The sequence below is a fragment of the Thalassophryne amazonica genome, chromosome 4 (genome assembly GCF_902500255.1).
Source record: "Thalassophryne amazonica chromosome 4, fThaAma1.1, whole genome shotgun sequence".
NCBI classification, from domain to species: Eukaryota; Metazoa; Chordata; class Actinopteri; order Batrachoidiformes; family Batrachoididae; genus Thalassophryne; species Thalassophryne amazonica.
In genome coordinates this window covers 100,024,998-100,169,176 of record NC_047106.1, presented here as the reverse complement: position 1 = coordinate 100,169,176, position 144,179 = coordinate 100,024,998, and the positions used below count along the sequence as shown (strand labels likewise).

At 43.1% G+C, this 144,179-nt stretch overlaps 3 protein-coding genes across 3 annotated transcripts; all 3 read left to right on the top strand.

Moving 5' to 3' along the window:
• Nucleotides 1–6,823: 6,823 nt before the first annotated feature.
• LOC117508992 (odorant receptor 131-2-like) lies at nucleotides 6,824–7,783 on the top strand. The gene has a single exon (XM_034168817.1). The coding sequence runs from the start codon at nucleotides 6,824–6,826 to the stop codon at nucleotides 7,781–7,783; it is 960 nt and encodes a 319-aa protein (XP_034024708.1).
• An 11,456-nt stretch (nucleotides 7,784–19,239) lies between these two features.
• On the top strand, nucleotides 19,240–20,208 carry LOC117508991 (odorant receptor 131-2-like). Its single transcript, XM_034168816.1, has one exon. It carries the CDS (start codon nucleotides 19,240–19,242, stop codon nucleotides 20,206–20,208), a length of 969 nt encoding a protein of 322 aa, XP_034024707.1.
• Nucleotides 20,209–49,175: 28,967 nt separating this feature from the next.
• p4ha3 (prolyl 4-hydroxylase, alpha polypeptide III) lies at nucleotides 49,176–131,729 on the top strand. The gene is made up of 12 exons (XM_034168351.1): nucleotides 49,176–49,309; nucleotides 49,435–49,658; nucleotides 62,827–62,976; nucleotides 63,057–63,108; nucleotides 63,223–63,386; nucleotides 64,408–64,584; nucleotides 105,886–105,950; nucleotides 116,396–116,555; nucleotides 116,674–116,736; nucleotides 116,995–117,063; nucleotides 120,087–120,183; nucleotides 131,590–131,729. Exons 2-12 carry the CDS (start codon nucleotides 49,512–49,514, stop codon nucleotides 131,658–131,660), a joined length of 1,215 nt encoding a protein of 404 aa, XP_034024242.1. The 5' UTR covers nucleotides 49,176–49,309; nucleotides 49,435–49,511; the 3' UTR covers nucleotides 131,661–131,729.
• Nucleotides 131,730–144,179: the final 12,450 nt, after the last annotated feature.

Sequence of the window (144,179 nt, the reverse complement as noted above, 5' to 3'; positions counted from 1 at the left end):
AGCTGTTTTACAACTACCCTCTCAAGAATCTTTGAGAGAAAAGGAAGGTTGGAGATTGGCCTATAATTAGCTAAGATAGCTGGGTCAAGTGATGGCTTTTTAAGTAATGGTTTAATTACTGCCACCTTAAAGGCCTGTGGTACATAACCAACTAACAAAGATAGATTGATCATATTTAAGATTGAAGCATTAAATAATGGTAGGACTTCCTTGAGCAGCCTGGCAGGAATGGGGTCTAATAAGCATGTTGATGGTTTGGATGAAGTAACTAATGAAAATAACTCAGACAGAACAATCGGAGAGAAAGAGTCTAACCAAATACCGGCATCACTGAAAGCAGCCAAAGATAACGATACATCTTTGGGATGGTTATGAGTAATTTTTTCTCTAATAGTCAAAATTTTGTTAGCAAAGAAAGTCATGAAGTCATCACTAGTTAAAGTTAATGGAATACTCAGCTCAATAGAGCTCTGACTCTTTGTCAGCCTGGCTACAGTGCTGAAAAGAAACCTGGGGTTGTTCTTATTTTCTTCAATAGTGATGAGTAGAAAGATGTCCTAGCTTCACGGAGGGCTTTCTTATAGAGCAACAAACTCTTTTTCCAGGCTAAGTGAAGATCTTCTAAATTAGTGAGACGCCATTTCCTCTCCAACTTACGGGTTATCTGCTTTAAGCTACGAGTTTGTGAGTTATACCACGGAGTCAGACACTTCTGATTTAAAGCTCTCTTTTTCAGAGGAGCTACAGCATCCAAAGTTGTCTTCAATGAGGATGTAAAACTATTGACGAGATACTCTAGCTCCCTTACAGAGTTTAGGTAGCTACTCTGCTCTGTGTTGGTATATGACATTAGAGAACATAAAGAAGGAATCATATCCTTAAACCTAGTTACAGCGCTTTCTGAAAGACTTCTAGTGTAATGAAACTTATTCCCCACTGCAGGGTAGTCCATCAGGGTAAATGTAAATGTTATTAAAAAATGATCAGACAGAAGGGAGTTTTCAGGGAATACTGTTAAGTCTTCTATTTCCATACCATAAGTCAGAACAAGATCTAAAATATGATTAAAGTGGTGGGTGGACTCATTTACTTTTTGAGCAAAGCCGATAGAGTCTAATAATAGATTAAATGCAGTGTTGAGGCTGTCATTCTCAGCATCTGTGTGGATGTTAAAATCGCCCACTATAATTATCTTATCTGAGCTAAGCACTAAGTCAGACAAAGGTCTGAAAATTCACAGAGAAACTCACAGTAACGACCAGGTGGACGATAGATAATAACAAATAAAACTGGTTTTTGGGACTTCCAATTTGGATGGACAAGACTAAGAGACAAGCTTTCAAATGAATTAAAGCTCTGTCTAGGTTTTTGATTAATTAATAAGCTGGAATGGAAGATTGCTGCTAATCCTCCGCCCCGGCCCGTGCTACGAGCATTCTGACAGTTAGTGTGACTCGGGGGTGTTGACTCATTTAAACTAACATATTCATCCTGCTGTAACCAAGTTTCTGTTAGGCAGAATAAATCAATACGTTGATCAATTATTATATCATTTACCAACAGGGACTTAGAAGAAAGAGACCTAATGTTTAATAGACCACATTTAACTGTTTTAGTCTGTGGTGCAATTGAAGGTGCTATATTATTTTTTCTTTTTGAATTTTTATGCTTAAATAGATTTTTGCTAGTTATTGGTGGTCTGGGAGCAGGCACCGTCTCTACGGGGATGGGGTAATAAGGGGATGGCAGGGGGAGAGAAGCTGCAGAGAGGTGTATAAGACCACAGCTCTGCCTCCTGGTCCCAACGCTAGACAGTCACAGTTTGGAGGATCCAAAAAATTGGCCAGATTTCTAGAAATGAGAGCTGCTCCCTCTAAAGTGGGATGGATGCCGTCTCTCCTAACAAGACCAGGTTTTCCCCAGAAGCTTTGCCAATTATCAATGAAGCCCACCTCATTTTTTGGACACCACTCAGACAGCCAGCAATTCAAGGATAACATGCGGCTAAACATGTCACTCCCGGTCTGATTGGGGAGGGGCCCAGAGAAAACTACAGAGTCCGACATTGTTTTTGCAAAGTTACACACCGATTTAATGTTAATTTTAGTGACCTCCGATTGGCGTAACCGAGTGTCATTACTGCCGACGTGAATTACAATCTTACCAAATTTACGCTTAGCCTTAGCCAGCAATTTCAAATGTCCTTCGATGTCGCCTGCTCTGGCCCCCGGAAGACAATTGACAATGGTTGCTGGTGTCGCTAACTTCACATTTCTCAAACAGAGTCGCCAATAACCAGAGTTTGATCCTCGGCGGGTGTGTCGTCGAGTGGGGAAAAACGGTTAGAGATGTGAACGGGTTGACGGTGTACACGGGGCTTCTGTTTAGGGCTACGCTTCCTCCTCACAGTCACCCAGTCAGCCTGCTTTCCCGACTGCACGGGATCTGCCAGAGGGAAACTAACGGCGGCTAAGCTACCTTGGTCCGCACCGACTACAGGGGCCTGGCTAGCTGTAGAATTTTCCACGGTGCGGAGCCGAGTCTCCAATTCGCCCAGCCTGGCCTCCAAAGCTACGAATAAGCTGCACTTATTACAAGTACCGTTACTGCTAAAGGAGGCCGAGGAATAACTAAACATTTCACACCCAGAGCAGAAAAGTGCGGGAGAGACAGGAGAAGCCGCCATGCTAATCGGCTAAGAGCTAGTAGCTACGCTAAGCTAGCGGATTCCCAAAAACACACAAAGTGAATAATGTGCAAATAATCCAGAGGTGATTCAGCAGAAGGAGTGCCCCAATCAAGGCACCAAACAGGCCATGAAGCAGCACAGGCAACGCACGACAACGGTGCTAAAATAAAATAAAAAAAATAAATAAATAAAAACGAAAGCGTTAGCAAGCTAGTTAGCCTGCCAACGCTAATGAAAGTTAGCTGATAAAAGTGCTCCGTCGCGATGTTTCGACCGTTAGAGGTCTTCCTTAGGCGTTGGAGCACAGTAAAAAGTTAAAAGAAAAATTAAAAAGTAAAAAAGTAAAAAAGTCTTGAAAAAGACTGTTAGTTCAAGTCCAAAGCAGCAGGTAGCAGTCTCTGTGTAAACAGTCCCAACACTGTCTAATGTTTCCTCTCCACCGTTTGGATTTCTGTTAAATTTGAGGAATTCTAAGATTTTTCTTAAAGCCCCTTTCAAACCAGGCCTACTGTTGGGGAAAGTGTAGTGACACGGACCCACAACAGGGGGCGCAAATGAACGGTCAATAGATGAGCCAAAAGGTAACAATTTAATGTTGTGAATGTGCACAACGACTATACAGACAATCTCAGAATATGATAGCAGTCAATACACAAAGGTGACGTGTGGGCAGACTCGAGGATAGAAGACGTCTGTCCTGAGAAGAGCCGGAACCACACGATTTCCGCCGCCACCGGACCTGGTGAATACTGGAGCCGCCAAGTCCCGAATTCCCAGGTGATCACCGTCCCCGACTGTCGGATCTGGTACTGCTGGCGAGGAGCACAAACAGTGAGATGTGGGTGTGTGCACACCCAGTAACAAAAACAGTCAGAAGGTGGAAAGTCACCTCCACCTCTAATCACACACACGTGCAGCTCCTGTTAAACCACTTATCTGGTTGGGGTGTGAAGCGAAGCCGTCGCTGATCACACCAAACGCCAATCCCACAGATAAGGAAACACTTACAGGAAAACGGCTGCAAAGAAGTTCAGACTGTTAGTGTTTTCAGTTTAGCAGAGAATTACCTTCACAGGTAGATGATATCTCGGCAATGAGGTGGAGATGACGTCCGGGTTTTATGGAGTAGTATGATGAAGTGTAGATGGGTGACAGCTGTCATGAGATGAGTGACAGCTGTCACCCCCAGCTGTGTCTGTGGCGGCAGCGCCCTCTCGTGCCTGAAGCCCGCACTTAAGGCAGGGCGCCCTCTGGTGGTGGGCCAGCAGTACCTCCTCTTCTGGCGGCCCACACAACACCTACGTGGAGTTGTGTAATGCAGCGTACCGACTACACTGAGTTTAAGCAGCGCTTCCCTGAGTTTATACAGCTATACTGAGGGAAGCAAAGGGTACACGAGACGGATGCAAAAAATTAAACGTTTAATTTTTTTGGCGTAGAGCAGGATGCAGAAAGTACGCAATTTTTAAACAAGTCTGCACAGCACTGCACTACAGTAGTTTTTTTTTTTTTACACATTTGTGGATCTGGTTACACACCCACGAATCAAAATACATACACAGATTTTTTTTTTTATACATTTGTGGATCTGGTTATATACACAGATATTTTTGCACATTTGTAGATGTGGTCACAAACACAGATCAAAATACACATTTGCAAATACTTTTGCTACAATAATGGCCCCATCGACGCAGCCACATATAATCTTTAGTGTACTTTCATGGCGCAATGTTTTAGGATCACACACACAACCTGGTCTCACAGCAAGTCGTGATTCAGCAGCATGAAATATACATTAATCTATTGGTTCGTGATATTGTACCGAAAAGCACCTCATTTTCGTCACGGCAGCACACATTCATTCTAATTCATTCCGTGATGGTTGCATGAAATTAAAAGTGAAGCGGGGGTCAGGGGTGGTTATGGTTAGGGTTGGGGGTAGGAGTAGGGTTAGGAATAGTGAGTTAAAAAAAAAACCTTGTCACAAAAATTTGACTCATTTCGTGACGGGAGGACGAAAATGAGGCGCTTTTCATCGCAATATCACAAATCAGTTGATTAATGTACATTTCGTGCTGCTGAATCACAACTTGCTGTGAGACCGGGTTGGTTTTAACATGTCAAGGAAGATTTTAACTAATAATATTATTTGTATTGTCTCATTGAGAAGAGTGAAATAAATAAAAATGAAAAAGTCGATTTAAATCAATAAAAGTTTATTTAAATTTAAAAAATAAAAATCATGACTTTTTATTTTTTTTTAAAAGTCCATTTCTTTACCAGCCCTGTGTGATTGTTTTCACAAATACTTTCTTGTGATGTGTAACTGCAGTTATCACCATGTTGCAGCACTAAGTACGACACAAGTAACTTTGTTTGGTTTCTTTTTTGCTTGAGTATTGCCACAGCACATCCAGAATTGATTTGCAAGTTAATTTGCAACAAGTTTCACATCAGATGACTTTCCACATTACATGGAGATTGGACTCAGGTGGTCTTGAAATTGGAAAGCCTCATGCTTTGAAAGCAAGTGCATTAGCCTGTTATGTTTCGGACGTAGTCGGAGCACCGATCCAGCGTTTGAAGGACCCAGCATAAAATAAGCAGAGCACGGTTCAAAGGATAACAGAATTTAATAAACATAACAGAGTGATGTGCTAAACAACTAAAAAATCCGCGGTCTGGTGAGGTGGAAACACGGCGTGCTCTCAACAGCGCAAACGGTCCGGAGCCACAGCAGTTCGGACCCAGGGACCCCGCCAACACCCCCCAGGTGGCCGCGACAAACCAAGTCTGTGAAGAAAGAAAACATGGAGGTGAGTCCAACTCCACACAGAGAGACACAACTCAAAGGTGCAATCAGCAAACACTTCCTGGCTTAAATCTATACATCAGCTTCTCACCCTGCAGGCACGGAACAACTCAGTTCAAATCTCCACTGCAGCAGAAGCTGATTAGACAATTAGCATAACGTGACAGCTCACTAACACAAGGTGTGAGGGACACCAAATCCACTGTCATTACTTCATAAAAGTCACCAAAACCAAATTACCTCAGGAAGTGTGCTGAAGAGCGTGAGACCTCACCCAATCCTCCTTCACAGACTGTGGCGTCAAACCTGGAGCGGTCTCTGGCGTCCGTGATGGTGAGATTGTTCTCCTGACGTCGATCTCACACGTCTGCTCACAAGGTCGAGTCTCTGGTAATCACACACTGTGCATTCAAGGTTTAAATGCAGCAATCTCTGATCAAGACAAAATACACCACAGCTGTGAGTCCTGATGACCTGCACGTGATAACAAGCCTCAGGTGTTCAGGGTGAGGTCCTGATGCTCAGCCACTCAGTCCTGAATGCATACCACCTGGTGGGAGAAACAGAAAACAAAAACCAAGCCAGCCAAACACCCCAGCCCACAACATAGCCAATTGCACCATCTGTGAAATTGTAGCCTAAAACATGCGTAATTAGTGTGTGCTTATCCAAAATTGATTTAAAAGTAAAGGTTTTGTCTGGTAACTTGGTTTGATGTTCTTGATTTTTACAAATGCTGAGATAGGACTCGGTGCAAAATCACTTTTGAGCTCTTCATTACAGCTGCTATGAAACACCCATGTTTCAAATGTTCCAAAGTCCACATGAAAAGGAACACATCACAGACTGTGCTGCACCTATGGGAAACAACAGAGCAGTGATTGCACACACAGCCCATCAAACCAGTGAAATCTGTCACTAATCTGTCACTAGTGCTTAATGATGACAGCATAAAATTAATCTGTCTCTGGAGGAATCATGCCTGTGTCACACAGAATAAGCCCAAATTAAAGGTCTGAATGTTATGGTGATGTTAGTTGTGGGGGTGTGTTTGGACTGTGTATATAGAACCCACATGCAGTCTTGACTCTCGTGGCACTCTGAGGTGAGCTCTCTGCCATTCTCATTTTTGAGTTAAAGACCAGAGTATGATGAGAAGACTGAATGAATGAAAGAGTGACACTGAATTTGTCCCTTAACTCGTGATACGTTTGTCTGAGTTTGCTTGTTTTCTGAGATTTTTGTTTTTTTCTCAGCAGGTATACGAGTGGTTAATTCAATTTCATTTTAAACAGGTTTTTTGCAGGCACAGCTAGAAAATGAATCTGACTGAACCTCCTGCCAATGCAACGCTGCACCAAGCTTTGTCTGTAATAATCAAAGTGTGTATGGTCATCCCGTTCTTCTTACTATTCCTTTGCTGCATTATTGTCATTCTGCACATTTTTGCCTCTTATAGACATTTACTGGACACCTCACGCTACATCCTGTTTGCCCACATGCTGGTCAATGACACCCTGCAGCTCCTGACCTCTGTGCTGCTCTTTCTCTTAGTCATGGGACAGGTGCATTTTAGTTTTGTCTACTGTGCTCCTCTGTTAGTCTTAGCTACTGTCACTTTTAGGAATACACCCTTAATCCTGGCTGCCATGTCAATAGAGCGGTATATTGCTATAATCTATCCCCTACAGCACCCAGCTGCATGGCGGTCAGACCGGACCTGGGTTATTATGTTGTCTGTTTGGATTACCAACAGCATAATTCTTGTTACTGACTTTTCCATCGGGGAAAAGAAACCTGCAGAGGATCTTTTTACTACACCTGTGCTCTGTAAATCTGCTGTCGTCAACTCATCTCTCATCCAGAGAGTGTTCTCAGCTGTCATAGATGTGCTCATCTTTGCACTTGTTGCTGTCGTCATCCTCTTCACCTACGTGAAAATTCTGCTGGAAACCAGAAAGCTCAAACAGAACAGAATATCTGTCAGCAAAGCCATGCACACTGTGCTGCTGCACGGCATCCAGCTGCTGCTGTGCATCCTGGCCTACACCCAACCCATCACTCAAAGATTAATACTGCTCCATGCCAACTGGTCGCCAGAGGATATTTCATTTTTCAACTTCTTCTGCTTTATCCTCATTCCGCGCTTTCTCAGCCCGCTTATCTATGGCTTTCGGGATCAGAGTCTCAGGAACTATGTGAGGAAATCAGTCAGCTGCTGTTCAAACAGTGTCACACCTCAAGTCAGAGGCACTCTGCAGATCAGTACAAGGCCATAGAAAATAACAGTGCAAAAATACTGAAAGAGGTTCATGTCATGTTGATCATCAATGTCAGCTTTCCAATCTCAAGATAGACCATCGTATTTTGCATTAATGGGGTCATATATTTTCAGCATGTTACTATAGATCACCAAGTGTATCAAAAAAAGAGGTCTCTGAGAAATGACTGTTTATCTTACTTTCAATGAAAAGCAGCCCATGTTCCCATCACTGGAATAACAAAGTAGACTGTCTAAGTGCGTGCATGCCACAGAATTCAGATTATCTGGAATGGAACATATCTCAGAGCAATCCACAGGTGTAGATATCAAATTCTATTGCATATGTCACTGAAGTAAAAAACAAACTGCTTTTGGCTTAAATTATGCTCCAAATGCAGAGAAATGTCTACATACACAGTCAGGAAATTATAGGACATTGAGGATGTTCAGCTGACACCTCACCCATATCTTCAGTGCAGAAATCAGTACAAACATGTTTTGCACAATATGACCCTTTTAAGACAAATCAAAATAAGTAAGTGCTAAACTGAACAATGAAATAAAACTAAATGCCTTTGAACCACTGCTGGTGTCTGACGGGAATCATACTACTGTTTTTATGGATATCCTGGTGGACATTTAAAATAAATTATTTTACCTGCACTGGTAACAGCATTGGGCTTTTACAGCAAAAATGTAGATGGCCGAAAGAGTGAATTAGTCCATCCCAGACAGCTTGTCGTGGCAATAATAAAATAAAATAATGAAATAAATGCACTAATTTTGCTAATTACCAAATTAAAAGAGCACCCAATGACAAGAAGACATTTCATGCTGAAGAGTGGCACCTGTTGGATTGTTTAGGAATTGCATTAACTTCATATTATGTCTTTTATATTTAAAGGTTGCAGTCAGCAGATGGTCTGTACGTGCACTAGTCCAGCATGTATGTTGCTTATTACAGATTGTCTGCTGTTAACCATAAACCAGACTTCAACCTGTGCCAGCTAAGTCAATACAGATGAGTACGAGTGAATGTGACATTCGTACAGCTGTAAAGGACTCTGTCTCTCCACAACTGTGCAGAGCTGTTTAGTCAGATTTTACCAGGGGCGTCGGACTGGGGGGGTAAAGGGTACTATGTACCCAGGACCCAGAGCATGGGGGGGGGGGGGGGGGGGGCACAAAAAACTGGCATTAAATATATTTTTGTGTTGCATGTTATTAATGTCCATACACTTCATGTTGTAAAAGAATATAATTTGAATGAATGTATAAATGTTGCAAAACATAATTCTGCTCTAACAATAATATTGAAAGATCTCTGAGGGCCCTTCCCACCCCTGCACAGTTGTACAATGGTTTAGTCCAGGCGCACAGGCGGCACACTGCTCCACACACAAACATCCCAAACGAGATCTGACCGAAATAGGAGGTGTTTAGTAGAGCTGAAACAACTAATCGATTTAATCGATTATTAAAATAATTGTCAACTAATTTAGTCATTGATTAGTTGTTAAATAACTTTGTTTTTGTTATGTGTCGACACGGGTTGAGGAGCGGACCTGCGTCAGACGGAACCCAGCGCTACAAATAACCAGAAAAGCGGTTCCAAAAACAATAAATTTATTTCACCCACTAGTGCATAAAACGTGTAAAAACAGAAATAGCGTCCTTCTGGTGGAGTGAAGGCTGGCACGCTCTCCAGCGCCCAAAAGGATCGAAGCCCGGCGCTCCTGGACCCACTACCACCGCCAAACACCCCCCAGGTGGACACGACAAACCCACTCTCTGCGAAGCATAGAAGAGGTGAGGTAAGTTAGCAGTTACAACTAATATCCTTCAAAAGACACACACTATCAGCAACACATACAGGTCTGTATTTTAAGCTTTATGCAAATAAGCAGCTTCTCACAACGGGTGGAGGACCACTTGTCCGCATGCCACAGCAGTGAGAAGCGAGCTGCACAATCCTCATCACAATTCAAGTATACTGCGTAACAAAATACCAAGTTACTATCAACAATTAGTCAAACACTTAATCACCTTTGATGTGTGCTGACAGCATGTGTCCCTCACCCTTCCTTGCTTCACGGGCTCGATGTGTCAAACCCAGGCGCGGTCCTCAGCGTCTCACAAACGAACATCACAAGGTCGGGTTCCCGGCAGTTCTGCTCGAATCACACATGACTTAAATGCAGAACGCCATCCAATTATCTGCTTCAGCTGAAAGTCTTTAAGGTTGCATGTGAGCACCATTCACAGGTGCACATGATTTTTCAGCCAGCACCTTCTCCACAGACAAATCAGTTCTCATGCCACCTGGAGAGCAAAGAAAAGAAAAGAACACCAAAATATCCAGCCACACCCCCCAACACACAACAGTTTACCGCAAATGTTTCGTTTCTTCCATATAAATCAACCGTTTCTGCAGTGCAGCTTTGCTTTGAACCTTGAACCAATCGAAGCAGTGATTCACAGATCGAAGCAGTGCTTTGTTGATTCATTGTTTTATTTCGCTTTATCTTAATTTTTCCCCACTAAAACCCCGAAAAGCATATGTCTGTGAGTAATATTTACCTTTTTATGTTAATCTGACCTGTTATAGTCCTCTGAAACAGTTGATAGATGTATTTTATAACTTAAAAACGGGTGACAGATGCTAATGCGTTAGCATGTCTATGGCGTTTTCAATGTTGAAGTTAGCATTAAGCTGTTGCAGCTGTCAGCACATTTGTTTTCTTTATAATAATTCATGGCTCAGCATTTGTTGTCATAAAAGAGTCAAATGTATTACAAATTGTAATATTTTTTAATTTATTTTTATTTATATATTAGTAATAATAGCAGCAACAATAATAGTAATAATAACCAGTAATGCTACAATTTTAGAGAAAGAAACAAAAGAACCTGATTAAGCACAACAGAAAAGATAAATCCAACTAACAATGAACATAAATAAATAAATATAGAAATAAATAACTGTTTCCTGTGAACACCTAGTGACTCTTAAACCTCCACTTCAACCCTGTTTTATTTAAGTTTAATGACTTTCGGTCAAACCACATCTAAGCTGTGTTTTTACACAAGACAAAATACAATGCAGTTAACTGCACATTTGTGTCTTTTTTCATGAAAATATGTTTTTAAAGATCACATATTCCACTTTAGTCAGGCCTTTAAAATAGTTTCGTAGACTCTTGCTGTAATATGTTGTCAGTGGTTGAGATAGTTGCTGTCGGCATCTAATAATGCTCATAATCGGGTGAAACCTGATGGAAATCTCTTTGTGGTGTGTCGGTGATGTATATGTGCAAAATAAAACAAAACACTACTCCAGGTATGTTTTTGATGAGAATATAACATAACTTTGTTACAAGCTGAAATGTTTATGTTGCGTGATAAAGGCCTTTTAATAATAACTCACTTAAAGAAATAATGGCAAAACTCACATGCAAGTAAAAAAAAAAACAAAAAAAACCCAAAAATGATTAATCGAAAAACTAATCGACCGATTAATTGATTACTAAAATAATCGTTAGTTGCAGCCCTAGTGTTTAGGCTGAAATAAAATATGTCTTTCCTAAAAAAAAAATCAAAATACGGATTTCAAAAAAGAAGAGAAAAAGAGGACAGGGAAAGAAAACTAAATGAGGGAAAGCAGCTGCTAACCAAATTCTTTGAAAAGAAAGGTGAGCTTGAAAGCTAGCTATATTGAGTTGGGGGTCTGGGGGACCAAATTGCACCATTTTCTAGAAAAATAGTACAAGTTGGTGCATTCCTGTGCATTTTAACAGACGGGAATACACCAAATTGCACCATTTTTCCAAAAATGGTGCAATTTGGTCCCATAGACCCCCCAACTCAATATTGGTCCCCAACTTTAAAAAGGGTTCTGACTCCCAGGTGTGATCTAAGGTATACATGATTTAGACCTGGTTTGACTACGCATTAGAAATTTGGTGTTTGCATTAATAAAAAAGAACATAACAGTGTGTTTGGGGGGGGGGGGGTCTTCAATATGGCTAGTACCTAGGGCCCAGAATTTGGTGCTACACCCCTGGATTTTACCATCACAGTGTGGCTGTGTTACTGGAAGAAGAATAAGCCATGTTTTATACAAATTATGCTCTTTGCATCCATAAATATTTGTTATCATGTTTGGTGTCTGTCAAAATGTTGAACAGTTCACTTGGATTTTTGTTGTGGACACATTTGATTTTGGGGAGAAAAGTAGTAACCTCTGCCACCTGGCACAAGCATACATTTTTTTTAAAATGTCTCCTATTTAATCATGATTGAAGTGTGCATTTGAAGAATACTATTAGTTTTGATCCATTTTAATATATGTATTTTTTACTAGTTGACCTTTCGTTGATTCCATAATTTTAAAATACATTAAATTTTTATTCATTGCTGATTTTTCTAAATTGCTCACTTTTTTCTATTTGATTATTTCTTTTCGGGGGGTGGGGTTTGAAAATAAAGTTGCTGCCTCTAAATACTTTATTTATTGTGCTTCCTTTGGACAAATCATTTTCTAATGGAATAATACATTTTTAAAAAAAATCAGTTTGACTTGAATGTGAAAAGGAATTTGACAACACCACAAAAAACTCTGATTCAAGTGCATGAATGAAATACATACTCCTGACATTTGAACACATCTAATTTAGCTTTTTAAAAGTCACTCCCAACAGGACTTTGACCTTGAAATTTTTTTCAAAGGTAAAAAGTTGTTGAATTGGAAACTAGTGTTGGTGGAGTGTTGTGCTCTACGAGGGCAGTGCTCTAGTTGATTATTTTGTTGTCTTGCTTTCACCTTAGTTACGATTTTTCTTTCTTGTTCTTTCTGTATTTATTTACTACATTTTGAATGAATGTTGATTTTAATTGTTGGAATAATTTATGTACATTCATGTTTTATTTTGACCATGACACAATTTTTGCAATGTTTTGTCCATATGTGACGAGGCAGCAGGAGTCACTGTGCATGTGGTAGTCAATAGGCCTCACTCCCCTGACAGCCAAAGGACTGGCCAGAACCTGGGTTTTAGCAGACGGGTCAAAGCGTCCACCTCCCATGCCGGAGATATTGAGTTTGCGTTCCAAGGGGAGCCAGTGGGTGGAGTCAATCATAATACAGAAGCAGAAAGAGCACAAGCCGCTACACATGCACCATGACAATACAGTTTTGAAATCAATATTTGTTTGATTTTTTTTTTTTTTTTTTTTTTTGGTCTAATTTTTTGTCACATTCGATAGGGCCTAAAGGGCCTGGATAAAATATCAGATAGCTCACCATTAGAAGAGCAGGAGGCGATGATGATAAAAGTCAATGATAAGTGTACAGGTGAAGCATAAATTTCAGCTGTCTGAAGCCTGCACTCTATTTCAGCTCTCAGCCGCGGCCATGTTGTTGCTACATCATCACGAGAACAGGACCTGCTGATTTAAGCCCAAATCAATTACAAACACGGTGGAGGTCGAGCTGTTTTCGGACGACTTTTTTTTTCTGGTGAGCTTTTTTAAGTTCAGTCTGAAGGTGATTCTGAAGAAACTGTGTGGACACAGCTTTATGGTTTTGAGCCTTATTTAGATGACAATGAGGGAGACTAAACCTTGGAGACCTTCAGCCTGACAACAGTGATATATTGGCAGAGTTCAGAACACAAAATGGCGATTATGAGGTCTATTAGAAAAGAAAACGACCTTTTTATTTTATCAAAAACTATATGGATTTGAATCACGTGTGATTGCATCAGACAAGCTTGAACCCTCGTGCACATGCGTGAGTTTTTCCACGCCTGTCGGTTGCGTCATTCGCCTGTGAGCAGGTGTTGAGTGAGGAGTGGTCCACCCCCTCGGCGGATTTTCATTGTCAGGAAATGGCGGAATGATTTGGGCTTTTTTTCCATCAGAATGTTTTCAGAAACTGTTAGAGACTGGCAGCTGGAAACCATTAGAAAAATTTATCTGGCTTTTGGTGAAAATTTTACGGGCTTCACAGAGAATAAGGACTGTTACTACAGCTTTAAGGACGGCCTTAAGGACGCTCGGCGCGCCGCGCTCCATGCCGCCATCGAGAGCCACAAACCACCGGATCATTTCTAAACGGATGTGTTATATGGCTGGGGGGGCCTGGCTGCCTTTTTGTTTCTGTCCTTTGTTTCTCCTTCCAGGTGGCTTGCATTTGGGACTGAGTGGCTGTGTTGCTGAGGTTATCAGGACCTCACCCTGATCACCTGCGGCTCGTCAGGACTCACAGCTGAGGTGCATCTATATGGATTGGAACATGGTGGCATTTAAGACTGGAGTATACAGTGTGTATTTGCCAGAGACTCGACCTTGTGACCAGACGGGTGAGATCGTCGTCTCGGGAGCCATCTCATCATCAGTGGATGCAGAGAACGTCCAGGGTTTGATGCACGGTCTGTGAAAGAGGAGGGAGTGAGGTCTCACGCTCGTCAGCACACTTCCTGAGGTACGTTAGATTTTGTGACTAACATTTATACAGTCAGTAAATGTGGTGTCCCTCACACCTTTATTATATTGAGCTGTATGTTAGTCATGTATCGGCTTCCACTGCAATGGAGTTTTGTGAACTGGATGTTCCATGCCTGCAGGTTGGGAAGCTGATTAGTAATCAAGCCAGGAAGTGTTTGCTGTTTGTACACCTTTAAGTGTTCTCTCTGTGTGTAGCGTGTGGACTCACATAATGGTTCCTTCTTTCACAGACTCGGTTTGTTGCGGCCACCTGGGGGGTGTCGGCGGGGTCCTTGGGTCCGAACAGCTTCTGGCTCCGGACCGTTAGCGCTGCTGGGAGCGCACCACGCCAGACCGCACTTTCTTTTGTTATTTTTTGTATCACTGTTATGTATTAAATTCAGTTAGCCTTTGTACCGTGCTCTGCTTATTTCATACTGGGTCCTTCAAACGCTGGTCGGTTCTCCGAGCTGCGTCCGACACATAACAGGATGGATCTGTGGATCCGAGACTGTCGTGTGCACTTTCTCTGGTTATCACAAGAGCTGGACATCAGCCATTTTCTGGCAGATTTCACTTTTAACAAGAGATTTTGTCATGGAAAGCCAATCGAAGGCTTCGCGCGTCACGACCGATTTGCTGATGGAGCGAGACAAAGGAACACCTCCGTTTTGGTCTCACAGGACGGCTTTGAGATGTCGTTCAGACAGCTGTCGGTGGTTTTTCCATTGAGTGATTACCGAGAAATTGTGGATGTGCCTGGACATGCCAGAACATGTCCCATGAGGCTTCATCACGGTGTTGCTGTGCGCCATGCGGCAGCGCCGCGACGCGCGAAGCCTCCGCTCCTCTTTCCATGACAAAAACTCCTGTAACAGTGGAATGTGCTGTTCATTTCCAAACTGGACGCTGTGTTTTATCCGGGACGTCGTCTGACTAGCACAGGAATCGTGAAAAGACGTGGACATCAGCATTTTTTTGGCACATTGAGACAGACGTGCGGAGGAATACCACGCATGGCGGCGGTGCCGCATGGCGCAAAGCAACGCCGTGATGAAGCCTCATGGGACATGTTCTGGCATGTCCAGGCTCATCCACAATTTCTCGGATAATCACTCGATAGAAAAACCGACAGCTGTCTGAATGCCATCTCAAAGCCGTCCTGTGAGACCAAAATGGAGGTGTTCCTTTGTCTCGCTCCATCAGCAAATCGGTCGTGACATGCGAAGCCTCCGCTCGGCTTTCCATGACAAAATCTCTTGTTAAAAGTGAAATCTGCCAGAAAATGGCTGATGTCCAGCTCTTGTGATAACCAGAGAAAGTGCACATGACGGTCTCAGATCCACAGAGCCATCCATTTAGAAATGATCCAGTGGTTTGTGGCTCTCGATGGCGGCACGGAGCGCGGCGTGCCGAGCATCCTTAAAGTCATCCTTAAAGCTGTAGTAACAGTCCTTAGTCTCTGTGAAGCCTGTAAAATTTTCACCGAAAGCCAGATAAATTTTTCTAATGGTTTCCAGCTGCCAGTCTCTAACAGTTTCTGAAAAAATTCTGATGGAAAAAAAGCCCAAATCATTCCGCCATTTCCTGAGAATGAAAATCTGCCAAGGGGGCGGGACCACTCCTCACTCAAAGCCTGCTCACAGGCGAATGACGCAACCGACAGGCGTGGAAAAACTCACGCATGTGCACGAGGGTTCAAGCTTGTCTGACGCAATCACACGTGATTCAAATCCATATGGTTTTTGAAAAAAATAATAAGGTCGGATACTTTTCTAATAGACCTTGTATATAATAAATAAATAAATAATGCAGACGATTTTGGCATGCGGGTGCAGATGATAAATTGTTGGGGTTTTTTGCCAGCTCTTTAGTCATAATCAAATGATTAAAAAAAAACTTTTTTCTGTGACATCAGAAAAAAGTGATGAGGAAGTGTGGATTTTTTATTTGTTTGTTTTTTTCTTAGAAACAGGTACATACATTTCACATCTGAAAATATGACATGAGGGACTGAAAATATCAGATATTTTTAAAATAAATCTTGTTTCCTTTGTGAATACAGTTAGTGTACTGTACAATAGTAGCATGATAAACATGCTATTATTAAATATTAAAACCATTCACACAAGGAGTAAATATATAGTTTTACCTGTCCGTTTCAGTGAGATCATCTTCAATCTGAGGAAAACATATCCACATTTGGAAAACGACATCTGAAAATAACTTAATTCCTTCTTCTGGCTGAAGAAAAGTCCCGTTGTCACACCGACAGTTTGGTGCCAGGTTACAGCACCGGCACAGGTGTAATACGTTGATTGTGCCTGCGGCTGCTGGTTTGGCTCTCTGCTGTACTGATCTGGGACCGGTATGGTCAGCTACAGGTGTAATCCGTTGACTGCGTCTGCGGCTGATAGATCGAATCTCTGCTGTGAACAGAGCCTCCTCTTCTTCCATTGTGGGCTGCTTTGCACCACAGGTTTAAAGATTCACAGCCACTCATCTACTCGTAACATTTCAGTCTCCATGCGATGAACTTATCCCATGATCCACAAAACAATAAAATAGAATAATGTCAAAATACTCAGTTTTGCCTCCGTACGGAATGGAGAAGTTGAAGACACCGTGCATGGGCGCTCTTCAATATAAGTGTTCCACTTGCCAATCAAAAGGGCTCTGCTGGCCAAAATTGACTGTTCTGACACATATAACACCATGCAGCACCGACCCAAACCACTAGGTGGAAACAGGGCTGCCTGTAAAAATCCATAAATTAATCCATAAATTAATGGGACTATTAAGATAATGGTTCTCGTGCTGATGCCACTTCCTCCTTCTTCTCCAATGTCAGGACTCGCCTGGACGTTCCTGGTTTTTAGTGGCGCCCAGTTCAAAATCTGAATATTTATCTCTTCAGTAACTGCGCACGAGAAAAGGATACATTTGAAACTGTTTACATTTAGTCTTAAATACTCAAAAAAAAAAAAAAAACATAAGTATCGTGTCACCTAAACTCTAAATACTGTTTGCCCAGCTTGTATTCCACAGGGAGTGTAACTGTGGAGGACAAAAGACCGGGCTGCACAAACACACATTTCCCACCTGCAGATGGATGTCTGCAATCAAAAACAAAGCAGACGAAATAAAAGCTTTGCATACAGTACATGAAAACACTTTTTTTTGTGGCGATCCACAGTGCCCTGTGATTTTGAGCACTGAGGTGTGAACAGATTTAATCATTCTGCAGTCATGAACATTCATGTGTAAACAGGTTTCATCAATCAGCAGCAGCGGACATTAGTGTGTGAACAGATTTGATCAACAGAGATGTGACACGTCCTTGTGTACGGCAGGAAATCCAGTGTTATCGTAAGTGGCTACATTTTCTTCTGAACGACGTCTGACTTGGTGAATTATGTCCGAAATAGTCCTTGTGTGCATGTGCACACACGCTACACGCCTTCCCAGAATTCACAGTAGGAAAGAACAAAAAATGGAGAAAGTTAAAAGAAAAGTCAACAGGGGGGCATATAATCCAGCCCACCGCAGCACGGTGTTGGAGGTGCTGCGTGTAGGAGAATTAGGCATGCGTGTTGGCTGGCTAGGCCAGTAGCACTGAGTGCAGATAAAATTCCTTATCGTGATGTGGACCACATATATCCCAGATTCATGCCAGATATTGGCTGTAAAAGGTTGGTCTTTTGCGGATCTGGTTCAGATCTGGTCCGGAACTGTTCCAGAACTGTAAAGTGGAGCCGTTCCGAATCTGGGCCAGGGTGCAAAAATTGTCTGGACCAGATCTGTTTTCAGGATTGGTACCAGATGTTGGACTACATCCAGCCCAGATCCATTTGCTGTCTGGGTTACTTTGATCAACAAAGTAATTCAGAAAAATTAATGAATATATTCCGTTCGCGTACTAATTAAAAGGCAGGAAATGCGTAGAAACGACATTAGCCGGTTCCCGCTTTTGTTGTCAATGCCACATAAGTCAGGAGAATAAATATATTTTGTTGTGTAAACATCACTTTTTTAATGAAATCATCAACCCCTGATGAAAATTATTAAAATAATATTGCCCAGTTGAATCAATCAGTTCAATTTTTACAGTATTTCAACAGTTTCAGTATTTTTCAATAGAGAAAAAACGCTGCTCGGTCAAAGGCTTTGCCTTCTTTATATTAATTTTTTATGATCCTTAAATGCATTATTTAATTTGCTGGCTAGTGCTTCCATCATCCTGTAAGTCCAGTCAACATTGGTGATGTCAAATTTTAAAAACTCTTGCAGGCAGCTGGTGTAGAATGTCATTATTGGACAGGAAACAACAGAGTAGTGATTGTGCACACAGCCATTCAAACCAGAGAAATCTGTCACTAGTGCTTAATAAAAAAGTCCCTTTGGGTGCTCCCCTGTTTGCACTCAGGGTCGCCACAGCAAATCCAAGGTGGAACTGCATGTTGAATTGGCACAGGTTTTACGCCAGATGCCCTTCCTGATGCAACACCACATTACATGGAGAAATGTGGCAGGGGTGGGATTCAAACCCGGAACCTTCTGCACTGAAACCAAGCGCATTAACCACTTGGCGAACCACCCCTGCCCTGATGACAGCATAAAATTAATCTGTCTCTGGAGGAATCATGCCTGTGTCACACAGAATAAGCCCAAATTAAAGGTCTGAATGTTATGGTGATGTTAGTTGTGGGGGTGTGTTTGGACTGTGTATATAGAACCCACATGCAGTCTTGACTCTCGTGGCACTCTGAGGTGAGCTCTCTGCCATTCTCATTTTTGAGTTAAAGACCAGAGTATGATGAGAAGACTGAATGAATGAAAGAGTGACACTGAATTTTTCCCTTAACTCGTGATACGTTTGTCTGAGTTTGCTTGTTTTCTGAGATTTTTTGTTTTTTCTCAGCAGGTATACGAGTGGTTAATTCAATTTTCATTTTAAACAGGTTTTTTTGCAGGCACAGCTAGAAAATGAATCTGACTGAACCTCCTGCCAATGCAACGCTGCACCAAGCTTTGTCTGTAATAATCAAAGTGTGTATGGTCATCCCGTTCTTCTTACTCTTCCTTTGCTGCATTATTGTCATTCTGCACATTTTTGCCTCTTATAGACATTTACTGGACACCTCACGCTACATCCTGTTTGCCCACATGCTGGTCAATGACACCCTGCAGCTCCTGACCTCTGTGCTGCTCTTTCTCTTAGTCATGGGACAGGTGCATTTTATTTTTGTCTACTGTGCTCCTCTGTTAGTCTTAGCTACTGTCACTTTTAGGAATACACCCTTAATCCTGGCTGCCATGTCAATAGAGCGGTATATTGCTATAATCTATCCCCTACAGCACCCAGCTGCATGGCGGTCAGACCGGACCTGGGTTATTATGTTGTCTGTTTGGATTACCAACAGCATAATTCTTGTTACCGACTTTTCCATCGGGGAAAAGAAACCTGCAGAGGATCTTTTTACTACACCTGTGCTCTGTAAACCTGCTGTCGTCAACTCATCTCTCATCCAGAGAGTGTTCTCAGCTGTCATAGATGTGCTCATCTTTGCACTTGTTGCTGTCGTCATCCTCTTCACCTACGTGAAAATTCTGCTGGAAACCAGAAAGCTCAAACAGAACAGAATATCTGTCAGCAAAGCCATGCACACTGTGCTGCTGCACGGCATCCAGCTGCTGCTGTGCATCCTGGCCTACACCCAACCCATCACTCAAAGATTAATACTGCTCCATGCCAACTGGTCGCCAGAGGATATTTCATTTTTCAACTTCTTCTGCTTTATCCTCATTCCGCGCTTTCTCAGCCCGCTTATCTATGGCTTTCGGGATCAGAGTCTCATGAGTTATGTGAGGAAATCAGTCAGCTGCTGTTCAAACAGTGTCACACCTCACATCAGAGGCACTCTGCAGATCAGTACGACAAGTTCCACTGGCTGATTTTGTTTGCACAAGGCCATAGAAAATAACAGTGCAAAAATACTGAAAGATGTTCATGTCATGTTGATCATCAATGTCAGCTTTCCAATCTCAAGATAGACCATTGTATTTTAGAATGCATTAATGGGGTCATATTATATTTTCAGCATGTTACTATAGATCACCAAGTGTATCAAAATCAGATATTAATCAGATATTTGTCTGTCAAATATACACCACACTGAGATGACACATGCAAACAAACAAAGAAATAAAAACGAGGTCTCTGAGAAATGACTGTTTGCATGCCACAGAATGTAGATTATCTGGAATGGAACATATCTCAGAGCAATCCACAGGTGTAGATATCAAATTCTATTGCATATGTCACTGAAGTCAAAAACAAACTGCCTTTGGTTGAAATTATGCTCCAAATGCAGAGAAATGTCTCCTTACACAGTCAGGAAATTATAGGACATTGAGGATGTTCAGCTGACACCTCACCCATATCTTCAGTGCAGAAATCAGTACAAACATGTTTTGCACAATATGACCCTTTTAAGACAAGTCAAAGTAAGTAAGTGCTAAATTGAACAATGAAATAAAACTGAATGCCTTCGACCCACTGCTGGTGTTTGAAGGGAATCATATTATTGTTTGGATGGATATCCTGGTGCACATTTAAAATAAATTCTTTTGCCTGCACTGGTAACAGCGTTGGGCTTTTACAGCAAAAATGTACATGGCCGAAAGAGTGAATTAGTCCATCCCAGACAGCTTGCTGTGGCAATAATAAAATAAAATAATTAAATAAATGCACTAATTTTGCTGATTACCAAATTAAAAGAGCACATAATGACAAAGAAGACATTTCATGCTGAAGAGTGGCACCTGTTGGATTGTTTAGGAATTGCATTAACTTCATATTATGTCTTTTATATTTAAAGGTTGCAGTCAGCAGATGGTCTGTACGTGCACTAGTCCAGCACATATGTTGCTTATTACAGACTGTCTGCTGTTAACCATAAACCAGACTTCAACCTGTGCCAGCTAAGTCAATACAGATGAGTACGAGTGAATGTGACATTCGTACAGCTGTAAAGGACTCTGTCTCTCCGCAACTGTGCAGAGCTGTTTAGTCAGATTTACCATCACAGTGTGGCTGTGTTACTGGAAGAAGAATAAGCCATGTTTTATATGAGTGAAGCATCGCGCAGCGGCACAAAGCTCACTCATGGTATAAGGCATCCTAAACAGGAAGTGACAATTTTCAAATCCACAGTAAAACAGGAAATGTTCAAATTTCAAACACTTCCTGGATTGACAGACGAGATCCATGGAATCTTGTGGGAATTCAGTGGCAAGCTCATACTCAAACAGTAAGTGCCAATTTATCAGTCACAGTGAAACAGGAAATGTTCAAATGTCAAAGACTTCCTGGCATGGGTGGAGCTAGAGCGGAGGCCGGGGTTTCACTGAACTCTCCAGAAATCTGATTAGACACAGATGAGTGACATGTCACAGCACCACACGTCTGGTTGAAAGACCTGCATTTTCAAATCAGTGAGTCACGACTGCTAGGTTCCTCCTGTCCAGTAGTTTGTGCTGTGTACCACAAAAACGTCTAATCCACCTTAGTAGAAGAAGAAAAACATTCGCTCCAGATTTTAACTGAACGCGTCGTTTGAACTATGGACTTCTAATCACACCAAATGTATATCGGTGAATAAACAACCATATTTTATGGCAGAAATGGGGTCCAGGTTGTTAAAAGCAGCATTTCTCCTTTAATTTGGGTTGTCTTATATACACATGTTTAAGCTAACAGACAGCAGCTGGTTCATGCTTTGTTGGCTTATTAGTGCAGCAGATAAATGAAACAATCCTTCAAATGGTGATACAAGCATCAAATTCAGCAGAAATACAGCTGGAGCTAAATTAAACTTTAACTTTTGACCCCTGTACAAACTGAAACTGACCTTTGTCAAAATTCCTGCTGCTTTTCCCTCATAACTCCATAACATTCAGTCACAGATTGTCCAAACTATACCTTTTTTTGGAATCTTTATGGTCAAGCAAATAATGTGGTGGAGTTTTCTATATGATTGGAGCATCTTTTAATTTAGACCAGGGGTGGGCAACTTGTTCCAGAAAGGGCAAAGAGGGTACAAGTTTTCTTTGCAGTCACTGACTCCACCAGGTGATTTCACTGATTAACTGATTCCATCTGCTTAAAGTGATATTAATCAGTGAAATCACCTGGTGGAGTCAGTGACTGCAAAGAAAACTTGCACCCTCTTGGCCCTTTCTGGAACAAGTTGCCCACCCCTGATTTAGACCCTTGTGTAATTCTTCAATTGACCCCTACCTGGCTGCCTCTTGAAAATTCAAGTGACCAATCAGTTTTTTTTGTTTTTTTTTAAAAAGAGTTAATGTCTATGGATTATTTGTGCCAAATTTGATGTTTGTATAACCATTTGCAGGATTCCACTCTAAATATTCACTAATCTGCTGCGCTATATATGAGATGTAAGATGCTGCTCCTCAGTGTTTCTCAATTGCCCTCAAAAGTATTGGAACACTTGGGCTGAGTCTCAATTCTACTCCTTGGCCCTTCCCCTTACCCCTTTACCCTCCGTTTTGCACGGGCACGAGAGAGAGAGGGGTGTCTCAATTCTCTTTTAGTAGCGAGGCGGAGGGGAAGACGGAGGGCTTCAAACCCCTCCGTTTGGAGTGAATCTGGATGCACACTCTGTTTGGAGGGGTATGAGGAACTTACCGCTGTCTCTGTAAAAAACAAACATGGCGCCGAAAGAGCCACACAAATGAAGCGGCTTTCATTACAAATTACGCTGTTTAGAAAGTTATAACTTGCCAAAAAACTTTACAGGCAGTTGTCTATGACAGCAACATGTATGCTGCAGGATGCATGTTGCATATATCGTTGTTCTGAAGAATATCGTAACTTCGCTCGTGTGCTGAGGCGTTATAATGCACATACACACGAACGCTACGATATGACACTTTTATATCTCACAATGGAGAAAATCATGATAAAGGATAAGCACGGTGTGCAGCCAGTACATTCTGAGTGCCGGTCCCAAGCCCGGATAAATGAGGAGGGTTGCGTCAGGAAGGGCATCCGGCATAAAACAAGCCGACCCAACTATGCAGACTCAGAATAGAATTCCCATACCGGATCGGTCATGGCCCGGGTTAACAACGTCCACCACCGGTGCTATTGCCCAACAGGGTGCCGGTGGAAATTGGGCTACTGCTGGGCAAAGACGACGAAGAAGAGGAGGAAAACGTTGCCACGAACAGCGGGAGAAGAAGAAAACTAGAAAAATGGAAATGAGAGTGGGGACTTTGAATGTTGGTAGTATGACTGGTAAAGGGAGAGAGTTGGCTGACATGATGGAGAGGAGAAAGGTAGACATATTGTGTGTGCAAGAGACCAAGTGGAAGAGAAGTAAGAGCAGGAGCATCGGCGGTGGGTACAAGTTGTTGTACCATGGTGAGGACAGGAAGAGAAATGGTGTTGGGGTCATTTTAAAGGAAGAGTATGTTAAAAGTGTGTTGGAGGTTAAGCGAGTGTCTGACAGGGTGATGAGTGTGAAGTTGGAAATTGAAGGGGTGATGATGAATATCATCAGTGCATATGCCCCACAGGTAGGTTATGAGATGAAGGAGAAAGAAGATTTCTGGAGTGTGTTAGATGAGGTGGTGGAGAGTGTGCCCAAGCATGAAAGAGTGGTGATAGGAGCAGACTTCAATGGGCATGTTGGTGAAGGGAACAGAGGTGATGAGGAAGTAATGGGTAGATATGGTATCAAGGATAGGAATGGGGAAGGACAGATGGTAGTTGATTTTGCAAAAAGGATGGAAATGGCTGTGGTGAATACCTACTTTAAGAAAAGGGAGGAGCACAGGGTAACATATAAGAGTGGAGGAAGGTGCACACAGGTGGACTACATTCTTTATAGGAGATGCAAGCTAAAAGAAATCACAGACTGTAAGGTGGTAGCAGGAGAGAGTGTCACTAGACAGCATAGGATGGTTGTTTGTAGGATGACTTTAGAGGTAAAGAAGAAGAAGAAGAGAGTGAGAGCTCAACAAAGGATCAGATGGTGGAAGCTGAAGGAAGAAGACTGTTGTGTGAAATTTAGTGATCAGGTGAGAGAAGCACTGGTTGGAGGGGAAGCAATTTTGGACAACTGGAAAATTACTGCAGATGTGGTGAGCGAGACAGCTAGGGCAGTACTGGGTATGACATCTGGACAGTGGAAGGAAGACAAGGAGACTTGGTGGTGGAATGAAGAGGTCCAGGAAAGCATAAGGAGAAAGAGGTTGGCAAAAAAGTTTTGGGATAGTCGGAGAGATGAAGAAAGTAGACAGGAGTACAAGGAGATGTGGCGTAAGGCGAAAAGAGAAGTTGCAAAAGCAAAGGAAAAGGCATATTGTGAGCTGTACAAGAAGTTGAATAGTAAGGAAGGAGAAAAGGACTTGTACCGATTGGCCAGACAAAGGGACAGAGGTGGAAAGGATATGCAGCACGTTAGGGTGGTAAAAGATGCACATGGTAATGTGCTGACAAGTGAGGAGTGTGTGCTGAGAAGGTGGAGGGAATATTTTGAAGAGCTGATGAATAAAGAAAATGAGCAAGAGAAAAGGCTGGATGATGTGGTGAGAGTAAATCAGGAAGTAAAAGAGATTAGCAAGGAAGAAGTGAGGGCTGCTATGAAGAGGATGAAGAGTGGAAAGGCAGTTGGTCCAGATGACATTCCAGTGGAGGCATGGAAATGTCTAGGAGAGATGGCAGTAGAGTTTCTAACCAGACTGTTTAATAAAATCTTGGAAAGTGAGAGGATGCAAAATGTCAGAATCCTGACTGAAAGTCACGTGATCAGTAACCCAATACAGACTCCTTTGCATTGGCTTGAGGAGTGGAACCAACTTATAGCTGAAGTGACTTGAATCTGACCTTTTTTATGTGCCCGCAAGAGTGTGTATTATCCAATTTTAAAAATAATTATCCAGAAACTCACTTTTTATTGTCATTTACATTGACAAAATAAAATATAATAATAATAATAATAATAATAATAATAATAATAATAATAATAATAATAATAATAATAATAATAATAAACATTTAAAACAAGGCATATCTTCAAAATTAACTGGTTTATTTAATGGAAAAAAGAATCACATTTGATTTCATAGGCATGGGAATGCTTGTAACTTTTCAGTTTAGATTTTCTTTTGACCCACAGATTAAGATTTCTGTCAAACCTAAAACATTTGCAGATTAATTAATGCTAAATGATTACCCATTTAGCCTATGATTTACAAACATTAAGCTAAATGTTGAGACAAATATGCACCTTAATAAAACTGCTAATTGTTCCTCCCTGAAAGACAGATTAATAAAGTGTCTAATGACAGACAGACATTAGACACTATATATATATATATATATATATATATATATATATATATATATATATATATATATATATATATATATATATATATATATATATATATGACAGTAGAGTTTCTAACCAGATTGTTTAATAAAATCTTGGAAAGTGAGAGGATGCCTGAGGAGTGGAGACATGTGCTGGTTCCTATTTTCAAGAACAAGGGTGATGTGCAGAGCTGCAGTAACTATAGAGGCATAAAGCTGATCAGCCACGGCATGAAGTTATGGGAAAGAGTAGTAGAAGCTAGGCTTAGAAAACAGGTGAAGATCTGTGAGCAGCAATATGGTTTCATGCCGAGAAAGAGCACTACAGATGCAATGTTTGCTCTGAGAATACTGTTGGAAAAGTACAGAGAAGGACAGAAAGAGTTACATTGTGTGTTTGTGGACTTAGAAAAAGCTTATGATAGGGTGCCAAGAGAAGAGTTGTGGTATTGTATGAGGAAGTCTGGAGTGGCAGAGAAGTATGTTAGGGCAGTGCAGGACATGTACAAGAATAGTGTGACAGCGGTGAGATGCGCAGTCGGAATGACAGACTCATTCAAGGTGGAGGTGGGATTACACCAAGGATCAGCTCTGAGTCCTTTCTTGTTTGCAGTGGTGATGGACAGGTTGACGGATGAGATCAGACAGGAGTCCCTATGGACTATGATGTTTGCAGATGACATTGTGATCTGTAGTGAGAGTAGAAAGCAAGTTGAGTCTAGTCTGGAGAAGTGGAGATATGCTTTGGAGAGAAGGGGAATGAAAGTCAGTAGAAGCAAGACTGAGTACATGTGTGTGAATGGGAGGGAGCCCAGTGGAATAGTGCATTACAAGGAGTAGAAGTGGTGAAAGTAGATGAGTTTAAATATTTGGGGTCAACTGTTCAAAGTAATGGAGAATGTGGTAGAGAGGTGAAGAAGAGAGTGCAGGCAGGGTGGAGTGGGTGGAGAAAGGTGACAGGAGTGATTTGTGACCGAAGAATATCATCAAGAGTGAAGGGGAAAGTTTACAAAACAGTAGTGAGACCAGCTATGTTGTACAGCTTAGAGACGGTGGCACTAACAAAAAGACCGGAGGCAGAGCTGGAGGTAGTAGAGCTGAAGATGTTGAGATTCTCTTTGGGAGTGACAAGAATGGACAAGATTAGGAATGAACATATCAGAGAGACAGCTCAGGTGGGACGGTTTGGAGACAAAGTCAGAGAGGCGAGATTGAGATGGTTTGGACATGTGCAGAGGACGGACCCAGGGTATATAGGGAAAAGGATGCTGAGGATGGATCCACCAGGCAGGAGGAGAAGAGGGAGACCAAAGAAGAGGTTCATGGATGTGCTGAGAGAGGACATGCAGGTGGTTGGTGTGACAGAGGAAGATACAGAGGACAGGGTGAGATGGAAACGATTGATCTGCTGTGGCGACCCCTAACGGGAACAGCCGAAGGACAAAGAAGATGATAAATCTTTGGATAATATCAATCCCTGCTGTTGAATTTCAAGGTCTGTAACGTGTGTGTGTTTTGTAAACAAACAGGGAGCCCTGAGAAACACTCGTCTCCTAATAAACTTTCAGGCACAAAATGAGAAGTTTCACCATTGTTGGAAAATATATACACACATGTATATGTGTAACACATAACCTGACGTCCTAATAGACTGTTATTATTTGTCAAGGAAATTTCCAAAGGAAATAGGGCTGGATGCAAAAAAATGGGAGAATTTGAAAAAGAAATATAAGGTTAACAGAACAAGATGCAGCCCAAAACATACATGCAGGTGCTGGTCATATAATTAGAATATCATGAAAAAGTCGATTTTTTTCAGTAATTCCATTCAAAAAGCGAAACTTGTATACATTCATTACACACAGACTGATATATTTCAAGTGTTTATTTTAATTACCAATTAATTAATTAATTACTAATCAATAAATTAATGATTAATCAAAACAATATTCATTATTTATATTATTGATTAATTATTATTAGTATTAACCTTAATTAGTTACTAATTCATTAATTATTAATACTATTTATTATTATAAATTACAAATTAATTACATTAATTAACATGACATGATTGCGATGCATCGAAGAAATCTGTGACTTCTATTTCTTTGCATTTACACAGAAAGGTGAGAAAATAAAAAGAGCAAACAGGCTACTGCAACAAGTTGCATTTCGGTTGCCATGTTAACAAATAGTGAAGACGGCAGTTTGACACGGGCAGTTTTTTTTTCTCTCCTAAGCGGAGGGGTGTCTCAATTCATAGGGCTAGAGGCATACCCCTTCACCTTACCCCTTGTTTTAAAGGAGTAGGCATAGGGGTAGGGGTAGGGCCAAGGGGAAGGGGAAGGGGTACAAAAGAGAATTGAGATTGGGGGTTGGTATTTCACATATTTTAATTTGTTTATTCCATTTCAAATACATTTTTTTTCTAAAATTATCTTCCTTAATTCAAACTGAAAGCAAATCTCTACAACTTGATATATATTAATTAAAAATATAAAATCCATCTTCCTGATGAAGTGGTGTAGAGGAAGATTTTCCTCTTCAGGAACTTCAGCTACAATTGGACAGAAAGTACATTTGAGATGAAAGCCTAGATTTGATATTTTGGTGTAAAACTTTTGTATTTCTTCATAATTGTTGTAAATAAAGTCCAAGACATATTCAGTGACTTGGAAATGTTCATGTTTCCATCCCCTGAATTGTCTAAAGAAAACTGCCAATAAAGGTTTTATCAAGTTTTAGAGATTTGCTTTCAGTTTGAGTTTGAGGAAGATAATATTAGAATTTTTTATTCTTTATTTATTTATTTATTTTTGTATTTCTTGTATTTAAAATGGCATAAACAAATTAAAATGTGTGAAATTCCAAGTGTTCCAATACTTTTGGAGGGCACAGTATCCTATCCTTATGATGTGTTGAGAAAGTGTAGTGACACGGACCCACAACAGGGGGCGTAAATGAACGGAAAATGGATGAGTCAAAATTACAACACTTTACTGTTGTGAAACGTGCACAACGAAATACAGACAGATGCAGAATTTGGATTACAGTCAAATATACGAGGGTGACGTGTGGGCAGGCTCGAGGATAGGAGACAACCGTCCAGAGAAGAGCCAGGCCCCACACGATTTCCACTGCCACCGGATCTGGAACACACCGGAGTCGCCAAGTCCTGAATCCCCAGGTGGCCACCGTCTCCAGCTGTTGGATCTGGATGAGTGACAGCTGTCACTCCCAGATGCTCCGGTGCCCTCTCGTGCCTGAAGCCCGCACTTCAGGTAGGGCGCCCTCTGGTGGTGGGCCAGCAGTATCTCCTCTTCAGCGGCCCACACAACAGGCCCCCCCCTCAACGGGCGCCTCCTGGAGCCTGACCCGGCTTGTCGGGGTGACGTGTGTAGAAGTCGGCCAGGAGGGCTGGGTCCAGGATGAAGCTCCTCTTCACCCAGGAGCGTTCCTCAAGTCCATACCCCTCCCAGTCCACCAAGTACTGGAATCCCCGGCCCGTTCGACGGACGTCCAGAAGCCGGCGCACTGTCCAAGCCAGCTCCCCGTCAATGATCCGGGCAGGAGGCGGCGCCGGTCCAGGAACACAGAGGGGTGAGGAGTGGTATGGTTTGAGTCTGGAGACATGGAATACGGGGTGGATCCGGACTGAGGACTTTGAGGACTTTGAAAGGGCCGATGTATCTGTCCTTCAGTTTTGGGGAGTCCTGGAGAGGTATGTCCTTCGTGGATAACCACACCTCCTGCCTGGGCTGGTATGCAGGGGCCAGGGAACGCCGGCAGTCTGCATGGGCCTTAGCCCTCATCTGGGCCTTCAGTAAGGCAGAACGGGCAGTGCGCCACACCCGACAGCATCATCGCAGGTGGGCCTGGACCGAGGGCACACCGACCTCTCCCTCCACAATGGGAAACAATGGCGGCTGATACCCCAGACACACCTCAAATGGGGAGAGGCCGGTGGCGGATGACACTTGACTGTTATGCGCGTACTCGATCCAGGCCAGATGTTCACTCAAGGCCGTCGGGTGCGTGGATGTTACACAGAGTAGGGCCTGCTCCAGTTCCCTGCAGAAACTCCTCCACACTTGAAAGGAGAACTGGGGACCACGATCAGAGACGATGTCCGTTGGTATCCCATGCAGACATACGACGTGGTGGACCAGGAGGTCTGCTGTCTCCTGGGCTGTTGGGAGCTTTGGGAGGGCCACGAAGTGGGCCGCCTTGGAGAATCGGTCCACTATCGTGAGGATGGTCGTCATGCCCTTGGACGGCGGGAGGCCTGTGACAAAGTCCAGGCCGATGTGGGACCAGGGGCGATGAGGTACCGGAAGCGGCTGGAGAAGTCCTTGGGTCCTCTTGTGGTCTGCCTTGCCCCTGGCACAGATGGTACAGGTCTGGACGTATTCCCGGACGTCGACCTCCATGGACGCCCACCAGAAGCGCTGCCGGACCACTGCCACGGTTCTTCGCACCCCTGGGTGACAGGAGAGCTTGGAACCATGACAGAAGTCCAGGACTGCAGTCCTGGCTTCTGGTGGGACGTACAGACGGTTCTTCGGGCCGTTTCCCGGGTCCGGGTTCCATGCCAGGGCCTCCTGGATGGTCTTCTCCACGTCCCAGGTAAGGGTGGCCACGATAGTGGACTCGGGTAGGATGGGATCCGGTGGATCCGACAGCTCGGGCTTGACTTCCTCTTCATGAACCCGGGACAAAGCATCCGATCTTTGATTCTTGGTCCCGGGGCGGTAGGTGATCCGGAAGTCAAAACGCCCGAAGAACAGTGACCAGCGGGCTTGCCTGGGGTTCAGTCGCTTGGCGGTCCTGATATACTCCAGATTCCGATGGTCCGTGAAAACTGTAAATGGCACCGCAGCTCCCTCCAACAGATGTCTCCACTCCTCAAGAGCCTCTTTGACCGTGAGGAGTTCCCGATTGCCCACATCATAGTTCCGTTCAGCCGGGGTCAACCTGCATGAAAAATAGGCACATGGGTGGAGAACCTTGTCGGACTCTCCACTCTGGGACAACACGGCTCCTATCTGTTGTGTGGGCCGCTGAAGAGGAGGTACTGCTGGCCCACCATCACCAGAGGGCGCCCTGCCTGGAGTGCGGGCTCCAGGCACCAGAGGGCGCTGCCGCCTCACAGGAGTAGCCGGGGTGACAGCTGTCACTTATCACCGACGACAGCTGTCATCAATCATCTGATCTTCAGGGGTATATCAGCAAGACGGCATCTCCACCTCATTGCCGAGATATCGCTCTACGAAGAGGTAACGATCTCAGCTGACTGTGTTCTGACAGGAATATCTATTGCTTGTGTGTGTTGGATATTCTGTTTCTTTTTTCGACGAGAGGTGGAGGTGGATTTCCCACCATACGTGTTGCTGGGTGCACACGCACCCACTTCTAACTGTGTTTGCTCCTCGCCAGCAGTACCAGGTCCGACACGCGTAGGCAGTGGCCACCTGGGAGTTCGGGACTTGGCGGCTCCAGTATTCCCGGGGTTCGGTGGCGGTGGAAATCGTGTGGTTCCGGTTCGACTTGGACTGACGTCTCCTATCTTCGAGCCTGCCCACATAACACTGTGTATATTGGAGTTTATATTGTAATCTGTTGTTGTTGTTGTGCAATTTCACAACAGTAAAGTGTTGTATTTGGCTTTATCCATTGTCCGTTCATTTGCGCCCCCTGTTGTGGGTCCGTGCTCTTACACATTCACAACACTATCCCTGAGTCAGAGGCGTCCACTTCAACCACGAACTGGCGGCTAGGATCAGGCTGCACCAGAACTGGTGCAGTCGAGAACCGGCGTTTCAACTCCCTAAACACAGCCTCGCACCGATCCGACCAGGTGAAGGGGACTTTGGAGGAGGTCAGGGCTGTCAAGGGGCTAATCACCTGACTGTACCCCTTGATGAACCTCCTGTAGAAATTCGCAAAGCCGAGGAACTGTTGCAGCTTCCTACGGCTTGTTGGTTGGGGCCAATCTCTCACCGCTGCAACCTTGGCCGGATCAGGGGCGACGGAGTTGGAGGAGATGATAAACCCCAGGAAGGACAAAGAAGTGCGGTGGAACTCGCACTTCTCACCCTTCACAAACAGCCGGTTCTCCAACAACCGCTGCAGGACCTGACGTACATGCTGGACATGAGTCTCAGGATCCGGGGAAAAGATGAGTATATCGTCTAGATATACAAAGATGAATCGGTGCAGGAAGTCCCGCAAGACGTTGTTAACCAAAGCTTGGAACGTCACGGGGGCATTAGTGAGGCCAAATGGCATGACCAGGTACTCAAAGTGACCTAACGGGGTGTTAAATACCATCTTCCATTCGTCTACCTTCTGGATCCGAACCAGGTGGTACGCATTCCTAAGATCCAGCTTTGTGAAGATTTTGGCTCCATGCAGGGGAGTGAACACTGAGTCTAACAGGGGCAATGGGTATCGATTGCGAACCGTAATCTCGTTCAGCCCTCTGTAATCAATGCATGGACAGAGTCCGCCGTCTTTCTTGCCCACAAAAAAGAAACCAGCACCCATCGGGGAGGTGGAATTTCGGATCAGCCCGGCAGCTAATGAGTCCCGGATGTAGGTCTCCATTGATTCGCGCTCTGGGCGTGAGAGGTTGTACAGCCTGCTGGACGGGTACTCAACGCCCGGGATCAAATCAATGGCACAATCATACGGTCGGTGTGGGGGAAGAGTGAGTGCCAGATCTTTGCTGAAGATGTCAGCACGATCGTGGTACTCCTCTGGCACCGCCGTCAGATTGGGGGGAACATTAGCCTCCTCATTAGCCGTCAAACCGGGAGGAACCGAGGATCCTAAACACTCCCGGTGGCAGGATTCGCTCCACTGAGCTACAACCCCAGGCCAATCAATCCGGGGATTGTGTTTAATCATCCACGGGAAGCCCAAAATCACGCGGGAGGTAGAAGGAGTCACATAAAACTCAATCTCCTCCCGATGATTCCCAGACACTACCAGAGTTACTGGCAGTGTCTTGTGTGTGATTAAAGGGAGAAGGGTGCCATCTAGTGCCCGCACCTTCAATGGTGAAGGGAGCGCCACTAGAGGGAGCCCTACATCCCTTGCCCATCTGCTGTCCAGCAGATTCCCTTCTGACCCCGTGTCCACCAGTGCTGGGGCTTGAAGGGTTAAATCCCCACTCAGGATTGTAACTGGGAGACGTGCAGCAATGCGTGTGTGTGCCACGTGAATGTCTTGGCCCACCCTTAGCCCAGTCTCTAAGGGCGGGCGTTGGTGTTTAACCGCTTGGGGCAGTCTCTCTGCTGATGCTCACTCAAGCCGCAGACAAAGCACTCCCCGCGGGCCAGTCTCCTCTGTCTATTAGAAGTTCTAAATTTGGCCCTGCTCATGTCCATAGCATCATCAGCAGGGGGAGCTGTTACCACACGGAGCGCTGAGGCTGTGGAGCGTGGGTAGGGCAGAACCTTTTCGGACCCGGAAGGGAGAGGGACGGCGCATGCCTGGCCACGTCCTTCGTCTCGCTCCCAACGGCGTTCCTCTAACCGATTGTCTAATCGTATAACAAGATCAGTAAGCCCGTCCAAATCCCGCGGCTCATCCTTAGCCACCAGGTGCTCCTTCAGGACCGACGACAGTCCGTTTACGAAGGTGGCGCGGAGCGCAGCAGTATTCCAGCCGGACCTCGCAGCCGCGATGCGGAAGTCGACTGCATACTCGGCTGCGCTCCTACGCCCCTGTCTCATAGACAGCAACACTGTTGAAGCGGCCTCGCCTCTATTTGAGTGATCAAAGACTGTTTTGAACTCCCTCAAACCCAGTATAAGTTGTTAGGAGCCGTGAATTTTGCTCCCAAAGTGCCGTAGCCCAGGTGCATGCCTCACCTCGAAGCAAATTAATCACATAAGCCACCCGGCTGGCGTCTGACGCGTACATGACGGGACGCTGTGCAAAGACGAGAGAACACTGCATCAGGAAGTATGCGCACGTCTCTACAGAGCCTCCGTACGTCTCCAGGGGACTTATGTATGCTTCAGGGGATGGTGGGGGGGTTCGTTGAGTGAGCATTGGAATGTCTATATTCGGCACCAGGACAGCAGGAGGAGGAGTTGCAGCAGCGCCCTGTGCGCGCGCTTCCACCCGTGCGGTGAGAGCCTCCATCCTGCGATTGAGAATAATATTCTGCTCGGTCATTAGATCCAACCGAGCAGTGAAGGCGGTGAGTATTTGCTGCAACTCACCAACCACACCTCCCGCTGGCGCCTGTGCACCCTGCTCTTCCATTGGTTGTTCAACAGATGGTTGACGCCCCTCGGAGTCCATGACGTTGGCCGAGATATCCTGTTGAGAAAGTGTAGTGACACGGACCCACAACAGGGGGCGTAAATGAACGGACAATGGATGAGTCAAAATTACAACACTTTACTGTTGTGAAACGTGCACAACGAAATACAGACAGATGCAGAATTTGGATTACAGTCAAATATACGAGGGTGACGTGTGGGCAGGCTCGAGGATAGGAGACAACCGTCCAGAGAAGAGCCGGGCCCCACACGATTTCCACTGCCACTGGATCTGGAACACACTGGAGTCGCCAAGTCCTGAATCCCCAGGTGGCCACCGTCTCCAGCTGTCGGATCTGGTACTGCTGGCAGGAGGCAGAAAGATAGTTAAGGGTGAGTGTGTGAAAACACACCCAGTAAACAGTCAGCAAAAAGCAGTTGTTCTCCAGGTGGGAAAAACACCTCCACCTCAAGCACAGTAACACAGTTCGTGCAGAGCCTGAGAGCTACTTCTCTTAGTTTGACGTGTGGAGTGAAGTCCGTCACTCGTCACGCTTCCCAAACTCTGCATCCAGCTGCAGGTAGGATCCTCAGGTACTCCTGCAAAGACTCAGAAAATTACGTGCGTTTTGGCACAATCACGGCTGAGAGGTTTACCTATAGGGTAGACGATATCTCGGCAGCGAGGTGGAGTTGCTGCCCGGCTTTTGAGATGATGGTGATGATGAGTGACAGCTGGTGCTTGTTGATGAGTAACAGCTGTCACTCCCGGATGCTCCGGCGCCCTCTCGTGCCTGAAGCCCGCACTTCAGGTAGGGTGCCCTCTGATGGTGGGCCAGCAGTACCTCCTCTTCAGCGGCCCACACAACATGATGAGTGCAAAATGAGTGTGGTATTATTACTGTTTTGTTTAAGAATGTTTAATTTTCACTCTTGCTGCACTATGTGTCAAATCATAGTCATATCATATATCAAATCAAATCAATTTTATTTATATAGCGCCAAATCACAACAAACAGTTGCCCCAAGGCGCTTTATATTGTAAGGCAAGGCCATACAATAATTACGGAAAAACCCCAACGGTCAAAACGACCCCCTGTGAGCAAGCACTTGGCGACAGTGGGAAGGAAAAACTCCCTTTTAACAGGAAGAAACCTCCAGCAGAACCAGGCTCAGGGAGGGGCAGTCTTCTGCTGGGACTGGTTGGGGCTGAGGGAGAGAACCAGGAAAAAGACATGCTGTGGAGGGGAGCAGAGATCAATCACTAATGATTAAATGCAGAGTGGTGCATACAGAGCAAAAAGAGAAAGAAGCACTCAGTGCATCATGGGAACCCCCCAGCAGTCTAAGTCTAGAGCAGCATAACTAAGGGATGGTTCAGGGTCACCTGATCCAGCCCTAACTATAAGTTTTAGCAAAAAGGAAAGTTTTAAGCCTAATCTTAAAAGTAGAGAGGGTGTCTGTCTCCCTAATCCAAATTGGGAGCTGGTTCCACAGGAGAGGAGCCTGAAAGCTGAAGGCTCTGCCTCCCATTCTACTCTTACAAACCCTAGGAACTACAAGTAAGCCTGCAGTCTGAGAGCGAAGCGCTCTATTGGGGTGATATGGTACTATGAGGTTCCTAAGATAAGATGGGACCTGATTATTCAAAACCTTATAAGTAAGAAGAAGAATTTTAAATTCTATTCTAGAATTAACAGGAAGCCAATGAAGAGAGCCCAATATGGGTGAGATATGCTCTCTCCTTCTAGTCCCTGTCAGTACTCTAGCTGCAGCATTTTGAATTAACTGAAGGCTTTTCAGAGAACTTTTAGGACAACCTGATAATAATGAATTACAATAGTCCAGCCTAGAGGAAATAAATGCATGAATTAGTTTTTCAGCATCACTCTGAGACAAGACCTTTCTAATTTTAGAGATATTGCACAAATGCAAAAAAGCAGTCCTACATATTTGTTTAATATGCGCATTGAATGACATATCCTGATCAAAAATGACTCCAAGATTTCTCACAGTATTACTAGAGGTCAGGGTAATGCCATCCAGAGTAGACACCATGTTTCTAAGATTTGTGGGGCCAAGTACAATAACTTCAGTTTTATCTGAGTTTAAAAGCAGGAAATTAGAGGTCATCCATGTCTTTATGTCTGTAAGACAATCCTGCAGTTTAGCTAATTGGTGTGTGTCCTCTGGCTTCATGGATAGATAAAGCTGGGTATTATCTGTGTAACTCATTGTGGACTCATTTACATTTTGAGCAAAGCCAATTGAGTCTAATAATAGATTAAATGCAGTGTTGAGGCTGTCATTCTCAGCATCTGTGTGGATGTTAAAATCGCCCACTATAATTATCTTATCTGAGCTAAGCACTAAGTCAGACAAAAGGTCCGAAAATTCACAGAGAAACTCACAGTAACGACCAGGTGGACGATAGATAATAACAAATAAAACTGGTTTTTGGGACTTCCAATTTGGATGGACAAGACTAAGAGTCAAACTTTCAAATGAATTAAAGCTCTGTCTGGGTTTTTGATTAATTAATAAGATGGAATGGGAGATTGCTGCTAATCCTCCGCCTCGGCCCGTGCTACGAGCGTTCTGGCAGTTAGTGTGACTCGGGGGTGTTGACTCATTTAAACTAACATATTCATCCTGCTGTAACCAGGTTTCTGTAAGGCAGAATAAATCAATATGTTGATCAATTATTATATCATTTACTAACAGGGACTTAGAAGAGAGAGACCTAATGTTTAATAGACCACATTTAACTGTTTTAGTCTGTGGTGCAGTTGAAGGTGCTATATTATTTTTTCTTTTTGAATTTTTATGCTTAAATAGATTTTTACTGGTTATTGGTGGTCTGGGAGCAGGCGCCGTCTCTACGGGGATGGGCTAATGAGGGGATGGCAGGGGGAGAGAAGCTGCAGAGAGGTGTGTAAGACTACAACTCTGCTTCCTGGTCCCAACCCTGGATAGTCACGGTTTGGAGGATTTAAGAAAATTGGCCAGATTTCTAGAAATGAGAGCTGCTCCTTCCAAAGTGGGATGGATGCCGTCTCTCCTAACAAGACCAGGTTTTACCCAAAAGCTTTGCCAATTATCTATGAAGCCCAGCTCATTTTTTGGACACCACTCAGACAGCCAGCAATTCAAGGAGAACATGCGGCTAAACATGTCACTCCCTGTCCGATTGGGGAGGGGCCCAGAGAAAACTACAGAGTCCGACATTGTTTTTGCAAAGTTACACACCGATTCAATGTTAATTTTAGTGACCTCCGATTGGCGTAACCGGGTGTCATTACTGCCGACACGAATTACAATCTTACCAAGTTTACGCTTAGCCTTAGCCAGCAGTTTCAAATTTCCTTCAATGTCGCCTGCCCTGGCCCCCGGAAGACAATTGACTATGGTTGCTGGTGTCGCTAACTTCACATTTCTCAAAACATTGTCGCCAATAACCAGAGTTTGTTCCTCAGCGGGTGTGTGGGGAAAAATGGTTATAAATGTGAACGGGTTGGCGGTGTACAAGGGGCTTCTGTTTAGGGCTACGCTTCCTCCTCACAGTCACCCAGTCGGCCTGCTTTCCCGACTGCTCGGGATCTGCTGGAAGGGAACTAACGGCGGCTAAGCTACCTTGGTCCGCACCGACTACAGGGGCCTGGCTAGCTGTAGAATTTTCCACGGTGCGGAGCCGAGTCTCCAATTCGCCCAGCCTGGCCTCCAAAGCTACGAATAAGCTACACTTATTACAAGTACCATTACTGCTAAAGGAGGCCGAGGAATAACTAAACATTTCACACCCAGAGCAGAAAAGTGCGGGAGAGACAGGAGAAGCCGCCATGCTAAATCGGCTAAGAGCTAGTAGCTGCGCTAAGCTAGCGGATTCCTAAAAACACACAAAGTGAATAATGTGTAAATAATTTAGAGGTGATTCAGCAGAGGGAGTGCTTTAGTTAAGGCACGTGAAGATTACACTGTGAAACAAATCTTTATCTAGTTATCTAGATCAATCTAACTGCACAGATTAAACAGCTAACAGATACAGCAAAACACCGCTGTGCTCCGGAACAGGAAGTGATACAATACCGCAGTGAGAGCCAACCACCAGTAGAGGCAAGCAAGAGTCCAATATATCATACTGATATGACAATTCAGTAAGGTATATCTTCTATTATACATTCCAAAACTAAGGTGGAACTCTCCTAGTGTTTACCAACGTACACCTAAATATCTTTAAAAAAAAAAACCATGGTGAGTAGTTGTGCAAATCCTGAGGAAGGGGCCCCATGAGGTCCACATTAACATGGTCAAACCACTGTTCTGGTACCAGGAAGTGCATCAGGGTGCCTGCGAACCTTTCAAGCACTGGCAGGCTCCACAAGAGGTCGCTCAGGTTCTGACATCCTTTTTGAGCCCGTGGCAGATGAATTTTGCTGCTACCAGTTGTTGTGACGTTTTCACTTCAGGGTGGGAAAGGTCGTGCATAGCATCGAAGACGTGTTGCTTCCATGTAGTGGTGACAACTGGCTGTGGCTGCCCTGTGGAGACATCAAAGAGCAGCTTGGCACTGCCCTGAGCTGTCATCCAGTGATTGCTGATCTGAGTGCTTACAGCTCTGGGTTGGTGGTTTGATCTGCAGCCATGCGGTTGTAATCCAGGTCGAGGTGGGCGGTGGCCGTGAAGGCTTGGGAGAGGCAGCCCGCGACAGAGATCATTTTGCTGGCAACGTGCTGGATGTCCATAGTGAACTCCGAGATGTAGCCGAGTTGCCATTTCTGGCGAGCAGACCAGGGTTCCGAGATTTTGACCATGGCGAACATCAGCAGCTTGTGGTCGATGAAGGCTGTAAACCGCCATCCCTCCAGTAGTGTGCAGAAGTGTCAGACGGTGAGGTGCAGGGCGAACAGCTCCCGGTTGAGGATGCTGCATTTGTGCTTGCTGGGGCGTAACTGTCGACTGAAGAAAGTGAGCGGGTGCCACACCCCATTTACCCACTGTCCGTGTACTGTGCCCACTGCATAATGTGATTATTAACCATCAGATGACAAAGTAAAACCTCTTAAATCATTCTAAAATTAGTTAGAAGCAAAAACAAGGTGATAATTAGTGAACAGCTGCTGATGCGCCAAAATGACGTAGGTGCAGCAGCATGTCAGTCTCAGACGTGCTGCTGTGGTGGTCGGATCGGTCCCCCGTCTTTTATTATGAAATAACGCTGAATTTATGTGGAAATGATTGTTGTGCAAAAGCTTCAGATACCCGTCACTGAGATAGATGACCAGAGTGCAGTTTTAAGCAGAAACAAGGTGATAATCGGTGAATCACTGCTGATGCGGACTGACAGGGCGGACTGATTTTTAGGGGGTACTGTTCGGTCAGCAACACCGGGTTCGCTTCCCGGTTGCAGCCAAGCTCCCAAGTGGCACCTTAAACAGATGTGCTGGGGAGGAATTAGAGACACTTTCGTGGGCCCATCTGGAAATAAGCTGCTGATAAAGTGCTTGTACCCACATTAAATAATGAACCTCTTCTCTTCATCTTACCACAGTGAAGTCCTCCCTTTTCTCTGCTCTGTGCAGTACCCACTGCGCCAATAGATGGCGGTGTTGCATCTCTTTTTGCATTAATTTAACAGGAACAAACCTACAACAAATCTAAAGATAGATAGATAGATAGATAGATAGATAGATAGATAGATAGATAGATAGATAGATAGATAGATAGATAGATAGATAGATAGATAGATAGATAGATAGATAGATAGATAGATAGATAGATAGATAGATAGATAGATAGATAGATAGATAGATAGATAGATAGATAGATAGATAGATAGATAGATAGATAGATAGATAGATAGATAGATAGATAGATAGATAGATAGATAGATAGATAGATAGATAGATAGATAGATAGATAGATAGATAGATAGATAGATAGATAGATAGATAGATAGATAGATAGATAGATAGATAGATAGATAGATAGATAGATAGCAGACATGGGGCCAAATACAAAAGTATTTGTATTTGAAAATACTTAAATACATTTTTCTGAGTATTTGTCTTTTCTTATTTTTAATTCAATGTATTTGTATTTGTATTTCAAATACATCGCCGATCCCAAGTATTTCCAAATACTTTTACAAATACTTTTTCAAATACTTTTCAAACTTGGGAACCTCTGTGACACCGTGTTGAGACACACCAGAAAACTATAAGCTCCGCGTTATTGTGATTGAGATACAATAATACAATATGCTGAGACGAGAAGATATGACATTTTATTATTGTTTTGTGATATGGTGGATACAAAAGGATGCAATATTGATGGAAACAGAATATATATTGTGATAGTTTGATTATTGCCTGTGATATTATAATAGTGAATTTGTGATAAAAACATTCAATCCTTTACTTATCAATAGTATTTGGTCATGCTATTTTCACAATAAATTGTCACCAGTTTATCAGTTTTTGTGTTGATTTGTTGTTTATAGTTCATAGAAAGTATTTGTATTTGAAATACTCAAAATATAAAGCATTTGTATTTGTATTTGAAAAAGTACAAAGTATTTGTATTTGTATTTGGAATTCGAAAATCTAAAATATTTGTATTTGTATTTAAATACAATGCAAAGTATTTGACCCCATGTCTGATAGATTCCAGTGAAATCAGGAGCTTGATTGACATACAAGTACTTTACCTTTAGGTGTCGCTGTAACATTACGACACATTTCCAACTGCGCTCAAATTTATTTATTGAGCTCCTTGAGAAGAAGATATTCTTCTTAATAACAGAAAACAAACAAACAACATAGATCTGTACATGACATCTTGTAAGCTTTAAGAGAGTGCAGCCTGCACAGTAACACCAGCCGAACTCTAAACTGCTTTGTTTGTTTTTTTTGTTTTGTTTTGTTTTAGAGCGCAGGTTGGCTCCAGTTTGGTTTGAATGATGATCCTGACTGGCTGGAGGTTTGTCCCGCAGACAGTGAAACCTGAGCCTGACCTGAGGAGACTCGTTTTCACACACCAGCCAGAGAGCCTCCCTGAAGGAACCCATGGATTACTGACTGACTAACTAAACGGGAGATGAATTATTTAAACTGTCTTTGTGTTGTTCTGACTTCAGCTGTGATTCCGGTGTGTTTTGGTGAAATCTACACGTCGCTGATTACCGTTAATCAAGCCATCAGTGTTGAACGTAAGCTGATCGATCACCTAAAGACTTACATTGACCAGGAGTCACAGAGACTGGAGGACATCAGACGGTGAGTGACACGCGCGTGGAGAGGGGACGCAGCCTTTCGTTCAAATAACAAACACAACTGTTTTATGACGTCATACTGAAATGCCTGGGCAAAAACTGTCATCTACCCTGCCGCAGAATTAAAGGATAAATAAGTGAATGAAACCGAGTTCACTTTGAATTTTAGAGAAAGTTGAGCACGTGGACTGATGACATCATCCTGCAGCTGGGCAGACTGTGAATAATGGAATAAGTTTGCAGTGGCAGACTCACAGTGGTTTTACTGCTAATATTCACATGTGAAAGTCCTGTTTTTTAAATGAAATTAAATGTCATTTAGATGTAATGTCATCACATATGAAAGCTCCATATAGTTGGGGCATTGCATAATCCTGACTTTCTAGTTCATGTACTTTAGTGTCTAGTAATTATGATTTAGCATCTTATAGACTTACCATCTTGTAATGGCATATTTCTCTCATAGACATTATCAGTTATCAAGTTGTTCAACTTGATAACGATTTTATCATATACAGTGGTCCCTCGTTTATCACGAGAGTTACGTTCTAAAAATAACCCGCGATAGGCAAAATCTGCAAAGTAGTCAGCGTTATTTTTTACAATTATTCTAGATGTTTTAAGGCTGTAAAACCCCTCACTACACACTTTATACACTTTTCTCAAACAGGCATTAACATTTTCTCACTTTTCTGTCCTGTGTAAACACTCAAAGTTCAAACCTTAGTAGAAAAAATAATAGGATGTTTTCCTATAAATAATTATGATGGCTTTTAGAACTAACGAATTAAATTTTAATGATCAACCTACGAAGTTGGACACAGAAGAAATTATTAATTCGCGGTTTTCACGTATCCCATAATCCCTTGCATGCCAGAGAGTCGCTGCAGTCAAAACAACAGAGAATCCACACGATGACAATTGTAAATGAATATTATACTAAAAAAATGTCTTTTTTTTTATGCTTTTCGTCATGTTAATAAGAGACTGCTGCATGATACCCTGAAAACTTGCTAAAACTATTCTAACAAAAAATCTGTGTCTGCTACGTTTAATCTGCGTGGAATTTAATAAGCGCAAACTGAATTTCAAACATCTTATGTATATATATATTTATATATATATATATATATATATATATATATATATATATATATATATATATATATTAGTCTGGAACAAAGAGGACAAACAGTGTTGTAAAGAACAATAATCAAGACGTTAAAAAGGAAACTTCACTTTCCCCCAGAACGACATGATCAGGAAGCGAGCGGAGCTCACAACAGCTCCCATTGAAAATAACGGAGACACAGCCTGTGATTCTCACATGTTTACATAAAATAAACGCAATAACAACGTCTATAAACCCAGAGAATATATTCATTAGAGTTTTAGGCACAATATAAAAATAGTTTTATGTTGCGATGTTAATTGTGTTGTCCATGTGCAGCGGTTAAAGTTTAGCGTGATCAGAGCGTATCAATGCAGTTCTCAATGTTACTGAGATCTCGCAGCGCAGCAACCTCTCCGAGGTTTTGCGGGATTTGAAACCTGAAAAGCCTCAATGGGGACTCACCAGTTTTTCACAGTTCCTCTGACCACGCCTCTCCGTCGTGGCGCCGCTCCGCTGTCCGGATTGGCTGATTACTCAGGTGGTATGAAAAATATTACCCGTCTGCGAAAAGGGTGTATTGCTATTTATTCTTTAGTGTTTTATCCAATCATATTTGCATATCATTTATAGATATATGATAACACTGCAGCTCACAATTGAGACTTTGACATTATTTTTGCTTAATATGTATTTAATGAAATTGTGAAGGATGCTCAAAGCATTACTTGTCTCTGGGACCTGCTACCACATGTTTAAAGATCTAAGATCATTATATATGTTGAAAATTATTAACCTGTCACCCACAGATGATCTTTCATGTTTTAAAACTGCAATGACAACATTTTTTAATAAAGTATCCCCTTGATCCTGGATTCTTGGCTAATCATTGGCCAGCCATTTACCATTCTTTCTGAAAATGTTTGAAACAACTTGTGGCTTATTTGTCTCATTACAATGTACAGTCAGCATTTAGGACTTGTCACTCTACAGAAACTGCATTCACTGAAGAAGTGAATGATCTGCTCACTTTGGATTCAGACACCACTTCAGTGCCACTGCTGCCGCCGCACCCAGACCTAAGAGTAGCTTTTGATGTGACAGCTTATTGTATATTAGTTAAGACTGACTTGAAGACAGTTTTATTTCCAGTCAGGTTCTTGATTGGCATCATATTTATCCCACCATTTGCAGTGCGTCTTGCACAATAACATTAATTCCAAACCCTCTGCAGTGAAATATGGGGTACCTCAGGATTTTGTTTTAGGTGTTCTGTTAATCTCACTTTATATGTCACCTTTTGGACAGATACAGAGAAGCTATACATGCAGTTATCTTTCACTGTTGTGCCAATAACACTCACTTCATTAGATGCCCATTAAATCAAATAATCTTTCTCGTACTAAAGATTTTAGAGGGCTGTATAGCTTTAATGAAAAACTGTATACCTTTTTATTTATAAATTCAGAGATGATAATCAATGATCCTAGGAGACATAGACACCAGTATAATCAGTAAACATTATTGTTGAAGGCATGTGTCATTCATCATTGTGATCAAGCAAAAAATTAGGAGTGATCAAGTTCTTTTCTCATTTATATTGTGTGGACTTAATATCTTATAATTTAATATTGTATAACTAGGGGTATCATCTCATAATTATCATCTGGTAGATTGGAATTAGCATAATCAGCATCTTGCATTTCGACATTATGTCTCTCTAATAATTTAAATTATGAATTACATCTGATAATTCCAACATACGTCATGAATGCCATAATTATGACTTAGCATGTGAGAATTGTGACATAGCAACTTGTAATTATTATTTATATGACACCTAAATAGATCCTTGTCATTTTATTGGTGGATTGCATGTCATGTGTCATTCATTATTTGTCCCATTTTTTTATGACAGCATGTGCTGTCACAGACAGTATATATACTGGACAAAACCTGTGTGATGACACCGATAGGTTTTCTATAGAGACCCCGAACACCCGATATGTAGCCCATTTCTGGGTGTTACCATGATTGCAGTGCTGACTTTGGCTATGTTATGTGGAAGGATGTCTATTCTGATCTCTACAACATCTTGGAAGGGATCAGAGGCACCACCATGAAGAAGTTGGAAAGAACGGGTGATCTAATGCCTGTGTAGAGGAACGATTTGGAGTGGTCAAAGGTCATGCTCCGACCTGACATGCCACCAGTCAGTCCACCAGAGCACGAACTAGAGCTCAGTCCACCCAGGTCCCAATGGGATTCCATACAGGCTCTGCAAAAACACACCAGATGTCCTGCGATTCCTCTGGAAGCTGATGAGGGTTGTGTGACAAAAGAAGGAGATACCAATGTCCTGGCAGAAGGCTGGAGGGATCCTTTTCCCCAAGGAAAACGACTCATCAGAGATCAGCCAGTTCCACCAGATCAGCCTTCCAAACGTTGAGGGAAAAATCGTCTTCAGCGTGGTCGCCCACAGGTTGGCAGGATACCTTCAAAGAAACAGTCTGATTGACACATCAATCCTGAAAGCAGGCATATCAGGATTCTCCGGGTGTGTGGAACATGCCAGTGTCATCTGGCATCAGATCCAGGTCGCCAACAAGGGCACAGATCTCCATGTGATGTTCCTGGATCTCGCAAATGCTTTTGGCTCAGTCCCTCACAACCTCTTGTGGACAGCCTTTGACTACTTCAGGGTTCCAACAGCTCTCACATCTCTTGTCAGGGCCTACTTCCAGGACATCCAGCTCTGCTGAACAGCAGGGTACACTGCAACATTGTAACACCTGGAAGTGGGAGTCATGGCTGTTTGCACCATCTCCCCGCTGGCCTTTACTCTTGCCATGGAGGTCATCATCCGGGCCTCTCAATAGGTGGTTGGCGGACAAAGGATAAGACCAGGGCTGAGGCTGCTGCCGGTGAGAGCCTATATGGATGACCTCATAACACTCACTACGACCAAGGCTTACACTGTATGGGTACTTAGAAAGCTCCAGGAAGCCATAGAATTGGCTAACATGAAGATTAAGCCGAGCAAGTCCAGAAGCATCTCCATTGTCAAAGGGAAACTGTCAGACAACCGCTTTCACTTTTTTCTTTTTTTCTTTTTCTTTTCTAGTGCATGAGTGAGCATGGTGTGCGTGTGTGACCTTCATCTGTCCTTCCTGATCAGCCTATAACAATTTATTTAAAGCTAACAGGTAACTTCTATCAGGAAGGGCTGACCACCAAAACAACATGAAGACAGACAAGAATGAAAGACAAGTGGTGACAGTAACAACTGTGAGGTGATGAAAAGTGAAACACCAAGGAGACGGAACCCCAGCAATACAACATACCAAGACAAACAACCACAAATGAACAAGCAGTGACAGCAACAGTCTGTTGTCTAGGTATTGAGCATCCATACCCTAATCAAGGACACCAGAGTCTTGTCCCCAATCTCAATTCTCTTTTGTACCCCTTCCCCTTGGCCCTACCCCTACGCCTACCCCTTTAAAACAAGGGGTTACTTTCATCAGAGAACATAACTTCGGACCACTGACGCTGTCTCTTGTTAAAGAGTGGCTTAATAAGTAATGCGACAGCTGAAAATGTCTTACATGTCTGTGTGTGATATTTCTTGAAGCACTGACTCCAGCCGCAGTCCACTCTCTGAATCTCCCTCACATCTTTTAAAGGGTTTTGTTTTTACCATAATCAGATTTTCTGAGATAACAAATTTTGGGTTTTCATTAATTGTCAGCTATAATTTTCAAAATGAAAAGAAATAAACACATGAAATATATCAGTCTGTGAAATGAATGAATACATTATACAAGTCTCACTTTTTGAATGGAATTACTGAAATAAATCAACTTTTTCATGATATTGAAATTACATGACCAGCACCTGTATGTATGTTATGGGCTGCATCTAGTTCTTAACCTTATATTTCTTTTTCAAATTCTCCCATTTTTTGGAGGCCTGGGAACTGCTGACGACTCCATCCAGCCCTATTTCCTTTAGAAATTTCCTTGACAAAAATAATAGCAGTCTATTAGCACAACAGGTAATGTGTTACACATATACATGTGTGTGTATATATTTTCCAACTTACTCCCACTGGTCTTTTGCTGACTGCTTCGAACGCAGAAACTTCTCGTTTTCTGCACGAAAGCGAATGAGGAGACGAGTTTGCTCAGGGGTCCCTGTTTGTTTACAAAATACACACATTACAAACCTTGAAATCCAACAGCAGGGATTGATGTTATACAAAGATTTATGAACATATAAATTACCGTGCTTATCCTTTATCATGATATTCTCCGTTGTAAGATATAAAAGTGTCTTATCATAGCGTTCGTGTGTATGTGCATTATAACGCCTCAGTGCACGAGCGAAGTTACGATATTCATCAAAACAACAATATACACAACATGCATCCAGCAGCATACATGTTGCTGTCATAGACAACTGCCTGTAAAGTTTTTTTGCAAGTTATAACTTTCTAAACAGTGTAATTTGTAATGAAAGCCACTTACATTTGTGTGGCTCTTTCGGTGCCATGTTTATTTTTTCAGAGAGAGCAGTAAGCTCCTCCTACCCCTCCAAACAGAGTGTGCATCCAGATTCACTCCAAACAGAGGGGTTTGTAGCCCTTCGCCTACCCCTCCGCCTCACTCCAAAAAGAGAATTGAGACACCCCTCCATCTCTCGTGCCCGTGCAAAACGGAGGGGAAGGGGTAAGGGGAAGGGCCAAGGGGTAGAATTGAGACTCAGCCTTGATCCCCTTAGGAACACCCAAAACTGAATTGTGATGGCCACCTAACCATCCACACACAGAGACCCAGATCACAGCTAAATATGCGATCACTACTGTGGCTGGTGTGTTGGGGCAAGACAAAAATACAAAACCTTACCATATGACGTGGACCACTCTGGCATGTCAGGAGTCATACGGGTGATTGCATGCAACCGATGGAAAGGGGCCTAGGACACAGGGCCCCAGGAGAAACAAGGAGAAAATGACAGTAGAAAGGCACAGGGGCCAGGAAGGGCACCCATTCGGGGCACCCCGACAAACCACCAGGGGAACGGCCTAGGCGGAGCCAAAATGCACCACCACACTGCACACCCCACCTCCCTCATGGAGGCACAGGAAGCAACCCCACATACAAGGGGGAGCACACAGGGTGCTGGCGTAGGCCCACAAAAGGGGGCACCCCAGAACTGCACCACCTGGGCCATGGCTCCCCAAGGGATGAGCAAGTGGCAGCTGGGATGAGGGGCCAAGGATCCAGCACGACTGAACACCAAGCCCGGGCAGGGACCACTGAGCCAACCAAAATCTACAAGCCAGGAAGCATATGAGACTCCCCCAACACAGTCAGCAGGACCTCCCCCAAGACCCCACCCCCCTGGACCCCACCCCAAACACCAAAGCCCAAGATCAGGAGCCCACCCAAGTAAGAGCGGGACAACACCCCCCCGCAGAGACCATGGCCCCATCCCCCCCCCCCAAAAAGCAGCGGTTCAACCCCCTCAGTGCCATCACATGTGCCCCACTGCAACAAGCCCCAACAGGCCACATCACCCTGAGACCCACAAGCCCCAGGGCCCCGAGACCATGGCAGAACTGGACCGACGGACTACCCCAGCGCCCCAGACATCCCCAGCCATCTGGGACCAACCTCACATGCCACACTTACCCTAGCTAACAAACCCACCCTTGTTATTATAATTACTCTCCCTTGATGTGTGCAACCCCCTGAGTGAGCCCTGCTTTTAATGGAAAGTGTTGCATTAAAAGCAGGGCAGGAACGGCAGGTGGCAGACTGCCCTGGGACGCCGTGGTACACTGCTGCACCACAGCCTGCCCTGCAAACCCACCACGGCCTAGTGACCCCGACTCTAAATTGGTGAATGTGTTTACTAAATGTGTAGAAATAAAGTGTGTGCATTAAAATGGCAGGGCAGGAGCAGCGGATAGTGGCTGCTGTGGGAGGCGCAGCGCACAGCCATGCCACAGACTACCCTGTAAACCCATTACCAACACCTGACCACAAACCTATATGAACCCTATAATGTGCCACTTAAAACCCAATATGATGTGTGTGCAAGTACCAAGCTAGTGAAGTGCATTAAAAGCATGTGATGTGACACGCGAGGCCTAACCCCAAGTAGCCGGCGGAAGGGAGAGGCATGGTGCAGGGAGCGGGCCGCACACATCGGCCCCTGTTAACATCAAAGCACCAGTGATGCACACCAAAATGTATGTCCCTTTTCTGTTCTTTATAAGTTAATAAAATATCAAATGACAATGATCTGTTTTAGCTGTTACATAAAACAAATAATGAATGTTTTTACATTCTTTCAGTGGAACGAATATTTAATTCGGTGAAAGCTGGAATGTTCCATTCAACTCTGCTTTGCCTCATTGAATGGAACATTCCAGCTTTCACCGAGTTAAATAGTTGTACCATTGAACTCATACACATTCATTATTTGTGTTCTATATCATAGCGATCCTGTAGCATTTCAAAACGACAACTTAGCATCTTGCATTCATGAATTCTCTCAGGCAGTAATGACTGACTATGTCGTGAGTTATGATTTTGCCTGCCATAGACCTACTAACATCCTGTAATTATAACTATTTCATAACTATGAATGCAAAATTTGACTTGGCATCTAAAAATGATAACATGGCATTTTGTAATTATGACTTTATATATGTCAGAATTATCATATTATAATTAGATTTCAGTCATTGATTTCTGTATTTTCATAGTAACAATGTCATGCATCAGTTTTTATTTTTTTTTATATCTGCATTATTTCCCACAGATTTTATGCCAGAATCTCTGACCTGCACAGCAACATTTACAAAGGCCCAGCAGTTGCCATAGCAAACCCTCTGGTTGCGTTCACTCTGATCAAACGGCTTCATTCTGAGTGGCACAATGTAATCTACAGCAGTGAAGCCACAGAGAATGCACAAGGTTGCCTCACTTTCTTTCAACTCATCTGGTGCAGATAACTGCTCCTTTGCATAAATTCCCTTGTGCTCTCTTTACCGTCATCACCAAATCCACCCCCAAGTCACATTTTGACCCTTTCTATCTAGCCCTCAAATCAGGTTTTGAGGACGAACAGGCTGAGCTGCCAAAACTGGAAGACCTTCAGGGAGCTGCTGTAGGACTGATGAGGCTCCAGGATGTGTACAACCTCCATGTGAGGGGTCTCGTAAATGGTCATTTCCAGAGGGTCACAAATGGAAAGTGTGTTGATATCTACATGCCATCGGTGTCCGTCAACCTCTCTGGTGATGATTGCTTTCTGGTTGGAAAGGTATGTTTTATATTATGTTATCAATGTAAAATCTAATGTTGGGCAGCATGGTGGCCAAGTAGTTAGTGTACTAGCTTTCAAAACAGAAGATTGCATCAGGAAAGGCACCCAGTGTAACACCCCGTCACACCTTTATGATTTAGCCAGCGTATATGCTGACCAACCATTTTAAAAACACTGGCATATGCAGACATACGTCTAATAAGTTATGGGTAAGTTTTGCATAAGTTAAGAGGACACTGAAGCACGCTGATATACGTCTTAATACAGCGAGTACATCAAAATATTTTGGGCATGCACAGTATTTTCGACGCATGCTTACATATGTCTCATACATACTGCATAAGCAGGCCATAAGTTGTAGGTAAGTTATGCGACTGTTAACACAAGTTTCTTGTAAGTTACTCATAAGTCAAAATTTGATCATTGATGCTGTCCATTGATTGCCTGAAAAACTGAAAGCTGCAGTCTTCATGTGAACAGATGGCAAATATTGAAACCATTCACAGACAGAGTTAATATAAAGTCTTAATCTTGCCTGTTTGTTTCAGTCAGATTCATCATCACAGCCTGACGAAAACGTATCCACATAAAATATCTTGATTTCGGAAATCGACATCTGAAAATACTTTAATTACTTGTCATGGCTGAAGAAACGTAGCATTTTTAAAGAAGTCTCTGTGTCTGTGTTTTTTTCTGCTCTTTGTGTGTTTCTCAACCTGAACTAGAGAACGCCGGCAGTTTGTGCCACAACAAGACAATTAACTTATTTTAATAGTTGAGAGAGTCACGGCGCCTAATTCATTCATGTTAGCGTTTATCACGATTAATTCCATGATCCACCAAGACAAAATTAAATAAAATTTTAAACATGTTAAATTACTCTTTGGCCTCTATGTGGAGGGGAGAGGCCGCACGACAGTGCACGCATGCTTGATGACGTGCTTGTCAACAGTGATGCCGGTAAATTAGAGTAACGCGTTACTAAGTAACGCCTAATTAAGATGCGCCTGGAAGCGCTGCGCGACGTCCCGCTCCGTGGGAAGTCCTTACAGCGACAGAAACACCCCATAATCTCTCATCAGCCGTTAAACTTTTCACCGAAAACCAGCTTAATTTCTCGAATAGCGTCCACTCGGATATTCCTCACAGGTCCAGAAAAAATTTTGATAAAGCAACGCGCGCCGTCTCGAGCAGCGTTTGAAACAAAGGAATTCAGCCGAGAGGGCGGGACCACATCTCACTCAAGGCCTGCCCACAGGGAAATTACGTCACCGACACGCGTGAAAAAACGCACGCATGCGCACGAGGGTTCAAGCATGATTGGTGTAATCGCACGTCATTCAAATCCATATAGTTTTTTTTTAAATAAAAAGGTAGGATACTTTTCTAATAGACCTCGTATATTGTCTTTTGTGCCAGTGACTTGTAACTGTGTGTCTTACACTGCACAACCTCAAGAGTACTGACTTCATTCCACCACACTCACATAGGCAGCAATAGCCAAACATCATTTACACCATTACTCCATTGGAGTTATGTTGTCAACAATCAAACCTGCCTCGTATGTTGTTGCTAACACACACGCACCCTCTCCATAATGTCACCACAATACAACCACCAGTAAACTCTAACAAATAACATGATAAATCACATTTATGTACAACTTTTGACTCTGTTTGACCAGGAGTTGGTGCACTCCCATTAAAGAGTCAGAGTCAAGTCCTCCCCTGACCACTATGATATAGCCTTGCTCAGAGTAGCAGTAAAAATCTGATTTATGTGCATATGTGACGTGAATCTCATTCCAAAACTTGCGTGCAAAGTGTTTTTCCCAAATCCATATAAATTGATCAGTTGCAGTATTTGTAATTTACACATAATGTTTCTCAGATAATTTAAAATTTAAATATAACTTTTTGCTGAAATCTCTATGAGGTTGATGTGCTTTTTATGACGTTAGTTATGGTTTTTATCGCCACTTCTTTCCAAGCTAACCTCAATTATTCGGCTGGGACCAGGAGCTCTTTGTGGTTTCATGTCTCGCTCCAGAAAAGTCTCACATATATGAGTTGTCAAAGATCAAATCACTGAACTTTCTGTTTGCAGACAACCTCAGCTGTGGCTGCCAAATGTTTTATGTCTTTTCCACTAATGCTACTATTTGAGTTTCTTAAGAGGTTTTGCTTTTATTTAGTTAAATATTTACATTGTAGTTTTTAATTTTGTCCTACATATGTTTGTTCCTTTCAGATGATTCTTTATTCTATTATTTTGGAGGGTCATTAAATACATACTTTTTTCATCAACAATAATGCATGTTAACTTAATTTTAGCGTTTTAGAACACTAATGTAATATTGTACCAATCTCATTTTTGTCATGAAAATAATGGTCATTAACGAAGATATTTCAACCCATCTTGTCTGATGAAATTCACATTGGACCAAAAGTACCACTTATATGCAGATGCCAGCAAAATGGATGAGGGGTACTGGTATGGGCTGCTTTTACTATGGATAAGCTAATTGGATCGTTTTGGATTGATGATGGACTTAAAATCAACTCTCAAACCTACTGCCAGTTTTAGAAGAAACTTTCTTCAAGCAATGATGTAGCATGATTCAAGTAGGCCACGATCTTTATACAGGACAATGCTCCAAGTACTCTGCTGCTTGGCTAGCTGGAAAAGGCCTCAAAGATGACACAGTGATGACATAGACCCCTTCCTAACATGACTTAAACCCTATTAAGACCTTGTGGGCTCATCTTCAAAGTGGGATTTACAGTGAGGGGAAAACAATACACTTCTTTGAACAACATTTGGGAGGCTGCAAGTTGCTGCTGCATGAAAAGCTGACCATCCACAGGCCAAAAAAACTCCATGGATGGAAGGCTCATAGCAGATATTGAAATAAAGCTAGCTATATTGGTCACTGAATATGTTTTGAATACCAGAAGTATTAATTTAGAGTTGTTTATTTATGTTACTTTTTAGTTCATTTTCTTGTATAATAATTCTGCACACTAATAGTCACTAATAGTCAATAATTGTGCAAACATATGAATTTCCCTGAGAAAGCCAAAACTCAATTTTCCTTTTTAAACATTCAGGTTTGAGGTTTATGAACATTTTGGATTGACTAAAAGCACTGTATTTGTTCAACAATAAAATTATTCATTCATTTTCTCTACCTACATTTTCCAGTTCAGAGTCATTGAGAGCTGGATCCTATGCCAGTGGTTATTAATTTATTTTATTTATATAGCGCCAAATCACAACAAAGATGCCTCAAGGCGCTTCACACAAGTAAGGTCTAACCTTACCAACCCCCAAAGCAAGCACACAGGCAACAGTGGTAAGGAAAAACTCCCTCTGAGGAAGAAACCTCAAGCAGACCAGACTCAAAGGGGTGACCCTCTGCTTGGGCCATGATACTGACACATAGGGTGAGAAGCAGGGTACACCCTGGATAGGTTGCCAATCAATCTCAGGGTCACACAGACACAATCACATGCACACAGTCACACCCACAGTCCATTTGCAGTCACCAAATCCTGTAAACGGCATGTCTTTGGAAGTGGAAGGAAGCTGCAGTACCTGGAGGAAACCCACACAAACATGCAAACTCCACACAGTGAGGCAACCGTGCTAATCTCTAAATCACCATGCTGCCTCAGTGAAATGAATCCTCAGGAACAAAACTTGCTGAATAGTTGTTCGGACAGTTTATATCTTCACTAGTATTTGTACTTCTGGTCAAGTTGATTATTTCTAAACAGTAGAAGGAATACTATGATTGAGTGCTAAATTCAGTTGAATTAAATTGAACATAAATCAAATGTCTTTTCCAAGTAAAATATTTTACAGCTGAATCATTTGAGTTTCTGAAATGGTTTAAGACAGTTAGCTTCCTCAAACTGTTTCAAGTCCTTTTTATGAGTTTTTGTTATTGTTGATCTGTGTGCCAAATAAATAAAATTCATTCATTCCTTAGCTTTTACAGCAAAATCACTTTCCTTTATTGCTTCCTGCTCATATTTCTACTGTATTTATCAACATGTATGCCTTAAAGTGAGGGTCTACATTCAAATTACCAGAGGGATTATGGACAGTTTTTGTCCTCACAGAAGTACAGTGGTGTTTAAGGGTCATTTCGGAAGTTAGTTCATTGCTTTTTGCTCAATACTCAGATGAGGCCGTGTATGGGAGCATGTACTGTTGTCATACATCAGCGCATCATTACATCCACCTCACTAAGGAACCTCGATGGCTCCTCAATGGCAAACACTTGGGTAGACAATTGGTCGGTCCACACCTCTCAGAAGTAGCCCTTTGTCTGTCGCAGCCAGGTGAAAAGTGCATGTCTCCTTGGCTAAACACAGAATTCAATTACTTTCTCTACCATTTGACTGACTGCTCCCCCCCCCCCCCCCCCCAACAAAAATGTAAACATGGCTGCTAAAATTCAATCAGTGAATAAAAGCTGTGTTGCATTACAGCCATAGACTTGGGTAATGGTGACATGATAGCAGGTCTGTTGTTGATATGACTTGCTGATTTAGTGCAATGTTCAATGAAGAAGACGATGGTTAAACATCATGTCCTGCTGCTGGTTTAGTTTAGCACCCCCCATTCCTTAACAGCACCCCTATAACACCCATATTACACAGGAGACTGTTCTATTACGATCCCCACCATCCAGAAAAAGTGCAAAAACATGATGAATACCCCTATTCCACAGAGCGCCATTCCTTCCTGTTTCATCCTAAATAGCAAATCAGGGTGCATTTTGAAGCATCACAGTAACTTTTTGATCCATCTTTTGTCAAACTTGAACAAACTTGGTATACACAGTAGTTACAGCAATCATCGGCACCAGCTTTGATATCAAGTGGGTTGCCAGGTATGCACTTTATAAGCCAGCCAATTGCCAGGTCTACACTTTATAAGCCAGCCTGATAGGAGGCATGTTGAATTAAGCCGTTTCATCCATTTTTGCAGTTTTTCTGGATCTGCTTTTGCTTAAAATTTTCCCTGATGAAATACAATCAAAGAAGTTGCAAGCTGTACTCACCAGGACTACCCCATTTAAAGATGTTTGGACATGATTGAAGCTGTTAAGACTATGAAGATCCAGATGTTACTACATAATGATGCGGATTTGGTGAATCGGGATGAAATTTTTGAACAGTTGAAAATTTCACCTCAATTTCAAAACTGGTGCCCATGATGGCCACAACTACTGCATATACCAAGTTTGTTCAAGATTGACAAAAGATAGAGCAAGACGTTACTGATGCTTGAAAATACACCACGATTTGCTACTCGGGATGAAACAGGAACTGCACTCTGTGGAATAGGGGTGTAACTGAATATGAATCTTGTGAAAAAGACTGATGAGCAAGAATTTGAAAATATGACTATCATGAATAGTCATATTCATGATAGTCATATCATGAATATATGAGGTCTGTCAATAAAGTATAGGTCCTTTTTATTTTTTCAAAAACTATATGGATTTCATTCATATGTTTTTACGTCAGACATGCTTGAACCCTCGTGCGCATGCGTGAGTTTTTCCACGCCTGTCGGTGACGTCATTCGCCTGTGAGCACTCCTTGTGGGAGTAGTCGTCCAGCCCCTCGTCGGAATTCCTTTGTCTGAGAAGTTGCTGAGAGACTGGCGCTTTGTTTGATCAAAATTTTTTCTAAACCTGTGAGACACATTGAAGTGGACACGGTTCGAAAAATTAAGATGGTTTTCGGTGAAAAGTTTAACGGCTGATGAGAGATTTTGAGGTGATACTGTCGCTTTAAGGACTTCCCACGGTGCGAGACATCGTGCAGCGTTCTCAGGCGCCGTCGTCAGCCTATTTCAAGCTGAAAACCTCCACATTTCAGGCTCTATTGATCCAGGACGTCGTGACAGAACAGAGAAGTTTCAGAAGAAGTCGGTTTCAGCATTTTATCCAGATATTCCACTGTTAAAGATTTTTTTAATGAAAGACGTGCAGACGGGTCCGTGCGTCGGGACGCAGCCAGCGCGGTGCGGCGGCACAGGAAAAACACCTCCGTGTTGATAACCATTTGTAAAATCCAGGCGGCTTTTGATGGCTTTCAGTGGAGTGAGTATATGAGAAATTGTTTAACAGCTGGACATGTTCCAACTTGTCCTTAAGGCTTCCAACGGAGGTGTTTTTCCTGTGGCGGAGCGTCGCGGCGGCTGCGAGCTGACGCTGCAATCCGCCCACACGTCTTTCATTAAAAAAATCTCCTTTAACAGTGGAATATCCGGATAAAATGCTGAAACCGACTTCTTCTGAAACTTCTCTGTTCTCTCAAGACGTCCTGGATCAATAGAGCCTGAAATGTGGAGGTTTTCAGCTTGAAACAGGCTGACGATGGCGCCTGGGAGTGCTGCGCGACATCCCGCTCCGTGGGAAGTCCTTAAAGCGACAGTATCACCTCAAAATCTCTCATCAGCCGTTAAAATTTTCACCGAAAACCAGCTTAATTTTTCGAACCGTGTCCACTTCGATGTGCCTCACAGGTTTAGAAAAAATTTTGATCAAACAAAGCGCCAGTCTCTCAGCAACTTCTCAGACAAAGGAATTCTGACGAGGGGCTAGACGACTCCTCCCACAAGGAGTGCTCACAGGCGAATGACGTCACCGACAGGCGTGGAAAAACTCACGCATGCGCACGAGGGTTCAAGCATGTCTGACGTAAAAACATATGAATGAAATCCATATAGTTTTTGAAAAAAATAAAAAGGATCTATACTTTATTGACAGCCCTCGTATGACTGTGGCTGTAATGCAACACAGCTTTTATTCACTGATGGGACACTGAAATTCCCAGTTAGTTATTTTAATAAAAAAAAAATGTAATAAATGTGTTCCCTGTTCAAATTAAATGGGGTTTAAACATTGATAGATATCATGTTCATTCCCTAACCTCTGAAAGGAAATAACCTAAAATGGGAAGCAGATTTTCTAAAATGTCTGTATCATTACATTTAGTAAAATTTGCTGATAAATTTTGAAGGTGTTACTGTGAAATCTGATTAATACACCATTTACTCAAAGCCATTTAGTTTGAAATCCAGTTAGACTGGATAACGTGGAATGCTTCCTTGCATACTTAGGAATTTGTTCCAAGTGAAGATGAATATACTGTTGTGTTAAAAATGTTTCCTCAATAAATTCCACTGTTTATCTGCGGTGGTGATGTGTAGGGGCAGGACACTGTGTGGGATGGAAAATGCATTATCTTACACAGCAAATGTGAAGAAGAAAGTAGCAGTATGTCACAATTTGTACTGAGATGCTGTGTTTGAGACCATCTGGAAACCAGAGATGCATTTAAACCAGCTGATTGTTCTGAGAAGCTCAAAGCTGATGAGTTATCAGATAATCAGTTTGTTTTTCCACAAGGAATTTCATTATAGTTTTGTCTGGGAAGCTCAAAATCAGCTAATAATTTTGTATTGGGGGGTCCTCTGATGAGTAAGCTTTTGACAGTTTTCTAGTTATTGGATGTAATATTTGTGAACTTGGTGAAAGCCCAAATTAAAGTAAATTGTGGGTCCTATTTTTCAAAGATAGGACTCACAAAGGTGTGTCTAGTACATTGCAAGTGTCATTGCTACTGTCCGATGCAGTGGTGGTTTTCATGCCCAGTGCCTATGATGTGTAAATCACATGTATATCAAGATACTTAAACTTCTCTCAATTCATGGAGGGTTCCAGCCAAGGTCCAGCACGCTGAGACTATACAATAAGCAAATGGGGGGGGGCAGAGACTAATAAGTGCCAATGCCACTGTCCTAGAATAGATGCAAAAAAATTCCAGAGGTCCCCAGGGATTAATCAGTGAGTTCCTCTGACAGTAAAAGAAGAAGAGACGTCATGGAAGACCAGACAAATCCATGGGAAGTACCATCTGTGGATAGAGGTGATGGCTGACATCAAGAAACCCTACCAACAGCTAGCAAAGGCTGGGCTGTAGAACAGCAGAAAGGCCATGATCTTTGCAGCACAAATGCAAGCCCTAAGCAGCAGGTCCATAGAGGCAGGGATCCATGAAATTAGACAGGACCCGAGGTACAGGCTGTGCAATGGGACAACATGAGAGGTAAATCCAAATAGTTGGGATAGTGTACAGGAACATCTTTTTCAAATATGGACTGGATGTACCGAAGTCCAAGTGAGGAATACCAGCAGAGACAGGCAGAGTAGTAGTGCTGTAGGACTTCAAGTTCCGGATAGACAGAGAGGTACTAGCCAATCAACCACACCTAGTGGTGGTTGAAAATTTGCAGAAAAGGACAATCTAAAGGCCCCTGATTCAGTCCCGGGTTTCGCCACCAGTTTGTAAGGTGGAGTTTCCCAGATTTTCCCGGGTTAATGTGTAAGTTGTGGGGAGCGAATTCAAAAGACTCAAAAAGTAACAGGAAACAGACTTCAATTTTAGATGTTGTATTGAAAGATGCCTTCACTAAACAGAGAGTTGCTACAACCAGCTTGCAAGCTGATCACACAGCACTCTGCCTGCCTCTTCTGCCTGTCCTATGTGATTGGATGATTGGTTTATTTTTAGTTAGAAGCAGGGGTTGCTTTGCTGGACTCTCGGGACATTTAACCAGATAAAAGTCTACCCTTCAGCTTCATCCCCTGGTGGACTTTTTGAAGACACTTTTTCTTCCATGTTGAAGACATGAGATGTTTTCTGCTAAGCAGCTGGGATTCCTGATTGTGGGACAGTTACAAAATATATATGTATATTTCTTAAAATATAGAAACACTAAACAGTTAAAACAGAAAAGCACTCCTGGGAAAAATTTTGGTAACACTTTACTTGAAGGTTCCGTCATAATCATGACACGACACTGTCATAACTGTTACATGACACAGTCATGTGTCAGAAATGTCATAAATGTTTATGACTGCTGTCATTAAGTGTCATTTGGTTTTCATCATGACAAATTGACATTTTTTGGGATTTCCTTATTATGACAACTTGACATTAATCAAAGTGACATGACCAGAAGTCATCTTTGTCATGATAACTTGACATTAACAAAATATGCATCTGTTTTTGTGTTTATGGCAAGATGACATGATGATTATTAGGTAGCACTTTATAATGACTACACCTTATTTAGTGTTAATTAAGAATGAATAAATATGTAATGAATTCACAAACAATTAAGAATGACTCATACTTAATAAGTAATTAAGTAGTAAGTCCCTTGGCTGCTCCATGGTTTGCCTTCGGTGTCGTCACAGCAAATCAGAGGTGCACCTGCATGTTGAATTGATACGTTTTACGTCAGATTCCCTTCTTGATGCAACTCCATATTACATGGAGTTGTGGCACAAATGGGGTTTGAACTGGGAACTTTCCACACTCAAACCAAGGGCATTAACCTCCAGCCTACTTAATAGTAATTAATACGTTTAATTAATGCTTTACCTCTCATGAATAGTCCCATGCATTATGTGTTTACTCATTGTTTTTCATACTTAATAAACATGTTGTGTGGGCCGCTGAAGAGGAGGTACTGCTGGCCCACCACCAGAAGGCGCCCTGCCTGAAGTGCGGGCTTCAGGCACGAGAGGGCGCTGCCGCCTCAGGAACAAGCCGTGGTGACAGCTATCACCCATCATCCGTGACAGCTGTCACTAATCATCACATCTGGTATAAAAGCAGGAAGACACCTCCACCAAACTGCCGAGATATCATCTTCATCTGGAGGTAATACTCTCAGCCTTTTGTGATTTATAAATCTGTTATTGTGAGTGTTTGCAGGAGAACCGGTCATTTTTGCGGAGGCTGTGCAAGACGGCGCTCCTTTTCATCTGAGACCGCTGCAACGTGTTGAGTGAGAGGTGGCATTCCCACCATTGTTACTGGGTGTTCACACACCCACCCTTTGACTGTCTTTTGCTTTCTGCCAGCAGTACCAGATCCGACACGCCGGGAAGGTGGCCACCTGGGGACTCCGGGACTTGGCAGCTCCAGTATTCCTCGGGTTCAGGTGGCGGTGGAAATCGTGTGGTTCCGGTTCGTTTCCAGACGGGCGTCTCCTATCGTTGAGCCTGCCCACACGACACCTTTATTAATTGACTGTTGCACATTCTGAATCTGCTGTGTTTGGTTGTGACATTCACAACAGTAAAGTGTTATAATTTGTCTCCTTCCATTGTCCGTTCATTTACGCCCCCTGTTGTGGGTCCGTGTCACTACACTTTCCCAACAAAACAATGAACTAACTATTTGTAAGTGCACTATCTATGCACTATTATGCCATGAGTTACTTTGTGTTCATGGCAAGTTGACATGATGATTATTATAATTACATGCACAAGGTTACAGACTAATTAGAATATCTTCATTACACTGCCATAACTGTGTCATGATTCATATTATGAGTCATGACACAGTTATTATAGGTTAACATAATATGTTAATGACAAATCAAAATGCCACTTTACTTGAGGTCAAAAAATATCTTTATTACATTGTTATAATGTTGTCATGACAGTCAGTTGACACTTCATAATATGTTAATGACAAATCAAAATTCTATCACTTCACTTGAGGTCAAAAAATATCTTTATTACATTGTCATAATGTTGTCATGACAGTCAGTTTATATGTTATGATATATTAATGACAAATCAAAATGCTGCCACTTTACTTGAGGTAGCCTCAGTTGGTAAAAATAAAAATAGACAGTACCATTTCTGAATTAAAGCATTCACCAGCTCTGCTAATTTAGGAGCTAACAGGCTAAGCTAACATTAGCCAAGCATTGGACCATCAGGAATGCAGTAACATCATGTTTTATTTTTAAATTCTCATCTCCCAATTGTCACAGCTTGACAGAAGCTGCTGGTCAAATTGGGTGTTTGTACATATCCGAAAATAAGGTTTTTCGGATTGATTGGGTCTGCGCTATCACCCCGGCCGTGGTATCACGCTCAGTCCAGGATTGTGGCCTAAACCCCGTGTGCTCTGTGCAGGTATGCCAGCTATTGCAGTCCGATCGATCAAACCATGTTGTTCAGTCCTCCCTTGGTTTGGTGTTGCTCTGAAAAGTCACTGGTAATAGGCTTCTCACAGCCTGGTGATGGGTGACTCATTCTACTACTGTTTTTCTATTTTTTTTCTGAACTTTTTTGACACAAGTCCAAAATGGCGCTTCCCCGGCCCGTACGTGACAGCACTGACCGCACTCAGGGTAAAAATGAATCGCGCATGTGCAATGCTGCTGTAGTTGACCCCACCCTGTTTTAGAAAGACAACAAATCAAATTTACATTAATTTCAACAAATGTGTTAACAGTAAATGGACGTGGAGCACAATGACATTCACAGTATTATCATTATTATTTGTATGAGGAGATATGAAGTGAGCAAAGTAGCAAGTTGGCCATGAGACATACTGCCCAACATGTGTTAGATGTGTCAATTCCAATATCAGACAATATCAGAAACAAAGAGCATGTTGTTAATCCTCCTGGTTCATATTGCAGATACTGCCCCTTACAAAGAACAAAATCGATATTTTCCTCACTTTGAAATGATTGAAAGTCACTCTGAAAACCAGGCCCGGGTCCCCAGAGACACAGCCCAGACGGAACTCCATCTTCTGAGAGACCCCGAACATGGACGACATATGGATTTTATACAAGACAATGTAGGCGGTACAGTGGGTGGGTTTTAGTCTCACAATCCTAATCTTACACAGACAGAGGGGAGCCCTCCCTTTATCTGAAACTTGCGCATGTGTAATGGAAGTGAAACTTAACTCTTCTGTTGAGACTTTGAACCAGGTTCCAGGCACTTCTAAACACAACAAAAGCAGATACTTGATAACTAACATAAAATAATAAAATAAGGAATTAGTACCGATATTATCTAACAATGTGAAGATGAAGGAAGCTGAAGGAAGAACTAGAAAAGCTGTGGAGGCTAAAGGCCACAGTGGTCCCAGTAGCAAAACCAGCTTTTTGGGCTGTGACCCCCATCTTGGACATGACATCAGCAGAAGATTCAGAAGTCCAGGAACAGTGCAATGCAGTCCTAGGAACTGGTTCTGGGTGAGGACCTGAATGCAAAGATGTGTCCTTATACTCCATCATTATCTTTCTCTGTGCAGCTGTCCACCATTCTACACTCTAAAAAAGGAACTACTGTCTCATAGATTTTCTTGCATAGATTTTCTTGTTATTTCAACTTTCAACTGAGTTAATGCCACATGCTGTCTCTAGTTAAGTTGAAATAACTTTAGTTAAGTTGAAATAACTTTTAAAAAGCTATGCAAATTGTTACATCACTTTTTATTGTTGAGACAGCAATTCATTTTTTAGAGTTTATCTCCTCTGTTTCCATATCCTTTCAAAGGCAGTCATGCATGGTGAAGGATATAGTAAGTAAGCAATATGTCTGAGCCAGCAGTCAGCCCCATGGTAGGTCAGATTACACTGGAAATATGTGCAATCGGATTACAGTTAAATTGTCATGGATTACTTGATTCTTCAATATGGCAATTTTAATGTTGTGAAACCTTATTAAACAATGTGACAGTGTTGTTTTGCACCATCAAATTAACACTGCAATGAGTGCAGAAGTTATATAATGCAAATTAATTCTATTCCTTTTTATCAACTTGCTTTAACGCTCCTGTATAGTTGATTTGACACCACATTGAAAATGACTTTATGTGCACAGTGTTCATTTAGCACTGCAGAATTCATGTTGGAATAAGAGCATGTTACCTCAGACTTTCTCTCGTATTGGCTCAGATTTAAAGAGCCTTGCCCAGTTTTAAAGTTCCCAGATCAGCTCTTAATACTTTTGTTATGATTCTTCTCCAATAAAATTTGCTCATATTTCCTCAAAGAGTCGTAAATGAGCCTTAAAATCATGCACAGCAGGTTGTCATCTGAGATTCTTTTTAAACGGTGCTCCAAAAAAGGTAAGAAAACACTCATCTGGTTCTGGGGACCAGCGCTTGATAAAATACGATCTTTACCTGGGGGACTCATATAAACAGGTCAGAGTCAGATATTAGTAACGAGTAGATGGATATTAAGGGCAAACCCCATTATTAATGACGAAGATTACAGAATAGTGAGATAGATGTTATTTTTGCAGGTGGCTTATGAGCAGAAGGACTATTACCACTCAGTGCAGTGGTTGGAGGAGTCGGTGCGTCTCTTCAGGGTCACAGGAGGGGAATGGAGCCCTGAGAATGAAGGAACTTTAGAGGATGCTCTGGATTACCTGGCCTTCTCTCACTATAAAGTAGGTGCAGAGACAACATTTCAAACACACATGAGATGATGGATGGATTAAGCTGCTGTAAAGTCCTGCCATTGTTTCAGACAGGAAACATCTCCTATGCTCTGAGCCTGTCTCAGGAGTTACTGCATTATGGTAACTTTTCACTTAAACTCAGTCCACAATTTGTTTTGCACAGAATAGTCCTACTTCTATAATTGGAGAAGCATGCTCTGCAATGTGGCATGATATCAATTTGTTTATTCTCAGATCCAGTGAATGGAAGAGTTTTAGAGAATGTTGAAAAATATGAGAAGCTGCTGGTTAAAACCACACACATACCGACCAGAGGTGGTGGGTTAAAGAGACCCACCTCCAGCTACCTCAGGACCAGGGACACTTATGAGAGACTCTGTCAGACCCAAGGATCTCAGGTATTCATCACATTTAGTCATTCTGAACTCACACTGTGTGTCAGCATCATCGGTTCATCCGTCTGTTTTCGCTTCTTAGCGTGATATCTCAAGAACTAGAGCAATTACATTCTTATTTAGCATAAGGGTGTGCTTGGGTGATCCCCACACCCCAGTCGATTACAGTGATCTTGGGTCAATTTCAAGGTCACAGTGACATATTCAAGATATTGTCATTACCACCCTCATTAGTGTGATATCTCAAGAACCAGTTGACCAGTTTCTCTCATATTTAGCAAAGGGGTGTACAAGTACTTGGGTGATCCCGCGACACTTTGTATTACTGATTTGTGGGGACTGGGGGATACGTCATCTCCTGATGACTCTTGTTATTTTTGCCATCATGCCACCATGATGTTGTGAAGAGGACTTGCTGAAGTTAAAACCGAGCATCAGAATGGGGAAGAAAGGGGACTTAAGTAACTTTGAACGGGGCATGGTTGTTGGTGCCAGACGGGCTGGTCTAAGTATTTCAGATCCCAGTAGATCTTCTGATCTACTGGGATTTTCACACACAACCATCTCTAGGATTTACAGAAAATGGCCTGAAAAAGAGAAGAATATCCAGTGAGTGGCAGTTGTGTGGATGACAATGCCTTGTTGATGTCAGAGGGTAATGGACAGACTGGTTGAATGAGCGACTGCAATGTGGACCAACACTGAGAAAGGTAGTTCTGAAAAAAACGGGGTGGGTGGGGTGAGGGGGGCAGTTTCAACCTGGTACTAGCAAGGTGAACATAATAAAGTGGCCCGTGAATGTATACCAAAAAGAATCACCACCCAGAATTCAATATCTATTAAAAATTCAATATCCATTAATTATCCATATTCACTGGCATATTTTACTCTTGCGTTAGACACTTTAGTTATTTTATATTTAAGGTTATGCTGGGTAAGGACAATGATTAATCTAATTGTTTAGGACTAAAAATCTTTTTGCTTTGATGTTATTAATGGAATAGATGCCTGTTTTTCCTAACAGCCAATGCATTTTGAAAACCCCAGACTATTCTGCGACTACTTCACTAATGGCAGTCCTGGCTTCCTCCTGATGCCAGTAAGAAGGGAAGTGCTGAGCCGTCAGCCATATGTGGTTCTGTACCACGACTTCGTTACTGATACTGAGGCAGAGGAACTGAAAAGACTCGCCCAGCCACGAGTAAGTCACTGCAGTTTTCAACTACAATTGAAAGAAAAACCTTCTGCTTCTGTAACTTTCATCTAACTATATTTTAGTAATGTGTAATACAGGTATTAATGTAGTTGGTACGTTAAAAGGAGCTGTGGCATGGAGAATGACTGGCAGTAGCAGATTATTATTCCCCACTCTTGGATTGAATTATTCTCCCATCGACACCACAGAGGAGCACTGAAAGAATTAAGGAATGTGAATAGCAGTAGGATGAACTCATGTGCAAAGTCTGTATCTGACTCTTCTGCATGAAGATGTTGGCAGTCTATAGTGGAACTTTTGAACTGCCAAACCTGTTTGCAGGATATGGGACCGTGTTGTGGTGAGTTTGTAGGTGTGAATTTGGGAATATTTTATTTCAGTGACTGATCTGGAATCAGTATAATCTCTGAGTCACCAAATGGAGTCCATTTTATTGGCACTCTCACTTGCTGGTTGTCTTTTCAACCATCTGTCTTTGTGAAACGGGACTGTATGTGGCATTTAGCAGCATCTTTTCAGTCATTGTATGTTCAGAACATTCTTGGTTGTGCTTTTTCAAAGCAGATTAGTTTGTCTTGAGAATTTTTCCTGTAATCAAAAATTAACTGAGAGAGGTTGCCCTTTCCGCTCTTACCAGTGTGCTTACTGATGAGGTGGGTAAGGCTTCTATCTTACTGGGTGCAACTGGAGATGCAAATTAATGACTAAACACACAAATGAGAGACAAATTCTCAGCTGGTATCTCACTTGCAGCAAATATGTGTGCATGCATATCGCATGAGTGCTGCTCAAATGTTGTTCGGCATTCTCATGAATGTTGAGTGCAGCTGTCGCAGATGCAAGGATCTGCAGATCTGTGCATGAATGTCAAGTGGCACTCTCGCGGATGTCTAATGCAACTCGCGGCTGAAATGATGACACGTTTGTACACAATGTATTCAGCTGGTATTATCCTGCTATCATCCTGCCATTATCTATGTGAATAGAGGCTGTAGAAATTCCCCTGAATGTACCTAGTAAGGAACAGCCCTGTAAATAATAATAAAATAAAATTAATAATGAAATTAAAATAAGTAAAAAATAACAAATAATCACAACAAAGCTTAGCGTGGCTCCACTGAGGAGAAAAGAAACTAAAAGAAGAAAACTGTGAACAGGCAATCACCCACTTGTAAAATGATTTCCTATAGGATGAAATATGTAATGTCCAGCTGTTCACACCATCAAAGAGCTCCTGGCTGACACTGTCATGCACGGATGACATGTGGCCCCCAGCCAGAGCGGAGGATGAAATATGTCATGTCTAGTGGTCTGTGCCCTCGAAGAGCTCCTGGCTGGTACCGTCATGTATCATGTCCTCCTCAGTTCTCGGGTACACAGGAAATTTTGCTGAGTAAAATTTACTCTGCTGGGATAACATTTTGTCCCAGTCTAAATGGAGTAAATGTACTCTGCCACAGGGCTAAATCAACTCAACATAGTGTAAAATCAACTCTTATTGGAGTAAAAACCCTTGCATTGACTAGACAGTGTCACTGACTGAACGGTCCGCCCTAAAACTCGGTCAGCTGCTTCCTTCAGTGCACATGCGTCATCAGCCGTGAGTCACCGATTAATACCTCGTTTCTGCTTAAAACTGCACTCCAGTCATCATCTGTCTCAGCGACCAACCTGGTCTCACAGCAAGTCATGATTCAGCAGCACGAAATACACAATCTATTGGTTTGTGATATTGTGACGAAAAGCACCTCATTTTGGTCACGGCAGTACAAATTCATTCCAATACATTCCGTGATGGCTGCACGAAATAAAAGTGAAGCGGGGGGGTGGTTATGGTTAGGATTGGGGGAAGGATTAGGGTTAGGTTATGGTTATGGTTAGGGTTGGGGGTGAGAGTAGGGTTAGTAATAGTGAGTTAAAAAAAACCCTGTCATGAAAATTTGACTAATTTTGTGACGGGCACAAAAAAAAAAGTGACACTGGGCTGCAGTGACAGATATCTGAAGCTTTTGTACATTTCCACATAAATTCAGCATTATTTCATAATAAAAGACAAAGGAAGCGATCAGTGCACCATAGCTACATGGCTGCTAGCGGATGCATTCACTGGCCGTCCGTCATTTCAAGGCGTCACAGATTAAGGCCCCATTCCTTCTTGAAACGGCCTTGTTTCTGCATATAGGTAACTTTAGAATGATTTCAGAGGTTTGACCTTGTTATCTGATGGTTAATAATCCCATTAATCCATTTGATCACTTTGAGTGAAGACAGTCTGTCCACAGAGCATCTGAGCTCCAAAATGACTCATGTGGAGTGGAGGCAGAGCGGGGGGGGGGGAGACCATTCAGCCAATTACACCGGTAGAGCTGATTTCACTCCACTATAGAGTGTTTTTTACCTTATTTAGACTGGAATCAAATGTTATCCCAGCAGAGGAAATTTTACTCAGCAAAATTTACAGTGTATGATTAGTATTGTCCACCATTGTGCTGAAGCCCACATGTGTATGTGTGTGCTGACAATGCATTCTGGTGCCACGGCCACCAGAATGAAACTTTTTCCCATTGTGGTCCTGATTTAGAAGAAAAAAGATAATCCCAGCTAGGGCTGAAAGGATTCCTTGAATAATTCAAATAATTTGATTGCTTAATGCTTTGAGGCAAAATTCTCTGCCTCGAGGCTTCGTTTAAATCACTACTATGTGCACGATACATGCACAGCGCGCCATAAAGCATATGCGAAGCGCGGAATGCAAAATGGAGACAGACTGAGACAAAAACTGTGAGTGACAGGGAACACAAAATAATCCATGGAGAAAATGTCAGAAACTGTCGAAAGTGTGTGACCATTATCAGTTAAACCAAAAGTAAAACACAGTACTGCAAAATGGAATTAGCTTTCCATAACAGCACTTCTTCCATGCTACAGCACCTGAGCTAAAAACATCCACTGTATGCATCGAGCCTGCCAAGCTGACCCAACAGGTAATGTTAATATCACGTTCACGAAAGTATGAATTTAGATCAGTGATTGCAAGCGGGATGGGTGTCATTAAGAATCTATAAATTATTTGTTATTCAGTTCAAATTGTGCTGGAGCTAGCTGGTGGTCAGAGATAGGTCTGACTGCTTGCCATGACGAAAACACGTTTGTTTTTGTCTCACGAACACTCTGCTGAGGAAACGAGTAAAGTAAGTACTTTTATGCATTTTTTTTGTGGTTTCCTGAGGCATTTCGTAAATGCAGAAATGTGCTGACACCTCAAAACATGCTCTTGTGACATAAACCAAATGTACCCTCTCTTCTTCTGTGGCGTTTAATGGCAGCTGGCATCCTTATTGTTACATTGCTGCCACTTTCTGCGTCAGTCCAGTATAGCAGTACTAAATCCTCTCAAGTCCAGAGTCTTTTAAGTATTTAAAAAGCCAACACTTCCCCCTCCCACTTTAATTTAATCTTTATTTCACCAGGTTAGTCCCATTGAGATCAAGATCTCTTTTACAAGAGAAACCTGGACAATGATAAAGCTTCCAATTCACCTGACATGCTCATCCTATGTCTAAAATACTTCAATCAGAAACTTTTTTCAGGCCTATTCAGGCCTAAAATGGCAATATGTTTTAAGTTTTTTGGTCATCTTTTTGTCACCTTTATTTGGGGCACAAAGTGGGACATCTGGTCACCCTACTTTCCAGTAGTATCCAAAGATCCTCCAAAGAGACTTTGTACCAAATATATTTAGTCATCACCTTAGGTCATTCATTGGTTAGTATCCAAATCTTGAAACCATAGTATTTTTTTAATTGAACAGTAAAGGAGCCAGAACACAGTGACATCAGTATTTACTGGCAAAAGTCAGAGACTCTGCCCCCCCACAGCCCTAACAGAATGGCACTAATCTGTTAACTCTCCAGAATTCCTTTAACTGGCATGTGCTTTCTCAATACCACAACAACAAAGAGAGTGACAGATGCAACTCTGACTGGTTGATATTATCTTCACACCTCAAAATGCCCATGACAAATAAACATGGTAAATCTAACAGTGATATTTTCTGCTGCATAAATAGCAACCCTGGACAAAAACATTGTGGCAATGTCTGTTGGCCTCATCAGACAGTGACCTCCAATGTGCACTCCAAAGTGTGAAGTGAATGGGATGAGGATCAGTACCTTCAAATCTGAGATCATGGTCTTCTGTGGGAAAGAGTGGATTGCCCCCTTTGGGTCAGGAGAGAGTTATTACACCATTTCAGAGTTCTTGTACCTCAGGGTCTTCTTCACACGTTGGGGTAAGATGGGATGGACAATGTGTGGGAAAGAAGTGGATGCTACACTGACCTAAAATGGTAAAATAGGAGCTGAGTCAGAAGGTGAGATTCTCGATTTACCAGTCAGTTCACACTCCTGTCATCACTTATGGTCAGGAGCTTTAAAAAGTGACTGAAAGAACAAGACTGGGATACATGCAGAGGAAATAAGGTTCCTCCATCAGGTATCTAGGATTACACTCCAGGAGAGGTTGAAAAGTTTGAAGATCTGGGAGGGACTCAGAGTAGAGTCATGGCTCTTCTGCATCAAAAGGAGCCAGCTGAGGTGTTTTGGGCAGCTGGTAAGCGGAACCCCTAGTACATGCTGGAGGGATTACAGCTGCCAGCTGGCCTGGGCATGCCTAAAGAACTGTCAAGAGGAGTTAGAGAGCCTGGCCAAGGATAGAGAATTGTTGCATGAACTACTTTGTTTGCTGCCACTGTGAACCAAACCCACATAAGTGTCAGAAAATGAATGGATCAATGAATAAATACTCATGTTTGCTTGGACACATCCGAAGTGGATTTGCACACCTTTACACAACTTGCCAACTTGTTTTTACACCCACTCTTCCCGATTCAAATCCCACCCCTGCCACATTTCTACATGCGGTGTTGCATCAGGAAGGACATCCGGTGTAAAACTTGTGCCAAATCAACATACAGGTCCACCTTAGATCTGCTGTGTGGACCCCGAGTGAAAAAACAAGGGAGCAGCCGAAGGGGCTTACTTATTACATCAAGATAGGGCCAAATGTGTTCAACACACAGCATCCTAAATCAGACTTGTTGTGCTCTCAAATGGAACCTATAAGGAGGCAAAGGGTTAACTGACAATGAAACCAACTTATTGACTCATCTTGTCAAAAAGACAGTCCAAAATGCACACATTTGTACAATATGTACAATATTTGTACATATGGTAAATTTGTTGTCAATCAGGTGTTTGGTGGCTTCTGTCAATGAGAATTAAGTGGATCAACACTAATCAAAAAAGCATTTCTTTAGAAACACAGCTGTGATTTCTCTAATGCAGTAAATCTGTCATGAATCCATCTGCCATCTGTTTCTTTTGAACATTCTGTCCTTACCGTGCCTTGCTCAATTTCTTGTCTCCTTACTTGGATTCATAAGCTCAATCATTCACGCAAGCTATGCATGTCTCCAGCCATGGACATGGTTCAAATCCATGAAGAACTTCCTCACTTCTTTGCTGGATTGTTGTTGACTATATTCTGCCAGTTTGTACAGTGCATCCAGGAAGTATTCACAGTGCTTCACATGTTCCACATTTTGTTAAGTTACAGCTTTATTCCAAAATGGATGAAATAATTTTTTTTCCTCAAAATTCTACACAAAACACTCCATAATGACAATGTGAATAATTATGTTTTTGTTTTTTGTTTTTTGAGATTTTGCTAATTTATTAAAAATAATAATAAAAAAAAACTTTTAAAAAAACTACCCCAGGTGGACTTCAATTAAGCTGTAAAAGCATCTCAAGGACGATCAGTGGAAACAGGATAAACCTGAGCTCAATTTTGAGTTCCATGGAAAAGGCTGTGAATAGTTACATACATATGATTTCGTAGCTATTTTATTTTTTACTAAATTAGCAAAAATTTCAACAACAACAACATGTTGTCATTATGGGGTGTTGTGAGTAGAATTTTTGAGGGGAAAAATTATTTACTCCATTTTGGAATACGGCTATAACAGAACAATATGTGGAAAAAATGAAGCACCGTGAATACTTTCCAAGTACACTGTATATTTCATCACCTCAGCTTCAGCTGTTTGGACGCCATTCTTTGGCTACTCATGACACCTACTGAGAGTTGTGGATTTTTGTCCAAAAACGTGACATTCATGTCAGTGTGATAGTCAAAAGCAAATCTTGTTGCTTGAAATACAAAATGAATTTGAAACCAAGTGACATTGTACTGTCAAATCAAGGGTTTAAAACACTTTCCTGAGAGTGATTCTTTTCTAAATGACATTTTTTGCTGAAAACATATATTTCCATTGCATTACTTCATCTTCTAGCCTGCTGTGATTCCATTTGACTGTAGGAGATTAAGCTGACTGTGTGTAATGGCAAAATGCTAAAACCGCCTCTGGAAATACTCTGTGGAGGTTGGTCTGGTTCCAATCAAAGGAATGAGGGATATGTTACTCTGTACACTTTGCTGTGCATCTCAAAATACCACATTTGCTCTGCTCATAAACATTAACTCTTCTATCATTTACATTCACTATCTTAGTGCATTTTTTTTCTGAATTTAATGCCATCCAGTGCTGAGTTTATTACAGTATGCTGAATTAGTTTGCTATAGGAGCATGTGGTGGGCTCAGAAGTGATGCCCTGCACTTTTGGTGAGGTTTTGGCATTGTCCAATGAGTTTTCCAGCCCCATGGTCTAATGGAAACCCCTCTGTTTATTTCATCATCTTGTCAGCTTGTGGGTTAACTTGAAACAGGCAGAGGACTGTATTAGCTTGGAACCCTGAACTTTTTTTGTTTGTTTGTTAACCAAGAGAAGGCTGTACACTTTGTTGCTGTTGGATACAAGAGCTTCAGTGTTTGATGGCTCATGGGGGGGGTGTTATTTACCAGCTCTGTCATCGTGTGAGGTTTCTTCAGCAAGTGTGGATGTCTAAAACGTTTTTTTAATGCATTCATTTTTGTGACCCTGTTGAAGTTGTAGCAAATCCTCTCATTGCCATAAGCTGCTTGGATGTCTTTTGGGCGTTGATCTTTGACACACGAAATGAACAAATTTGAAGACATAAAAAACACAAACACACAATGCAGTGTAACAGTTAGGTGATCCAAACAATTTAATTCACAAATTCAGGTGCATTTCACGACAAGATGAAACTTGAGGTAAACTGGGATATTAGCAAGTCCATGAAGACTCGACAAGAACTGAAATTTTTGCGTCTTCTGCATTGATTTGCGGTAAATGTAAAGGCCTTGTCACACTAGAGCATGAATGCTGGACGAATCAAATGAACTGGAAAACAAAATAGAATTCGAGCTGCATTCGTACGGGACAGACATTCATACAGCCGTGTACGAATACCCAGAATGTGGTACGGAGCCAGCACAAATGATTCGCGGAATTAGGAGTACAGCAGCAGGTGGACTACACAGAGTGCAAGTCGAATGAGGACATAAACTGTCCCCCACAAAAAAAAAAAACAGAATAAATTAAAGAAGACAAGGGATAAAAGCAACCGCAGGGGGGGGCTGTGGCAGAGTGCTGTTAATAGACAGTTCCTAGGTTGGATCCCCCCCCCCACACGCATGCACGTCTTACTCTTTCCCCCCTGTCTCTCACTCTTTCTCCCTCGCTGGAATTCAACTGTTCACGGGGGGTGGCAGACCAAGTACTGCAGCACCAGAGCCCTGTGCGGCTCCTGGCCGTTTCCACTGGATATCGGACTCCCATCCGGTTCTGCAAGGAGCCTGTCCAGTCCTGCCCACACCCATGACACGCTGAGAATTTATGTGCATATAATAGAGTGGCACTCATTCTGTGTGTCCTCCTGTCTCGCGGCCATTTAGGCCGTTAATAACATGATTCATGTGGATTCATGTGGATGATTGTTTTGATTCCCTGGCCTGTATGTCTTCTGGTGCACTGGTCAGGAACAGCGCAACTATTTGGATGTTTTCATTTAGTTTATAGACAGTCTGATGTGACAGGTGAACATGCAGTTACTGACCTGTGACACGAGGCCGTGAATGCAACACCTTGCTGCGGGCTCCCTCTCTCTGTCTCTCACTGTCTCACTGTTTCTCTCTCTGTCTTTCACTCTCTCTCTCTCGCCCGCTCTCTCTGGATATTGCAGCCACTGTGCTGTCCAGGCAGGTTCACACATGAGCTGTGAGGCGAACAGGTGAGATGTGTGAATGAAGCAGGCCTACGCACTGCTACGATTAGCTGTTGTCCTGGCCAGATTGAAGGGAAGAGTCCATGAGTTTGCCGGTTGCCTGTACAAAACGTCAGTGTCCAGAGGCACGTTGCACTTTGCACGGCTCTGGAATGCGCAGACAAGCCCACCTGACTGGGCTGTTTTCTTTCATGTTTTCTAGAAAAAAATTAATAAGGATATATAAAAATGAAAACAATCAGGCCGGCAAGTCTGTACGTCATGCAGTGCCTGTGATCTCTGTAGAATGTCCAGATTGTGCATTTAATCACACATCCATTGACAGTCCAACTCATGTGTCAGAGGATTCATCTGAATGATCATGTCATCATGGCTGTTAGACCCCGTCCACAAGGCCGCAGTGCACATCAATGCATCACGGAGACGCGCTGATGCACAGCGACTGTGATTGCAGTAGAATGTCCAGATTGTGCATTTAATCACACGTACATTGACAGTCCACCTCATGTGTCAGAGAATTCATCTGAATTATAAATGGACTGAATTTATATAGAGGTGACATATCGCTCATGTCATTTTGCCCCACGGCCATTCTGGATTACGACACGGTGGCCATGGTGATACACTACGTGCATTTGGCAAGCAATTGCAGAAGCTTCAATACTGGTCAACTTTTGTGCTGTCGTCGATTGTTCAAACAGAGGTTATAAAAATGAGACAGGTCGCTCATTTTACAGGCTGCCAGCAGTTATTGTGCATCAAGCAGTGGAGTGTTACGAGTTTTCTAAGCGACACAGAGAGACCTGGCTCAGTAGATGTGAAGAAAGCTTTAATATGGGCAGAACCAAGCAGACCACCCATAAATCCAAATCGAAGCTGCCCAGAAGAGTGCTCCGGCTACCGGCGGTGTGAAGGAGCCTCACCGTTACAGGCCCAGCACTGTGGCGCTGAGAGAGATCTGCCACTATCAGAAATCCACCGAGCTGCTGATCCGCAAGCTGCTCTTCCAGTGCCTGGTGAGAGAAATCGCTCAGGACTTCAAGACAGAGCTCCGCTGTGATGCTCTGCAGGAAGCCAGCGAGGCTTACCTGGTCGGCAGCTTGTGGATCAGCAGCTCGGTAGATTTTGGTAGCAGCGGATCTCTTTCAATGCCACAGTGCTGGGCCTGTAACGTGAGGCTCTTCACACCGACAGTAGCCAGAGCACTCTTCCAGGCAGCTTTGGTAGCGAGCTGCTTCCTCTGAGCTTTTCCTCCAGTGTTTTTATGGGTGGTCTGATTGGTTCTGGCCATATTAAGCTTATGCTGTGAAACTGCCAGCCACTTTGTTACATCGTCATTAAATTCACTATCCAGTATAACATACAGATCCACTGAACCAACTGCTACACATCGATGACAATAAACAGCTTCATCTCAAGGGTTTAAAGTAATCCATAATGGAGACGGGAGCAAATCAGTCATGTTATTGAAAACCCTCTATAGCGCTTTTCCATCTGTATCAGACACTCAAAGCACTTTGCAAATAATGCCTCGCATTCACCCCAATGTGAGGATGTTGCCATACAAGCTCACTACACACCGGGAGCAATAGAGGATTAAAGACCTTGCCCAAGGGCCCTTAGTGATTTTCCAGCCAGGCTGGGATCTGAACCGAGGATCTTCTGGTCTCAAGCTCAATGCCTTAACCACTAGACCATCACCTCCCCTTTATCATGTCATCACCGTCCACATGGGTACAGTGCGCGTCAATGCGTCATGAAGACACGCTGAATAGCTATGACACACGGTGCATTTGGTGTGATTATGCAATGTTCACGTCTAGCAGGTGGTGGGGGGTCCGGCTCATCGGGAGCACAATTGGGACATGCCAATGCAATCAGACTGTTCCAAATGCTTGTGGGTTGCCATTTCAGATGCCAGTTATATGCCAGTTCGAATGCCATATGGGCTAGCAGTCACACAGCAGTGTGACCACCGTATATTCACCATTTCGACTGCAGCACGGCAGTAGTGTGTATGCTCTCTACATTTGTGCTGGCCTGCCAATCTGGCATATTTTCCTAAGTGCGACGCAAATGCTATACAAGGAATTCAAATGCAGCTCAAATGTAGCATGACTTGCATGAATGTAGTTCGAACGTCACTTCCTACAGCATGACTCCAGGTCGACTTGCATGAATGATGTTCCACTGTCCATTTCTACAGCAGTACGAATGCAGTACGACTGACTCCACCGCCGTTCGTATGTTTTGCAGCATGAGCGCCACACAATGTGCCGACTGCTGTAGGAATGCTGTACAAGGCATTCGAGTGCAGCACAAATTGTACGAATGTCATTCGAATGTCAAGTCGTCCAGCATTCGTGCAATTCATGCTCTAGTGCAGGGGTGGCCAAGTTCTGTCCTCGAGAGCCACATTCCTGACACTCTTAGTTGTCTCCCTGCTCCAACACACCTGAATGAATGAATCAATGAAAGGCTCATTAAAAGTCTGCTAACGAGTCTTTCATTGGATTCAGGTGTGTTGGAGCAGGGAGACAACTAAGAGTGTCAGGAATGTGGCTCTCGAGGACCGAACTTAGCCACCCCTGCTCTAGTGTGACGGGGTATAAGTCTTGAATTTTCCAACTCTCTGTTTTTTCTTCCCAGACTGGATATTTAATACAAGCACAATGTGGTACTTTGGAATTCGTATTTTCCCAAATTTTTGAATTCACATTCATAATTTCCTCTTTTTAGTCTTTTGGAGACGTTACTGGAATTTGTACTCATGAAAAAAAACTGTGGTTTTTTTTTTTTACGATTCACTTTGATCTCAGATTGGCTGCTGCCATGACAAAAACAAACGGTGTTTTCTAGCCTTTCAGTGATTTCTGGAATCAGCCACCAGAATTGTATCTGTATGTGGTCAAAGTGTTGAACTTGTAGACACATTGACTTACCACTTTGAATGGAATTACTGAAATAAAAACTTTTTCATGATATTGAAATTACATGACCAGCACCTGTATGTATGTTATGGGCTGCATCTAGTTCTTAACCTTATATTTCTTTTTCAAATTCTCCCATTTTTTGGAGGCCTGGGAACTGCTGACGACTCCATCCAGCCCTATTTCCTTTAGAAATTTCCTTGACAAAAATAATAGCAGTCTATTAGCACAACAGGTAATGTGTTACACATATACATGTGTGTGTATATATTTTCCAACTTACTCCCACTGGTCTTTTGCTGACTGCTTCGAACGCAGAAACTTCTCGTTTTCTGCACGAAAGCGAATGAGGAGACGAGTTTGCTCAGGGGTCCCTGTTTGTTTACAAAATACACACATTACAAACCTTGAAATCCAACAGCAGGGATTGATGTTATACAAAGATTTATGAACATATAAATTACCGTGCTTATCCTTTATCATGATATTCTCCGTTGTAAGATATAAAAGTGTCTTATCATAGCGTTCGTGTGTATGTGCATTATAACGCCTCAGTGCACGAGCGAAGTTACGATATTCATCAAAACAACAATATACACAACATGCATCCAGCAGCATACATGTTGCTGTCATAGACAACTGCCTGTAAAGTTTTTTTGCAAGTTATAACTTTCTAAACAGTGTAATTTGTAATGAAAGCCACTTACATTTGTGTGGCTCTTTCGGTGCCATGTTTATTTTTTCAGAGAGAGCAGTAAGCTCCTCCTACCCCTCCAAACAGAGTGTGCATCCAGATTCACTCCAAACAGAGGGGTTTGTAGCCCTTCGCCTACCCCTCCGCCTCACTCCAAAAAGAGAATTGAGACACCCCTCCATCTCTCGTGCCCGTGCAAAACGGAGGGGAAGGGTAAGGGGAAGGGCTAAGGGGTAGAATTGAGACTCAGCCTTGATCCCCTTAGGAACACCCAAAACTGAATTGTGATGGCCACCTAACCATCCACACACAGAGACCCAGATCACAGCTAAATATGCGATCACTACTGTGGCTGGTGTGTTGGGGCAAGACAAAAATACAAAACCTTACCATATGACGTGGACCACTCTGGCATGTCAGGAGTCATACGGGTGATTGCATGCAACCGATGGAAAGGGGCCTAGGACACAGGGCCCCAGGAGAAACAAGGAGAAAATGACAGTAGAAAGGCACAGGGGCCAGGAAGGGCACCCATTCGGGGCACCCCGACAAACCACCAGGGGAACGGCCTAGGCGGAGCCAAATGCACCACCACACTGCACACCCCACCTCCCTCATGGAGGCACAGGAAGCAACCCCACATACAAGGGGGAGCACACAGGGTGCTGGCGTAGGCCCACAAAAGGGGGCACCCCAGAACTGCACCACCTGGGCCACGGCTCCCCAAGGGATGAGCAAGTGGCAGCTGGGATGAGGGGCCAAGGATCCAGCACGACTGAACACCAAGCCCGGGCAGGGACCACTGAGCCAACCAAAATCTACAAGCCAGGAAGCATATGAGACTCCCCCAACACAGTCAGCAGGACCCCCCCCCAAGACCCCACCCCCCTGGACCCCACCCCAAACACCAAAGCCCAAGATCAGGAGCCCACCCAAGTAAGAGCGGGACAACACCCCCCCGCAGAGACCATGGCCCCACCCCCCCCCCCAAAAAGCAGCGGTTCAACCCCCTCAGTGCCATCACATGTGCCCCACTGCAACAAGCCCCAACAGGCCACATCACCCTGAGACCCACAAGCCCCAGGGCCCCGAGACCATGGCAGAACTGGACCGACGGACTACCCCAGCGCCCCAGACATCCCCAGCCATCTGGGACCAACCTCACATGCCACACTTACCCTAGCTAACAAACCCACCCTTGTTATTATAATTACTCTCCCTTGATGTGTGCAACCCCCTGAGTGAGCCCTGCTTTTAATGGAAAGTGTTGCATTAAAAGCAGGGCAGGAACGGCAGGTGGCAGACTGCCCTGGGACGCCGTGGTACACTGCTGCACCACAGCCTGCCCTGCAAACCCACCACGGCCTAGTGACCCCGACTCTAAATTGGTGAATGTGTTTACTAAATGTGTAGAATAAAGTGTGTGCATTAAAATGGCAGGGCAGGAGCAGCGGATAGTGGCTGCTGTGGGAGGCGCAGCGCACAGGCCATGCCACAGACTACCCTGTAAACCCATTACCAACACCTGACCACAACCTATATGAACCCTAGAATGTGCCACTTAAAACCCAATATGATGTGTGTGCAAGTACCAAGCTAGTGAAGTGCATTAAAAGCATGTGATGTGACACGCGAGGCCTAACCCCAAGTAGCCGGCGGAAGGGAGAGGCATGGTGCAGGGAGCGGGGCCGCACACATCGGCCCCTGTTAACATCAAAGCACCAGTGATGCACACCAAATGTATGTCCCTTTTCTGTTCTTTATAAGTTAATAAAATATCAAATGACAATGATCTGTTTTAGCTGTTACATAAAACAAATAATGAATGTTTTTACATTCTTCAGTGGAACGAATATTTAATTCGGTGAAAGCTGGAATGTTCCATTCAACTCTGCTTTGCCTCATTGAATGGAACATTCCAGCTTTCACCGAGTTAAATAGTTGTACCATTGAACTCATACACATTCATTATTTGTGTTCTATATCATAGCGATCCTGTAGCATTTCAAACGACAACTTAGCATCTTGCATTCATGAATTCTCTCAGGCAGTAATGACTGACTATGTCGTGAGTTATGATTTGCCTGCCATAGACCTACTAACATCCTGTAATTATAACTATTTCATAACTATGAATGCAAAATTTGACTTGGCATCTAAAATGATAACATGGCATTTTGTAATTATGACTTTATATATGTCAGAATATCATATTATAATTAGATTTCAGTCATTGATTTCTGTATTTTCATAGTAACAATGTCATGCATCAGTTTTTATTTTTTTTTATATCTGCATTATTTCCCACAGATTTTATGCCAGAATCTCTGACCTGCACAGCAACATTTACAAAGGCCCAGCAGTTGCCATAGCAAACCCTCTGGTTGCGTTCACTCTGATCAAACGGCTTCATTCTGAGTGGCACAATGTAATCTACAGCAGTGAAGCCACAGAGAATGCACAAGGTTGCCTCACTTTCTTTCAATCATCTGGTGCAGATAACTGCTCCTTTGCATAAATTCCCTTGTGCTCTCTTTACCGTCATCACCAATCCACCCCCAAGTCACATTTTGACCCTTTCTATCTAGCCCTCAAATCAGGTTTTGAGGACGAACAGGCTGAGCTGCCAAAACTGGAAGACCTTCAGGGAGCTGCTGTAGGACTGATGAGGCTCCAGGATGTGTACAACCTCCATGTGAGGGGTCTCGTAAATGGTCATTTCCAGAGGGTCACAAATGGAAAGTGTGTTGATATCTACATGCCATCGGTGTCCGTCAACCTCTCTGGTGATGATTGCTTTCTGGTGGAAAGGTATGTTTTATATTATGTTATCAATGTAAAATCTAATGTTGGGCAGCATGGTGGCAAGTAGTTAGTGTACTAGCTTTCAAAACAGAAGATTGCATCAGGAAAGGCACCCAGTGTAACACCCCGTCACACCTTTATGATTTAGCCAGCGTATATGCTGACCAACCATTTTAAAACACTGGCATATGCAGACATACGTCTAATAAGTTATGGGTAAGTTTTGCATAAGTTAAGAGGACACTGAAGCACGCTGATATACGTCTTAATACAGCGAGTACATCAAATATTTTGGGCATGCACAGTATTTTCGACGCATGCTTACATATGTCTCATACATACTGCATAAGCAGGCCATAAGTTGTAGGTAAGTTATGCGACTGTTAACACAAGTTTCTTGTAAGTTACTCATAAGTCAAAATTTGATCATTGATGCTGTCCATTGATTGCCTGAAAAACTGAAAGCTGCAGTCTTCATGTGAACAGATGGCAAATATTGAAACCATTCACAGACAGAGTTAATATAAAGTCTTAATCTTGCCTGTTTGTTTCAGTCAGATTCATCATCACAGCCTGACGAAAACGTATCCACATAAAATATCTTGATTTCGGAAATCGACATCTGAAAATACTTTAATTACTTGTCATGGCTGAAGAAACGTAGCATTTTTAAAGAAGTCTCTGTGTCTGTGTTTTTTCTGCTCTTTGTGTGTTTCTCAACCTGAACTAGAGAACGCCGGCAGTTTGTGCCACAACAAGACAATTAACTTATTTTAATAGTTGAGAGAGTCACGGCGCCTAATTCATTCATGTTAGCGTTTATCACGATTAATTCCATGATCCACCAAGACAAAATTAAAATAAAATTTTAAACATGTTAAATTACTCTTTGGCCTCTATGTGGAGGGGAGAGGCCGCACGACAGTGCACGCATGCTTGATGACGTGCTTGTCAACAGTGATGCCGGTAAATTAGAGTAACGCGTTACTAAGTAACGCCTAATTAAGATGCGCCTGGAAGCGCTGCGCGACGTCCCGCTCCGTGGGAAGTCCTTACAGCGACAGAAACACCCCATAATCTCTCATCAGCCGTTAAACTTTTCACCGAAAACCAGCTTAATTTCTCGAATAGCGTCCACTCGGATATTCCTCACAGGTCCAGAAAAAATTTTGATAAAGCAACGCGCGCCGTCTCGAGCAGCGTTTGAAACAAAGGAATTCAGCCGAGAGGGCGGGACCACATCTCACTCAAGGCCTGCCCACAGGGAAATTACGTCACCGACACGCGTGAAAAAACGCACGCATGCGCACGAGGGTTCAAGCATGATTGGTGTAATCGCACGTCATTCAAATCCATATAGTTTTTTTTAAATAAAAAGGTAGGATACTTTTCTAATAGACCTCGTATATTGTCTTTTGTGCCAGTGACTTGTAACTGTGTGTCTTACACTGCACAACCTCAAGAGTACTGACTTCATTCCACCACACTCACATAGGCAGCAATAGCCAAACATCATTTACACCATTACTCCATTGGAGTTATGTTGTCAACAATCAAACCTGCCTCGTATGTTGTTGCTAACACACACGCACCCTCTCCATAATGTCACCACAATACAACCACCAGTAAACTCTAACAAATAACATGATAAATCACATTTATGTACAACTTTTGACTCTGTTTGACCAGGAGTTGGTGCACTCCCATTAAAGAGTCAGAGTCAAGTCCTCCCCTGACCACTATGATATAGCCTTGCTCAGAGTAGCAGTAAAAATCTGATTTATGTGCATATGTGACGTGAATCTCATTCCAAAACTTGGTGCAAAGTGTTTTTCCCAAATCCATATAAATTGATCAGTTGCAGTATTTGTAATTTACACATAATGTTTCTCAGATAATTTAAATTTAAATATAACTTTTTGCTGAAATCTCTATGAGGTTGATGTGCTTTTTATGACGTTAGTTATGGTTTTTATCGCCACTTCTTTCCAAGCTAACCTCAATTATTCGGCTGGGACCAGGAGCTCTTTGTGGTTTCATGTCTCGCTCCAGAAAAGTCTCACATATATGAGTTGTCAAAGATCAAATCACTGAACTTTCTGTTTGCAGACAACCTCAGCTGTGGCTGCCAAATGTTTATGTTCTTTTCCACTAATGCTACTATTTGAGTTTCTTAAGAGGTTTTGCTTTTATTTAGTTAAATATTTACATTGTAGTTTTTTAATTTTGTCCTACATATGTTTGTTCCTTTCAGATGATTCTTTATTCTATTATTTTGGAGGGTCATTAAATACATACTTTTTTCATCAACAATAATGCATGTTAACTAATTTTAGCGTTTTAGAACACTAATGTAATATTGTACCAATCTCATTTTTGTCATGAAAATAATGGTCATTAACGAAGATATTTCAACCCATCTTGTCTGATGAAATTCACATTGGACCAAAAGTACCACTTATATGCAGATGCCAGCAAAATGGATGAGGGGTACTGGTATGGGCTGCTTTTACTATGGATAAGCTAATTGGATCGTTTTGGATTGATGATGGACTTAAAATCAACTCTCAAACCTACTGCCAGTTTTAGAAGAAACTTTCTTCAAGCAATGATGTAGCATGATTCAAGTAGGCCACGATCTTTATACAGGACAATGCTCCAAGTACTCTGCTGCTTGGCTAGCTGGAAAAGGCCTCAAAGATGACACAGTGATGACATAGACCCCTTCCTAACATGACTTAAACCCTATAAGACCTTGTGGGCTCATCTTCAAAGTGGGATTTACAGTGAGGGGAAAACAATACACTTCTTTGAACAACATTTGGGAGGCTGCAAGTTGCTGCTGCATGAAAAGCTGACCATCCACAGGCCAAAAAAACTCCATGGATGGAAGGCTCATAGCAGATATTGAAATAAAGCTAGCTATATTGGTCACTGAATATGTTTTGAATACCAGAAGTATTAATTTAGAGTTGTTTATTTATGTTACTTTTTAGTTCATTTTCTTGTATAATAATTCTGCCACACTAATAGTCACTAATAGTCAATAATTGTGCAAACATATGAATTTCCCTGAGAAGCCAAAACTCAATTTTCCTTTTTAAACATTCAGGTTTGAGGTTTATGAACATTTGGATTGACTAAAAGCACTGTATTTGTTCAACAATAAAATTATTCATTCATTTTCTCTACCTACATTTTCCAGTTCAGAGTCATTGAGAGCTGGATCCTATGCCAGTGGTTATTAATTTATTTTATTTATATAGCGCCAAATCACAACAAAGATGCCTCAAGGCGCTTCACACAAGTAAGGTCTAACCTTACCAACCCCCAAAGCAAGCACACAGGCAACAGTGGTAAGGAAAAACTCCCTCTGAGGAAGAAACCTCAAGCAGACCAGACTCAAAGGGGTGACCCTCTGCTTGGGCCATGATACTGACACATAGGGTGAGAAGCAGGGTACACCCTGGATAGGTTGCCAATCAATCTCAGGGTCACACAGACACAATCACATGCACACAGTCACACCCACAGTCCATTTGCAGTCACCAAATCCTGTAAACGGCATGTCTTTGGAAGTGGAAGGAAGCTGCAGTACCTGGAGGAAACCCACACAAACATGCAAACTCCACACAGTGAGGCAACCGTGCTAATCTCTAAATCACCATGCTGCCTCAGTGAAATGAATCCTCAGGAACAAAACTTGCTGAATAGTTGTTCGGACAGTTTATATCTCACTAGTATTTGTACTTCTGGTCAAGTTGATTATTTCTAAACAGTAGAAGGAATACTATGATTGAGTGCTAAATTCAGTTGAATTAAATTGAACATAAATCAAATGTCTTTTCCAAGTAAAATATTTTACAGCTGAATCATTTGAGTTTCTGAAATGGTTTAAGACAGTTAGCTTCCTCAAACTGTTTCAAGTCCTTTTTATGAGTTTTTGTTATTGTTGATCTGTGTGCCAAATAAATAAAATCATTCATTCCTTAGCTTTTACAGCAAAATCACTTTCCTTTATTGCTTCCTGCTCATATTTCTACTGTATTTATCAACATGTATGCCTTAAAGTGAGGGTCTACATTCAAATTACCAGAGGGATTATGGACAGTTTTTGTCCTCACAGAAGTACAGTGGTGTTTAAGGTCATTTCGGAAGTTAGTTCATTGCTTTTTGCTCAATACTCAGATGAGGCCGTGTATGGGAGCATGTACTGTTGTCATACATCAGCGCATCATTACATCCACCTCACTAAGGAACCTCGATGGCTCCTCAATGGCAAACACTTGGGTAGACAATTGGTCGGTCCACACCTCTCAGAAGTAGCCCTTTGTCTGTCGCAGCCAGGTGAAAAGTGCATGTCTCCTTGGCTAAACACAGAATTCAATTACTTTCTCTACCATTTGACTGACTGCTCCCCCCCCCCCCCCCCAACAAAAATGTAAACATGGCTGCTTAAAATTCAATCAGTGAATAAAAGCTGTGTTGCATTACAGCCATAGACTTGGGTAATGGTGACATGATAGCAGGTCTGTTGTTGATATGACTTGCTGATTTAGTGCAATGTTCAATGAAGAAGACGATGGTTAAACATCATGTCCTGCTGCTGGTTTAGTTTAGCACCCCCCATTCCTTAACAGCACCCCTATAACACCCATATTACACAGGAGACTGTTCTATTACGATCCCCACCATCCAGAAAAAGTGCAAAAACATGATGAATACCCCTATTCCACAGAGCGCCATTCCTTCCTGTTTCATCCTAAATAGCAAATCAGGGTGCATTTTGAAGCATCACAGTAACTTTTTGATCCATCTTTTGTCAAACTTGAACAAACTTGGTATACACAGTAGTTACAGCAATCATCGGCACCAGCTTTGATATCAAGTGGGTTGCCAGGTATGCACTTTATAAGCCAGCCAATTGCCAGGTCTACACTTTATAAGCCAGCCTGATAGGAGGCATGTGAATTAAAGCCGTTCATCCATTTTTGCAGTTTTTCTGGATCGCTTTTGCTTAAAATTTTCCCTGATGAATACAATCAAAGAAGTTGCAAGCTGTACTCACCAGGACTACCCCATTTAAGATGTTTTGGACATGATGAAGCTGTTAAGACTATGAAGATCCAGATGTTACTACATAATGATGCGGATTTGGTGAATCGGGATGAAATTTTTGAACAGTTGAAAATTTCACCTCAATTTCAAAACTGGTGCCCATGATGGCCACAACTACTGCATATACCAAGTTTGTTCAAGATTGACAAAAGATAGAGCAAGACGTTACTGATGCTTGAAAATACACCACGATTTGCTACTCGGGATTGAAACAGGAACTGCACTCTGTGGAATAGGGGTGTAACTGAATATGAATCTTGTGAAAAAGACTGATGAGCAAGAATTTGAAAATATGACTATCATGAATAGTCATATTCATGATAGTCATATCATGAATATATGAGGTCTGTCAATAAGTATAGGTCCTTTTTATTTTTTTCAAAAACTATATGGATTTCATTCATATGTTTTACGTCAGACATGCTTGAACCCTCGTGCGCAATGCGTGAGTTTTTCCACGCCTGTCGGTGACGTCATTCGCCTGTGAGCACTCCTTGTGGGAGTAGTCGTCCAGCCCCTCGTCGGAATTCCTTTGTCTGAGAAGTTGCTGAGAGACTGGCGCTTGTTTGATCAAAATTTTTTCTAAACCTGTGAGACACATTGAAGTGGACACGGTTCGGAAAAATTAAGATGGTTTTCGGTGAAAAGTTTAACGGCTGATGAGAGATTTTGAGGGTGATACTGTCGCTTTAAGGACTTCCCACGGTGCGAGACATCGTGCAGCGTTCTCAGGCGCCGTCGTCAGCCTATTTCAAGCTGAAAAACCTCCACATTTCAGGCTCTATTGATCCAGGACGTCGTGACAGAACAGAGAAGTTTCAGAAGAAGTCGGTTTCAGCATTTTATCCAGATATTCCACTGTTAAAGATTTTTTTAATGAAAGACGTGCAGACGGGTCCGTGCGTCGGGACGCAGCCAGCGCGGTGCGGCGGCACAGGAAAAACACCTCCTGTTGATAACCATTTTAAAATCCAGGCGGCTTTTGATGGCTTTCAGTGGAGTGAGTATATGAGAAATTGTTTAACAGCTGGACATGTTCCAACTTGTCCTTAAGGCTTCCAACGGAGGGTGTTTTTCCTGTGGCGGAGCGTCGCGGCGGCTGCGAGCTGACGCTGCAATCCGCCCACACGTCTTTCATTAAAAAAATCTCCTTTAACAGTGGAATATCCGGATAAATGCTGAAACCGACTTCTTCTGAAACTTCTCTGTTCTCTCAAGACGTCCTGGATCAATAGAGCCTGAAATGTGGAGGTTTTCAGCTTGAAACAGGCTGACGATGGCGCCTGGGAGTGCTGCGCGACATCCCGCTCCGTGGGAAGTCCTTAAAGCGACAGTATCACCTCAAAATCTCTCATCAGCCGTTAAAATTTTCACCGAAAACCAGCTTAATTTTTCGAACCGTGTCCACTTCGATGTGCCTCACAGGTTTAGAAAAAATTTTGATCAAACAAAGCGCCAGTCTCTCAGCAACTTCTCAGACAAAGGAATTCTGACGAGGGGCTAGACGACTCCTCCCACAAGGAGTGCTCACAGGCGAATGACGTCACCGACAGGCGTGGAAAAACTCACGCATGCGCACGAGGGTTCAAGCATGTCTGACGTAAAAACATATGAATGAAATCCATATAGTTTTTGAAAAAATAAAAAGGATCTATACTTTATTGACAGCCCTCGTATGACTGTGGCTGTAATGCAACACAGCTTTTATTCACTGATGGGACACTGAAATTCCCAGTTAGTTATTTTAATAAAAAAAAAAAATGTAATAAATGTGTTCCCTGTTCAAATTAAATGGGGTTTAAACATTGATAGATATCATGTTCATTCCCTAAACTCTGAAAGGAAATAACCTAAAATGGGAAGCAGATTTTCTAAAATGTCTGTATCATTACATTTAGTAAAATTTGCTGATAAATTTTGAAGGTGTTACTGTGAAATCTGATTAATACACCATTTACTCAAAGCCATTTAGTTTGAAATCCAGTTAGACTGGATAACGTGGAATGCTTCCTTGCATACTTAGGAATTTGTTCCAAGTGAAGATGAATATACTGTTGTGTTAAAAATGTTTCCTCAATAAATTCCACTGTTTATCTGCGGTGGTGATGTGTAGGGGCAGGACACTGTGTGGGATGGAAAATGCATTATCTTACACAGCAAATGTGAAGAAGAAAGTAGCAGTATGTCACAATTTGTACTGAGAATGCTGTGTTTGAGACCATCTGGAACCAGAGATGCATTTAAACCAGCTGATTGTTCTGAGAAGCTCAAAGCTGATGAGTTATCAGATAATCAGTTTGTTTTTCCACAAGGAATTTCATTATAGTTTTGTCTGGGAAGCTCAAAATCAGCTAATAATTTTGTATTGGGGGGTCCTCTGATGAGTAAGCTTTTGACAGTTTTCTAGTTATTGGATGTAATATTTGTGAACTTGGTGAAAGCCCAAATTAAAGTAAATTGTGGGTCCTATTTTTCAAAGATAGGACTCACAAAGGTGTGTCTAGTACATTGCAAGTGTCATTGCTACTGTCCGATGCAGTGGTGGTTTTCATGCCCAGTGCCTATGATGTGTAAATCACATGTATATCAAGATACTTAAACTTCTCTCAATCATGGAGGGTTCCAGCCAAGGTCCAGCACGCTGAGACTATACAATAGCAAATGGGGGGGGGCAGAGACTAATAAGTGCCAATGCCACTGTCCTAGAATAGATGCAAAAAAATTCCAGAGGTCCCCAGGGATTAATCAGTGAGTTCCTCTGACAGTAAAAGAAGAAGAGACGTCATGGAAGACCAGACAAATCCATGGGAAGTACCATCTGTGGATAGAGGTGATGGCTGACATCAAGAAACCCTACCAACAGCTAGCAAAGGCTGGGCTGTAGAACAGCAGAAAGGCCTGATCTTTGCAGCACAAATGCAAGCCCTAAGCAGCAGGTCCATAGAGGCAGGGATCCATGAAATTAGACAGGACCCGAGGTACAGGCTGTGCAATGGGACAACATGAGAGGTAAATCCAAATAGTTGGGATAGTGTACAGGAACATCTTTTTCAAATATGGGACTGGATGTACCGAAGTCCAAGTGAGGAATACCAGCAGAGACAGGCAGAGTAGTAGTGCTGTAGGACTTCAAGTTCCGGATAGACAGAGAGGTACTAGCAATCAACCACACCTAGTGGTGGTTGAAAATTTGCAGAAAAGGACAATCTAAAGGCCCCTGATTCAGTCCCGGGTTTCGCCACCAGTTTGTAAGTGGAGTTTCCCAGATTTCCCGGGTTAATGTGTAAGTTGTGGGGAGCGAATTCAAAAGACTCAAAAAGTAACAGGAAACCAGACTTCATTTAGATGTTGTATTGAAAGATGCCTTCACTAAACAGAGAGTTGCTACAACCAGCTTGCAAGCGATCACACAGCACTCTGCCTGCCTCTTCTGCCTGTCCTATGTGATTGGCTGATTGGTTTATTTTAGTTAGAAGCAGGGGTTGCTTTGCTGACTCTCGGGACATTTAACCAGATAAAAGTCATACCCTTCAGCTTCATCCCCTGGTGGACTTTTTGAAGACACTTTTCTTCCATGTTGAAGACATGAGATGTTTTCTGCTAAGCAGCTGGGATTCCTGATTGTGGGACAGTTACAAAATATATATGTATATTTCTTAAAATATAGAAACACTAAACAGTTAAACAGAAAAGCACTCCTGGGAAAAATTTTGGTAACACTTTACTTGAAGGTTCCGTCATAATCATGACACGACACTGTCATAACTGTTACATGACACAGTCATGTGTCAGAAATGTCATAAATGTTTATGACTGCTGTCATTAAGTGTCATTTGGTTTTCATCATGACAATTGACATTTTTTGGGATTTCCTTATTATGACAACTTGACATTAATCAAAGTGACATGACCAGAAGTCATCTTTGTCATGATAACTTGACATTAACAAAATATGCATCTGTTTTTGTGTTTATGGCAAGATGACATGATGATTATTAGGTAGCACTTTATAATGACTACACCTTATTTAGTGTTAATTAAGAATGAATAATATGTAATGAATTCACAAACAATTAAGAATGACTCATACTTAATAAGTAATTAAGTAGTAAGTCCCTTGGCTGCTCCATGGTTTGCCTTCGGTGTCGTCACAGCAAATCAGAGGTGCACCTGCATGTTGAATTGATACGTTTTACGTCAGATTCCCTTCTTGATGCAACTCCATATTACATGGAGTTGTGGCACAAATGGGGTTTGAACTGGGAACTTTCCACACTCAAACCAAGGGCATTAACCTCCAGCCTACTTAATAAGTAATTAATACGTTTAATTAATGCTTTACCTCTCATGAATAGTCCCATGCATTATGTGTTTACTCATTGTTTTTCATACTTAATAAACATGTTGTGTGGGCCGCTGAAGAGGAGGTACTGCTGGCCCACCACCAGAAGGCGCCCTGCCTGAAGTGCGGGCTTCAGGCACGAGAGGGCGCTGCCGCCTCAGGAACAAGCCGTGGTGACAGCTATCACCCATCATCCGTGACAGCTGTCACTAATCATCACATCTGGTATAAAAGCAGGAAGACACCTCCACCAAACTGCCGAGATATCATCTTCATCTGGAGGTAATACTCTCAGCCTTTTGTGATTTATAAATCTGTTATTGTGAGTGTTTGCAGGAGAACCGGTCATTTTGCGGAGGCTGTGCAAGACGGCGCTCCTTTTCATCTGAGACCGCTGCAACGTGTTGAGTGAGAGGTGGCATTCCCACCATTGTTACTGGGTGTTCACACACCCACCCTTTGACTGTCTTTTGCTTTCTGCCAGCAGTACCAGATCCGACACGCCGGGAAGGTGGCCACCTGGGGACTCCGGGACTTGGCAGCTCCAGTATTCCTCGGGTTCAGGTGGCGGTGGAAATCGTGTGGTTCCGGTTCGTTTCCAGACGGGCGTCTCCTATCGTTGAGCCTGCCCACACGACACCTTTATTAATTGACTGTTGCACATTCTGAATCTGCTGTGTTGGTTGTGACATTCACAACAGTAAAGTGTTATAATTTGTCTCCTTCCATTGTCCGTTCATTTACAGCCCCCTGTTGTGGGTCCGTGTCACTACACTTTCCCAACAAACAATGAACTAACTATTTGTAAGTGCACTATCTATGCACTATTATGCCATGAGTTACTTGGTGTTCATGGCAAGTTGACATGATGATTATTATAATTACATGCACAAGGTTACAGACTAATTAGAATATCTTCATTACACTGCCATAACTGTGTCATGATTCATATTATGAGTCATGACACAGTTATTATAGGTTAACATAATATGTTAATGACAAATCAAAATGCCACTTTACTTGAGGTCAAAAAATATCTTTATTACATTGTTATAATGTTGTCATGACGTCAGTTGACACTTCATAATATGTTAATGACAAATCAAAATTCTATCACTTCACTTGAGGTCAAAAAATATCTTTATTACATTGTCATAATGTTGTCATGACAGTCAGTTTATATGTTATGATATATTAATGACAAATCAAAATGCTGCCACTTTACTTGAGGTAGCCTCAGTTGGTAAAAATAAAAATAGACAGTACCATTTCTGAATTAAAGCATTCACCAGCTCTGCTAATTTAGGAGCTAACAGGCTAAGCTAACATTAGCCAAGCATTGGACCATCAGGAATGCAGTAACATCATGTTTTATTTTTAAATTCTCATCTCCCAATTGTCACAGCTTGACAGAAGCTGCTGGTCAAATTGGGTGTTTGTACATATCCGAAAATAAGGTTTTTCGGATTGATTGGGTCTGCGCTATCACCCCGGCCGTGGTATCACGCTCAGTCCAGGATTGTGGCCTAAACCCCGTGTGCTCTGTGCAGGTATGCCAGCTATTGCAGTCCGATCGATCAAACCATGTTGTTCAGTCCTCCCTTGGTTTGGTGTTGCTCTGAAAAGTCACTGGTAATAGGCTTCTCACAGCCTGGTGATGGGTGACTCATTCTACTACTGTTTTTCTATTTTTTTTCTGAACTTTTTTGACACAAGTCCAAAATGGCGCTTCCCCGGCCGTACGTGACAGCACTGACCGCACTCAGGGTAAAAATGAATCGCGCATGTGCAATGCTGCTGTAGTTGACCCCACCCTGTTTTAGAAAGACAACAAATCAAATTTACATTAATTTCAACAAATGTGTTAACAGTAAATGGACGTGGAGCACAATGACATTCACAGTATGATCATTATTATTGTATGAGGAGATATGAAGTGAGCAAAGTAGCAAGTTGGCCATGAGACATACTGCCCAACATGTGTTTAGATGTGTCAATTCCAATATCAGACCAATATCAGAAACAAAGAGCATGTTGTTAATCCTCCTGGTTCATATTGCAGATACTGCCCCTTACAAAGAACAAAATCGATATTTTCCTCACTTTGAAATGATTGAAAGTCACTCTGAAAACCAGGCCCGGGTCCCCAGAGACACAGCCCAGACGGAACTCCATCTTCTGAGAGACCCCGAACATGGACGACATATGGATTTTATACAAGACAATGTAGGCGGTACAGTGGGTGGGTTTTAGTCTCACAATCCTAATCTTACACAGACAGAGGGGAGCCCTCCCTTTATCTGAAACTTGCGCATGTGTAATGGAAGTGAAACTTAACTCTTCTGTTGAGACTTTGAACCAGGTTCCAGGCACTTCTAAACACAACAAAAGCAGATACTTGATAACTAACATAAAATAATAAAATAAGGAATTAGTACCGATATTATCTAACAATGTGAAGATGAAGGAAGCTGAAGGAAGAACTAGAAAAGCTGTGGAGGCTAAAGGCCACAGTGGTCCCAGTAGCAAACCAGCTTTTTGGGCTGTGACCCCCATCTTGGACATGACATCAGCAGAAGATTCAGAAGTCCAGGAACAGTGCAATGCAGTCCTAGGAACTGGTTCTGGGTGAGGACCTGAATGCAAAGATGTGTCCTTATACTCCATCATTATCTTTCTCTGTGCAGCTGTCCACCATTCTACACTCTAAAAAAGGAACTACTGTCTCATAGATTTTCTTGCATAGATTTCTTGTTATTTCAACTTTCAACTGAGTTAATGCCACATGCGTCTCTAGTTAAGTTGAAATAACTTTAGTTAAGTTGAAATAACTTTAAAAAGCTATGCAAATTGTTACATCACTTTTTATTGTTGAGACAGCAATTCATTTTTTAGAGTTTATCTCCTCTGTTTCCATATCCTTTCAAAGGCAGTCATGCATGGTGAAGGATATAGTAAGTAAGCATATGTCTGAGCCAGCAGTCAGCCCCATGGTAGGTCAGATTACACTGGAAATATGTGCAATCGGATTACAGTTAAATTGTCATGGATTACTTGATTCTTCAATATGGCAATTTTAATGTTGTGAAACCTTATTAAACAATGTGACAGTGTTGTTTTGCACCATCAAATTAACACTGCAATGAGTGCAGAAGTTATATAATGCAAATTAATTCTATTCCTTTTTATCAACTTGCTTTAACGCTCCTGTATAGTTGATTTGACACCACATTGAAATGACTTTATGTGCACAGTGTTCATTTAGCACTGCAGAATTCATGTTGGAATAAGAGCATGTTACCTCAGACTTTCTCTCGTATTGGCTCAGATTTAAAGAGCCTTGCCCAGTTTTAAAGTTCCCAGATCAGCTCTTAATACTTTTGTTATGATTCTTCTCCAATAAATTTGCTCATATTTCCTCAAAGAGTCGTAAATGAGCCTTAAAATCATGCACAGCAGGTTGTCATCTGAGATTCTTTTAAACGGTGCTCCAAAAAAGGTAAGAAAACACTCATCTGGTTCTGGGGACCAGCGCTTGATAAAATACGATCTTTACCTGGGGGACTCATATAAACAGGTCAGAGTCAGATATTAGTAACGAGTAGATGGATATTAAGGGCAAACCCCATTATTAATGACGAAGATTACAGAATAGTGAGATAGATGTTATTTTTGCAGGTGGCTTATGAGCAGAAGGACTATTACCACTCAGTGCAGTGGTTGGAGGAGTCGGTGCGTCTCTTCAGGGTCACAGGAGGGGGAATGGAGCCCTGAGAATGAAGGAACTTTAGAGGATGCTCTGGATTACCTGGCCTTCTCTCACTATAAAGTAGGTGCAGAGACAACATTTCAAACACACATGAGATGATGGATGGATTAAGCTGCTGTAAAGTCCTGCCATTGTTTCAGACAGGAAACATCTCCTATGCTCTGAGCCTGTCTCAGGAGTTACTGCATTATGGTAACTTTTCACTTAAACTCAGTCCACAATTTGTTTTGCACAGAATAGTCCTACTTCTATAATTGGAGAAGCATGCTCTGCAATGTGGCATGATATCAATTTGTTTATTCTCAGATCCAGTGAATGGAAGAGTTTTAGAGAATGTTGAAAAATATGAGAAGCTGCTGGTTAAAACCACACACATACCGACCAGAGGTGGTGGGTTAAAGAGACCCACCTCCACCTACCTCAGGACCAGGGACACTTATGAGAGACTCTGTCAGACCCAAGGATCTCAGGTATTCATCACATTTAGTCATTCTGAACTCACACTGTGTGTCAGCATCATCGGTTCATCCGTCTGTTTTCGCTTCTTAGCGTGATATCTCAAGACTAGAGCAATTACATTCTTATTTAGCATAAGGGTGTGCTTGGTGATCCCCACACCCCAGTCGATTACAGTGATCTTGGGTCAATTTCAGGTCACAGTGACATATTCAAGATATGTCATTACCACCCTCATTAGTGTGATATCTCAAGAACCAGTTGACCAGTTTCTCTCATATTTAGCAAAGGGTGTACAAGTACTTGGGTGATCCCGCGACACTTTGTATTACTGATTTGTGGGACTGGGGATACGTCATCTCCTGATGACTCTTGTTATTTTTGCCATCATGCCACCATGATGTTGTGAAGAGGACTTGCTGAAGTTAAAACCGAGCATCAGAATGGGGAAGAAAGGGACTTAAGTAACTTTGAACGGGGCAATGTTGTTGGTGCCAGACGGGCTGGTCTAAGTATTTCAGATCCCAGTAGATCTTCTGATCTACTGGGATTTTCACACACAACCATCTCTAGGATTTACAGAAAATGGCCTGAAAAAGAGAAGAATATCCAGTGAGTGGCAGTTGTGTGGATGACAATGCCTTGTTGATGTCAGAGGGTAATGGACAGACTGGTTGAATGAGCGACTGCAATGTGGACCAACACTGAGAAAGGTAGTTCTGAAAAAAAACGGGTGGGTGGGGTGAGGGGGGCAGTTTCAACCTGGTACTAGCAAGGTGAACATAATAAAGTGGCCCGTGAATGTATACCAAAAAGAATCACCACCCAGAATTCAATATCTAGTTAAAAATTCAATATCCATTAATTATCCATATTCACTGCATATTTTTACTCTTGCGTAGACACTTTAGTTATTTTATATTTAAGGTTTGCTGGGTAAGGACAATGATTAATCTAATTGTTTAGGACTAAAAATCTTTTTGCTTTGATGTTATTAATGGAATAGATGCCTGTTTTTCCTAACAGCCAATGCATTTTGAAAACCCAAGACTATTCTGGCGACTACTTCACTATGGCAGTCCTGGCTTCCTCCTGATGCCAGTAAGAAGGGAAGTGCTGAGCCGTCAGCCATATGGGTTCTGTACCACGACTTCGTTACTGATACTGAGGCAGAGGAACTGAAAAGACTCGCCCAGCCACGAGTAGTCACTGCAGTTTCAACTACAATGAAAGAAAAACCTTCTGCTTCTGTAACTTTCATCTAACTATATTTTAGTAATGTGTAATACAGGTATTAATGTAGTTGGTACGTTAAAAGGAGCTGTGGCATGGAGAATGACTGGCAGTAGCAGATTATTATTCCCCACTCTTGGATTGAATTATTCTCCCATCGACACCACAGAGGAGCACTGAAAGAATTAAGGAATGTGAATAGCAGTAGGATGAACTCATGTTGCAAAGTCTGTATCTGACTCTTCTGCATGAAGATGTTGGCAGTCTATAGTGGAACTTTTGAACTGCCAAACCTGTTTGCAGGATATGGGACCGTGTTGTGGTGAGTTTGTAGGTGTGAATTTGGGAATATTTTATTTCAGTGACTGATCTGGAATCAGTATAATCTCTGAGTCACCAAATGGAGTCCATTTTATTGGCACTCTTCACTTGCTGGTTGTCTTTTCAACCATCTGTCTTTGTGAAAACGGGACTGTATGTGGTCATTTAGCAGCATCTTTTCAGTCATTGTATGTTCAGAACATTCTTGGTTGTGCTTTTTCAAAGCAGATTAGTTTGTCTTGAGAATTTTTCCTGTAATCAAAAATTAACTGAGAGAGGTTGCCCTTTCCGCTCTTACCAGTGTGCTTACTGATGAGGTGGGTAAGGCTTCTATCTTACTGGGTGCAACTGGAGATGCAAATTAATGACTAAACACACAAATGAGAGACAAATTCTCAGCTGGTATCTCACTTGCAGCAAATATGTGTGCATGCATATCGCATGAGTGCTGCTCAAATGTTGTTCGGCATTCTCATGAATGTTGAGTGCAGCTGTCGCAGATGCAAGGATCTGCAGATCTGTGCATGAATGTCAAGTGGCACTCTCGCGGATGTCTAATGCAACTCGCGGCTGAAATGATGACACGTTTGTACACAATGTATTCAGCTGTATTATCCTGCTATCATCCTGCCATTATCTATGTGAATAGAGGCTGTAGAAATTCCCCTGAATGTACCTAGTAAGGAACAGCCCTGTAATAATAATAAAATAAAATTAATAATGAAATTAAAATAAGTAAAAATAACAAATAATCACACAAAGCTTAGCGTGGCTCCACTGAGGAGAAAAGAAACTAAAGAAGAAAACTGTGACAGGCAATCACCCACTTGTAAAATGATTTCCTATAGGATGAAATATGTAATGTCCAGCTGTTCACACCATCAAAGAGCTCCTGGCTGACACTGTCATGCACGGATGACATGTGGCCCCCAGCCAGAGCGGAGGATGAAATATGTCATGTCTAGTGGTCTGTGCCCTCGAAGAGCTCCTGGCTGGTACCGTCATGTATCATGTCCTCCTCAGTTCTCGGGTACACAGGAAATTTTGCTGAGTAAAATTTACTCTGCTGGGATAACATTTTGTCCCAGTCTAAATGGAGTTAAATGTACTCTGCCACAGGGCTAAATCAACTCAACATAGTGTAAAATCAACTCTTATTGGAGTAAAACCACTTGCATTGACTAGACAGTGTCACTGACTGAACGGTCCGCCCTAAAACTCGGTCAGCGCTTCCTTCAGTGCACATGCGTCATCAGCCGTGAGTCACCGATTAATACCTCGTTTCTGCTTAAAACTGCACTCCAGTCATCATCTGTCTCAGCGACCAACCTGGTCTCACAGCAAGTCATGATTCAGCAGCACGAAATACACAATCTATTGGTTTGTGATATTGTGACGAAAAGCACCTCATTTTGGTCACGGCAGTACAAATTCATTCCAATACATTCCGTGATGGCTGCACGAAATAAAAAGTGAAGCGGGGGGGTGGTTATGGTTAGGATTGGGGGAAGGATTAGGGTTAGGTTATGGTTATGGTTAGGGTTGGGGGTGAGAGTAGGGTTAGTAATAGTGAGTTAAAAAAAACCCTGTCATGAAAATTTGACTAATTTTGTGACGGGAGCACAAAAAAAAAAGTGACACTGGGCTGCAGTGACAGATATCTGAAGCTTTTGTACATTTCCACATAAATTCAGCATTATTTCATAATAAAAGACAAAGGAAGCGATCAGTGCACCATAGCTACATGGCTGCTAGCGGATGCATTCACTGGCCGTCCGTCATTTCAAGGCGTCACAGATTAAGGCCCCATTCCTTCTTGAAACGGCCTTGTTTCTGCATATAGGTAACTTTAGAATGATTTCAGAGGTTTGACCTTGTTATCTGATGGTTAATAATCCCATTAATCCATTTGATCACTTTGAGTGAAGACAGTCTGTCCACAGAGCATCTGAGCTCCAAAATGACTCATGTGGAGTGGAGGCAGAGCGGGGGGGGGGAGACCATTCAGCCAATTACACCGGTAGAGCTGATTTCACTCCACTATAGAGTGTTTTTTACCTTATTTAGACTGGAATCAAATGTTATCCCAGCAGAGGAAATTTTACTCAGCAAAATTTACAGTGTATGATTAGTATTGTCCACCATTGTGCTGAAGCCCACATGTGTATGTGTGTGCTGACAATGCATTCTGGTGCCACGGCCACCAGAATGAAACTTTTCCCATTGTGGTCCTGATTTAGAAGAAAAAAGATAATCCCAGCTAGGGCTGAAAAGGATTCCTTGAATAATTCAAATAATTTGATTGCTTAATGCTTTGAGGCAAAATTCTCTGCCTCGAGGCTTCGTTTAATCACTACTATGTGCACGATACATGCACAGCGCGCCATAAGCATATGCGAAGCGCGGAATGCAAAATGGAGACAGACTGAGACAAACACTGTGAGTGACAGGGAACACAAAATAATCCATGGAGAAAATGTCAGAAACTGTCGAAAGTGTGTGACCATTATCAGTTAAACCAAAAGTAAAACACAGTACTGCAAAATGGAATTAGCTTTCCATAACAGCACTTCTTCCATGCTACAGCACCTGAGCTAAAAACATCCACTGTATGCATCGAGCCTGCCAAGCTGACCCAACAGGTAATGTTATATCACGTTCACGAAAGTATGAATTTAGATCAGTGATTGCAAGCGGGATGGGTGTCATTAAGAATCTATAAATTATTGTTATTCAGTTCAAATTTGTGCTGGAGCTAGCTGGTGGTCAGAGATAGGTCTGACTGCTTGCCATGACGAAAACACGTTTGTTTTTGTCTCACGAACACTCTGCTGAGGAAAACGAGTAAGTAAGTACTTTTATGCATTTTTTTTGTGGTTTCCTGAGGCATTTCGTAAATGCAGAAATGTGCTGACACCTCAAAACATGCTCTTGTGACATAAACCAAATGTACCCTCTCTTCTTCTGTGGCGTTTAATGGCAGCTGGCATCCTTATTGTTACATTGCTGCCACTTTCTGCGTCAGTCCAGTATAGCAGTACTAAATCCTCTCAAGTCCAGAGTCTTTTAAGTATTTAAAAAGCCAACACTTCCCCCTCCCACTTTAATTTAATCTTTATTTCACCAGGTTAGTCCCATTGAGATCAAGATCTCTTTTACAAGAGAAACCTGGACAATGATAAAGCTTCCAATTCACCTGACATGCTCATCCTATGTCTAAAATACTTCAATCAGAAACTTTTTTCAGGCCTATTCAGGCCTAAAATGGCAATATGTTTTAAGTTTTTTGGTCATCTTTTTTGTCACCTTTATTTGGGGCACAAAGTGGGACATCTGGTCACCCTACTTTCCAGTAGTATCCAAAGATCCTCCAAAGAGACTTTGTACCAAATATATTTAGTCATCACCTTAGGTCATTCATTGTTAGTATCCAAATCTTGAAACCATAGTATTTTTTAATTGAACAGTAAAGGAGCCAGAACACAGTGACATCAGTATTTACTGGCAAAAGTCAGAGACTCTGCCCCCCCACAGCCCTAACAGAATGGCACTAATCTGTTAACTCTCCAGAATTCCTTTAACTGGCATGTGCTTTCTCAATACCACAACAACAAAGAGAGTGACAGATGCAACTCTGACTGGTTGATATTATCTTCACACCTCAAAATGCCCATGACAAATAAACATGGTAAATCTAACAGTGATATTTTCTGCTGCATAAATAGCAACCCTGGACAAAAACATTGTGGCAATGTCTGTTGGCCTCATCAGACAGTGACCTCCAATGTGCACTCCAAAGTGTGAAGTGAATGGGATGAGGATCAGTACCTTCAAATCTGAGATCATGGTCTTCTGTGGGAAAGAGTGGATTGCCCCCTTTGGGTCAGGAGAGAGTTATTACACCATTTCAGAGTTCTTGTACCTCAGGGTCTTCTTCACACGTTGGGGTAAGATGGGATGGACAATGTGTGGGAAAGAAGTGGATGCTACACTGACCTAAAATGGTAAAATAGGAGCTGAGTCAGAAGGTGAGATTCTCGATTTACCAGTCAGTTCACACTCCTGTCATCACTTATGGTCAGGAGCTTTAAAAAGTGACTGAAAGAACAAGACTGGGATACATGCAGAGGAAATAAGGTTCCTCCATCAGGTATCTAGGATTACACTCCAGGAGAGGTTGAAAAGTTTGAAGATCTGGGAGGGACTCAGAGTAGAGTCATGGCTCTTCTGCATCAAAAGGAGCCAGCTGAGGTGTTTTGGGCAGCTGGTAAGCGGAACCCCTAGTACATGCTGGAGGGATTACAGCTGCCAGCTGGCCTGGGCATGCCTAAAGAACTGTCAAGAGGAGTTAGAGAGCCTGGCCAAGGATAGAGAATTGTTGCATGAACTACTTTGTTTGCTGCCACTGTGAACCAAACCCACATAAGTGTCAGAAAATGAATGGATCAATCAATGAATAAATACTCATGTTTGCTTGGACACATCCGAAGTGGATTTGCACACCTTTACACAACTTGCCAACTTGTTTTTACACCCACTCTTCCCGATTCAAATCCCACCCCTGCCACATTTCTACATGCGGTGTTGCATCAGGAAGGACATCCGGTGTAAAAACTTGTGCCAAATCAACATACAGGTCCACCTTAGATCTGCTGTGTGGACCCCGAGTGAAAAAACAAGGGAGCAGCCGAAGGGGCTTACTTATTACATCAAGATAGGGCCAAATGTGTTCAACACACAGCATCCTAAATCAGACTTGTTGTGCTCTCAAATGGAACCTATAAGGAGGCAAGGGTTAACTGACAATGAAACCAACTTATTGACTCATCTTGTCAAAAAGACAGTCCAAAATGCAACACATTTGTACAATATGTACAATATTTGTACATATGGTAAATTTGTTGTCAATCAGGTGTTTGGTGGCTTCTGTCAATGAGAATTAAGTGGATCAACACTAATCAAAAAAGCATTTCTTTAGAAACACAGCTGTGATTTCTCTAATGCAGTAAATCTTCATGAATCCATCTGCCATCTGTTTCTTTTGAACATTCTGTCCTTACCGTGCCTTGCTCAATTTCTTGTCTCCTTACTTGGATTCATAAGCTCAATCATTCACGCAAGCTATGCATGTCTCCAGCCATGGACATGGTTCAAATCCATGAAGAACTTCCTCACTTCTTTGCTGGATTGTTGTTGACTATATTCTGCCAGTTTGTACAGTGCATCCAGGAAGTATTCACAGTGCTTCACATGTTCCACATTTTGTTAAGTTACAGCTTTATTCCAAAATGGATGAAATAATTTTTTTTCCTCAAAATTCTACACAAAACACTCCATAATGACAATGTGAATAATTATGTTTTTGTTTTTTGTTTTTTGAGATTTTGCTAATTTATCAAAAATAATAATAAAAAAACTTTTTAAAAAAACTACCCCAGGTGGACTTCAATTAAGCTGTAAAAGCATCTCAAGGACGATCAGTGGAAACAGGATAAACCTGAGCTCAATTTTGAGTTCCATGGAAAAGGCTGTGAATAGTTACATACATATGATTTCGTAGCTATTTTATTTTTTACTAAATTAGCAAAAATTTCAACAACAACAACATGTTGTCATTATGGGGTGTTGTGAGTAGAATTTTTGAGGGGAAAAATTATTTACTCCATTTTGGAATACGGCTATAACAGAACAATATGTGGAAAAAATGAAGCACCGTGAATACTTTCCAAGTACACTGTATATTTCATCACCTCAGCTTCAGCTGTTTGGACGCCATTCTTTGGCTACTCATGACACCTACTGAGAGTTGTGGATTTTTGTCCAAAAACGTGACATTCATGTCAGTGTGATAGTCAAAAGCAAATCTTGTTGCTTGAATTACAAAATGAATTTGAAACCAAGTGACATTGTACTGTCAAATCAAGGGTTTAAAACACTTTCCTGAGAGTGATTCTTTTCTAAATGACATTTTTTGCTGAAAACATATATTTCCATTGCATTACTTCATCTTCTAGCCTGCTGTGATTCCATTTGACTGTAGGAGATTAAGCTGACTGTGTGTAATGGCAAAATGCTAAAACCGCCTCTGGAAATACTCTGTGGAGGTTGGTCTGGTTCCAATCAAAGGAATGAGGGATATGTTACTCTGTACACTTTGCTGTGCATCTCAAAATACCACATTTGCTCTGCTCATAAACATTAACTCTTCTATCATTTACATTCACTATCTTAGTGCATTTTTTTTCTGAATTTAATGCCATCCAGTGCTGAGTTTATTACAGTATGCTGAATTAGTTTGCTATAGGAGCATGTGGTGGGCTCAGAAGTGATGCCCTGCACTTTTGGTGAGGTTTTGGCATTGTCCAATGAGTTTTCCAGCCCCATGGTCTAATGGAAACCCCTCTGTTTATTTCATCATCTTGTCAGCTTGTGGGTTAACTTGAAACAGGCAGAGGACTGTATTAGCTTGGAACCCTGAACTTTTTTTGTTTGTTTGTTAACCAAGAGAAGGCTGTACACTTTGTTGCTGTTGGATACAAGAGCTTCAGTGTTTGATGGCTCATGGGGGGGGTGTTATTTACCAGCTCTGTCATCGTGTGAGGTTTCTTCAGCAAGTGTGGATGTCTAAAACGTTTTTTTAATGCATTCATTTTTGTGACCCTGTTGAAGTTGTAGCAAATCCTCTCATTGCCATAAGCTGCTTGGATGTCTTTTGGGCGTTGATCTTTGACACACGAAATGAACAAATTTGAAGACATAAAAAACACAAACACACAATGCAGTGTAACAGTTAGGTGATCCAAACAATTTAATTCACAAATTCAGGTGCATTTCACGACAAGATGAAACTTGAGGTAAACTGGGATATTAGCAAGTCCATGAAGACTCGACAAGAACTGAAATTTTTGCGTCTTCTGCATTGATTTGCGGTAAATGTAAAGGCCTTGTCACACTAGAGCATGAATGCTGGACGAATCAAATGAACTGGAAAAACAAAATAGAATTCGAGCTGCATTCGTACGGGACAGACATTCATACAGCCGTGTACGAATACCCAGAATGTGGTACGGAGCCAGCACAAATGATTCGCGGAATTAGGAGTACAGCAGCAGGTGGACTACCCAGAGTGCAAGTCGAATGAGGACATAAACTGTCCCCCACAAAAAAATAAAAACAGAATAAATTAAAGAAGACAAGGGATAAAAGCAACCGCAGGGGGGGGCTGTGGCAGAGTGCTGTTAATAGACAGTTCCTAGGTTGGATCCCCCCCCCCACACGCATGCACGTCTTACTCTTTCCCCCCTGTCTCTCACTCTTTCTCCCTCGCTGGAATTCAACTGTTCACGGGGGGTGGCAGACCAAGTACTGCAGCACCAGAGCCCTGTGCGGCTCCTGGCCGTTTCCACTGGATATCGGACTCCCATCCGGTTCTGCAAGGAGCCTGTCCAGTCCTGCCCACACCCATGACACGCTGAGAATTTATGTGCATATAATAGAGTGGCACTCATTCTGTGTGTCCTCCTGTCTCGCGGCCATTTAGGCCGTTAATAACATGATTCATGTGGATTCATGTGGATGATTGTTTTGATTCCCTGGCCTGTATGTCTTCTGGTGCACTGGTCAGGAACAGCGCAACTATTTGGATGTTTTCATTTAGTTTATAGACAGTCTGATGTGACAGGTGAACATGCAGTTACTGATCTGTGACACGAGGCCGTGAATGCAACACCTTGCTGCGGGCTCCCTCTCTCTGTCTCTCACTGTCTCACTGTTTCTCTCTCTGTCTTTCACTCTCTCTCTCTCTCGCCCGCTCTCTCTGGATATTGCAGCCACTGTGCTGTCCAGGCAGGTTCACACATGAGCTGTGAGGCGAACAGGTGAGATGTGTGAATGAAGCAGGCCTACGCACTGCTACGATTAGCTGTTGTCCTGGCCAGATTGAAAGGGAAGAGTCCATGAGTTTGCCGGTTGCCTGTACAAAACGTCAGTGTCCAGAGGCACGTTGCACTTTGCACGGCTCTGGAATGCGCAGACAAGCCCACCTGACTGGGCTGTTTTCTTTCATGTTTTCTAGAAAAAAATTAATAAGGATATATAAAAATGAAAACAATCAGGCCGGCAAGTCTGTACGTCATGCAGTGCCTGTGATCTCTGTAGAATGTCCAGATTGTGCATTTAATCACACATCCATTGACAGTCCAACTCATGTGTCAGAGGATTCATCTGAATGATCATGTCATCATGGCTGTTAGACCCCGTCCACAAGGCCGCAGTGCACATCAATGCATCACGGAGACGCGCTGATGCACAGCGACTGTGATTGCAGTAGAATGTCCAGATTGTGCATTTAATCACACGTACATTGACAGTCCACCTCATGTGTCAGAGAATTCATCTGAATTATAAATGGACTGAATTTATATAGAGGTGACATATCGCTCATGTCATTTTGCGCCCCACGGCCATTCTGGATTACGACACGGTGGCCATGGTGATACACTACGTGCATTTGGCAAGCAATTGCAGAAGCTTCAATACTGGTCAACTTTTGTGCTGTCGTCGATTGTTCAAACAGAGGTTATAAAAATGAGACAGGTCGCTCATTTTACAGGCTGCCAGCAGTTATTGTGCATCAAGCAGTGGAGTGTTACGAGTTTTCTAAGCGACACAGAGAGACCTGGCTCAGTAGATGTGAAGAAAGCTTTAATATGGGCAGAACCAAGCAGACCACCCATAAATCCAAATCTGAAGCTGCCCAGAAGAGTGCTCCGGCTACCGGCGGTGTGAAGGAGCCTCACCGTTACAGGCCCAGCACTGTGGCGCTGAGAGAGATCTGCCACTATCAGAAATCCACCGAGCTGCTGATCCGCAAGCTGCTCTTCCAGTGCCTGGTGAGAGAAATCGCTCAGGACTTCAAGACAGAGCTCCGCTGTGATGCTCTGCAGGAAGCCAGCGAGGCTTACCTGGTCGGCAGCTTGTGGATCAGCAGCTCGGTAGATTTTTGGTAGCAGCGGATCTCTTTCAATGCCACAGTGCTGGGCCTGTAACGTGAGGCTTCTTCACACCGACAGTAGCCAGAGCACTCTTCCAGGCAGCTTTGGTAGCGAGCTGCTTCCTCTGAGCTTTTCCTCCAGTGTTTTTATGGGTGGTCTGATTGGTTCTGGCCATATTAAGCTTATGCTGTGAAACTGCCAGCCACTTTGTTACATCGTCATTAAATTCACTATCCAGTATAACATACGGATCCACTGAACCAACTGCTACACATCGATGACAATAAACAGCTTCATCTCAAGGGTTTAAAGTAATCCATAATGGAGACGGGAGCAAATGAGTCATGTTATTGAAAACCCTCTATAGCGCTTTTCCATCTGTATCAGACACTCAAAGCACTTTGCAAATAATGCCTCGCATTCACCCCAATGTGAGGATGTTGCCATACAAGCTCACTACACACCGGGAGCAATAGAGGATTAAAGACCTTGCCCAAGGGCCCTTAGTGATTTTCCAGCCAGGCTGGGATCTGAACCGAGGATCTTCTGGTCTCAAGCTCAATGCCTTAACCACTAGACCATCACCTCCCCTTTATCATGTCATCACCGTCCACATGGGTACAGTGCGCGTCAATGCGTCATGAAGACACGCTGAATAGCTATGACACACGGTGCATTTGGTGTGATTATGCAATGTTCACGTCTAGCAGGTGGTGGGGGGTCCGGCTCATCGGGAGCACAATTGGGACATGCCAATGCAATCAGACTGTTCCAAATGCTTGTGGGTTGCCATTTCAGATGCCAGTTATATGCCAGTTCGAATGCCATATGGGCTAGCAGTCACACAGCAGTGTGACCACCGTATATTCACCATTTCGACTGCAGCACGGCAGTAGTGTGTATGCTCTCTACATTTGTGCTGGCCTGCCAATCTGGCATATTTTCCTAAGTGCGACGCAAATGCTATACAAGGAATTCAAATGCAGCTCAAATGTAGCATGACTTGCATGAATGTAGTTCGAACGTCACTTCCTACAGCATGACTCCAGGTCGACTTGCATGAATGATGTTCCACTGTCCATTTCTACAGCAGTACGAATGCAGTACGACTGACTCCACCGCCGTTCGTATGTTTTGCAGCATGAGCGCCACACGAATGTGCCGACTGCTGTAGGAATGCTGTACAAGGCATTCGAGTGCAGCACAAATTGTACGAATGTCATTCGAATGTCAAGTCGTCCAGCATTCGTGCAATTCATGCTCTAGTGCAGGGGTGGCCAAGTTCTGTCCTCGAGAGCCACATTCCTGACACTCTTAGTTGTCTCCCTGCTCCAACACACCTGAATGAATGAATCAATGAAAGGCTCATTAAAAGTCTGCTAACGAGTCTTTCATTGGATTCAGGTGTGTTGGAGCAGGGAGACAACTAAGAGTGTCAGGAATGTGGCTCTCGAGGACCGAACTTAGCCACCCCTGCTCTAGTGTGACGGGGTATAAGTCTTGAATTTTCCAACTCTCTGTTTTTTCTTCCCAGACTGGATATTTAATACAAGCACAATGTGGTGACTTTGGAATTCGTATTTTCCCAAATTTTTGAATTCACATTCATAATTTCCTCTTTTTAGTCTTTTGGAGACGTTACTGGAATTTGTACTCATTAAAAAAAACTGTGGTTTTTTTTTTTTACGATTCACTTTGATCTCAGATTGGCTGCTGCCATGACAAAAACAAACGGTGTTTTCTAGCCTTTCAGTGATTTCTGGAATCAGCCACCAGAATTGTATCTGTATGTGGTCAAAGTGTTGAACTTGTAGACACATTGACTTACCTCAGCAGTGTCTCTGGGTCGTCAGTCTTTGAGATTGAATGTCTCCAGGAAAAGCTCGTGGAATCATGATGTGCCTGCACAGAGGTGTTTGATGATGCTGATATCTTTGCAGTAGGATGTTGGTCTAAGTCTTTAGGGTCCTGGTGCATCCTGTCTTACTGTGCAGTTGTGAGATCCATACACTAACCAGTGACCTATGACTGGATGTTTTTGGTACCAGGTCTCTCTGAAGCATCGTTTAGTACCAAATGAAAAGTTACTTCAGGAGGCTTATAAGAGGCATGTTACTTGCATTATAAGGGAACAACAGCTGCGCCATTTTGGCTATGTGGCACTTTTCTCTGGGCATGATACAGCACACATGTGCCTTGACATTGACAACCCCAACAACTCGAAAAAGCCAAAGGCATGCTCACATATCACCTAGCTATAACAGGTAGATGGTTACTTTTGGGAGATGGGGAAGGACTGTTTGTCTGCCTGGGTGGTTGCCATTTGGGACATTTTTTAGTGTGGTGTGTATACCGACATGCAGCACCAACTCATGCTTCCAGACCTGACCTGGTTGTTTTGTGTCTGTCTTGACAAGTTGAGGAGATCTGTGGTGGCGGATGGAATGAAACAAGCAACAGCAGACTATCGTATCAGCAAAAGGTACAGAATATTGAACACCTTTGTTTTCATTTGTTTTGCTGCTTCAGTATCAAACATATTTTTGCAATGGTGTAAAAGTTTGAAACAAAGGGACACAAAAAAGGAAGAACTTTTGGTGAAAGGATGCAATTTTACATTGTTTTCCCCCCAATATGAAATACGGGGGACATAGCGATCAACATGTCAGTCCGTCACTCTGTCTGTCTGTTCGTTTTCGCTTCTTATGGGCCTTTCACACTGAACGCGTCAGAAGCGTCAGAGGCGTCAAAAATCGGTCTAAAAAGCATTATTTTCAATGAGACGCGTTGCTTTTTAGATGCGTCAGAAGTGTCGCGTCAAAACCTGTGTTGTGTGGGCCGCTGAAGAGGAGGTACTGCTGGCCCACCACCACCAGAGGGCGCCCTGCCTGGAGTGCGGGCTCCAGGCACCAGAGGGCGCTGCCGCCGACGAGGGCTGCCAGGGTGACAGCTGTCACCCATTACTGGACACAGCTGACTGCACTCAGGACGGAGGTATATCAGCAGGACAGCGTCTCCACCTCAGTGCCGAGATATCGCCTTGAGATTAAGGTAACCTTCTCTGCAAGCTCATATTGAAGACTCTGATAAACCTTGGTAAACCTTTTCAGGACAGCTGACTACAGAAAGCTACTTGCTTGGATAAGTACTCACCTTTCCTGCTTCATTGTAACAAGAGGTGGAGGCGGCTTCTCCCCTCTCCGTCTACTGGGTGCTGTCGCATCCATACCTGTGTGTTTGTGCTCTTTCCCGCCAGCAGTACCGGATCCGACGAGCGGAGGCAGTGGCCACCTGGGAATTCGGGACTTGGCGGTTCCAGTACTTCTGGGGTTCGGTGGCAGAGGAAATCTGGGTGGTTCCGGTTCGACTAGGACGGACGCCTCCTACCTTCGAGCCTGCCCACACGACACCAGCAGATTTCGGCTTCAAACTCCAAATTATTAATTGTTGTATTGGTTGTGCTCTTTTCACAACAGTAAAACTTGTTATTCACCTTTCTCCATTGTCCGTTCATTGCGCCCCCTGTTGTGGGTCCGTGTACCTACACTTTCACAACAGGATATCTCGGCCAGCGTCATGGATCCCGAGGGGCGTCAACCGGCTGTTGAACGGCCAATGGAAGAACAGGGCGCAGCGGCGGCTTCGGGAGGGGTAGTCGGTGAGTTGCAGCGGATCCTCACCGCTTTCACCACTCGGATCGATTTCATGACCGAGCAGCACGTTCTCCTAAACCGCAGGGTGGAGGCTCTCGCCGCACAAGTGGAAGCGCGCCCTCCGGGCGCCGCTGCGGCTCTCCCTCCCGAGGACCCTGCGTGTGAGAGTGACGTTCCACTGGTCGTTCAACGGTCCCTTCCTCCGTCCCCAGAAGCTTACATAAGCCCTCCAGAACCGTACGGAGGCTGTGTGGAGACGTGCGCGGATTTTTTGATGCAATGTTCGCTCGTCTTCGCACAGCGTCCCGTGATGTACGCGACTGACGCTAGCAAAGTAGCTTATGTCATAAACCTGCTTCGCGGGGAGGCACGCGCGTGGGCTACAGCGCTCTGGGAGCAGAACTCACGGCTCCTTCATTCATACGATGGGTTTGTACGGGAGCTCAGAACGGTGTTCGATCATCCCAACAGAGGCGAGTCCGCTTCAACCGCACTACTGTCCATACGACAGGGGCGTCGGAGCGCAGCTGCCTATGCAGTCGCCTTCCGCATCGCGGCGGCGAGATCCGGCTGGAATAGCACTGCCCTCCGCGCTGCCTTTGTAAACGGACTGTCTCTGGTCCTAAAAGAGCACCTGGTGGCTAAGGACGAACCGCGGGATTTAGATGGGCTCATCGATCTAGTTATACGACTCGACAACCGGTTAGAAGAACGCCGTCGGGAACGAGGCGAAGGGCGTGGCCAGGCACGCGTCGTCCCTCTCCCTTCCGGGTCCGATCGAGCTCCGCCCTCCCCACGCTCCTCTGTTCCTGCGCTCCGTGGGGTCACAGCTCCCCCTACTGACGAAGCTAGGGACACGAGTAGGGCAACATTTAGGGCACCAGATGCACAAAGGAGATGGACCCACGGAGCGTGTCTTGTTTGTGGTTCAATAGAGCACCATGTGAGAGACTGCCCCGAGCGGTCAAACGCCAAACGCCCGCCCTTAGAGACTGGGCCAGGGGTGGGCCAAAACATTCACGTGGGACATACCCACATTGCTACACGACTCCCAGTCACGATCCTGTTTGAGGATTCAACCCTGAAGGCCCCAGCACTGGTGGACACGGGCTCTGAGGGGAATCTGCTAGACAGTAGATGGGCCAGGGAGATAGGGCTCCCTCTGGTGGCTCTTACCTCGCCTGTGCAGGTTCGAGCACTAGATGGCTCCCTACTCCCACCAATCACACACAAGACACCTCCAGTAACTCTGGTGGTGTCAGGCAACCACCGGGAGGTGATCGAGTTCTTCGTGACTCAGGCCACCTCCCGTGTGGTTTTAGGATTTCCATGGATGCTTAAGCACAATCCCCGGATTGATTGGCCGTCCGGGGTGGTGGTTCAGTGGAGCGAAACCTGCCATCGGGAGTGTCTCGGTTCCTCGGTTCCGCCCGGCTCCCAAGCTAAGGAGGAGGTCCGAGTCCCGCCCAATCTGAAGGCGGTGCCAGCGGAGTACCATGACCTTGCGGACGTGTTCAGCAAGGATCTGGCTCTCACGCTTCCTCCCCACCGCCCGTACGATTGTGCCATTGATTTGGTTCCAGGCAGTGAGTTCCCGTCCAGTAGGCTGTACAACCTCTCACGGCCGGAACGCGAATCAATGGAGACCTACATCCGGGACTCATTAGCCGCCGGGTTGATCCGGAATTCCACCTCACCGATGGGCGCTGGTTTCTTTTTTGTGGGTAAAAAAGATGGCGGACTTCGTCCATGCATTGATTACAGGGGGTTGAATGAGATCACGGTTCGCAACCGATACCCGTTGCCCTTGTTGGATTCAGTGTTCACCCCCTTGCATGGAGCCAGAATCTTCACCAAGCTGGATCTTAGGAACGCGTACCATTTGGTTCGGATTCGGAAGGGAGACGAATGGAAGACGGCATTTAACACCCCCTTAGGTCATTTTGAGTACCTGGTCATGCCGTTCGGTCTCACTAATGCTCCCGCGACCTTCCAAGCGTTGGTAAACGATGTCTTGCGGGACTTCCTGCACCGGTTCGTCTTCGTATATCTAGACGATATACTCATCTTTTCTCCGGATCCTGAGACCCATGTCAAGCATGTACGTCAGGTCCTACAGCGGTTGTTGGAGAACCGTCTGTTTGTGAAGGGCGAGAAGTGTGAGTTCCACCGCACTTCTTTGTCCTTCCTGGGGTTTATCATCTCCTCTAACTCCGTCGCCCCGGACCCGGCCAAGGTTGCGGCGGTGAGAGACTGGCCCCAACCCACAAGCCGTAGGAAGCTGCAACAGTTCCTCGGCTTTGCTAATTTCTACAGGAGGTTCATCAAGGGCTACAGTCAGGTAGTTAGCCCCCTGACAGCCCTGACCTCTCCAAAAGTTCCCTTCACCTGGTCGGACCGGTGCGAGGCCGCGTTCAAGGAGTTGAAACGGCGCTTCTCGTCTGCACCAGTTCTGGTGCAGCCCGATCCTAGCCGCCAGTTAGTGGTTGAAGTGGATGCCTCGGACTCAGGGATAGGAGCGGTGCTCTCCCAGAGCGGGAAGACCGATAAGGTCCTTCACCCGTGTGCCTATTTTTCCCGCAGGTTGACCCCCGCTGAACGGAACTATGACGTCGGCAATCGGGAACTCCTTGCTGTGAAAGAGGCCCTCGAAGAGTGGAGACATCTGTTGGAGGGAACAGCCGTGCCATTCACGGTTTTCACTGACCATCGGAACCTGGAGTACATCAGGACCGCTAAGCGTCTGAACCCCAGGCAAGCCCGCTGGTCACTGTTCTTTGGCCGTTTTGACTTCCGGATTACCTACCGCCCCGGGACCAAGAACCAGAGATCGGATGCATTGTCCCGGGTGCACGAAGATGAGGTCAAAACGGAACCGTCGGATCCCCCGGATCCCATCATCCCGGAGTCCGCTATCGTGGCCGCCCTCACCTGGGACGTGGAGAAGACCGTCCGGGAGGCCCTGACCCGTGTCCCGGACCCCGGAAACGGACCAAAGAACAAACTATACGTCCCACCAGAGGCCAGGGCCGCAGTCCTAGACTTCTGTCACGGTTCTAAGCTCTCCTGTCACCCGGGGGTGCGAAGGACCGTGACAGTCGTCCGGCAACGCTTCTGGTGGGCATCCCTGGAGGCCGATGTCCGGGATTACGTCCAGGCCTGTACCACCTGCGCCAGGGGCAAGGCCAACCACCAGAAGACCTCAGGGCAGCTACAGCCACTGCCCGTGCCTCATCGCCCCTGGTCCCACATCGGCCTGGACTTCGTCACGGGTCTCCCGCCGTCCCAGGGAAACACCGTCGTCTTCACGATAGTGGACCGTTTCTCCAAGGCGGCCCACTTCGTGGCCCTCCCGAAGCTTCCAACGGCCCAGGAGACAGCGGACCTCCTGGTCCACCACGTCGTCCGTCTGCATGGTATACCATCAGACATCGTCTCCGATCGCGGTCCCCAGTTCACCTCACACGTCTGGAGGAGCTTCTGCCGGGAACTGGGGGCCACGGTCAGCCTCTCGTCTGGGTATCATCCCCAGACCAACGGGCAAGCAGAGCGGGCGAACCAGGACTTGGAGCAGACACTACGCTGTGTGACAGCCGCGCACCCGACGGCCTGGAGTACCCACCTGGCCTGGATCGAGTACGCTCACAACAGCCAAGTGTCATCAGCCACCGGCCTCTCCCCGTTTGAGGTGTGCTTGGGGTATCAGCCCCCCTTGTTTCCGGTGGTCGAGGGAGAGGTCGGTGTGCCCTCGGTCCAGGCCCACCTACGGAGGTGCCGTCGGGTGTGGCGTGCCGCCCGCTCTGCCTTGTTGAAGGCCCGGACGAGAGCGAAGACACATGCAGACCGGCGGCGGGCCCCGGCTCCCACGTATCGTCCTGGGCAGGAGGTATGGTTGTCCACCAAGGACATTCCCCTTCAAGTGGACTCCCCCAAGCTCCAAGACCGATACATCGGCCCCTTCAAGGTCCTCAAAATCATCAATCCCGCCGCAGTGAGGCTTCAGTTGCCGGCCTCGCTGCGGATTCACCCGGTATTCCACGTCTCCCGGATAAAGCCCCATCACACCTCACCCCTCTGCACCCCGGGTCCGGCACCACCTCCTGCCCGGATCATCGACGGGGAACCGGCTTGGACCGTGCGTCGGCTCCTCGATGTCCGTCGAATGGGTCGGGGTCTTCAGTACCTGGTGGACTGGGAGGGGTACGGCCCCGAAGAACGCTCCTGGGTGAAGAGGAGCTTCATCCTGGACCCGGCCCTCCTGGCCGACTTCTACCGTCGCCATCCGGACAAGCCCGGTCGTGCGCCAGGAGGCGCCCGTTGAGGGGGGGGTCCTGTTGTGTGGGCCGCTGAAGAGGAGGTACTGCTGGCCCACCACCACCAGAGGGCGCCCTGCCTGGAGTGCGGGCTCCAGGCACCAGAGGGCGCTGCCGCCGACGAGGGCTGCCAGGGTGACAGCTGTCACCCATTACTGGACACAGCTGACTGCACTCAGGACGGAGGTATATCAGCAGGACAGCGTCTCCACCTCAGTGCCGAGATATCGCCTTGAGATTAAGGTAACCTTCTCTGCAAGCTCATATTGAAGACTCTGATAAACCTTGGTAAACCTTTTCAGGACAGCTGACTACAGAAAGCTACTTGCTTGGATAAGTACTCACCTTTCCTGCTTCATTGTAACAAGAGGTGGAGGCGGCTTCTCCCCTCTCCGTCTACTGGGTGCTGTCGCATCCATACCTGTGTGTTTGTGCTCTTTCCCGCCAGCAGTACCGGATCCGACGAGCGGAGGCAGTGGCCACCTGGGAATTCGGGACTTGGCGGTTCCAGTACTTCTGGGGTTCGGTGGCAGAGGAAATCTGGGTGGTTCCGGTTCGACTAGGACGGACGCCTCCTACCTTCGAGCCTGCCCACACGACACCAGCAGATTTCGGCTTCAAACTCCAAATTATTAATTGTTGTATTGGTTGTGCTCTTTTCACAACAGTAAAACTTGTTATTCACCTTTCTCCATTGTCCGTTCATTGCGCCCCCTGTTGTGGGTCCGTGTACCTACACTTTCACAACAACCTGAGCTAAAACGACGCTTCTGACTGGAGCGCGCATTGCAACTTGTCGGCAGGCTGGCGCGGTCAAAGTTCAATCCAATCCAACTTTCGACACTCTGAGCTGTGACGTACCTTCGCGTTGTCCAATAGGAACAACGCGTTGGGCCAAAACACGGAAGACTAGTGGCAGAAAATACTGATCTATACAAAACGGACTGGTGCAGAAACCACTGATCTGTACAAAACATTAATGTGTGACAGGACTGCTCATTTATAGAGCAGCTGTCTAAAGAAAAATCCTTGGAAATGTTTTTTGTTGTTACCTCAAAATTTCTGATTACTGTTAAAAAAAGTTTAGAACACTTGTAATTAAAATAGCTAAATAAATCAGTAAATGGTTCTTTAGAAACATTTCATCTGTAATTAAAACCACCTGTTATTTCAGATTAGATAATTTCTTGTTTAACATAAGGAACTTAGGACATTTATTTTTAGACAAATAAAATAACATGGAAACTTGTACATTTTTTAAGTCTGGTAGATTATTTATATCTCATTTCAACCAGAAAAAACAGACTCTAAATAAATACAAATGTTTATTATAAATCAAATCAAATCAATTTTATTTATATAGCGCCAAATCACAACAAACAGTTGCCCCAAGGCGCTTTATATTGTAAGGCAAAGCCATACAATAATTACGGAAAAACCCCAACGGTCAAAACGACCCCCTGTGAGCAAGCACTTGGCGACAGTGGGAAGGAAAAACTCCCTTTTAACAGGAAGAAACCTCAAGCAGAACCAGGCTCAGGGAGGGGCAGTCTTCTGCTTGGACTGGTTGGGGCTGAGGGAGAGAACCAGGAAAAAGACATGCTGTGGAGGGGAGCAGAGATCAATCACTAATGATTAAATGCAGAGTGGTGCATACAGAGCAAAAAGAGAAAGAAACACACAGTGCATCATGGGAACTCCCCAGCAGTCTAAGTCTATAGCAGCATAACTAAGGGATGGTTCAGGGTCACCTGATCCAGCCCTAACTGTAAGCTTTAGCAAAAGGAAAGTTTTAAGCCTAATCTTAAAAGTAGAGAGGGTGTCTGTCTCCCTGATCCGAATTGGGAGCTGGTTCCAGAGGAGAGGAGCCTGAAAGCTGAAGGCTCTGCCTCCCATTCTACTCTTAAAAACCCTAGGAACTACAAGTAAGCCTGCAGTCTGAGAGCGAAGCGCTCTATTGTGGTGATATGGTACTATGAGGTCCCTAAGATAAGATGGGACCTGATTATTCAAAACCTTATAAGTAAGAAGAAGAATTTTAAATTCTATTCTAGAATTAACAGGAAGCCAATGAAGAGAAGCCAATATGGGTGAAATATGCTCTCTCCTTCTAGTCCCTGTCAGTACTCTAGCTGCAGCATTTTGAATTAACTGAAGGCTTTTCAGGGAACTTTTAGGACAACCTGATAATAATGAATTACAATAGTCCAGCCTAGAGGAAATAAATGCATGAATTAGTTTTTCAGCATCACTCTGAGACAAGACCTTTCTAATTTTAGAGATATTGCGCAAATGCAAAAAAGCAGTCCTACATATTTGTTTAATATGCGCATTGAATGACATATCCTGATCAAAAATGACTCCAAGATTTCTCACAGTATTACTAGAGGTCAGGGTAATGCCATCCAGAGTAAGGATCTGGTTAGACACCATGTTTCTAAGATTTGTGGGGCCAAGTACAATAACTTCAGTTTTATCTGAGTTTAAAAGCAGGAAATTAGAGGTCATCCATGTCTTTATGTCTGTAAGACAATCCTGCAGTTTAGCTAATTGGTGTGTGTTCTCTGGCTTCATGGATAGATAAAGCTGGGTATCATCTGCGTAACAATGAAAATTTAAGCAATGCTGTCTAATAATACTGCCTAAGGGAAGCATGTATAAAGTGAATAAAATTGGTCCTAGCACAGAACCTTGTGGAACTCCATAATTAACCTTAGTCTGTGAAGAAGATTCCCCATTTACATGAACAAATTGTAATCTATTAGATAAATATGATTCAAACCACTGCAGCGCAGTGCCTTTAATACCTATAGCATGCTCTAATCTCTGTAATAAAAGTTTATGGTCAACAGTATCAAAAGCAGCACTGAGGTCTAACAGAACAAGCACAGAGATGAGTCCACTGTCTGAGGCCATAAGAAGATCATTTGTAACCTTCACTAATGCTGTTTCTGTACTATGATGAATTCTAAACCCTGAGTGAAACTCTTCAAATAGACCATTCCTCTGCGGATGATCAGTTAGCTGTTTTACAACTACCCTTTCAAGAATTTTTGCGAGAAAAGGAAGGTTGGAGATTGGCCTATAATTAGCTAAGATAGCTGGGTCAAGTGATGGCTTTTTAAGTAATGGTTTAATTACTGCCACCTTAAAAGCCTGTGGTACATAGCCAACTAATAAAGATAGATTGATCATATTTAAGATCGAAGCATTAATTAATGGTAGGGCTTCCTTGAGCAGCCTAGTAGGAAAGGGGTCTAATAGACATGTTGATGGTTTGGAGGAAGTAAATGCAACAGGAAATAATTTAACAATGACTGCAGTGTGATTGTAAAGTAGGATTTCTGTGACATAAACCTCATGATGAATTTTTTTTTTATATAGTCATTTCAACTTGTAATTTCATCAAAATATGTAATTGCCTTTATTGTTGTTATCAGGACAGAGTCATTTCTAAAATATGAATTTGAGCGCAATAAGTGGAGAGCTTCTACTTGTGCAAATGTCTTGATTTTGATTTGTGGACATTTTTAATGATCTGTTCATTTATTGTTAAAATATAAAATGAAACAGTTTTTTAAAAAATAAAAAAAATAGTTGCTGTTGAACGAGCCTTTTATTTAGAAGCAGGTGATGTTATGCTGAATTCTCGGGACCAGATGAAAGTGTCTTCTGCAGCTTTGAACTCTGGTGGTGTTGCTGAAGAGCAGAGATGTTTTCTTTCGACTGGACTTCGTGGTGTTCAGCTCATCAATGGAAATTTGGTTGTCTGCACAGCAAATGTTCCTGATTGGGACAAATAAAAATATTTATTTAAATATAAAGAAACACTAAACAGTTTATATATAAAAAAGGAAAAAAAAAAACGATGGAAAAAATCGCCAGAAAAAATAAGTTATTTAAAGTTGAGCCTTTGTGGTGTCTGAAAAAAGCTGTAGCTTTATTTGGTAAAAATAAAAAAGACTGAACCATTTACAAATTAAAGCGTTCCCTCAGATCAACTGTGCTAAAAAGCTAAGCTAACGTTAGCGATCATTAAACCTTCACAGCAGTGCAAACGTCACGTTTTATTTTAATATTATAACTAAACTCCGTTGGGCAAACTGGGACTTCGCATATATCCAAAAATCACCCTGGCTCCCTGCCTCACTCTGCCCAGTGATGATGCCTGAAGGCCGGCTTCTCCGTGCGGGTCGGCCCGCTGTCGCCGTTCGATCGATATCCCACCAAGTCGTTGGTCCTCCCTCGGTTGGCGTCACTCCGAAAAGTAGCTGAAAAAAAAAGCTTCTCCCAGCAGGGTGATGGGAGAATCGTTCTACTGCTGTTTTTTAAAGCTTTTTTTAAAGGTGACGCAAATTCAAGATGGCGATCGCTGAACTTTTTTTAGGTTGTGGAAACAGCCAGAGTGTGACGTAGCCACAATCTCCGCCCTCTAGCCACTTCCGAAGCGATGCGTCTGATGACACGACGAGCTGGAAATGCATCGGCCTGACGTTGACGTGTTGGGAAGCGTTAAAGCATCGCGCTGACGTATTCAGTGTGAAAGGCCCTTCAGCACGTTATCTCAACAACCACTTGACCAATTTTAGTCATATTTATCATAAGGTGGTCCCTGACACCAGTCGGTGACCTTGGGGTCAATTTCAAGGTCACAGAGAGATATCCAAGATATTGTCATTGCTGCCCTTGTTAGCGTGATATCTCAACAACCATTTGACCAGTTTCATTCATATTTAGCATAAGGGTGTACTTAGGTGATCCCCGACACTTTTTGTTACTGATTTATGGGGACCGGGAGGATATCTCATCTCCTGATGACTCTTGTTAATTCTTAATTATAAGTCAGTTTTGGATTTGAAATAAAATTAAAGCATTTCATGGTGTCTACTTGTAAATTGAGGACCTTGTTTTTGATAACTTGAGCTCTGAAAGATGTAAATTTCACTGTGGTTTATTTCTAGTGCATGGCTGAAGGACTCCCCGGAATCTGTGGTTGCAAAACTAGACAAAAGGATTGCCATGCTCACCGGTCTAACTGTAAAGCCTCCGTATGGCGAATACCTCCAAGTGGTGAATTATGGGATTGGTGGGCATTATGAGCCTCATTTTGACCATGCTACAGTACGTAAAGTCTAAAACATAATCATATATATTTTTTAATTAAATTTAAACTTTGTGCTTTCATTTATATGGACATGATTTAAAATTCCTTAATGTTTAATTTTTTTTAATTGTGCAGTCACCTTCAAGTCCCGTGTTTAAGCTTAAAACTGGGAATCGAGCAGCAACTTTTATGATATATGTGAGTGGCTCTAAACTCATTGCATGTGTAATATAATTTGTATTTTTTTCCTTTTGCTTCATTTTGGATTATTTTATTTTTTCATTTTGTTTTTACTGGTTAATTTTTTACTTATCTCTCAGATATTGTGTTGTTTTTAAGGATCCTGTACTATTTGAGCAAGATTGGTATTGTTGTGCATTTGAACAGTGTATAGCAGACACAGTGACACGTATGAGCACACAAACACAATAATGACTTCTTTTTTTTTTTCCACAGCTTAGTTCTGTCGAGGCAGGTGGGTCAACAGCCTTCATCTATGCCAACTTCAGTGTGCCTGTTGTACAGGTAATTATATTATCAAAGTTTAAGATTTACTAAAAGCAGCTTTTTGCTTGCATGCATGTGTGTGTGCATATTTATGCCTACAAGTAGAACATTTTTCTTGAAGCCGTAGTCACATTGGGCCTCATGTATCAACATTGCGTACGGCGATATTTGAGCGTATATGGGGTGTACGCCAAAACGGCTGCGCTACTTGGCATTTATCAATGTGGTCGTTGGCGTACTCTGCACTGAAAATATACACCAGGTCGAGAGGTGGCATAAATTATACACCAAAATTAACCAGCGCTGGAATCCACATAAAAATGAAAATGATCAACATGATAAACTGTGCCATTATACAAATCAATGCATATGTTACATAAATAACACTTTCCTGATTATACTACATAATAATCAATACAAATCCTGCTTTTGCGGGATTGTTATGGAGCACGATCCGTGGCTACAGCGCTGACTGCAAAGAAAGCGCTGCACGCCCTTTTCTCCAGACTTCGAGCCTGGAGCCAGAGCAGCACTGAGCTTAACTTTATGTGGTGTGATCGTTTTAGACTATGAAATTGATAATAACAACTGTAGTTTCGTCATTCCCTTAATTCGCCTGTGCTGCAATCAGGTTTTGTCGTCTCCATTCGGTTGTCACAATAAAATAAATACAGAAATACATTTAAAAAATAAAGAAATCTGACAGATTAGGCGTGTCTTATTAATTGAGCGAGCAAATATCCACGTCAAGAATTATTGACATGTGAAAAGAGAATACAGCGGTCCCTCGCTTTAACGCCCTTCACCTGTCGTGGCCTTGGAGTCTCGTGGAGTATTTAGTCCAATTTTGCATGCCTTTTTTTTTACAGTGTTCTGTGTTCTGCGTATCTGTTTATAAGAATCTTGTCGCCCAGAAGAAAAAAGAGCGCCAACAACTACTCATAACTGTGTTTGTCACTCGGAAACAGACACCTGCAGCCAGGTGTGAGTGGGAAAAGGCGTGGCGTCAGGCCGCAGAGGAGCGATCTGTGACATACTGGTCAGTCACTATTAATAATTTCTTATGTGTCTGACCTCGTTCGTTGATCGTTAAAATTAATTTGTTAGTTCTAAATGCCATCATAATTATTTATAGGAAAACTTGCTATTTTTATTTCTCAAACAAATGTTTGAGCCTGAAACAGTTTGGTATTATTTTCCTACTAAGGTTTGAACTTTGAGAGTGTTTACACACAAGAGAAAAGTGAGAAAATGTTCATGCCTGACTGAGAAAGTGTATAAACTGTGTAGTGAGGGGTTTTACAGCTTTGAAACATCTATAATAATTGTAAAAAATAACGCTGCCTAACGTCGCGGTTTTGCGTATTTCGGGCTATTTTTTAGAACGTAACTCCAGCGATTAATGAGGGACCACTGTAACACTTTATTGATTATATACTACAAAATAATTGATACGACGGCCGCTTTTGACGCTCTATTGACACACGTCGTGATTGGTGAAGTTCTTTTTCATTGCCGTCTTCCTGGCTTCCATGTCGTAAAATGAGGGTGTGTCTGAAGTGGAGTCTGAATATTTATGGGCGTGTTCATTATAATTATGGTCATTTCCACCTGTCGCATTTATCAAGATCACGTCAGGCGTACGCCAGAAATGGGCAGGTGCACACTGCTTGATACATGTCACGGCGACTTTGGTGTATTTCAAGTTTACACCGTAAATTTACGCCACAAGTGCACAACATTGATACATGAGGCCCATTGTGAGTTAGGTATTTAAAATGTTCAAAGCTTGGTTCACTGCGGCTGTCATGATATTTCTTACCACAACAGTGCTTTTGTGTAGTTCAGGTGTTGTCTTTAACAGGTTTATCCTTGCTCATGTTTTATTTTAATTTCCCTTCCTGTCTGGTTTATGCAGACAACAACTACAACTGATGAACTGACATGAAGCACAAAAGAACAAGACTTGATCCTTACAATATACATAACTGATAAAATAATAGGCTGATTGGATTTACAGCATAACATGTCTCTATCGTAAGAGTCTGACAACCCATGGGCCAGATTAGGTGCTCCCAACCAGTAGTTAAGAATACGCTTATTGATGTCATATATCCGTAACCAATGGGATAGTTTACCTTCTGGATGATAAACTAGGAAAGATATGCACAAGAAGGTGCATGAACCACATAATGTCTGTCAAATTTTGAAGCATATTTTACAAAGCCTGTTCAGGGTGTATGCCGCCTCTCACCTATTGACTACCGGGATATAGGCTTCAGCCCCCAGTGGCCCTTAAATGGAATAAGTGCATTGAGGAAATGAATGAATGAATTTTACAAACATTATGGTTCAGCAATAAGTCATGTTTTTCCATGACTTTCATCGATATTGCCTAAGTATCAATACAGAGTAGAAGATGTTTTTCTTTTGTCATAGTTATTTTCCTTTGTTAATGTCATAAGTATCTAATATACACATTTTAAAATGTGTTCTTCTGGTGAATAATTACAATAAGAAAACACAACATTTGCTAATTGTCAAACTAAGTTCAACTTCAGTGCACACATTTCATTGACACTGGGATAAGCGGTGGCCTAAAGCTCTGAAACGTACTTAGATAGCTGTAGGAGCAGTCCCCTAACTAGACGGTTCAGTGCTGGTGGGTAAAGTGAAAAATTAGCCGTGGTGTCACCCTCATTAACACTGTTGTAGTGCCTTTGAGCAAAGTCTGTGAAGTGATGTTTCTGTGAAGGCTCTCAGTTGTCCAGGTGGTTTCCATAGTAGAGAAGCTTGAATCTTCGACTGGACTGGGTTGCTCGCGTCAAGCAACCCAGTCCAGTCGAAGACTCAAGCTTCTCTACTATCTGTGAAGTGATCCAGTAATATGCCTGGCACATATTCTGTGGAATATCCCAGATTATTTTGTTTAATGTTCAGGTAACACACTGTTGCCGACAGAACCAAACCAGTGCCCATCAAGTCATTTTTAGCATTAGCCCCCTGCTTTAAAAGTAATACTGCTGATTTTGCATATCCAGAAAGCTGCCATCTTCTGGTGGAATCTGTACAGGAATGGTCAAGGAGACGGCGATACGCTGCACGCTGGCTGCCCTGTGCTTTTTGGAGACAAATGGGGTAAGAGCTTATGTCGTAGTGTAGCTTAGGTAAAATTTCCAAAACAATTGCTTATTTTTGTCACTAAAGCACCACATTTGACACTCATATTCTAAACTAAGTAATGTTTATTTTCAGATGTAGAGGCATCCTAGAGCTGACCTTTCATGACTTACAGCAGTCAATGAAGAATTACACAGGGGTCAAAATTTAAAAATGTTCCAATCATATTGAAAGGTATATTATATTATTTGTTTGATCATAAAGATTCCAAAAAGGTATAGTTTGGACTATATATGACTGAATGTTATGGATTTATGGCGTTAAAAACAGCTAAAAGAATGACATAGGTCAATTTCATTTTGTACACAGGTCAAAAGTTAAGTTGCTCCAATTTTGGTAGAAACCTATGCAAATTATTGGTTGAGTTAATAGGGTTTTAAAAATTAATACTTTGCACCATCTGTGTCACATCATTCGGTGTTTCGCTGTTGTGAATCTCGTGCCATCTTGCGGCCCGTGACTCAAACATGAGTTCGGTTTTAGCAGAGTTCCGGTTCAGGGCACAATGTAAACAACATATCGTGAAGTATGGACAACAAGACAACATTGGAGCACGACAGAAGTCCATCACAGGTGCTACACCTCCTTTCGATAAGCCTCTCAACTTCATCATCATAATTGTCCGTGAATTTGCTGGATCAATGCCATCCACATCCTCGTTAGCCATTGTTTACATGCACTGTGAGATGCCAAGACTCTGCTGGCACCGCAATCCATTCTGGGAAGTGCAGGGGGGCGCCAGGGGCATTATGGGAAACGCTAAATTACAGAATAGAATCCAATGGACAGCAACCTTGTTTGACCTTTACTTTGAAGACCAAGCATCCAACATAGACAAAACTATTCCATTTATTAATCCCATTAGATTAACCAATATTTTGCATCACTTTATAACCAAAATTGGAGCAACTTTAACTTTTGACCCCTGTACAAACTGGAATTGCTGGAATTGAATTGCATACCTTTTTGGAATTATTATGTTCAGACAAATGATATAGTATAGCTTTACCCCTGTAGGTCATTAGAGGTCAGCTCCAGGATGCGTCCATAGCTGAAAATAAGCATTAGTTAATTTAGAATATGTGTGCCACATTTCATGCTTTAGTCACAAAAACGCACAATTATTTTGCCTATCTGCTGCACTAATGCGTTCAGTGTACATCATTTAAACCACTGGCAAATCGCTTAAAGCCCTGTCAAACCTTGACAATTTAGCCAGCGTATGCCGACCGTATTAAAAATGCTGCATTCCTAACTTATATATAATATTTCAGTGAACTTACACCAACGACTGCGTATCATGTTGCCAGCATACGCAATTTACCACCAACAATAGTTCTACTTACACAAAGCGTGCCACAGTATATCACTGACGAGCACGTAGTGATCACACTACAAATCAAAAAGCACCTTGACACTTGCACAAATTTGATCCCCACGCCGGCACACAATCTGGCGTGCCAGTGAGTAAACCCATCGTAAACTGTGCAGAAACTGTGAGTGGCTGATTGCCAGTGCACAAAGAAAATTTCGAAATGTTCAAAACCTCTGGCACGCATTAATTTCGTGAACTGCTTATGAACATTGTGCAACCTATTCGAAAACACTGCGTGTCACTGCGTGTCATTCCGCGTAGGCATTTGAACTATTATGACAAGATGTTACATATATAATTTTCAATTTCAATTTATTTTCATTTATATTGCGCCAAATCACAACAGAGTTGCCTCAAAGTGCTTCACACAGGTAAGGTCTAACCTTACCAACCCCCAGAGCAACAGTGGTAAGGAAAAACTCCCTCTGAGGAAGAAACCTCAAGCAGACCAGACTCAAAGGGGTGACCCTCTGCTTGGGACATGCTACAAACATAAATTACAGAACAATTCACGGATGAATATACAAGAAATGCTATTGGGCACAGGACAGGAGGATCGCCAACACGAACACAACTCCCATCTCTGGATGGAGCTGCACCTTAAACAGAGAGAAAAAACAGAATCAGGCATCAGAAAGACAAAAAAATACTGTATAATTTGCCAGCATTAAACAACAAGAAAAACAGAGAAATACTGAGGTGATCGCCGGCCACTAGCCCTAAACTTCACTAAAACACTCAGAATTTAGGTAAAGTTGAGGCCGCAGCCCACTCCAATTACTAATAAATGAATTAAAAGAGTAAAAAGCGTAAAACAAAACTGTACCAGTATGCTAGCCATATGAAAGGGAAAATAAGTGCCTCTTAAGTCTGGACTTGAAAATCTCCACAGAATCTGACTGTTTTATTGACGCAGGGAGATCATTCCACAGAACAGGGGCATGATAAGAGAAAGCTCTGTGACCCGCAGACTTCTTATTCACCTTAGGGACACAAAGTAGTCCTGCACCCTGAGAACGTAAAGCCCGGGCCAGTACGTAAGGTTTAATTAGGTCAGCTAAGTAGGGAGGTGCCAGTCCATGAATAATTTTATAGGTTAGTAGCAGAACCTTAAAATCTGATCTCACTGGGACAGGAAGCCAGTGAAGGGATGCCAAAATGGGTGTAATGTGGTTGAACTTTCTGCTTCGTGTCAAAAGTCTGGCTGCAGCATTTGGAACCAGTTGGAGACCCCTAATGCTAGTCTAGTCCTAGTAATATTTCTAATGTGGAGTTCAAAGGACAACGAAGGATCAAAAATGACCTCAAGGTTCCTCACTTTGTCAGTGTGATGTATGACACACAAGCCGAGGCTGAGCGTTAACTGGTCAAATTGATGCCGATGTCTCACTGGACCAAGAACCATCATTTCAGTCTTATCAGAGTTTAAAAGTAGGAAGTTTCTAGACATCCAACTTCTCACTGATGCAAGGCAGTCTTGTAAGGTTTTTATGTGAACGAGATTACCAGCAGTTATCGGCATGTATAACTGAATATCATCTGCATAGCAGTGAAAGGTAATCCCAAAACACATCGACAACCGGGCACCAAGCCCTACGGGACTTCCTCCACCTGGCCACAGTTTCTAAGCTGATGCTAATTGGCTCGCTACCCGGCCCAACACTAACCTCATCTGGAGTGCCCGTAACATCTAACTCGACTGAGCTAAGAAGCTGCTCTAACTTACGGACACGGCTCTCTAAGAGAGCCACCCTATCTTCCAACATCACGCAGGATTTACGGAGGGTGTAAAGTAGAATTAGTAGTGTACTTTGTGCACTAAGAAATTCAAGAATGTAGTCAAGCAAACACGAGCTAACCAATAATGGATAAGCTAACCACTCCTAAGGCTCACACAGATGCAAATAAATGTATTAAAATTCACAGCAGTTACACTGAAAAACTAACAGAAATATTAAACATAAAAAAGCAGCAGCTTTAAAATACACTAAACAGTTAATTAACTAACAGGAGTGTAAAAAAATGAAATGAAAAAATGATGACGGGGGGTCTGAAATAGCTAACGCTATTTTGAGTGCCCAGCTCTCCACAATTTCTCTTATACTCACTCGACTGTTAAGCCACTGAAAGCCAAGATAGGCATGTCCCAACTTGTCCTCTAACACTCCAAAATGGAGTTGTTCTTTGTCTCGCTCCATCAGCGAATCCGTCGTGACGCGCGGCTTTCCATGACAAAATCTCTTGTTAAAAGTGAAATCTGCCGGAAAATGGCTGATGTCCAGCTCTTGTGATAACCAGAGAAATTGTACACGACGGTCCCGGATCGACACAGCCATCCGTTTAGAAATGAAATGGTGGTTTCTGCCTGTCGATCGCGGCTCGGAGCGCGGCGCACCATGTACCATTGTGGGCCATCCTTAAAGCGGTAGTAACACTCCGTAATCTCTGTGAAGCCCATAAAATTTTCACCGAAAGCCATGTGAATTTTCTGAATGGTTTCCAGCTGCCTGTCTCTAACAGTTTCTGAAAAAATTCTGATGGAAAAAAAGTCCAAATCATTCCGCCATTTCCTCGCAATGAAAAAACGACGAGAGGGGTGGACCAGTGCTCACTCAAAGCCAGCCCATAGGCGAATGACGCAACCGACAGGCATGAAAAAACTCACACATGCGCACGAAGGTTCAAGCTTGGCTGACGTAAAATCATATGAATCAAATCCATATATTTTTTGCATAAAATAAAAAAGTCGGATACTTTTCTCACACACCTCGTATATATATATATATATATATATATATATATATATATATATATATATATATACACTCAACAAAAATATAAACGCAACACTTTCGGTTTTGCTCCCATTTTGTATGAGATGAACTCAAAGATCTAAAACTTTTTCCACATACACAATATCACCATTTCCCTCAAATATTGTTCACAAACCAGTCTAAATCTCTGATAGTGAGCACTTCTCCTTTGCTGAGATAATCCATCCCACCTCACAGGTGTGCCATATCAAGATACTGATTAGACACCATGATTAGTGCACAGGTGTGCCTTAGACTGGCCACAATAAAAGGCCACTCTGAAAGGTGCAGTTTTATCACACAGCACAATGCCACAGATGTCGCAAGATTTGAGGGAGCGTGCAATTGGCATGCTGACAGCAGGAATGTCAACCAGAGCTGTTGCTCGTGTATTGAATGTTCATTTCTCTACCATAAGCCGTCTCCAAAGGCGTTTCAGAGAATTTGGCAGTACATCCAACCAGCCTCACAACCGCAGGCCACGTGTAATCACACCAGCCCAGGACCTCCACATCCAGCATGTTCACCTCCAAGATCGTCTGAGACCAGCCAACAGCTGCTGAAACAATCGGTTTGCATATCCAAAGAATTTCTGCACAAACTGTCAGAAACCATCTCAGGGAAGCTCATCTGCATGCTTGTCGTCCTCATCGGGGTCTCGACCTGACTCCAGTTCGTCGTCGTAACCGACTTGAGTGGGCAAATGCTCACATTCGCTGGTGTTTGGCACGTTGGAGAGGTGTTCTCTTCACGGATGAATCCCGGTTCACACTGTTCAGGGCAGATGGCAGACAGCGTGTGTGGCGTCGTGTGGGTGAGCGGTTTTCTGATGTCAATGTTGTGGATCGAGTGGCCCATGGTGGCGGTGGGGTTATGGTATGGGCAGGCGTCTGTTATGGACGAAGAACACAGGTGCATTTTATTGATGGCATTTTGAATGCACAGAGATACCGTGACGAGATCCTGAGGCCCATTGTTGTGCCATACATCCAAGAACATCACCTCATGTTGCAGCAGGATAATGCACGGCCCCATGTTGCAAGGATCTGTATACAATTCTTGGAAGCTGAAAATGTCCCAGTTCTTGCATGGCCGGCATAATCACCGGATATGTCACCCATTGAGCATGTTTGGGATGCTCTGGACCGGCGTATACGACAGCGTGTACCAGTTCCTGCCAATATCCAGCAACTTTGCACAGCCATTGAAGAGGAGTGGAGCCCAAGTATACAAGATCCCATCAAGGTACCATTTCAGTAGAACTGTAGTGCCTGAGCTGTATGAGGCAATGAGAGGTGAGCTGGTCCAGTCACTCAAGGCAGCTGATGGAGGTGTCATCAACCTCACTACTGATCTCTGGACCAGTAACCACAATGCCCATGGATACCTCTGTATAACTGGGCACTGGTGTGAACGTGTGGGTGAATCATCAGTGCAGAGGAAAGCAGGGCTGCTAAATGTTGGTTTGCTGAACACTGAGCACACAGCAAACAACATTCTGTACTGCCTGAAAGAAAAGATGAGAGTCTGTTAGACAACCTGTTAGAGTGACGTTTGTTGTGTCAGATAATGCAGCCAATATAGTGACAGTTCTAAGTGAATTTGGGCACATCTGTTGCGTGTCCCATACGCTTCACTTGGTGGTGATCAACGCACTGGAGCAGGACATAATTGTGACATCCCTTCTGTCCAAAGCCAGGAGCATCTCTGGCGATATTCATCACTCAAGCAAAGCCAACAACAGACTACATGAGCTGCAAATACAGTTGAACCTCCCCCAGCACACTGTCATAACAGATATAAAAACAAGGTGGAACTACCGTATTTTCCGGACTATAAGTCGCACCAGAGTATAAGTCGCACCAGCCACTTTATCCATTATAAAGAAAAATAAACCATAAATAAGTCGCACTGGACTATAAGTCCCATGGACATACAGGTATGTTAACATGAAAAGTTCAGATGATAATATTGTGACGGCTACCGTTTTCGGATGCATATTTCACCAGTCATAACTTGTAATCTGCAGAGTATGATTTTCTTTTTGGTGGCATTTTTTCAGGCCTTCTCCATTGTCTTGTTAAGTTATCAGTAACGTTGAAATTTTTATTTTTCTATGGTAGTCAGAAGTCGCAGGAACAGTCACACAAGCCTCGAGTGCCCTCTCATGAGCTGCATTTTACCTACAGATATGTTTGTATTTTGTGGACCACATTGCGACCCGAACCATGCAGCACCTACCTGCGCAGCTCATGACCACCCAGCGGTGTCGATCCAGCTCCTTCCAAGTGCAGACGCTAATCCTCCGCCGTCGCTCAGTGCTCCCATGCAGCTCTCGGCGTCAACTCTGCTCACACTGATATCCAAGGGTTGAAGCTGTTTTGTTAGCCGTCCCAGAATAAACACCATATTCGTCTGCTTCAAACGCTTTTCACAATCATCGACGCCAGCTCCTTCCACGTGCACATGCTAATCCTCCGCCGTCGCTCACCCAGTGCTCCCACGCAGCTCTCAGCGTCAACTTAAACACTCTGCTCACACTGATATCCAAGGGTTGAAGCTGTTTTGTTCGCCATGCCGGAATAACAGCAAGCACTGTGTTCGTCAGCTTCACATGCTGTGGGTGAGGTGAGGAATACGCGTCCAACGTTCTGTTCTCTGATTGGTTATCGTGACCATCGTGACCTGTAGGACGGCCGCCATACTACAGTGTCCATGATGCATTGCATTTCCTTTTCCGGTGGCCATTTTAAAACATAGATCGATTCTGTCACGTAAAATTGTTTTGTTACAGTAAATTAATTGAGATCCTACCGGTATATTTTTCATTTATAAGTCGCACCGGAGTATAGGTCGCACCCCCGGCCAAAACATGTAAAAAAGTGCGACTTATAGTCCGGAAAATACGGTATACGTTCCACATGCTCCAGCAGCTGGTGGATCCTAGCCATGTGGAACAACTGGTCTTCATTAAAGTAAATGAAGATCTGAAAAACAGAATAGGACTATTTGGTCAGTAGAACAATCTCTCTCTCTCCCTCCCTGTCACACAGTCACTCAGTCTCACACACACACACACACACACACACACACACACACACACACACACACACACACACACACACACACACACACACACACACACACACACACACACACACACACACACTTTAATCAACATTATTTAACTTTGTGTGGAAAAAAAACGTGTGTCAACAATCGAATAACTTACCTACATCTTATGTCCCGCGCATGCAGGACATATGAGTTCTACGCTGGCATACGTTGAAAACACTGTGCATGCCCAAACTTTTTCGACGACCTCGCCATACTACGGCGTATATCAGCATGCTTCATTGTGCTCTTAAAATATACAACAGTTGCCCGAAACTTTTTAGATGTATGCCAGCGAATGCCAGCGTTTTTAATATGCTCGGCATACGCTGGCTAAATCGTCAAGGTGTGACAGGGTTTTACCGATACAGAAAAAGAGAAATTTAATGCAATTGATGAGACACACGTTACTTTTAAAAACATATGAATTCCTGTTTCTATAACTGAAAAAAGTGAGTTTTGGACCAACCTAATGAAATACTTGCTTTTGAATTCACTCCACGTGGACTGCAGCGGTGGGCCAGTCTGGACCAAAAAGTCCACGGCCAAATTTTTGTCCCAGTCCCACCCTGCACATCTCAAAAATAACTATCTGTTGCCACCAGGTGAGGCATGGGCTTTCCCTTGGCATCCTCTAGCCACTAGAGTCCTCAAATTGGAGTCACCCGCATGTAGGATCACGCCCAGAGAAAAGCACCACATAGCCAAAATGTTGTAGTTCAGGTTCCCACTCAGTAAACATTTTCACGTGTCCACCTATAAGTGCGTGTGTGTGCATGTGTGTGTTTACATTTGTAAAATCTACAATGACGCTGAGACACCATGACATTTTTGTCATGATTGTCTGATTCCCCTAATGCTCGCCCCCCTCCCCCCACCCAACTGTTGCTATGTGACAGTCAGAGCACATCTGGTCTGTATTATACAAATATTTTACAGAGTACACTTGAGATTTGCTGTCTTTATTTGTTTTTGACGTCAAATTATCAGAAACAGATGTACAGTTGTGGTCGAAGTTTACATACACTCATCATGGTTATGAATGTCACGGAAATTTGGGGCTTTTAATGATGTCTTTGAACTGTTCTTTTGTCAGGGTGGAAAGACTGTACAATATACATACTTAATGACTTTAAAAAACAAGAGTTGGGTGCACAAGTTTTAATTTATTTTGGATCTTCTCGAATCCACACAGAGTCAAATATCTACATATACCTCCACTATATTTGGTTAAATGCCCCTTAGCAAGCTGCACCTCGACCATATGCTTTTAGTAGCCATGAACAAGCTTCTGGCATAATTCTGGCTTCATATTTGACCACTCTTCTTGGCAGAATTAGTAGAGTTCATTTAAATAGATGTTTTCACCCCATTGTTTACATCTGGGCCATTCGCGCGTGCCTACCATTTTGCGCAAAAAAAAAAAGACGGTCATGAGATGCGGATGTGTAAACTTGACCTCTATGACGACGAAAAAAAGTTAAATATAGAGACACGTTAGATCCAGTTTCTAAGGAGAGATATGAGTGTAAGCTGAAATTAATCAGCAGAATCGATCCTTACGAGGACTTGACTGGCGGAGAATGGTCCAAAGACAGAGACGGATTTGCTGAAAATACTTATCTTATATTGTTAACTGTCTTGTGAATGGTAAAAGTTCTTGCACATTGGAACAGTTAAAAGCCTACAAATCTCTGGAGGCGTACAACCAATTAATTTGCGGCTGGGTGAATGATGTCAGCCATGCAGCAGTAAACAAGAGCCTTCTTCTTGCTAAAGAAAATGTTCATAGTTTACTTGTGAATAGTTTTGATGTATTGATATATTGAATATTTGTTCAGTGAATAATTTTAATTTTATAGTTTTGGTGTCTATGAATGGTCTTTTTTTGGGCTATGAAAGGTCTGTGTCCGGTTACCAAAAGTGTGTGTGTGGGGGGGGGGGGGGGGGTCTTGGTATTAAAACAAATTAATAACAAATACAAGATATATTGTATTTCTTCTTACCCGAAACGAAATGATCTGAGCACACTTTGGAGTTCTTGGAAGTCATAAAGTCTTTTCGGTTGAAGCGAGCGTTCGTCGTTGTTGACTAAGTTCCTCTGTCCTCTCGCCCTTGGTTACATGTACTGCTGGTATTGACAGAAATTTACGCTTCACTGGGTTGTCGGAGTGATTCCGACACCCATTCACAACACGGGTATGAACCATTGTTATCAGAAACTGGCAAGAATAAGATATAATTGCACTTATCGCGGCTAAAGACTGCCCCGAAAAATGCTGCCGCTCATGGAATGTTGGGATACGATGATGTCATGTGAAAACAATCTATTGGTTGCTTTCCTGGCACAGAGTCATCTTTTAACTGTAGTTCACAAATTTTCAGCAGGACTGAAGTTGGGGCTTTGGTTATGCCATTCCAGAAGATTAATATTAAATCAAATCAAATCAATTTCATTTATATAGCGCCAAATCACAACAAACAGTTGCCCCAAGGCGCTTCATATTGCAAGGCAAAGCCATACAATAATTATGGAAAAACCCCAACGGTCAAAACGACCCCCTGTGAGCAAGCACTTGGCGACAGTGGGAAGGAAAAAACTCCCTTTTAACAGGAAGAAACCTCCAGCAGAACCAGGCTCAGGGAGGGGCAGTCTTCTGCTGGGACTGGTTGGGGCTGAGGGAGAGAACCAGGAAAAAGACATGCTGTGGAGGGGAGCAGAGATCAATCACTAATGATTAAATGCAGAGTGGTGCATACAGAGCAAAAGAGAAAGAAACACTCAGTGCATCATGGGAACCCCCCAGCAGTCTAAGTCTATAGCAGCATAACTAAGGGATGGTTCAGGGTCACCTGATCCAGCCCTAACTATAAGCTTTAGCAAAAAGGAAAGTTTTAAGCCTAATCTTAAAAGTAGAGAGGGTGTCTGTCTCCCTGATCCGAATTGGGAGCTGGTTCCACAGGAGAGGAGCCTGAAAGCTGAAGGCTCTGCCTCCCATTCTACTCTTACAAACCCTAGGAACTACAAGTAAGCCTGCAGTCTGAGAGCGAAGCGCTCTATTGTGGTGATATGGTACTATGAGGTCCCTAAGATAAGATGGGACCTGATTATTCAAAACCTTATAAGTAAGAAGAAGAATTTTAAATTCTATTCTAGAATTAACAGGAAGCCAATGAAGAGAGGCCAATATGGGTGAGATATGCTCTCTCCTTCTAGTCCCCGTCAGTACTCTAGCTGCAGCATCTTGAATTAACTGAAGGCTTTTCAGGGAACTTTTAGGACAACCTGATAATAATGAATTACAATAGTCCAGCCTAGAGGAAATAAATGCATGAATTAGTTTTTCAGCATCACTCTGAGACAAGACCTTTCTAATTTTAGAGATATTGCGCAAATGCAAAAAAGCAGTCCTACATATTTGTTTAATATGCGCATTGAATGACATATCCTGATCAAAAATGACTCCATGATTTCTCACAGTATTACTAGAGGTCAGGGTAATGCCATCCACAGTAAGGATCTGGTTAGACACCATGTTTCTAAGATTTGTGGGGCCAAGTACAATAACTTCAGTTTTATCTGAGTTTAAAAGCAGGAAATTAGAGGTCATCCATGTCTTTATGTCTGTAAGACAATCCTGCAGTTTAGCTAATATTAGCTTGCTTTAATCAACCCACAACCAGTTTTGATGTGTTTGGGATTATTGTCCTTGACCTAACTCTGGCCAAGTTTCAACCATCTAGCAGTTGATTTGAGATGACGCTGAAGAATTTGGGGGTTGTCCCCATTCTTCATTATACTATACACTTTGAGCAATGCACCAATACCACTGCTAACTAAACAGCCCCACAGCATGATGCTAATACCACCATGTTTGACACCTTGACATTCAAGCCCATTATGAGTGTATGTAAACATGACCACAACTGGAAATACTGCACCCTAAATATGTGCAACATTTTTAGACAAGTATTTGAATGGTAATGAAAATACATGACAGATTTTCTCCCTCCTTTTTAAAAGATATTTTAACACAATATGCAAATTTCTTTATATTGCAGTTGCAAACAAATGGATCCATGAGTATGGCCAAGAATTCCAACGTCGCTGCAGCCTCAATCCTGAAGAGTGAGAGGGGAGGAGCAAAAGCTGGGTGCCTTGGCTTCAGCCAGTTTGTAGATTTCTGAGGCAGATTTGTGGGCAGAAACAAAATGAGGGAGCCAGACACTGAGCTCACAAGCAGGAGAGGTGAAAGCTGTAAACGGCAGCTTGCAGCTGGCTTTGAGCCCCCAGGGAGTTTGGAGCACACAGATCCTGTTTCAGAATTGCACGGCTGCTGGTGCAGTATTAACTGACAATGAGCTAAAAAGATGAAGTGTTTCTTACTTCAACTGCTCACTTACTGCAGCTGGAGACAGGCCTCTGCCTTCAAACACTGCTGGCTTCACGAAACGTAGCAACACTGCTGATGTCTGCAAGCACTTTGCAACCAGATGTCTTATGCAACTCTTCTTCTATCCTGCCAGAAGTGAAGATGATTTCATATACTTAACACATTTTAGATTTCTTCAGATTCTCAGGGGTTTCTTTTGAAAGGAGTCAATACAAAAGTTTATAAAGATACCTAATATGCTGGGCTGACATGAAAGGAAAGATGCAAAACCTTATGCACAGTCACAGTGTGCCTGCAATGATACAATGGATAGTAAATGCTTCCTTTTAGCTTGAATAAAAACTGCTTTTAAATTGGTTCTTATTATATTCATACACCTTTTCTGTAATACAGGTCACCAGTTGTTAAAAATACATACAGAGGTGCTTCTTCCTAATTATAGGGGCAACACAAACAAGAAACAGTAGCAATAACAGTGACAGTAACAAATCAGCAGCAAAGGCAGCGATCACAACAAAAATACAAACGGAAGAGGGGGATTTTCTTAAAAAGAAGACCTGAAAGTTCAGCTGCAATTTTCCAGAAGGTACATTTAAGATGCAAGCCTAGATGTGATGTTTTAGTGAAAGAATTATTTACTTTTATTTACTTTTTGGTGGTTTCTTGTGGCATCTTGAGCCACACCCCCTTTCACAAAATCCCTTCCACAGTTTGCAGCCAGCAAGCAGAGCAGCCAGTATGACATTTCAGCACACACACAGACGTGGTTCCTGAGTCGGGAAACTCTGCAAGTTGTATTGGAAATTTCCGATCCGTGAATTATGTAGGTATCGGAACCCGATACCGATATTGGTTCGGATCAGCCCCATCCCTACCAAGTGTGAATTATGTGAATGTACCTATGTGAGTGAGTGAGTGAGTGAGTGAGTGAGTGAGTGAGTGAGTGAGTGAGTGAGTGAGTGAGTGAGTGAGTGAGTGAGTGAGTGAGTGAGTGAGAGAGCGCTAAAAATTGGTGTGATAAGGGAGATGATATAAATTTCAATTCAGTTTCAATTTATTTTCATTTATATTTAATTTTTCCTTACCACTGTTGCTCTGGGGGTTGGTAAGCTTAGACCTTACTTGTGTGAAGCGCCTTGAGGCAACTTTCTTGTGATTTAGCACTACAACCCCTGCCAATAATTATGGAATCACCGGCCTCGGAGGATGTTCATTCAGTTGTTTAATTTTGTAGAAAAAAGCAGATCACAGACATGACACAAAACTAAAGTCATTTCAAATGGCAACTTTCTGGCTTTAAGAAACACTATAAGAAATCAGGAAAAAAAATTGTGGCAGTCAGTAACGGTTACTTTTTTTAGACCAAGCAGAGGGAAAAAAAATATGGACTCACTCAATTCTGAGGAACAAATTATGGAATCACCCTGTAAATTTCCATCCCCAAAACTAACACCTGCATCAAATCAGATCTGCTCGTTAGTCTGCATCTAAAAAGGAGTGATCACACCTTGGAGAGCTGTTGCACCAAGTGGACTGACATGAATCATGGCTCCAACACGAGAGATGTCAATTGAAACAAAGGAGAGGATTATCAAACTCTTAAAAGAGGGTAAATCATCACGCAATGTTGCAAAAGATGTTGGTTGTTCACAGTCAGCTGTGTCTAAACTCTGGACCATGGCCTGCAAATAGTCCGGATCTTAATCCAATTGAAAATCTTTGGTGGAAGTTGAAGAAAATGGTCCATGACAAGGCTCTAACCTGCAAAGCTGATCTGGCAACAGCAATCAGAGAAAGTTGGAGCCAGATTGATGAAGAGTACTATTTGTCACTCATTAAGTCCATGCCTCAGAGACTGCAAGCTGTTATAAAAGCCAGAGGTGGTGCAACAAAATACTAGTGATGTGTTGGAGCGTTCTTTTGTTTTTCATGATTCCATAATTTTTTTCCTCAGAATTGAGTGATTCCATATTTTTTTCCCTCTGCTTGGTCTAAAAAGTAACCGTTACTGACTGCCACAATTTTTTTCCTCATTTCTTATAGTGTTTCTTAAAGCCAGAAAGCTGCCATTTGAAATAACTTTAGTTTTGTGTCATGTCTGTGATCTGCTTTTTTTCTACAAAATTAAACAACTGAATGAATGAACATCCTCCTAGGCCGGTGATTCCATAATTTTTGAAAGGGGTTGTATATACCTCGTTCACAACTTGACTGGTGGTTGGCTCTCACTGCGGTATTGTATCACTTCCTGTTCCGGAGCACAGCGGTGTTTTGCTGTATCTGTTAGCTGTTTAATCTGCGCAGTTAGATTGATCTAGTTAACTAGATAACGATTTGTTTCACAGTGTAATCTTCACGTGCCTTAACTAAAGCACTCCCTCTGCTGAATCACCTCTAAATTATTTACACATTATTCACTTTGCGTGTTTTTAGGAATCCGCTAGCTTAGCGCAGCTACTAGCTCTTAGCCGGTTTAGCATGGCAGCTTCTCCTGTCTCTCCCGCACTTTTCTGCTCTGGGTGTGAAATGTTTAGTTATTCCTCGGCCTCCTTTAGCAGTAATGGTACTTGTAATAAGTGTAGCTTATTCGTAGCTTTGGAGGCCAGGCTGGGCGAATTGGAGACTCGGCTCCGCACCTTGGAAAATCCTACAGCTAGCCAGGCCCCTGTAGTCAGTGCGGACCAAGGTAGCTTAGCCGCCGTTAGTTCCCTCCCGGCAGATCCCGAGCAGCCGGGAAAGCAGGCCGACTGGGTGACTGTGAGGAGGAAGCGTAGTCCTAAACAGAAGCCCCGTGTACACCGCCAACCCGTTCACATCTCTAACCGTTTTTCCCCACTCGGCGACACACCCGCTGAGGATCAAACTCTGGTTATTGGCGACTCTGTTTAGAGAAATGTGAAGTTAGCGACACCAGCAACCATAGTCAGTTGTCTTCCGGGGGCCAGAGCAGGCGACACTGAAGGAAATTTGAAACTGCTGGCTAAGGCTAAGCGTAAATTTGGTAAGATTGTAATTCACGTCGGCAGTAATGACACCCAGTTACGCCAATCGGAGGTCACTAAAATTAATAATGAAACAATGTCAGACTCTGTAGTTTTCTCTGGGCCCCTCCCCAATTGGACCGGGAGTGACATGTTTAGCCGCATGTTCTCCTTGAATTGCTGGCTGTCTGAGTGGTGTCCAAAAAATGAGGTGGGCTTCATAGATAATTGGCAAAGCTTCTGGGGAAAACCTGGTCTTGTTAGGAGAGACGGCATCCATCCCACTTTGGATGGAGCAGCTCTCATTTCTAGAAATCTGGCCAATTTTCTTAAATCCTCCAAACCGTGACTATCCAGGGTTGGGACCAGGAAGCAGAGTTGTAGTCTTACACACCTCTCTGCAGCTTCTCTCCCCCTGCCATCCCCTCATTACCCCATCCCCGTAGAGACGGTGCCTGCTCCCAGACCACCAACAACCAGTAAAAATCTATTTAAGCATAAAAATTCAAAAAGAAAAAATAATATAGCACCTTCAACTGCACCACAGACTAAAACAGTTAAATGTGGTCTATTAAACATTAGATCTCTCTCTTCTAAGTCCCTGTTAGTAAATGATATAATAATGGATCAACATATTGATTTATTCTGCCTTACAGAAACCTGGTTACAGCAGGATGAATATGTTAGTTTAAATGAGTCAACACCCCCGAGTCACACTAACTGCCAGAATGCTCGTAGCACGGGCCGAGGCAGAGGATTAGCAGCAATCTTCCACTCCAGCTTATTAATTAATCAAAAACCCAGACAGAGCTTTAATTCATTTGAAAGCTTGTCTCTTAGTCTTGTCCATCCAAATTGGAAGTCCCAAAAACCAATTTTATTTGTTGTTATCTATCGTCCTCCTGGTCATTACTGTGAGTTTCTCTGTGAATTTTCGGACCTTTTGTCTGACTTAGTGCTTAGCTCAGATAAGATAATTTTAGTGGGCGATTTTAACATCCACACAGATGCTGAGAATGACAGCCTCAACACTGCATTTAATCTATTGTTAGACTCGATTGGCTTTGCTCAAAATGTAAATGAGTCCACCCACCACTTTAATCATACCTTAGATCTTGTTCTGACGTATGGTATGGAAATTGAAGACTTAACAGTATTCCCTGAAAACCCCCTTCTGTCTGATCATTTCTTAATAACATTTACATTTACTCTGATGGACTACCCAGTAGTGGGGAATAAGTTTCATTACAGTAGAAGTCTTTCAGAAAGCGCTGTAACTAGGTTTAAGGATATGATTCCTTCTTTATGTTCTCCAATGCCATATACCAACACAGGGTAGAGTAGCTACCTAAACTCTGTGAGTGAGATAGATTATCTCGTCAATAGTTTTATATCCTCATTGAGGACAACTTTGGATGCTGTAGCTCCTCTGAAAAAGAGAGCCTTAAATCAGAAGTGCCTGACTCCGTGGTATAACTCACAAACTCGCAGCTTAAAGCAGATAACCCGTAAGTTGGAGAGGAAATGGCGTCTCACTAATTTAGAAGATCTTCACTTAGCCTGGAAAAAGAGTCTGTTGCTCTATAAAAAAGCCCTCCGTAAAGCTAGGACATCTTACTACTCATCACTAATTGAAGAAAATAAGAACAACCCCAGGTTTCTTTTCAGCACTGTAGCCAGGCTGACAAAGAGTCAGAGCTCTGTTGAGCCGAGTATTCCTTTAACTGTAACTAGTATTGACTTCATGACTTTCTTTGCTAATAAAATTTTAACTATTAGAGAAAAAATTACTCATAACCATCCCAAAGACATATTGTTCTCTTTGGCTGCTTTCAATGATGCCGGTATTTGGTTAGACTCTTTCTCTCCGATTGTTCTGTCTGAGTTATTTTCATTAGTTACTTCCTCCAAACCATCAACATGTCTATTAGACCCCATTCCTACCAGGCTGCTCAAGGAAGCCCTACTGTTGACCATAAAATTTTATTACAGAGATTAGAGCATGCCATAGGTATTAAAGGCACTGCGCTGCGGTGGTTTGAATCATATTTATCTAATAGATTACAATTTGTTCATGTAAATGGGGAATCTTCTTCACAGACTAAGGTTAATTATGGAGTTCCACAAGGTTCTGTGCTAGGACCAATTTTATTCACTTTATACATGCTTCCCTTAGGCAGTATTATTAGACAGCATTGCTTAAATTTTCATTGTTACGCAGATGATACTCAGCTTTATCTATCCATGAAGCCAGAGGACACACACCAATTAGCTAAACTGCAGGATTGTCTTACAGCCATAAAGACATGGATGACCTCTAATTTCCTGCTTTTAAACTCAGATAAAACTGAAGTTATTGTACTTGGCCCCACAAATCTTAGAAACATGGTGTCTAACCAGATCCTTACTCTGGATGGCATTACCCTGACCTCTAGTAATACTGTGAGAAATCTTGGAGTCATTTTTGATCAGGATATGTCATTCAGTGCGCATATTAAACAAATATGTAGGACTGCTTTTTGCATTTGCGCAATATCTCTAAAATTAGAAAGGTCTTGTCTCAGAGTGATGCTGAAAAACTAATTCATGCATTTATTTCCTCTAGGCTGGACTATTGTAATTCATTATTATCAGGTTGTCCTAAAAGTTCCCTGAAAAGCCTTCAGTTAATTCAAAATGCTTTGCCTTGCAATATGAAGCGCCTTGGGGCAACTGTTTGTTGTGATTTGGTGCTATATAAATGAAATTGATTTGATTTGATTTGATATAAATGAAAATAAATTGAAATTGAAATATAGCGCCAAATCGCAACAAAGTTGCCTCATGCTGCTTTACACGAGTAAGGTCGAACCTTACCAACCCCCAGAGCAAGCACAGGCGACAGTGGTGAGGAAAAACTCCCTCTGAGGAAGAAACCTCAAGTAGACCAGACTCAAAGGGGTGACCCTCTGCTTGGGCCATGCTACAGACATAAACTACAGAACAATTCACAAAACGAATATACAGGAAATGCTGTTGGTGCACAGGACAGGAGGGCCGCCAGCACAAATACAGCTCCCATCTCTGGATGGAGCTGCACTTTAAACAGCAAAAAAACAAAATCGGGCATCAGACAGACAAGAAATACTGTATAATTTGCCAGCATTAATCCACAAGAAAATCAGAAGAAATACTAAGGTGATCGCCGGCCACTAGCCCAAAGCTTCACTAAAAGACCCAGAATTTAGGTAAAGTTGAGGCCGCGGCACACTTCGTTTACTAATAAAATTAATTAAAAGAGTAAAAAGCGTAAAACAAAACTATACCAGTATGCTAGCCATACAAAAGGGAAAATAAGTGCGTCTTAAGTCTGGACTTGAAAATCTCCACAGAATCTGACTGTTTTATTGATGCAGGGAGATCATTCCACAGAACAGGGGCACAATAACAGAAAGCGCTATGACCTGCAGACGTCTTATTCACCCTAGGGACACAAAGTAGTCCTGCACCCTGGGAACGTAAAGCCCGGGCCGGTACGTAAGGTTTAATTAGGTCAGCTAAGTAGGGAGGTGCCAGTCTGTGAACAATTTTATAGACTAGTAGCAGAACCTTAATCTGATCTCACTGGGACAGGAAGCCAGTGAAGGGATGCTAAAATGGGTGTAATGTGGTCAAACATTCTGCTTCATGTCAGAAGTCTGGCTGCAGCATTGTGAACCGATTGGAGAGCCCTAATGCTAGACTGCGGTAAACCAGCAAATAGAACATTGCAGTAGTCCAGTCTAGAAGAAATAAACGCGTGGATCAGGGTCTCGGCATCAGCCATAGACAGGATGGGACGAATCTTCACTATATTTTGCAGGTGGAAGAAAGCAGTCCTCATAATATTTCTAATGTGGAGTTCAAAGGACAATGTAAGATCAAAAATTACCCCAAGGTTCCTCACTTTGTCAGTGTGATGTATGACACACGAGCCTAGGCTGAGCGTTAACTGGTTAAATTGATGCTGATGTTTCACTGGACCAAGAACCATCATTTCAGTCTTATCAGAGTTTAAAAGTAGGAAGTTTCTAGACATCCAACTTCTCACTGATGCAAGGCAATCTTCTAAGGATTTTATGTGAACAAGATTACCACCAGTTATCAGCATGTATAACTGAGTATCATCAGCATAGCAGTGAAAAGTAATCCCAAAATGCCGTAATATGTGCCCAAGGGGTGCCATATAAAGGGAGAAAAGCAGGGGGCCTAAGATGGACCCCTGTGGAACCCCAAATTTCATGTCGCTAAGGTTAGAGGTAGTGGTACTGTACAAAACACAGTGAGAACGACTGGTCATGTATGACATCAGCCATGCAAGGGCACTCCCAGTAATCCCAAAATGATTTTCCATCCTATCAAGTAGAATATGATGATCCACGGTATCAAATGCAGCACTGAGATCTAACAGCACCAGAACCGTAGTGGTGTCTGAATCCATTGTAAGCAGAAGATCATTCACAACTTTAGTGAGAGCCGTCTCTGTGGAAATATATTTGCCAAAAGCAGACTGCAGTGGCTCAAAGAGATTATTCTCAGTAAGATAGTCCACAAGCTGCCGAGACACCACTTTTTCCAGAATTTTAGAGCAAAATGATGGATTTGATATCGGCCCATAGTTTTTCAATACACTAAAATGTTCGAGGCAAATTCTTTGCCTTGAGGCTTCGTTTAACGCTATAGTACATACGCCAGGCCTGTATGTGGCGCTGTAATGCTCCCATAAAAAATACAGAAGAAGACCTTAGCACTAATCAATGTAGCGGGCGATGCTACAAGTTTGCAAAGCCCAGGCAGAGGGTTTGGCAAAGCTCTCAAAGCTCTCAAACTGTTGTGTGGGCCGCTGAAGAGGAGGTACTGCTGGCCCACCACCAGAGGGCGCCCTGCCTGAAGTGCGGGCTTCAGGCACGAGAGGGCGCCGGAGCAATCGGGAGTGGCAGCTGTCACCCATCAACAACACCAGCTGTCACTCATCATCATCAATCACATCTCCATAAGAGCCGGGCAGCATCTTCACCTCACTGCCGAGAAATCGTCTACCGATTCAGGTAAACCTCTCAGCCTGTATCAACAACAGTAGTAACGTATTTGCTTCTGTGTGTGACATTGCTTTTGCAGACAATCCTGTTTGTAAGTAAGGAGTAGTCGGGTGTTTGGGGAGTTGGCGTACTCCGCTCCTCGGTTAAGGACTACTGAGTCTTCCAACAGGTTCTGCACGTAATCCTGGAACATTGTGATTGTGAGGTGGAGGTGTTTTCCACCGTTGTACTGAACTGTTTGCTGGGTGTTCACACACCCACCATCACCTGTCTGTTCTTCCTGCCAGCAGTACCCGATCTGACAGCCGGAGGCAGTGTCCACCTGGGGACCCAGCGCTCGGTGGCGCCGGGGTTGCTTCGGGTCCGGTGGAAGTGGAAGGCGTGTGGGATCCGGCTCTTTTCTGGACGGGCATCTTCTATCCTCGAGCCTGCCCACACATCACTGTGACTAATTTGACTGTTGATCTCAATTGTGTTGTCTGTTGCTCTGTTGTGCACATTCACAACATCAAATTGTTATATTTTTGGCTTATTCCATTGTCCGTTCATTTGCGCCCCCTGTTGTGGGTCCATGTTCCTACACTTTCACAACACAAACTCTTAATATGAAAAAATTAATAACCTGGCAAAACAGCGAGAGGAACACCCTAAACTTAAAAATCTGCATGATGGCACAGCAACATTGTGCCACTGCTTAGGGCCCCGTCCCAGGATTAATTGCACATGAATTGAATATACAAAGTACGGGCATTCCTTGTCGTCCGCAACAAAAATGGCCAAAAATGACAAATGTCCCAGCATGAATTACGGATATATTAATAATGTATAGCTAATATATGATGAACAATCATGTGTACAGCAACTGCACTGCGGTCATAAAAGAAGTGCACTCTGGCCTTCGGTATCACTATTCACACCAACAATACAGCCTGTGGAGCATTTGCTGGACTTGGACAAGTTGATTAGAGTAAACAAGCAGCGAACAGGGCGAGTGGTGATGTCAGCGGATTGCATCAGAGCGCAGCTCGTCTGAACGATTATAACAAGAAGTTAATTCTGTTATAAACATAGGAATAAATACTGTAACAGCTGCAGAGAAGAAGGAAAAAAACACGCAATTGTTTTATCAAGCCTTGACAATGTAAACAAGTCAAATAATTACCTTTTTAGATGGATCAAAATGCTTTCTGCAGCTTGTTAGCCGTTCGCGTGCACGGCCCAGCTGCAGCTTCCTCTGTGATCAGGAGGTAATTAGAGCTGTTTTCAACAGCCAATTTGCAGAATAAAATGATTAATCCGCCAGCAAATTATTATTTTATATATGCAGCATCCAGCGCAGAGCACGTGGCAGCCGGTAGAACAAAGAACAGCGTCTAGCTGTGAACACAGCGCATCTGATTTGCATCCGCCACAAATCAGATGCAAAGCAGACGTAATAAAAACGCTTTATTCGTGGCCAATCTGTATGCAGTCGCTACAACTTATTTTAGTTTGTGATGTGGACATGATGGGCATGCAAAATATCCATTTTACACACTGTCCCAGTCCGCTGCCAAGCCGCAAATCACTGTCAGCTGCGGATATCAGCAGATGACGCGAATATACAGCGCATAGATTATGTATTGTGTATGTACTGAGTATGTATGGAGTATGTAAGCAGCCAAAATTTTGTGCGAAAATCCTCACAATAGAAAAACGTGCCTCTGCGGATAATTGCGGACATGTGCGGGTGTCGGCCAACTCATACAAGCATGTTTTATGCATATTGCGGATGTTAAGCGAATATGAGCCAATTTTGTGCGCAATCCATACGCAAATCCTCCTAAACGCTAGTGGGACCGGGCCCTTAGGGAGAGCCCTGCCACTACTGATATTGCTTAAAAACACAAAGGTAGTTTTTATCCGATTACTCGATTAATTGATAAAATAATTGATAGAATATTCGATTCCAAAAATATTCGATAGCTGCAGCCCTAGTCAGCACCCTAAGATGGGATGCAATGACGGGAGCTCTGGCACCAAGAATACATTTAACGTCAGCCAGCGTCTGTAACCTGACTTTGCGGGTGATAGAATCCCCTATCACTAAAGTCCGGTGTTTCGGCCTGGGCTCAGAGAATTCACATCAGGCACTTCCAAGGGGGAACTGAATCACAGTTCGCAGTGGCGAGTGTATCGGGGTACCACAACCGGGCACCAAGCCCTACGGTGTTTCCTCCACCTAGCCACAGCCCAACACTAACCTCATCTGGAGTGCCTGTAACATCTAACTCCACTGAGCTAAGAAGCTGCTCTAACTTACGGACACAGCTCTCTAAAAGAGCCACCCTATCTTCCAACATCATGCAGGATTTATGGAGGGTCTAAAGTAGTTAAAATAGTGTACTTTGTGCACTAAGAAATTCAATTCGACCTAGCTAGTGAATGCTAATCGCTAGCGATTCACAACAGGACTGTAGTTAAATAAGGTTCAGAGTCAATACACTTAACAACCAGAAGAGTGCTAAACAGAAATAAAAGAAACGTATACAACCGTGTAAAGTTCAGAAGAGCGTCACAACAGCAAACAATCCGTTAGAAGCAAGTTGCCAGATCTTTGAGCCAGTGTCAGGCGTTCTCAGCCAGGAAACCAGTGAAGAGATGCCAAAATGGATGTAATATGGTCAAACTTTCTCCTTTGTGTCAAAAGTCTGGCAGCAGCATTTTGAACCAGTTGGAGACCCCTAATGCTGGACTGCGGTAAACCAGAAAATAGAACATTACAGTAGTCCAATCTAGGAGAGACAAACGCATGAATCAGGGTCTCAGCATCAGCCATAGACAGGATGGGACGAATCTTTGCAATATTTTGCAGGTGAAAGAAAGCGGTCTGTTGTGTGTTGGGGGGTGTGGCTGGATATTTTGGTGTTCTTTTCTTTTCTTTGCTCTCCAGGTGGCATGAGAACTGATTTGTCTGTGGAGAAGGTGCTGGCTGAAGAATCCTTCACCCTCATCAACATCATGTGCAGCACCTGTGAATGGTGCTCACATGCAACCTTAAAGACTTTCAGCTGAAGCAGATAATTGGATGGCGTTCTGCATTTAAGTCATGTGTGATTCAAGCAGAACTGCCGGGAACTCGACCTTGTGATGTTCGTTTGTGAGACGCTGAGGACCGCGCCTGGGTTTGACACATCGAGCCCGTGAAGCAAGGAAGGGTGAGGGACACATGCTGTCAGCACACATCAAAGGTGATTAAGTGTTTGACTAATTGTTGATAGTAACTTGGTATTTTGTTACGCAGTATACTTGAATTGTGATGAGGATTGTGCAGCTCGCTTCTCACTGCTGTGGCATGCGGACAAGTGGTCCTCCACCTGTTGTGAGAAGCTGCTCATTTGCATAAAGCTTAAAATACAGACCTGCATGTGTTGCTGATAGTGTGTGTCTTTTGAAGGATATTAGTTGTAACTGCTAACTTACCTCACCTCTTCTATGCTTCGCAGAGAGTCGGTTTGTCGTGTCCACCTGGGGGGTGTTTGGCGGTGGTAGTGGGTCCAGGAGCGCCGGGCTTCGATCCTTTTGGGCGCTGGAGAGCGTGCCAGCCTTCACTCCACCAGAAGGACGCTATTTTTGTTTTTACACTTTTTATGCACCAGCGGGTGAAATAAATATATTGTTTTTGGAACCGCTTTTCTGGTTATTTGTAGCGCTGGGTTCCATCTGACGCAGGTCCGCTCTTCAACCCGCGTCAACACATAACAGTAGTTCCCGGCCATTCCATAATGGACCCAGCGGCAGAGGCGGTTCCTTTTGCCGAAAAAGTTCAAGAACACTTAGAGAAAATATGGGAGCAATTACAGCATCTCGCAAACCAAATTAAACAAACAGACGCCCGTGTTACGGAGCTTGCAGCGCAAGCCATTTCGCTTCCTGCTGCTCCAGCTGCGGCACCATCGATACTGGTGCAGATAACTCCGTCACCCAGAGATTCGGCGTCCGAACCGATTGTTTGTCGTCCGGAGCCTTGTACGGGAGATGTCGAAGCCTGTGTGGTGATGCAATGTTCTCTGGTTTCTGCTCAGTCAGGTTGGAATGCCGCAGCTTTACGAGGAATGTTTGTAGATGGGTTAAATGAGTCATTAAAAGACGAGCCGGCAGTCCGTGACGAGCCAAACGATTTAGATGAGCTAATATCGTTGGTGATTCGTCTAGATCAGGGGTAGGCAACCTGTTCCAGA

Coding starts and splice junctions, on each gene's coding strand:
- p4ha3 (XM_034168351.1), top strand. CDS start 49,512: ATGAGGCTCCAGGATGTGTACAACCTCCATGTGAGGGGTCTCGTAAAT. Junction 62,977..63,056: donor TGGCCTTCTCTCACTATAAA/GTAGGTGCAGAG, acceptor CCATTGTTTCAG/ACAGGAAACATCTCCTATGC. Junction 116,737..116,994: donor CAGCAACTTTTATGATATAT/GTGAGTGGCTCT, acceptor TTTTTTCCACAG/CTTAGTTCTGTCGAGGCAGG.
- LOC117508991 (XM_034168816.1), top strand. CDS start 19,240: ATGAATCTGACTGAACCTCCTGCCAATGCAACGCTGCACCAAGCTTTG.
- LOC117508992 (XM_034168817.1), top strand. CDS start 6,824: ATGAATCTGACTGAACCTCCTGCCAATGCAACGCTGCACCAAGCTTTG.